Below are 144,179 nucleotides of genomic sequence, written 5' to 3' on the forward strand. Positions count from 1 at the left end.
CCAACCTGATGCAATGCTGAAACTGAACACAATTTGTCTACTCTTGACCACAAGTGTTAAAGGACATGCCTTCTAGTTTCAGACATAGATAAATAACTCTCCAGATTTAGTGTTTTAGTGAAGGGGAATGGAAACGATGAGTGAACATGTACTTTAGGACTCCGGGGTGGAGTTTTTCAATAAACATTCAGTGTAGTGATTGCGTGTAGTCTGTAATCCAAACCAATCCTTTTTTACGACATTACCATTTAAATGAAAAAGCCCACAGCCATCCATGACATTATCATTCAGGTGAACAAGATTCGAGGAGAATAATTTACCCTGTGCAGCCAGCAACATTTGGGTTTATTTAAATTATTAACAAGATGCTAATCACACTCTCTTATTATTGGTTACCATGAAACATTATAATTACCATTATCACGACACAAGAAGGCAGCGCATATAAATGTTTAATATGCATTATCTTAAAACATAGTATCATTATAGATGCAAATGCTAGTGGAGAGAAACTTTATGTGGCTTCGTACTACGACAAATCACATAAATGCATGAGAATCTGGTACCGCTAGGAGCTTCTATTGTCCAGAGTCTAGAGGTTAATTTGTTAAGGGCCTTTGCTACCCAAAGTGGTTTCATTTATCCCAAAACTGAAGTGAAATCAAGCCCAGGTCAACATTTCTGGAAATACTGCAGTGACACAGTAAAACGAAGCAAATGGTTTAGGAAATGCTAAGACCATTCCTGAATATTTGCATACGATTGCTGTAAAGTTCATTGCAAATGCCAAGTTCTATGTGCCATGCCTTCAGCTGCAAGGGACTTAACATGAAGAAAAACAACAACACTGAGGATATTTTTTTGTGTAGATATATATATTTTTTATATTAATGAATTTGGTCCTTGCGGACCACGTTTAGGACAGATAAACAAAACAACACCCCTTTCTCTACTTCCACATCTTCTTCATTTGTGTCTCATGTCGACGGATTTACATGGCAGCAAGACCAATTGATGCAAGAACAGTCAGAGCAATGACAACGTATCCAGAACGATAGACTTCAGGAATCTTAAAACCCTTCCCAACATCCCAGATCTGAAAGAAATAGACAAAAAAAAAAGAATATGAATCAAAATATGATCGATACATTAGGACTTATGAAAAAAGAATGAATTGCATGATTTTCTGAAAAATAAATCTAATTAATATTGGATGAGAACAGTCTCCAAAAAGAAAAAGTCATTATTCTGGTAATGAGTAAATCAGTGAATAGACATTAAAACATTTTTAAAAAGTCTTTCATGCTCACCAAGGCTGCATTTATTTGATCAAAAATACAGTAAAAACAGTAATACTGTGAAATATTATTACAATTATTACAATATATTTTAAAATGTACTTTATTCCTGTGATGGCAAAGAATTTTCAGTGTCTTCAGTGTCACATGATCCTTCAGAAATCATTCTAATATGCTGATTTAGTGGTCAAAAAACATTTCTAATAATTATCAATGTTGAAAACAGCTGTGCTGCTTATTTTTACAGAAACCGTGACACATTTATTGCAGGATTTTTTGATGAATAGAAAATTGAACTCAACAGTATTTATTTGCAAAAGCAAAATCACTTGTAAGATTATAAATGTCTTTACTGTCACTTTTGATCAATTCAATGCATCCTTGCTGAATGAAAGTATTAATTTCTTTCAAAGAAAATTCTCACTGACCCCAAACTTAAAGTCTTAATTTCACACTTGGTCACATACAACTAGTTACACTGTCATGAGTCATTATCAGAGCCGGAGAGAGTCTATATACTTCATTCATTCATTTATGTGTGTGTGTGTGTACCAGATGACGGACGCCATTGAAGGTGTGGAAAGCCACTGGGAAAGCCAGAGCAAATTTGGAGAAAGCAAGGAACTGGGCCCCAAAGGACATGGAGTGAATCAGATCAAGGTAATATGGGTAACTCTCTGGTAAAACCAACGCGGCAAGTGCAAACGCAGAGATTCCTGAGACAAAAAGATCATCAACATTATTTAATATTAATATGCAATAATTTAGTCATGAACACAAAAGGATTCTTTAAAAGTCAGCAAGAACGATAATTATATTTGCGTCAATGGCAGTGTATGATACGTTCTGTCATTCGTCTCTCGAGCTCTTTAATGTTGGGTGGATTCTGATTGGCTGTCATGTTGCTATCGTTCACTAGCTTCTGAAAGTGACTCCAACTATTTCGTTCCTCTGTGTCTTTATCATTATAGCTGTGATGTGGACCTAGAATTAAAGGTCGCTCGCACCAAAGATGATAACTATAATCATAACATTTTAATACTTGTTCTAATTCTTTGAGAATAGGGAATTCCACACCATAGCTATAATAACGACACAGAGGAACATGATATGGTCGGAATCACTTTTAGAAGGATTTTTTTTTTTCAGCTGATGAGCGATTAAAACATTAACAGCCAATCAAAATCCACCCAACCTTAAAGAGCTCAAGCATTTAAAACATCAGAGGACATAACAACATAATGTTATCGCTAATACAGTTGTGTGAAAGAAAGTGAATGTGACATGTGAAGGCCAAGTATGGTAACCCATACTCGGAAACCGTGGACATTTTCTATTGAGAATCAAACCCGCAACCTTCGGGTTACCAGTCTGACTCTCTAACCATTAAGCCACGACTGCCCCTATAATAGTTATTGTTCTTGGTGTGAACGGGCCCTTCGAGGCATCATCAAAAGCCAAGAATATATTCTAGCTACCTGAACTTAGTCCCACGCCTGTTCCTCTGTGTGAGATTGACAACAACATGGGGACAGACCACCTGTAAACACCAAAGCCATTAAATTATCATCTTTTTAAGGACAGTTAGTTCATTTCATTCTAACTCATCACCACATTCTTTAAAACCAAAATCCTCAAACATACAATCCAGTGAATTGTATGATCCACACACTCCAAGAAGCAGATGTGGTAACACTCACTGGTAGATGCTTATATGTGGTGAGACAGGTCGGTTGAGTCGTGTGTTTTTTGTCCAAAACTTGTTCATTTCCTCTTTAGCTGTGGTTCCCATCGGAACAGCACTGGAAAACAGAGTAGAAAGGAGCTTTACAGCTTAAAGGAGAATTCCGGCGCAAAATGAACCTAGGGGTTAATAACACATACAGAGTCGACTGTTCTCTGGGATGTGTTTTCATGCTAATCGAATGCTCACGTAGCACTGCGTTTGTGGTTCGACTGGTTCGAGACTGTTTTCCAAAGATGGCTTCTGCCTGTATACGCGAAGCGTACTGTCTTTATAAAGTATCTTCTTATTAAAATGTCTGTACACATACAAAGTTCTCAATGCTTCGGTTTGCATGTAGGGACCCTCATTATGCTACAGTGTAGTTAGTGTGGGGCTATTTTGAGCCTTGTTAGTGTTATTAGCTAGCGATTTCTTTTTACTTACTCTATGCCCTATATACTCGCGTTATAAGCTAATCAGTGGTTCGAGCTAAAACTGGGTACATTCGATTAATATGAATTCTAAATTTGAAAATTTATTAGGAAAACACAAAAATACTCACTGTCTGTAGAGAATGCCAAACTGTGACCGTGACGAACACAGACCCTGCCGGGCCACCGTCCTTAAAAATAGAAAACCCCCATAAATTTCAGCCACAAGCATAAAACTAACAATTTTAAGTACAAACACATATTTGCATACAGTTAAAGCAGCTGGGTATTTTGTACATTATAAACCAGGGGCTGCAATCAAAAACATCCCAACTCATGTTGGTAACTGTAAACACAACAACAGCACAGACCTGGCATATGGACATTCGTCACATTCGCTTTGGTTTTATAATCAGACATTCAGTTTGGTTATACAACTCACTTCGGCATAATTATTAGGGGTGGGAATCTCTAGGCACCTCACGATTCGATTCGATTACGATTCAGAGGGCTGCGATTCGATGCTAAATCGATTATCAGAATCTTTTTTTTGTGTGTGTGTGACTATAAATACTTTGCTTTAAAAGTAGAAAGTAATGACCCATAAAGAATTAACGTACAATATATTTTATTAGCATTGCAAAGAACCAACAGGAAAATACATGTGTGTCTGAACTAGCAGCAGCATATTTGTAGTAAATTAATAATATAACAACGACCGGTAACGTTACAGCCGAGTGTTTTTCCTCCTCTGGCTGGAAACGTGTCATATGGCTTCTCATATGTGTCTTGTTTCCGAAATATTTTAGTTTTACTCTACAAAGCTTACAACTAGTGTGGCTCTTGTCCAGCTCCTTTCCCCCTTCAACTTCAGAAGCCAAAATATTTCCACACGTCAGCTTTTAACGAGGAGGGTGTTTGGATTTGGCGCTCAGCCATCGCGTCCGCGTCTGTTACGTGCACGCCACAGACGGTCCGGCCACTGCACTTCCGCGCTTCAGAGTTCCGTCTTTCGCGTTCCGTCAATATTACGTTATTATAAATATATATCTAAAAATTTTTTATTTTTTTTGAAAATCGATTTTTGACAATTGTGAATCGATTCAGAATCGTCCACGTCCGCATCGCGATGCATCTAAGAATCGATTTTTTCCCCCACCCCTAATAATTATTAACATCTAATATGGTTAATCTGATCAAACTCAGTAATCTACTAATGAAAATCATGTCACAATGTCTGATCCAATGCACAATGATGGGACTCCAGTAGAACTGGAGATGAGCTCAGACATATGAACATGACAAATAATGTGGCACACAACATTCTACTCAAAGTTAAAAGGGATATAAATGAACATTCTGTCATCATTTACTCACCCTCAAGTTGTTCCAAACTTGTATGAATTTCTTTCTTCTGCTGGCGTGAACACAAAATTGTTTTTGACGAATATGGGTAACCAACAATTGGATTGACTTTCATAGAATGTTTAGTTACCAACAATCTTCAAAATATCTTATTTTGTGTTCAGCAGAAGAAAGACATTAATACATGTTTGGAACAACTTGAGGGTGAGTAAATGATGTCAGAATTTTTATTTTTGGGTGAACTATCCTTTTAATGTTTAGTTATCATAATTGATTTGATGTACAGAAGATTCTGGATGCAAGGACCTTGCCGACAGTATGAACAAAAACAACGGAATAAATGATAGCTATTGTTATTATTATTAAAGTAACTAGACTAGAGGCTGAAAGAAAAGTACACGGACTGAGAATTAAAAAAAAAAAAACACAAAACTGAAGCATATACATGGCTATAAAGATTATATCAGGGCAAAGGACAGTACCCAGTGTTGTTACATGTAAAATACGTAAACAATAAACATCAGCAAACCCTCAATATCCCGACTGTCAAACTGCCAGCTGATATGACAGCAAAAAGACCGTCACAACAATTAATTTAATCTTAAACAAAATATAAAGCAAAACTGTCGCATTTTTAAAAATAACATGTTCGTACTGACCTTAGAAGCAACGCCATGTTTTTGAGCGTAGTGTTCGGAGTCGGATGTGACGCAGACGGATGTTGCAAACGAGATCACAAGCCACCGCCATTTTGGTAAGGTCAATACAAACCGTATGCAAGGTCAATGCGATAACATTGTACAGTCAGTTGGTTAGCCTATGTAAAATTGTATTCTCGTTTATATGTACAGTCGGGTTTAATAATAATAGTCGAGAATAAAGTTATATTCAACCATTTTTTTTATTTCATCTTTATGTTCACGTTGCACAGTGAAATAAGTTAGAAAACAAAAGTCAAACATCAGAGATCCATTGAATTTTATTTTTAGGCTATATTTCTTACAAGTATTTAAATAGAAACATAGAATTATAATTATAGTAATATTACAATACAGTTCTAATACATTTGCATTAAATTGGCACCAATGAGCTTTTTCATAAATTTAGTAGCCTACATTAAAATGTGACATATTTGAATCATGTAGGCCTATATACTATATTTCACAGTTTCTTCAAGTGAAAACTTAAAGAAAATTAACTCTAAAAGAAATCTTATAACCAGCTTAAAAGTTATAAATTCACAGCAAAACATCAATTCAGTAGAAATGTAATGATCTTGAACCATAGCTGGCTATTAAATCATAAAATTATTGAGGTTAATGATACAGTATTCAGGATACATCATGTAAACAGATTATGCGAGTGCATGCACACACCCACGTATGCACATACAGACACACACATTCAGTCTTACATGATAAATGTCAGATGATTGCCTGATTCTTCATTTGTCTCATTACCTTTCTTCATATCTTTTACCAGGAGAGAGAGAGAGAGAGAGAGAGAGAGAGAGAGAGAGAGAGAGAGAGAGAGAGAGAGAGAGAGAGAGAGAGAGAGAGAGAGAGAGAGAGAGAGAGAGAGAGAGAGAGAGACAGACAGTCATGCACAAAGATAGCATATTCCTGTTAATAGTAGGTCTCTTTTTCCACCCAGCCTGCAAATGAAAGACAGAGAGAGCAAAAGTAATTAAATTAATAAAAATAAAAAAAGCAAAATAAAGCTCTATTCACATGGTTTCAATTACTAGGCTCAACAAACTCTTTGCTATACTGCTGTATTGTTTCTTGAACCTTGAATTTAAATAGTAATATTGGCAAACATTATCTGTGCCATATTTAATATGCATCAGTTTAAGTACTAAGGTTTTTTTTTTAAATCTAGTTTTTATATTTACCTATTCCCACAGAATGCATCATTTAAACAGGGAGACAACAGTAGAAATGGTGCATTCACTTGAGAACAAATTTGGGTTACAAATGTGGGTTATTATGAAAGTTCTCAGAAATGTTCTTTGTAAACATCTGTGCTCACCTCCCGGATTCCTGCGCAAGATTAATTTACGGATCTCATCATACACAAAGATTAGCAGACTGTACGGGAAAGCACAGAACCACCACATAATCCTGCAAAAGAAATAGGAAAAATAGAAAAGAAAAGGTGAGGAAAGGAGGAGCAAAAAAACAAGCTGTTCTATGGAGCAGAAGAGTGTGTGTGTTTGTCCCTTACTTGAGTGGGTACATCCTCAGGGCAATGTCCATACCGGGGCAGTAGGACAGGAAGGCTGCCAGAGCCGTCTCGGCAAACATTCCAAAAATGAGAATCCTATTGCTATAAGAGCACAGGTTGGAGAATAGCATTTAACAGAGATGTATGCAAATATCACACTCCTCAATGCAATCACTCACAAACACACACACACTGACTTCATGCCCTGTTGGAAGACGGAGTTCCTGCGCGTCTTGCAGATGACGAGGTCGGCCCACTGCACCACGACTATGCTGACGAAGAACGAAGTGTGACAGGTGAACTCGACAACCTTACGCTGCTCGTAAGTCTGAAACATACATATTTAAATAGACATAATGAAATACACACATTTGATAACATTTGTAAACATTCTGCACATATCATATATGATCGATCATGTTCTAATTGTAATAAATTATATATATATACTGTATATAAAAAACAGGCCAATTATTTGGAATAATTAGGGCTGTTAAATGTTAAAAGCTATGGCTTACATAAACATTTTAGTGGTACAATATGCCATTAAACTATTAATATTAAACATTTTCTTTATGTTGATTTTACATTAATTTAGGAATTGATGTGTAAATCTATTTTATACAAATGTATCAAAATTAATTGCATGTTTAATTGAATCACATAAACCTGTGTGATTAATTGATTTAAGTTTTTTTAAATGTATATTTTTTAAGAAATTCGTATTAAAAAACAATATATATATATATATTTATTCAGCAAGGGTGCGTTAAATTGATCAAGTGACAGTGATAGTCTTTTACATTGTTACAAAAAATAAACACTGTTCTTTTTAACATTCTACATTTAATATTCCTGAAAAAACATGGTTTCCACAAAAATGTCAAGTAGTACAAATGTTTTTAAATTGAAAAATAATAAGAAATGTTTCTTGAGCAGCAAATCAACATATTAGAATGATTTAGGATCGTGTGACACTAAAGACTGGAGTAATGATGCTGAAAATAATAAATTACATTTAAAATATATTCAAATAGAAAACAGTTATTTGAAAGTGTAACAATATTTCACAATATTACTGTTTTTACATAATTTTGCCTGAATTTTGAATTTTGCCAAGACTTCTTTTTAAATCTGTGTGTGTAAATTCACCCATTGCTGTCCATAGGTGTCCTCCAGGTCATTAACTACACGATCATCCCAATTCAGTCGGATTCCCAGCAGTGTATGCGGCAGAAAACCATTCTCAGCCAGGATCACAAAATAGGTGAAGAATCCTCCCAGTGCCTGGATCATACCTAAACACACACAAAAGATAAACGAGTACACAAACACATGTAATTACTTTTATCCCAGCAGAGCATGAAAAGGTATTTTATTCACAATATTAATCAGAAGCATGAGGTCTATTCACCCCCCTCAGATTTCCCAAGTGAAATGACACTTATTATGCGAAAAACTATTTTGGCCGGTTTCACAAACAAGGCTTAAAGGTGCTCTAAGCGATGTCACGCGTTTTTTAGCCCAAAACATTTTTTGTCACATACAGCAAACATCTCCTCACTATCCGCTGGCTGCCTGTCCCCTGAACACACTGTAAAGAAACACGATCTCTGTAGACAGCCTAGGCTCCACACACAGCAACAAAAACAAACTGCGGCGACCCGCTCCCCGAAACATGACAAACAGTTCCACCCAATCACCGACAAGAAGGACATGGGGGCGGGGTTTGGGGGGTTAGTGCGCGGATGAGGAGGAGGGAGGGTCTAGCTAGCCTCCGTTTTGTTTGACAATACTTTAAACGTCAACAAGAAGTGACGTCACCCGACATCGCTTAGAGAACCTTTAAGCCTAGTGTTTGAGTTGTCTGAACTGAAAGCAACTTGGACTGATATATCTTAAAATAAGTCAGTGCCATTGTTTTGTCTCAAGATGCACACCAGTAATGTTTTTTTTTCTCTTAGGCATGTTTATAAAAGCTAATTAAATGCCCTGATTGAACTAAGGCCTAATCCTGGCTTAATCTAAGCCCTGACTGTGAAACCAGGCCTTTATTTTTATGTTTTTGCACTTATTGCAGAAAAAACTATACTCTCCCACCCATATTACACACATAAAATTAATATTTAGTAATGTTTGCTTTGGTCATGTCTTGCCTAGGGCGCCAAGTGAGCCCAGTGACCCATTAAAAAATAGGTGCCTCTATTGTTAATTTGTTTGCACAAATAAATTCTTCACAGACTACAAAGTTGACAAGAATGAAGTTATAAAGGCCATGTGTGTGCGTTCGCTGATATCTGTGTGCAAGGGCACTTGAGGCTAACCGATTTGTCCGTAAGCCATGCTGATGAGCCTCTCATTCACCAGCTTGTCAGTTTTGGGGTTTCGGGGCTGACGCTTCATAATGTCACTCTCTGCCGACTCATACGCTAGAGAGATTGCAGGGACCTAAGAGAGTAAGAGAGAGCGAGAGAGAGCGAGAGAGAGCGAGAGAGAGAGAGAGAGAGAGAGAGAAAATGATGACGTGATGACAAAGATGCTCATATGTGTGTGTGTGTGTGTGTGTGTGTGTGTGTGTGTGTGTGTGTGTGTGTTTGAGATGGTTTGGTGCCTGAGGTTGGTATTACACTTGACAGAAATTGGAAGTAAGACTGAATGAATGCACAGATGTGTGAGTGTGCACATCTCACCATGTCAGTGCCAAGGTCAATGCAGAGGATGGTGACGGTGCCCAGGGGCAGTGGCACACTGGCGATGATGAAAAGCAGGAAGGGTGTGATCTCTGGGATGTTACTGGTCAGCGTGTACGCAATTGACTTCTTCAGATTATCAAAGATCAGACGACCTAAAAACACAGGATTTAATTTAATTGAATTATTTCTGTATTAATGATTGTGTAAAACAGTCAGGCCAATATAGCACTTCTGAAATGTGTTATCTCTAAAACATTTAGAGATACTTATTCTTAATATTCCATCTCTCTCTTACCCTCTTCCACTCCTGTAACAATTGAGGCAAAGTTGTCGTCCAGCAGGATCATGTCAGCAGCTTGCTTGGAAACGTCTGAGCCCGAGATTCCCATGGCAACGCCAATGTCAGCCTTCTTCAGAGCAGGAGAGTCATTCACCCCATCACCTGTCACTGCCACTATAGCACCCTGCAGCCAGAGTCAGCCAATCAGAATCAGAGAAAAAGATCAGTCAGCCAATCAGAAACAAAGAAAGAGCTTTCAGCCATTCAAAATCAAAGACCAGTCAGACAATCAGAGTTGGAGTCAAGAAGTCTGTCAGCCAGACTAAATGAAGATATTAAGTATACACTAATGTTAATAGGTCGGTATGATTTTTAATTTTAATTGTTTTGTTTTTTTACCAAGGCTGCATATTTGATTGGTTTTCTATTTTAATGCATTTTAAATGTAATTTATTCCAGTGATGTCAACGCTGAACTTTCAGCATCATTACTTCAGTCTTCAGTGTTACATGATCCTTCAGAATTCAGAATGTCTTTACTGTCACTTTAGATCAATGTAATGCATCCTTGCTGAATAAAACTATTAATTTCTAACAAAAATAAAGGCTTTATGCTGTGTTTGGTCAGCTCACTGTCAGCTCCACTGTACTTGTATGTTATGAACGGAATGAGTATATTTAATAATTTGATGTAGAGTTAGTTTATGTGTATAATATGTGATAATGTGATGTATATATGTTTGTTTCAAACAGAACGAAGACAAAAAATCATTTTGGTTCTTAGTTAGTTGCTAGTTCTGATGCAGAAAAGCATGTTCATGCATTCATGACCTCTAGACGGGATAACTGTAATGCATTACTAGCTGGTTGTCCTGCATCCTCAATAAACAAGCTGCAGCTGCTAGAGTTCGTACCAGGTCAAAAAAATATGATCATATAACACCAATTTTATCATCTCCACACTGGTTACCTATTAAGTTACGTATCAATGACAAAGTATTGCTACTGACCTATAAGGCACTGAACACTTAGCTCTAACTGATCTTCTATTGCCCTATACAATCCATCACGCTCTTTAAGGTCGCAAAACTCTGGACTTCTGGTAGTACCTATCGAAGTCCACTAAGGAGGGACAGCGTTTTCACATTTGGCACCTAAACTCTGGAATAGCCTTCCTGATGATGTTCAGGGCTCTGATATATATTCTCCCATTTTAAAACTAAATTAAAGACACATCTCTTTAGCCAAGCATTCACATACTACACCTCATAATCTCGTACTCCAGTTATATCAGATCAAATGCACGATTATCTTTGTTTGAGAAGTTATGAATAGCAGCTACGCAAATTACTTTCCATCTGCTTTTCTGTTTTATCACGGGATGCCCATCCCAAGGTAACTAACTACGCCAACTCCAGTTTGGATCCAGCCTCTTATGAAGACTTCAGATGACTCAACACCTGTGAAGAGACGGTGCCAACTCCTGCAAGGATTTCAGATGAGGCAAACTCAAACTCTGAATCAACATGCACCAATGCTAAATGTTCTATATATTGTAATCGTATGTTCAGAACTTGTAATAATTACTTCAACAAGCAAACTTTTTCTGCCTTAAATTAATACATGATGTTAGCTATCTGCATGATTTGTATATGTACATTTCTGAAATGCATAACTTGGACCTCTGATAACAGATTACTCTAAATTGCGATGTAGACACATGCATTTTCCGTACAGTAAAGCTGCTTCGAAACGATATGTATGTGAAAAGCGCTATACAAATAACTGTGAATTGAATTAAAGGTGCACTCAAGTCATTTTTCTACATTAAAAGATGTATTTCTTCACACCCAGAAATAAATAGTGTGATTGAAAATATGTTGAAAGTTCGAAATGACAGTCGCATCAGTTCGTTCTTCTATTTCGCTTGAAGTATATCAGGGCCATTCATGTAAACAGAAACTTTCAAAGATCTGATATTTCAATACAGCTTGCATTTGGTGAGATTTGTCGTGTAAGACCTCTAGTGTGTGATATTTTAAAATTCACACACACACCTGTCTCTGGCAGCCCTCCACGATGATGAGTTTTTGTTGAGGTGAAGTGCGAGCAAACACAATCTCTGTGTGGTACCTCAGAATATCATCCAGATACTCGGAGCTCATGTCCTCAAGTCTGAAACCATGAATCACACAGGCCTTGGCGTCTCTGAAACGCACACACACACAGAACAGTGCCCATTTTCGTTATCTGTGGAGAAGCAATAAAAGCGGATAAACCCATTCAGATAGATTTAGTTTACACGCACAGAGTAACCCAGACTTTCAAACAAACACTCAACAGAGACAGATTCACACACACAGACCGTGGATTGACTTGGCTCAGTGGTATATTAGTCTCTCAGCGATATCCTCCACAGTCTCGTTGCCCTCAGAGATGATGCCGACACCTTTAGCAATGGCTTTGGCAGTTATAGGATGGTCTCCCGTTACCATGATAACCTGTAAAGACGGATTTCGGTCACCTTTGACCTTGGACACAAAACCTGTCAATGAATGGATGGATGGATGGAACCTATAAATGATACCTTAATGCCAGCTGAGCGGCATTTGCCCACAGCATCTGGCACTGCGGCTCGGGCGGATCGATCATGGAGATTAAGCCGAGGAAACAGAGCTGGTTGACCGGGAAATTCACCTCGTCACAATCAAACGCAAATCCCCTCGGAAACTGTGAGGGAGAGAGGAACAGGTGGCAGAATCCTAAAGAAGAGAGAGAGAGTAGAGAATTCAAATATGAAGGAAGGGAAAGAAGAAAGAAAGAAAGAAAGAAAGAAAGAAAGAAAGAAAGAAAGAAAGAAAGAAAGAAAGAAAGAAAGAAAGAAAGAAAGAAAGAAAGAAAGAAAGAAAGAAAGAAAGACTTACCCAGAACCCTCTCACCCAGTCCGCCCAGCTCCATATACGCTCCCTGAAACGCATCCTTCCAATCATCGTCCATTGGGAGTTCCTGTCCATTGATCATTATGGAACTGCACCTGTATGAACAATCACCCAATAATCACAGCTATTGAATAAAGATAAGAATTACTGTCAATAATAACAGATATTAATCACAGCTATGGAATTTTGATGGATCAACAATACTTACAGCTAGTAATCAGAAATAAGTTTTATGATGTATCATCATCAATAAAGTTATTGATTAATGTTTGTTTGTTGTAATTATCCAGTGGTATTTTAGGATAATATATTATTATAGTATTTATTCATATTTTAATTAGCCTTTATTTTTAGATTTTAGATTTTCATTTTACACACACACACGCGTGCTCGCACACACACACTCGGAAAACGATTTTTTTTCTACCTTTAATCTGACCCTCTGTCTGAAATTATCCTTTTTTAAGGGACAGCTAAAGATTGTCAGTAAACGGCCAATGCTACTTCATTTTTAACAAAAGTTTCTTTGCGACCTCTCCATTATACTGTGACGCCTGCATCTGGTGTAGGCAAATGTCAGCCGTTAAGCCACTGAGTGGCAGTGAGTGGGCGGGGCCTATGGTGCGATAATGTGTAACTATTCATTGATATCTTGCTCTGGGGGAAGTCAAATGTAAATGTATTTTGCCCGTGTGATGTCACAAATCCCACAATATCCAAAGAGCCATTTTTGGAGCTTGGTTAAATAAATGGTTTGTTTATAATGAGGAAGACGTTTTAAACTATTAAACTTGCAGGATGTTTTAATGGTACAAAGACCTACAAGTCAAAAGATCAAGGCAAATTTGATTTCTCATGTCGTGACCCCTTTAATCATTTTGTTTTAGTTAACTATAACAACACTGTGATAATCACAGATATTAATCGCAACTATTGATTCATGATGAATAGTTAAAGCTATTATTAATCAATAAAATGCTGTCTCATTAATCACAGCTATTGATTCTTCTTATTTATGTTTATATATATGGATTCACTGTATCGAGGTCTGGTATTAATTACCTGTCCAGAATCCTCTCTGGAGCTCCTTTCATCACCAGCAGGTGTCCAGTGGGACTCTCCTCTATCTCGTGAACAGACAGCTGAGAGAGAGAGAGAGAGAGAGAGAGAGAGAGAGAGAGAGAGAGAGTGAGAGAGGAGAGAGAGAGAGAGAGAGAGAGAGAGAGAGAGAGAGAGAGAGAGAGAGAGAGAGAGAGAGAGAGAGAGATGGGGATTATTTATTACTCAAGTCAATATCTGTATGACATCGACATGATTTGTTTCTATAAGATCTTTACAGCTTTGGGTGTGTGTTTCCTGTAGGTGAACCTGGTATTTGTTAGTTGAGTTGAATGGGATTTCTGCCACTTTATGGTTGTTCTCTCTGAGAATCTGAACACACCCGACGAGAGCTCAACACACTTTAACAGAGCGGACTCTGACGCGTCACCTGCTGTGTCCCTCTGTGAACACACAGTGTCACAAATCAAACAATAGAACACAATCCCTTATCTTATTTATGATTAATATTTGTGTATAAGTGTTACACACACACATGTAGTCGATGTACACTACTTTTCAAAGTCTGGTGTCGGTAATGGTTGTGTATGTGGTGTGTATTACCTTGCGCACAGGAATTTCCTCTTGTCCAGGTAAGAAGACAGCACGGTTACAAATCCCTGCTACTCGAGACAGAGAGAACCAAGTGGGAGAGCTTTTATCAAAGCAAGAACCTACACACACACACACACACACACACACACACACACACACACACAGGAGAAAGAAAAGATTTAGTAAAGTGTGCTCAAACAGATATATGAACACATCAGAGGAGAATTCTCCCTGTAAATGTTCAAAAGGTATCAAAATCACTGCTATTTAGCAGAACTTTTCATCTAAAGTGAACATAATATCCTAATTAAAGGGCTGTTGTCCTAAAGTATTGTGAATATTTACATTGTGTCCTACGCTCAGGCAAGTTTTCATCAAAAACTTTTTGTCTGTCCACAATGAAAGTGAATATGTTGTATACTGTAGATCCTGACACAACCATGTGAAGAACAGACTGAAAATGATTTGTTATGCATTGAAAATCTTCCTCTCTAATGAGCTGATAACCACTGCAACTGGATTGATTTGAGGAGTTGATCTCCAGAACCGAATTCAGTCCAAAAGTCATGAACGAATCATTCACATTGGTTTTATGAACTAAATGAACTGATTCACGGACAAGATCCGACTAAAAAGAATGATTCGTTCACAAATTGGACATCACTACACTCACTAAAAACGCTAATAAAAGCTATGGCAGAAGTTTTTCAGTGAACAATGACTTTAGAACTACCTTTATGGTGTTTTTTGTCGTTTTGGAGCATTATTTAAGACACAATGTGACCTAACAATGTTCACTTTGTTTGGTCTGTGGACCTCAAAGCATTCTAACCTGATTGGTCCTCGGTGGTGTCGGCCTCGTGGATCTGATTGTCAAACCACATGTGAGCTACAGTCATCCGGTTTTGAGTGAGGGTTCCAGTTTTATCCGAGCAGATGGTGGAGGTGGAGCCCAGAGTCTCCACAGCTTCTAGATTCTTCACCAGACAGTTTTTGCGAGCCATACGCTTAGCAGTCAGAGTCAAACATACCTGAGAGAGATTGGATGGAGTTAAAATAGAAGATCTAAAAGACGATAATGTTTTATGGTCTTTATGCCTTTTGTAAAGTGTTTTTGAGGGTTTATTAAAATAATGGCACAAGGAGTCATACAAAGAGAGAAGGATAAAAGACTCAAAAGAATGAAAGAATGAGAAAAAATCTTCAGTATAAGTTTATAGAATACCATTCAAAAGTTTGGGCTTGTTAAGATAAGCCTCTAATGCTTACGAAGGCTGTATTCATTTGATCAATCAACACATTAAAATTGTGAAATATTACATATAAATAACTAATATTACTAAAATAACTGTTTTCTATTTAAATGTATTTAAAATGTAGGCTAACTTATTCCTGTGATGGTCAAGCTGAACTTTCAGCATCATTACTCCAGTCTTCAGTGTCACATGATACATTCTAATATGCTGATTTTCTACTCAAGAAACATTTCTTGTTATTATCAATGTTGAAAAAAGTTGTGCTGCTTAATATTTTTGTGGAAACTGTGATGCATTTTTTCCAGGATTCTTTGATGAATAGAAAGATCGAAAGAACAGCATTTATTTGACATAAAAAAATCTTTTGTAACATTTAAATGTCCGAACCCAAAACCTTTGAACGGTAGTGCAAATGAATTTCAACATATGTATGTGTTTATATATGTGTGTCTCACCGTGACAGTAGCCAGCAGTCCCTCAGGGACATTGGCAACAATGATGCCGATGAGGAAGATGACGGCCTCCAACCAGGAGTAGCCCAGAATAAGGGACAGGACGAAGAACGACACGCCCAGAAAGATGGCCACGCCCGTGATGATTTGAATGAAGTGCTCGATCTCCCTGTTGATGGGCGTCTGACCCACCTCCAGACCGGACGCCAGAGTCGCAATGCGGCCCATCACGGTACGGTCACCTGTGTTGATCACTATGCCGTGGGCTGTACCTGCACACACACAAATGAACCAATAAATGTGAAAGTAAGAAAAAGTAGTGTTGAATGAATGAATGAATGAATGAATCAAAGATGGAATGAAATGATCAAAAATCGAATGCGTGAGTGAGGAATAAGCAAATGAACAAACGAACACAATAATGACAATTTCTAACGAATAAACGAATAAATAATGAATGAAGATCCGACCTTCCACACAGTTGGTGGAGAAGAAGCTGATGTTTCTGGTCTCCAGGGGATTTTCATGAGTGAACTCTGGAGAACGTGTCTGAGGTTCTGACTCTCCAGTTAGAGACGAGTTATCCACCTAAGAAAGGCAGAAAAGATGTTCTCATTCTGATCTCAGGCTTCTTACTAAGACTACAGGCTGATAAACAAAGCTGATCCCTGATCTGAGATCTTTCCGTCAACATCACTTGCCCTCTCTCTACCTTGCAGCCACTGGAAGAGACGATCCGAAGGTCTGCTGGGATTCTGTCTCCACCCTTGATCTCCACCAGGTCTCCCTGAACCACTTCCTCTGCATTAATCTGAAACGTCTCCCCTTCACGGATCACCAGAGCTTGCTGAAAGAAAAAGTCAACTGTAAAGTTCCTCAAACATGATGATGCAGAAAAACTATTTATTTAGGGAGAGGCCTAGAGCAGCGAGTATATCAGAACAGAGTTCGCAATACTGCAAGCAACCTACACTATCAATTATAGACATTCATGCATTCATATGTGTGTGTGTGTGTGTGTGTGTGTGTGTGTGTGTGTGTGTGTATTTATAGACTTTATAACTTCTGGGGTCACCTATGTGTGGTTTTCTACCATACTGACTTTTTAAATGACCATTTTAATCTATTTATTGTGCTTTCTTTTATTTTACACCGAATTTCATTAAAAATATAATAATCAAATAAAAAAACACTAAAGAAATTTCGTGAAAGCAAGAAATAAATAAGATTTTTTTTCCATCTTTGCCTTTATCATGTCCCTATCTTATATATTATAAGATATACTATATTTCTTTACTTCACCACAATTATTTTCTGTAGTGTATTTCAATATTGTAACCAATATGCCAACAAAGCTAAATCTGAAAGAGCGGGTGGGAGCATTGGCATGTGGTTCCTTTCATAAGTTAAGAAGGATTTACATTCATTTATATAAATCATACATTGGGCTTTTAAATGTTGAAAGGGATTTACATGGATTTATGTAAATCATATAAAATGTTGCCCATAATGGTTTCCGTTTAGGATTTGCATTCATTTTGCATCCAAAGCAATATGCTACTGTTGTCACACTGACCTGAGGCACCATGTTTCTGAAAGACTCCATGATCCGGGAACTTTTGGCTTCTTGATAATATGAGAAGCAGCCGGTTATGATGACCACAGCAGCTAAAACCACACCCAGATACAGCTGCAGTAAAGCGGAGAGAGGGAAACACAAGTCAAGGGTCAGGGGGTTCAAAACTACTACGGTTTAAGCCAAGACTCTATCACTACTTTTCCATCTGTAAATATGCTATAGTTAAAAAAAAGGACATCTTGCAGTTTGTTTAATTCATGCAATTTCTGGGGTCTTTACCCTGAAATGCACTTGGCAACTTTAGTGACCAGTGTATGAAAAGTGTTACCATCTCACTCAGGGGCGGACTTAACCATTAGGCAAAGGTCGGCAATTGCCTTGGGCCCCGAGCTACCTAGGGGCCCCCAAAATGCCCCATTAAATTATGCTTAAGTTTTTTTTTTTTTTTTTACTTTTCGCAAATTATATATTTCTAAAAAACATTTGCGAAAAAAGGCATCAAATCATTAGTTTCGCAGACAGGAGGGGGCCCCCCACCTCACCTCACTACATTGGACTATTCCATTATCTCACTTTCTGCGTGCGAAAGTGACAAGGCTCTAATGCGCCAAAAAAAACTGACGGAGAAAAGGAAGTGATTAACAGACAGTGTACAGAGTAGTAGACTGAGTAAAATGAAGCGAAGCGGTGCTGAAAAAGCAGGAAGCGGGAGGAAAGCAAAACGTTTTTAGCAAAATTGCAGAAGGTAACAAACTTTTTTGTGATGCCCGCTGACAATGACAACAATGCTAACGATATATTACAAGTCCATGGCCGTAGCCAGCTATGAGGTGACCGAGGTCCGGAACTCTGTAATTTTTTTTACATTCAAAAATAAAATGTCAAGCTCTCTGAATGATTAATTAGCCGTTTAAACCACCTCATATGAGTGTTTGTAATTCATGTTGCTGCGAGAAGCTAGCGCAGTGAACGGGGCTTGAGAGCGCGTTGTGAGTGAGTGCGCGCGCGGGTGCAGCCTCCGTGTTGCAAGATCCACTAATGGAAAGGTGGCAGTCGTCTCCTGGACCGGTTTTTCTGATTTAATGTGACACTTTAGGAAGTTATTAAAGTGGAAAGTTGCATGTTAGGGTTAGTGATATATTAACCTTATTTCCAAAACACAAGCTTTGAACTTATTTCGGTTTATTATTATTATTTTGTTTTGTTTTTCTTGTTTTGCGTAATTGCGTAGCAATATCTGGCAACATTTTACTGTCGGCATTAATAAAAAAAAAGCTTATAGACAAACTGTAATTGCATAAAGCTACCACATTCGGCAAGACAAACGCAATGATCATCGTGATTATCTGTAAGAAATGAATTACACTATCAAAAACTATAGCATAATACAGATCTGTATGAATGAAATTTGCCTAATAACTTACTAGCCAGCAGGAAGACGGCTCATGCTGTTTAGTTAACCTTTCACAAAGTCATCATAAAAACATTAATTAAAGCAGTGTTTCTCAACTAGCAATCTATTCAGTCAGCAAATTTGTGTTTGATCTGTGTGAATTACAGAAATATAAGACTTGCTAGACCTACTTTTTTTTCTATATTTCTTTGCACAAAACTCTCCAGAAAGTCCCATTTAATGGTTTATTTTTCAAAAAATGATTTTTTTTTTTTCGTTCTCTTTTAAAGATCAGATGGGGGGCCCCATACTACCTTCGCCTTGGGCCCCCAATTTGCTAAATCCGCCACTGATCTCACTCTTTGCAAATGTTTCCCAGGGAGTTTCAATATAGTGATGCGCGGGCCGACTCGTAACCCGGGGATCCCGCGGGTCGGGTTGGGGCGGGTAAAGAAATTGTCACTTTATTTGGGGGGCGGGTCATTATTATTGGGGTTTTTTTTATCCATGTATGTTGTTTGCAATTTCCAGCCTATATTAAATATTTGGGAATATCTATTTTCGTATTTTATTAGGTTATTTGATAAGGTTACAATACGAATGCCGTAGCCGTGAGGTCCATAAACCTTTGGCGTCAAAGCGGCGCGCCAAGCAGCTCCGTAGCTCCCGCCGCCAGCCACGACAACAACAACAACGGAGAAATAAAAGTGAAGATGGAAGACGAGGTGCGGGAGAAATTGAGGTCGGGAATTAACCTGATTAAACTGAAAAGAAAAATAAGGTTAGGCTGCTAAATCTAATGTTTGGGAGCTGTTCTCAGAAATAGTTGCAGCAGGAGACAACACTAGCTAGATCGGCTAACGTTACCTGAAGTGCAACTCGTGTGAAAAATATACAAACAGTAGCGCCACAAAACGGGCTCTTCCAGCATGTCAAGACATATTTGTGGGGGGTCTAAGAAATAAAAATGGTTTAGCCTATTAGATTTATACAAACGCTGCTAAATGTTGAAAATGTTTATTAGTATCTTATGACCTGATTTATGATTCATATTCATAATCGTCTCTTGTTGCCAGTTTACAGGGCGATGTTTCCAAGCACTTTTAGGCTGAAATAAAGGCTGGGGCAGGCCAAATAATTTCATAAAAGCGGGACCCGCGGGTTGGAAAAAAAGCCGACCCGCGCATCACTTGCCCACCAGTCACAAAAGTTACCATATTTTAACCATCTTTACATGAACAATAGACTCATACATGGCAAAAGAACAGCACAGTCAGACCATTTTAAACACATACACACCTTGTCATAACCCTTAAACAAAACAGTTTAGAATGGGAAACGTGCAGAAATCATGGTGTAAAAGAGCAAACACAGTTAAATGATCCTTAACTTCACGTTTTCATTTATCACTGACCCTAAACTGTCCCACAAGCAGCTGGGAGCTCAGTCTACAAACTTGGACTCATTCATCATACTGTATATGGGACACCAGAGCTAAAAGCAATGTATCCACCTCAGTAGCCAAAAATTTAAACTGCAGGTTTTAATTCCCCTCTAGTGGAGTGAGGCCAATTGAACAAATTTTTTTGATTTAATCGGCTTAAATACAGATTTTTTGAAAACTTAGAGATTTGTACAAAGGAACTTGCACGGGAATTAGAGATAAACATTGGTATTTTCATTATTTATTGTGAATTATTTAGAAAATTGTATTAGGTGTTACCACCATCTCCTCATAATGAGGCTTCTTTCGGATTTGTGCAATATATTAAAAATATTCATTCTTTCCCAAACTAGTTGAAGAATTGTTTTTAAATGCACAAAGCTACACTATAGGACGTGTCACGTCCAACAAGCTCGAACAACATTTAGAAAGATTTTCCAACAGGATCGGGACTCAATGTCACCCAGATTTAAACCCGTGGCTCTTACAGGAACTAAAGTCACTGTGTCTGGAGAAGGCCACATCTCACAACAATCCACCTTATTTTGCAATGCGGAAGTAAGCTATTTTCTATGAATGTGCAAGACTTCTGATTCCTTAGCGCCTAGGTAAATAACTAGCAGAATAACAGTGCAGTAAACGGTTAAACAATTTGCGCTACAAACCAGTGTGTTTATAAATATGTCAATACATTAAAATAATATGGTAATAAATACTATTTGCAATATCAAGCAGCATAACAATCTGTTTTGTACAGTTAAAAATAACTGGAAGCGGGTGACACCGGAAGCCAGAGACACATTCAATTTACAAATGGCTGTGCCTGCTCTTACATTTAAAATAAGGTGGACAAGCCCTCTCATTGGCTGGATGGTAAGTGCACTCACATTGTCATTGACAGGCTCATCCTCAGTGGCCGCCTGAATACTGTAGGCAAGAAAGCAGAGGAGGGCACCGATCCAGAGCAGGATGGAGAATCCTCCGAACAGCTGCTTACAGAACTTCACCCATTCTGGTGTGGTGGGCGGCGGGGTCAGTGCATTTGGACCGTCGCGGGCCAGAATTTCTATCGCTCTCTTATGGGTCAGACCCTGGTGGGATGGAGACAAAGTAACTCAAGATTCCCTGCAGCAACTCACTGCTAAACAATACAGCTTAAACCAGCAAATTTAGAAGGGGTTTGGGCACATGTCAGCAGGTCAAGCTTAGAGACCAAGGCAGCTTTTCGCAAAAGCATTGTACATCCAAGTCAATTGTAAAGAGTTGGTTTACATGATCTACGTGTGCTTACAACGCTTTTGGGAATTGCAATCTGGGATATCATATCATATCATATCCTACAATACAATACAATACAATATAATAGAATGCTTTTAGGTTACGCTTTATTTTACAGTACGTGTACTTACCCAAGAAAGTGCTGGTAATATGACGTAACTACATGGGTTAGGTTGGGTTTAGGGATAGGTTCAGGGTCAGTAGTTATTATAACCCAGTTATTGTAATTGCTTGTTTGTATTTTTTAACAGGGGTTCAAGCTCCAGAAATAGGATAAATGCTGTATCAAAAATATGTATAATATTTATTTAACTAAAGCTGTTTTTCCCAATTGATATCACTAAATAATATCTCGCTTATCTTTCAAAGCCTTGTTTAGTTGGTCGTGGGTATATGCTGCTTGAATGTGCCGGTGAGTAAAATGTCATCGCGATCTGAAAATATCCGATTCCTTATTGTAAATGTCGAAGGTGAAAGTTAAGATGACTCACTTTGGCAAGGTCAACTCCATAACGAGTGCTGAGCTCATCTAGAGACAGCTTATGATCATCCTGTAGAAACACACACAAGAGACATAATACATTTCGTGTTTGACAATTATGAACCGTCTAATTCACATTCTTTTAGAGACGATTTCATTGTTTGATTTGTAATTATGATCTCTCACTCTCTCACCTGCTTGCTCACACACGAAATAATAACTTCTTACCAGTGACACCTCTTTCTTCAGCTCATCTAAAGCTTGATCTTTCATCTTTCTCTTTCCTCCCGCTGGAGCAACCTCAGGGCTGCTTTCATGTCCGTACTGAGACAGAGACAGAGAGAGAGGAAGATAATAATACCCAGAGAATACAATTATATTACTCAGAGATTGTGCTTTCGCAGATTATGAGAGTTCTCAGTTGTTTCATTCATGTTTCATTCCTTGCAAGTACAAATAGAGAAAACAGATCATGTGACACTGAAGACTGGAGTAATGATGCTGAAAATGTAGCTTTGTCATCACAGGAATTAAATACATTTTTAAATATATTAACATAGAAAACAGGTCATTTAAATTGTAATAATATTTTACAATATTACTGTTTTTACTGTATTTTTGATCAAATAAATACAGCCTTGTTAAGCATTAGACTTCTTTCAAAACCTTACAAATCCCAAACATTTGAATGGTACACACACATCATGCACACACATTTGGTGATCGCATCACACTGGCACCTATTTGTTAATTAGTCAGCTGAATATTCATAAATGAATGATAATTTTTACCCTGTACTGTTGCTTTGTACTGTCTTAACTCAGTCATAGTTATGTCTTTAAAACTACATACGACAAACTATGACAGGCCTTTGACAGTGTTATCAAACACGTGAGTGTGCTTGAGCATGACGGACCATCTAATGTGCTCGTCTTTGGCAGGAAATGTGTGCTGTGAGCTGACACATAGGAACAGGGTGTCATGGAAATCACCTGGTCCTGTCACTCTAACTCAGCTGTGACTGTATGTGTGTGTGTGTGTGTGTGCTTGGCACGTGTACAGACAGATCAGCATGTGGAACAGACAGAAGAAGATCATTCATTACACCTTTAATCTGACCTCTTCTCTGAATTAATTCATATTAATACCAATCAAATGTAAGCCAGCATAATCCATCACACCTCCCACCCTCATTATGAGCAAAAACAGCTTACAGAGGGCATCACATCAGTAAAATCATTTTCAGATAATCACACACGTCAGACCGACAACAACTTATTATTTTACAAATATTTTAAATTAGATGCAGCTTCCACGGCGAATCTCACGAGAACTGTCAAGAAATCTTCAGGTCATATTTTTCATCCCCAAAATTAGAGGAAAAAGATATGATATATGAAAACAAACCTATTTTTAGGACCATTAACATTTTTTGCATTGTGACATTTGTATGACTCTTATAAGCTCATTCTCCTTCCTCAATTCACAGTAGCTTCATTCTTACTACAGCAATGTGAAAAACATAATTTTTATGCTACTTCAATATTTTATCATTATTTATTAAATTGTAAATTAAATTTGTTATTTAATAAAAAATATTTATTATTATTATTTAAAAAAAAACTTTGGAAGTAAAAAAAAAAAAAAAAAAAAAAAACCATTATTATTAAAAGTACATTTGAAGAACATAATGGTAGCATTTGTTTTATGGAATTTGGAATTTCAGATTTTAACTTTTTTTTAAATCAATTTTCTTTTTTGTCTAGTACTAGTCTTTTTTGCATTACCGTAATAAGAATTTGGGGAGGAAATTAGCTTAATAGTCATGAAAATAATGTCATCATAATGCGAATAATCCTAATGGTTTTAAAACAGGATTTATTTTCTTAATGCAAATTATAATTTCATTTTTTTCTTTCGATTTTGTTGTGACACGTCACCCCAACATTTCTTTGTGAGATTCATCCTACATCTCCTTTTCTAAGTCACACAGAAACATATTCCCACATAATCCTGATTCCTGAAGTGTCCACAAGAAATGCATGTGATACAAAGCCAATACATTATTTAAGGGTGCATGACACTTACAAAAAATAAAAAACAGCGAGAGAAAAGGACAGACAGAATAATTGATGAAGCACCACAGAAAGACACACTCACCCCTTTTCCCATGTTCGTTGATAATGAACTGATGCCCAGATTTCTCCCACTCTCGCCTCACACGTGTGGAAGACACTGGTGGCTTTTTTTGGAGGTAACATACCCTCCTTCTCAACCTGATAACACACACACACACACAACTTGTTCTCTCCCCACATTTGTGCCTCAGGGTAACCCGAAGCTCACTCCCCACCCCCTTATAAATACACACTCACACTCACACGACACAACCTTCATGCCCGTGGCTGTATACCTGCACCTGCTACCACTTTCCTCTTCTTTCTGTCTGACACACTTATATTATAACTATTTATTTTATGCTTGTTAGCAGGGCAGACGAAGCGAGACGGGTTGAATTCTCCATTATTATGATCTGTTGGGGTTGATGTGGCTTGAGGATTTTTTCCCCCCAACTAAATCAAGCCTTGAGACTGTGGGAACTACAACTGCCGTCAATGTTTCTGCCAGTTCCATTAAGAACAGGACTGGAGAGAGCAGCTGCTCTTCTGACCCTGCTGTGCCCGAGAGCGATACTTGGCTGACGTAAAAATCAGTGATAAATCACTTCACGTGCTACACTATTTATTGTCTCTGTGGAGGACATATTTTACTTTTTTTTTTCTCAGTCTGACGGTTTTAGTTTAAAATGTGTCCTGTGCTCTGGTTATAGTGTTACATATTATTATGTAGTTGATGATGTAGTTTACTGTTTACTGTATTTCTTCTCTTGAACACTTGACAGAGATGGATGTTAAAAGGTACAATATGTAAGAATTTTTTATCAAAATATCCAAAAACCACTTGCACAGTGTTATATATTTCTTTCAGTTGTGTACTTACATTATCCTAAATGTTTCCAAGTTTTTGTAAATTCAGAGAAATTCACAATTTTAAATAGCGTCCCTTGTCACTTGTCAGTGATGTAGTATCCGTGTTATCCCTGGTTTTCGCTTGTACTGCCATAGTAACCATGGCGACAGATGTAGACAACTGCGTAATGTTTAGCGGCACGCTGTTGTTGTTTCGTTCAAACATTATGGATCATGGCAAGCAGACTTTGGGACAAAAGGAGAAATAAAACGAGGATCAATATCGGCATGGCGTTTTTAAGATCCCGAGAGCTTCGTGGCAAATTTCGACTTGACAGAGCTTTGTGACTTGACAGAGACGCCGCTCTTGCATGTACTTTATTAGACAGGTGAGCAAATGTATATAAAACAAATCAATGTTAGCTCAACATGATGAAATATTAGAAAATGATCAGTATGTTATTCTAATGTTGATCTAGCTTACTGCTAGTCTCATAGTATAGCCAACAAACTAACACATAGAATAACATTATAACTTTCAACAGACTCAAATGCTGTTTACTATAATAGTGTAACGTTAAGACCAAGTGAAACAGTGCTGCGTTATCTCACAAGTTTAATTCGTCAAATAAACTGACCTGTGTGAGTAGCAATTCAGCACTTGCGGGTAGTTCGTAGAATAAAATGTCCTCATTCTTTTTATATCGGTGGGACTCGTGTGGTGCTAATATCTGTCTCTCATTAGCAATTGCGCCCAGCTTCATACCACAGTCTTGTTAAAAAACATGAATGTTTTCACTCATCCATGAACATTATTAGATCCATCAGCATGACAGCAATTTCCATGATTCCGCTTATTCACTGCGTCATCAATCTATGCCTTTGTTATTGTAAGAGGTTAATGACCCCTAGCGGTGACAAAAATTACATATTGTAGCTTTAACACCACTGTGGCCAGCAAGTCTTAAAAGTTGTCATCTAACTTTTTTTTTAAGTCAGTTACATAAAAAGGTAGAGGGAAAATTAATCTGAGGAGTATCAGAATCATAAGAATCGAAAAAGTAAGACTGATTACCTCTTATATCTGACTGCTAGTTGGCCAAAATAGTACTTAAAGTGATATTCACCCAAAAATGAAAAATATTTCATTAATTACTCACCCTCATGTCATTCCAAACCAGTAAGACTTTCGTTCATCTGATGTTTTCCGCTAGCCTGGGTTTCCCCATACCGCCTTTGCGCAGCACGATTTTATTCACGCTGCTAGGTAGTCTGGATACCATGGACCAAATTTTCGCCTCAGCGAGGGGACCAATCACAGAACGGGGAGGGAGCAGCAAGACGATGATGACGTCTATGCGACACACCGAAGCAGTTTGTTTATACCTATGGATCAAACATGGCAGCAGACGCGAAGTTACCTTTCGATGCAGCCTTGGATATTGTTCTAAGTAGTTTAGAACGCAAATAAATCTCTGACCCATCGTCTTCTTCCTCGTCTAATTTCTTTCGCTCTACATGCGTCATCTGGTATAATTGAAACGATTGGCTATGAGCTATGTACAGGCGCATTTGATAGACATTCGTAGCACCCAATAAACGGCTCTGGGCATTCGTAAACCATGCCTCAAATACGAGAAAATTAACATGTGGTTCCCAGACCACGTCTCAATGTCAATGAGACGTGGTCTGATGTTAGCCAGGCTAGTTTTCCGCGATAATCTTTCTAAACTCATGGCTTCAGAGAGGAAGTGGCGCAAATCGAAAGACCCTACTCACCTTGGTTTGAATCAATCCCTCCTCTCTTCCTTCTCTGCTAATGTCTCTACATGACTAATGACTTACTACCACAACAAAATGAACAATTCTTCTGACTCTCACATGCTTTTCAAAACCTTCTCTCTTCTTAACCCTCATCCTCCTTCATCAACCCTAACAGCTGATGACTTTGCCACATTCTTCATAAATAAAAAAAACACCATCAGCAGCCAATTTTCCACACCACAATTTGACACAGACATCTTAACAGCTAACACACATCAGCTCTCGGAGGGAGAAGTCTCCAAACCCGTCCTTTCCAATCACCCTTCTGTCCACTTGATCCTGTCCCCACTCATCTCCTTCAAGCCATTTCTTCCTCAGTTGTACCCAAATTCACTCACATCATTAGCACCACTCTTCATACTGGTACCTTTCCAACGGCATTTAAGCAGGCTCAGGTAACCCCACTGCTTAAGAAACCCACTCTAAATACGACACATCTAGAAAATTACAGACCGGTATCCCTTTTTCCATTCATTGCTAAAACACTTGAATAAACCTTTCTTGCACAGAACAACCTCCTGGACAACAACCAGTCTGGTTTCAAAAGTGGCCACTCAACTAAGACTGCCCTGCTCCCGGTTCCTGAAGCTCTGAGACTAGCATGAGCAGCTTCCAAATCCTCAGTACTCATCCTGCTGGGTCTGCTGCTTTTAACACCGTTAACCACCAGATCCTCGTGCCAACCCTCAAGAAAAAGGGCATCTCAGGAAACGCACTCCAACGGTTCAAGTCTTACCTCTCAGGTAGATCCTTCAGGGTGTCATGGAGAGGTTAGGAGTCTAAGTGGCAACATCTAGCTACTGGGGTGCTTCAGGGGTCAGTGCTTGGACCACTTCTTTTCTCCATCTACATGTCATCACTAGGATCTGTCATTCAGAAATGTGTTTTTTCTTATCACTGCTATGCTGATGACACACAACTCTACCTCTCATTCCATCCATCTCAGGATCCGACGGCATCTGCTCGCATCTCAGTCTGCCTGAGAGACAATTCTTGCTGGATGAAGGACCGCCACCTTCAACTAAACCGTGCAAAGACAGAGCTGCTTGTTGTCCCTGCCAACCCAACACTACACCACAACTTCTCCATTCAGCTAGCTTCGTCAACCATAACTCCATCCAGGACTGGATTGCCAATTGCACTGGTTGCCAATTGCTGCTCGCATAAAATGCAAGGCTCGACACCCCTATACCTAAACTCATTACTCAAGACTTTCCATCCAGAAGCTTGCGTTCTGCAAGTGAACGGCGCCTTGTGGTTCCATCTCAAAGAGGCACAACATCACTTTCACAGACCTTCACCTAGACTGCTCCATGCTGGTGGAATGACCTGCCTAACTCAACCCGAGCTGCTGAGTCTTTTTCTTGAGCCATTTTCAAGAAATGCATATTTTCAGCAACACTTGAACCATTAATACTAAAACTTACGATTCTATATCTATTTCAAAAACAACAACAAAAAACAACAACAACCTTTCTACGTGTACTGTGCTGGACTAACTGGGGGATTATCACGGCACTTTCATACTGTTGTCCAATTGTTAGTTTGATTGCTTGCTCTCCTCATTTGTAAATTGCATAAAAGTTGCTAAATGATTAAATGTAAAACTTTGGAACACAACACGAATCTTTTTTAATGAAACCTGATATAGGGCTGTGAAACGATTATTCGCAATTAATCGCATCCAAAATAAAAGTTTGTGTTTACATAATATATGTGTGTGTATGGTGTATAATTGTTTTATATATAGCCTATATATATATAAATACACACATGCATGTATATATTTAAGAACAATATATACAGTTAGGTCCATATATATTTGGACACAGGTGCAATTTTCACACTTTTGGCTCTGTATGCCACCAGAATAAAATTAAAATGAAACAATCAGGATGAATTTGAAGTGCAGACTTTCAGCTTTAATTCAAGAGGTTGAACAAAAATATCAAGTAAAAATTTTAGAAACTGCAACCATTTTTATACACAGTCCCCCCATTTTCAGGGGCTCAAATGTAATTGGACAAATTAATATAATCATTAATAAAATGTTTATTTTTAATATTTTGTTGAGAATCCTTTGCAGGCAATGACTGCCTTAAGTCTGGAACTCATGGACATCACCAAAGACTGGGTTTCCTGCTTTGTGATGCTTTGCCAGGCCTTAACTGCAGCTGTCTTCAGTTGTTGTTTGTTCGTAGGTCTTTCTGCCTTTAGTTTTGCCTTCAGCAAGTGAAATGCATGTTCGATCGGGTTGAGATTAGGTGATTGACTCGGCCATTGCAAAATTTTCCACTTCTTTTCCTTAAACTCCTGGGTTGCTTTTGCGGTGTGTTTTGGATCATTGTCCATCTGTACTGTGAAGCGCCTTCCAATCAACTTTGCTGCATTTGGCTGAATCTGGGCAGACAGTATATTCCTATACACTTCAGAATTCATCCGGCCGCTTCTGTCTTCTGTCACATCATCAATAAACACCAGTGATCCAGTTCCACTGGAAGCCATGCATGCCCATCCATCACACTGCCTCCACCATGTTTTACAGATGACGTTGTATGCTTTGGATCATGAGCTGTTCCAAGCCTTCTCCATACTTTTTTCTTACCGTCATTTTGGTACAGGTTGATCTTTCATCCGTCCAAAGAATGCTTTTCCAGAACTGGTCAGGCTTTTTTAGATGTTTTTTGGCATAGTCTAATCTGACCTTTCTATTCTTGATGCTTATGAATGGTTTGCACCTTGTGGTGAACCCTCTGTATTTGCTCTCGTGAAGTCTTCGCTTGATTGTAGACTTTGACAATGACACGCCTACCTCCTGGAGAGTGTCCTTCACTTGGCTGGATGCTGTGAATGGTTTTTTCTTTATCATGGAGAGGATCCTGCGATCATCTACCACTGTTGTCTTCCGTGGACGTCCAGGCCTTTTTATGTTGCTGAGCTCACCAGTGCATTCTTTTTTTCTCAGAATGTACCAAACTGTTGATTTGGCCACTCCTAATATTCCAGCTATCTCTCGGATGGATTTATTTTGTTTTCGAAGCCTAATGATGGCCTGTTTGACTTGCATGAAGAGCTCCTTTGAACGCATGATGTAGGTTCACAGCAATAGATTCCAAATGCAAATACCACTCTTAGAATCAACTTCAGACCTGTTACCTGCTTAATTGATAAAGAAATAACGAAGGAATAGCCCACACCAGTCCAAGAAACCACTTTTGATTCAATTGTCCAATTACTTTTGGTCCCTTGAAAAAGGGGGGTGGCTACTCTCAAGAGCTGTAATTCCTAAACCCTTCCTCCAATTTGGATTTAAATACTCTCAAATTAAACCTGAGAGTGTGCACTTTCAGCCCATATCCATTATATAACTATAGCTTGAATATGTTTTGGTAAATATCTTAAAAAAAAAAAATTGTGCCTGTGTCCAAATATATATGGACCTAACTGTATATTTAAGAAAATAGTTCTATCTATAATATAAATTATATATAAATATACAGTATATACATGCAAATATTTCTTAAATATATACATGCATGTGTGTTTATTTATATATACCAATTAATTATACACCGTACACACACACATATATGTAAACACAAACTTTTATTTTGGATGCGATTAATCCCAGTTAATCGTTTCACAGCCCTAACCTGAGAGTTTCTGTCCCTCCATTGACAGCTACACAACTATCACTTTGTCCCTTCAAAAAGTTCATAAAGAGATCATAAAACCAATCCATATGAATTGAGCGGTTTAGTCCCAATAAAGTTCATTCTCGTTTTACGCAGCACGTTTGAGCTTCTGCAAGAGGTTTGTTCTCGCGCATCAAGCAGGTTCGGTTAAGCTTCTGTTTATGTTTATAAGTGAATAAAAGCATAAATTAAATCCGTTCATCATATAAAATGATCATGTCTTTTCAGAAAATTTATACTAAATCGCTCCATTCATTTGGATTAGCTTTACGATGTCTTTATGAACTTTTTGAAGCATCAAATAAGTAGTTGCTTAGTTGTAAATGGAGGGACAGAAAGCGCTGCAGATTTCATCAAAAAGATCTTCATTTATGTTCCAAAGATGAACGAAAGTCTCACAGCTTTGGAACGACATGAGGGTGAGTAACTAAAGACACCGAGTTTATGCAACTGGCCCAGGCTACTACAGGTAAACAGGGCTGATTCTGGAGATATCAAACCTCAACCACATGAACACAGTACGACCTTCCCAATAAAGACTTTAAGCATCCGCAAAGGAGGTTAAAAAGATGAAGTTATCTTAAATATCCAACAAAAACCAAATAGTTCATATGCAATTTATTGTAGTGTATATTCTGTATCAAGAAAATCATGTGGCAACAAGATTGCACATTAATATGTTATGATAATTAAAATTATAGAATTAGATCATATTAGTTACTATAAGATATTGGTGTGCAACCTTGTTGCCACATGCTTTTCTCTTTACATAAAAAAAAAAATTCAGGAATCCATTCATGGAACATCCAGGAACATGTAACGGTTACTGGGTGAAATCACGCAATGCACATAATACTGTCGTTATTTATCGGTTTGAGACATTTACTGTATATATCTCCAAAATTACATTACATTTCTCTTTTCTCTTTTAAACAATCCTTAATCGAGTTACTCACTCATCTGCAGGTTATTTAGACCATTCTATCAAAACACACACACAAGGGATCTGATTTTTTTATTGATGTTTCTCTGAAATTATTTGAATTTGACATTTTTCTTTTTACAAGACATTTTACAGAAAATCAAAGTTAGCTTGGTTAAAGTCAAAATAAAAGTAAAAAATAATTAGACGTTTTAAATGGAGTTTGGAGAGAAAACGGTTAAATAGACCTGTACCAATACATACAACATGGGAATTCCCCGATATTTAAACAGTTTAATGGCAGGTACCATGTGGCTGCTCGACATTTACTCTGAGATGCATAAAAAGCATCTGACTGTAGGTTAACAAACATATTTCCCACAAGCCTTCGCAATTCTACAACTTTTCCCAGCATTCCCGATGAGAGCCCCTGTCTGGCTCGAGGTTGACATGCATGAAGACTTGAAGAGAAAAACATTTCCTGTGAGATTGAGATGTTTTTTGGACTTTGGCTTGACTTTTCACCTGAATATGAATTCAGTCCAAGTCCTCATCTCAGTATTCAATAATTTATATCACTCTCAAAAACCTTTCTGTCCATAATGCATCACTTCCTGTAACCTTAGCATGCCAACACCATGATGGTAAACACTTTTATGAAGAAACAACCACATAAATTCTGCCATGTCAGTCAAATGAAAGTGCAGAAATATTATTAAACATCATTAAACTATTACATTTCTGCTTCCAACACACAAACAGTCCCAGGGTGCTGCTGCACAGCTTGTCATTACTAACGATGACATGACAAATATTGCTACAATGTTGTTTTTATGTTGTTTTGTTCCCCTAACATGTTGACAGGTTACAGACATGTCATCAGACTACAAACATACACACATCTATCATGGTCAGCAGAGAGCTAGCTAAATTAACTTTTTTTTTTTGCATTGACGTCTTTGCGACAATATGGCCAAATGAAAAATGTTCTCATGTGGGCAGCAGGGGGCAAGAGAGAGTGCTGGGGTTTTCTTACCAGCAGAAACAGGGAATGAGAAGTGGAGGTGGTGGATGAGTGTTTGGGATAGTTATAGGAGGATTAGAGAGAGGTGAAGTAAATCTAGGACTCAGGATGAGCGATGGCCCTACCTAATGATATGTTTTGAGGGGGGTTACACCATAAGAGCCGCCCCTCATTGGACAGTCGTTTAAAAAAGGGACAGAAGGGATACAGAGAGAGTTCTCCAGTTACAAGTGAGTGTTAAAATAATCAGCTGTTTGTCAGACAACAGCTTATGCAGACAGACGTGAGAATCTGGCTTAGAGTATCAAGTAACTCTCACAGTGTGTGTTTGAGTGTCTCTGCCAACAGTATCGACGTCATTTTGGGTATTTCAGTCACTGCGGTCGGAGTAAAAACACAGTACAACTCTAAGTCAAATTGCTGTAAACTACGTCAAAAACTTTTTGGGAAGGCAATTAAAATTGTATGATGGGATACATGAGATGACGCCATGAGTGTTAGCGTGTGTTTGAGAAAGTATGGACACTGATATTGACTGATATTACATTTTAATTGTGAGAAAGTGCATGTGTGTGATTCCATGACAAAAAATTACTAGTGCTATATTTAGCTCTCAGTAAATGAAGGGTGGGGAGGGAGGCTACTTTAGGGGGCCGGCCTACAGGAAGTGATGTAATAGCACCAGTATATCAGATGATGAGAAAGGTGAATTTATAGATGGAAATGTAATTAAAAAAAAAGACAAAAAGTGTCAGAAATGCTATACGGAAGAGAGATTAGAGGATAGGGAGACCAAAGACAGACAAAAACAGAGCGATAGGCAGTAAAACAGAGAAAAACAGAAAGAGAAGGAGGGAACAAGAAAAAAGACAGTTAAAATAAAGTTTCCAAAATAACTGTTCAGCAAGAATACAAGTGAAAAGTGTGAAAAGCTCTTGAATAAGACTGCATGTGTGTGGAGAGAGAGAGAGAGAGAGAGAGAGAGAGAGAGAGAGAGAGAGAGAGAGAGAGAGAGAGAGAGAGAGAGAGAGAGAGAGAGAGAGAGAGAGAGAGAGAGAGAGAGAGAGAGAGAGAGAGAGAGAGAGAGAGAGAGAGAGAGAGAGAGAGAGAGAGAGATGGCTGAGTGGTCTGTCACTTAAGTGGAAATCTTCACCATTCTGCCACCATTACAGCTCTCAAAAACACAACTGTCAGTGTGTGTGTGTGCAATGGGCGGCTCTCAGCTCTGGGTTTTTGTTGTGAATGTGTGATGTTGTTGAAGTGATGTTATTTTTAAGACTGTGTCCAAACCAGGTGCCAATGCAACAACTTTCGGGCAGCAAGTCATTTGTCTGTACTCCCTGAAAACACAAACTTTAACCTCTTCACCCTTAAGTTATGCCGATAATATAATTTATGATGGATTTTTTTTATGAAAGAAGAAAAACTAGAAGCTCTTCAGATTTTTTAACCTCACTGCTTGCGTAGCCTGATTTTGGACCAATTCGATTTTAATGTGGGTGGAGCTTTCCAGATTAACCTAACAAAGGCAGAACCCAAGCAACCCAAAATATATCTAATTAGAATATATAATAATTATAAAATATATTGTCACAGCTGCGTAAGACGACATCTCCAACAAAACTCATCGAAGATATTGTTTAGCTTGCCGCTTTATCGTGTTGCACCTAGATTGGACACAGAAATATATAAATTTTTTTTAGATTTTTTTGGGGGGATTATAATGAGAAAAACTTCACAGCTCTCCTGTCCTCTCCTGAAGGATTTATCTTTCACTCCTCGCCTCCAAAACTCTCCACCACCCCCTCTTTTCATACCCGTCTCTTTTACTTGAGAGCGATTTTGTGAGCGAGTTGAGAAAAGAACGCTGAGGGACTTGTTTTAGTTTGCCCTTTCTCTCTCTCCTGTTTAGTGAGCTCTAGCTCAATGGTCATAAGAACCCTGTCCTGCCTGCCCAACTCTGCTGCCTCGTCCTGGGCTTGAGCCTGGGTCGAGGCATCCCCACTCAGGGGCTCTAGCTCTCTGCTCCACAATCCCTATTTCTTCTCCCTGCGAGACTCCTGTTTCTTCTTCTCTGATGCTGCTGCCTTCAGCTTGGCCGGATCCATCACAGCTGAAGCCTGGAAAAGAGAGGGAGTGTGGAGAGGGGAGGAGTGAGTCTCTACGGGAGGAGAGCAAGAGAGAGAGATAGAGAGAGAGAGAGAGAGAGAGAGAGAGAGAGAGAGAGGTATAGAAAGAAAGCAAGAAGCAAAGAGAGAAAGGAGGAAGAAGAAGGGCTTGTGGGTTAGGTGGGAATGGTCAGATGAGTTTATCGGATATGAGGAACCAGAATAAGGGAGGTAGTTTCATTACAGAAGAGAAGTGGAAGAAGAAAAGAGAGAGTGAAATGCTAAACAAGTGGTTAGAAGGAGATGAACACCAGGGGAACTTTCGGTTTCTGGAAAGGGAGGACAAAACAGGAAGTGGCCAGTTAGGGAGTGACAGCGTGACATCACAGCACCTAAATAAAAGAACTCATACAGCTGACCTTTGACTCCTTCACCCTCGGGATGCTGAAACATGTTTGATTATCTTTAGTCTTTCCACAAAGAAGATTCACTGTATGTCTGTCAGAAACTTGAAAAGGTGCTGCACATGTAACTCAATTAAAGGTGAAGTGAATCATTTTTCCAAGTAAAACGTTGTACAGTAAGTGGACTTCCTGAACAGAGCAACACTACGCTCTGAGTCCTGTTTGTCAAAACAATGAAAGGGTGATAGAGGGTTTTGGAAAGACAATGTTATTATTTTTTCCAGTTCTGTTTGATGCTACTAGTAGTGCAGAAAGTAAACACTTCACCTTTAAAATTAATATTCCAGAATATAAACAAGTTAAGCTCTCATTTAAACTTGATTATCACAGAATTTAGAAGAACTTGTTTTTAACCAAAAAAATATTTTGTTCTTTGTGATTTCAAATCTATAAATAAGTTCAAGAAAGGCTTACAATAACTGTACATTTTAACTTGCTGCTTTTGTAATACAAATTCTCTTTAAACATATACAACTATGCAGCAAGTTTCCACAAAGGAATTTTAAAGTCCTGAGATCCTAGTTCTAGTCTGTAGCACTCAACCTGCATTCAGTTGAATGGATATTGGAGGGTGGACTGGGTTTACACTGACAGAACCAAGAAAATAAAGAAATGAAAGAGAAAGAGAGAAGCTGACAGGAGACGCATACAGAGGAGTACAAATAGAGGAATGTATACTGAAACAGATGACGGAAAGAAAGAAGAAAGGCAATAAAAAGAGAAAGAACATAAACAATACAAGATTGGAAATCTGCTGGTTTGATCCTGTAAGAGATGAGATGTGTGCAAAGAAAGGAAGTGGCTTGATTGTACATGATAGTGTTTGTCATTATATAATACATGATAAAAGCACATACATGATTCAGTCTGACAGCATTTTACTGTTCACCTGCGGAGGGAACGGAGGCCGGCGGAAAAGAGAGGGGACGAGACTGCTAGAGGAGAAAAATCAGTGATATGGAGGATGTGAAGGATAATGGCGTGGAAAAATGCACAGAAGGAAATAAACCCAGAGAGAGAAAGAAAGAAAGAAAAGTAAGGTGGTATGTAAATGAATGGCATGTTAGCACAGTAAAAGATGTATGAGCTCCATTTGACTGCCAGCTCAATGACACTGATGTGGTGGTCCCTAAGTCCTCAGGATTATAGAGAAGAGCCGAAAGTATTCTTAAATCTCCCACAAATGATACTGTTATAGCATAGCCTAATATTTAATTCTCCACATGGCTTATTACGGGCCTTGAACGCGCAATTGTAGTCTACAGTATGTGATGGCAACAAACAAGCCTGTGTGCTCGCATCCTTCGAAACATGTAGTTTTGATACCATTGCTATATCCCAAATGTCCGCTGCTTCTATTTTTGATGAGGTACAGCTACTCAAGTCTAAACATGTACTGTATTACAAATATGTTTACATGCATTGCGAATGAGGCTTCATAAACTGGCATCCAGACAGGAGCACAAACACTGAGGTAGATGTAGCTTTACCCGGAGTTTCGCCTGCCATGCAACTGACCTTTCTCTATAGTGCTTATTTTTATTATTATATTTATTATGAATAAAAATAATTATTTGTCATTTCATTAATCATTAAGCCTATACACATGTATCATATATATATATATATATATATATATATATATATATACATACACATACAGTACATTACTGGTCAAAACTTTATTTTATTTACATTTTTTATATTTTTGAAACAAGTCTCTTACGCTCAACCAAGGCTGCATTTATTTGTTAAAAATATCGTAAAACAGTAATATTGTGAAATATTATTACAATTTAAAATCAGCATAGAATGATTTCTAAAGAATTGTGTGACACTGAAGAATGGAGTATTGGCTGCTAAAAATTCAGCTTTGCCATCACAGGAATAAATTTAAAATATATTAAACAGAAAACAGTTCTTTAAATTATTGATGGGGAAACTCAGTCCTAGAGGTGTTTAGCTCCAAGCCTAATCTGACCACCTGAACCAGCTAATCAATCGCTGCATCCGAAATCGCTTACTGTCAGAGTAGGTACCGCATTTGAATTTGAAATTACTTCATGACTGTTAAAAACAATATGCTTTATGAATATGGGTAGCATGAAGGAAATTCTGACGTACTACATCCACCATGTTGTTACTGTCACATGACCTACCAGCCAGATCACTGCCATTCATAAATTCTCTCCCGTGGCCTCATGGGATAGTAAAGTGTCCATTGTATGCACACCTTAGAATCTGTCTGGAAGCAGTGGGTCACCGGGTACTTTTCGCCTACTGTTTTTCGAATACTATACGGTTGGTTTTTCGCATACTATATAGTAAGGAAGCATTTGATTTCAGATGCAGCGAATGTCTATACTATAGGATTACTAGAAGGCTACTTGCAGTGCTGGGTAGATTTGTTAGTTGTAGTTAGTAAAAAAAAAAATTACTGAGTAACGTAATCCATTACATTACACATCTATGGTAACAAAATCGGACTACTTTTAGATTACCTTTGACCTAACTCGTTTATCACATTGATTTGAATAGGATAATCTTGTTAAAATTGATAAAAAATACAAAGAGATAAATATATATTCCATTCTTTGTTATCAACAATATAAAGTGCATTAAATATTACATTACTTCAGGGTTTCCCAAACTGGGGTTTGTGAGTTTAATTAAAAGCCATTAAGTAAATGTAAAATTAAAACAAATCACTTTATAATAAAAAACCATCAAAATAAAACACATCAAATTTAAAAATATATATATATTATTTGTTCATCTGCTTGTAGTATGGAGAATCAATTAATTATGAATAATTTACTGCCATTGTGAGATTAAAATGTAATAATGTATCCAATAAAAAAAAGTTATATAATGTAAAACAATGTAAATGTAATATAATCTTATTACAAGTACTTCATTTTTGGAATCTGATTACGTAATCCAGATGACATGTAATCAGAGTTACTATCCAGCACTGACTGCAGGCAGGCGAGTTTTATCAGGGTTGGAGATAAACTCTGCAGGACAGAATTTGCCCATCGCGGTTTTAAATTGTAATAATATTTCACAATATTACAGCATTATATTTGACTGTATTTTTGATTAAAGTCCCCCTGTGGTGAAAATAAAGTTTTTAAATGTTGTTTATATGTCTATGTGGTGTTTTTAATATGCTTTAAGACAAACCATGTGCAAATTCATCAGTCAACACCATTGCGGAGTATTTTCTCCTTAAAACTGCATTGAACCAAAGACAGGCTCAAAAACGCTGTTTGAAATCGCTGTTGTTTCTTACATCACAAACTACCTTGTAACCAATCACGTTAATGTACTAGTTCAATGTAATCGAGGGCTTTAGCATATCACTAACTATGAGCGCTCTGAAGCAGTGGAGTCTCAAGAGAAGCCAGGTTATCCCGGTATATTTTTCTCTTGATATGAAACATTTCAATCTCTCTACATTTAGCAATATAGCAGGTGAATTATGTATATGATGTATATTACAATGTTATGATGAACTATATGCCTCTCACTGACATTCTGAATTGTTCAAAGCGTTTCTAAGGACACTGATTTTTAGAAGGCAGCTGTCTGACTCTGAGATGGCGAACGGGAACATGGTTTATGTAACATTAGCAACACATTATTAGCTGTTTGAGAATGTAGTCAACCAAAAGGCTAATCATATTAATTACTGTTATGTGACCGACGATACGTTAAAGAGCGATACCATTGTGCAGTGTTTACTACAGTAAAGTTGACAGAGTGAATCTCGGGCGTGAATGAGTGGAGGCGGGGCTCATTTGCATATTTATGGATCCGCATATATTAAATGAAGCAAGGGTGTAGTTACGTTCAAGCTATTTTAAGGCATGAAGATTTTTTTTTTATATTTGTCATTTTGGTGATCAAAGATGAGTTTTAAGGGATACAATTATAGGGACTTTAAATAAATGCAGCCTTGGTGAGCATAAGAGACTGCTTTCAAAAACATAAAAGAAATAATTATTCTTAAGTTTTGACATCCTTATATAACTGCTAACTATAAATCGCCTGACTTGTTTTAAAAAGTACTTTAAACGCAATTAACCACAGACAAAAAAGGGGGGAGAGCATTGGAGGACAGGAGGTCTTTAACAAAGCACAAGTGAAAGAAACTAGCAAGCATGTGTGTATGTGCGCGTTTGTATGCATTTTTAGGGTGGAGGCATGTGAACACTTGCCTGTTTTTGCTGTGATCCTTCTTTTCCTTTGCCTTTCTTGCCATGTTTGCTAAGGGGAACAAAAATACAAAAATTGCATAAACAATGTGGCCATCTGGTGGATGGAGAACTCAAACGAACTGCTTGTTTGCTACAGTAGTTGTCCTAAAGTCTCATCCTCAAGAATGCCTACAGACCTCCCACAATCCATTTTATAAATATAAGATAAATGGCACATAAAAACAAAACTAAAAACTGTAGTTGTGCATGTTGTGCATTCTTCCTGCCTAAACGTGTGGTTCTGCATTGTGCATATGGCTATGCAAGACTAGTTGGCTTACTACTCCCTAGTTTGGTTGGGGGTTCCATCGATGTATCGCTTATGACGTGTGTGTTTTTGTGTGAGTGTGTGACTAATGGGGATCTGGGCTGTGTCTTGGTAAGAGTGTGCGTGTGAATAGGAGCGTGTGTGTCAAGGCCAGGCAGAGGGTCGGGTTTGGCTTGAGGGAGCAGATGCTCCCAGACTGACCTCATGCTCAAGCTGAACACTCTTCTGGCGACCAGGAAACGCATCAGATAGTAAATTGCCACAATGAGGATCAGCAGTCCCAACACTACGCCAATGATGGCCCCTGTTATCACACCAGCCTGGACTGGAACTACAAAAAAGAGAGAATATAAAGAGAGTTTAGGTCTGCAGATTAAAGGCCTTTTACAGTACTGATTTATTAGTTGCGCTGTCCCTCCCTTAATACACCTGTATAATTTCTTACAGGCACAACTAGATTACTGAAAAATAACTGCAAACAACATTAATCAATGTCCACCTGGAAAGGCGCTTATATTCCCCCTCCAAAAAAAAAACGGCTTAATCCACAAATATTGTGCTCAGAAGTTAAACCTATTGTTTAAAAGGGAAACAAGGGGGGAAATCAAAAGCACCTGTGCAAAAAAGTATTTATTTGATGAATAAGGCTCTGTGTGAGGCATTTGGATCCAACAATGGCTATTTTTCACAGAAATTGCACTCTCTGAAAAAACAAAAAATGCCCAACTACACAAGGAAACCACTCAGGTCTCTGCTTTACTGTTGTTTTGCTCTTCCATTAGCAGTAAACTTTCATCTCCTGCCATAAGATCTCACAGATTTTGTATGCCACCCTGGAATAAAATAAGCCTAAAGGCAAAAATCAGTCTTAGCAACTGCAGCATGAGGCGAAAGCAAATGAGGAATCCAAATGGTTTTCTTGTATAGCGTGTTTCTCTGCAAAACTGGCATTTTTTTTTAATCGTCTTTTTTTATTAGTGAATGAAGACAAAAATGTTCATAGAGATCGGTTACCCTTCTCAAACACCAGCAGTCGAACGCTGGAGGGGTGGCCGGCAATGTCAGGTGGGTTCTTGGCGTCACAGGTGAAGGTTCCATTGTCTTCGAAGTTGACATTCTTGATCAGGATAGAACCGTCACGGCGATTGGGGTTCCCCACAAACTCCAGGCGGTCCCGGAACGGGCCTTTGTTATCCTGGTAGGGAGCTCCGCCTGCATAGTGGAAAATCTAAACCAGGAAAGAACGCTTATTTTATCATCACATATCTCATCCTAAAATGTAATATATCAGACATGATTATATCAACTTCAGCAATTAAAACGTAACCAGTGAGTCTTAACAGCAAAACAGCCTATACAGTGTAAACTGTAAACTAATTTACGAATCAAATGAAGTCATGCTATTCAAACCACTCAATTGCATTGCATGGTGAATAAAATTAGATTTTGAACTACAAGAATTGCCAGTATGAAGAAGCATCCACAAATGAATGAAGCTGGTCGGCCAACTCAAAGAATCACACAGCGCAGTACAATTTGGAAAGCAGACTACACCCACAAGGGCCTAATATTTCTATTTGCATGGCGATTATCTCTACAAACCACACGGACACATGGATATTATTCCCAAGGGGTGAGCATGTTTTCATACAGATTTGTGTTACTGTACATTACCAGTACACACACACACACCTTTTAACAGGTTTAGTAAAAATGCAATCACACTGTTAATAATAATTGGCTTCATGCTGTAATTGCACATTAAAATAATTATTAAAAACTTGTAAAACTAAAGTAGCTGCTCTCATGGATTGCCTTTTTAATTTTATTTTCAGATATTTTGGAATATAGACCAACATTAAGGTATCCAGCTAAATAGTTTTATGTGAAAATGTCCTTTATTTGTTGTGGTTAAAATGTTTTGGTTGCTTTGTCTGCTGAAGAATGCCTGACTATTAAGAAATAATTGCAATGTTTAACAAATAAATGAACTAAAATGTAGGAGTGTGTTAAAATAGCGAGTTTCTGCGTGCGCGCGTGTGCATGTTTCTACGCACTGCGATGCCCTCTTTAGCCCTATCTGCACGATAATGCCATGAGAAGGTCACGTCTGGAGAAGTCCACTGCCAGGAGAAGAAAGAGCAGGAGAGTCTGACATCTGTACCCAGCAAAGCATGTTTCTCCCAGCTTGTGTACACAACTATAGCCGTGGTCTGAGAGGCTGGAACATACAAAAACAGAGCGAGGAATATTAGCCTACATAGGGACACAAAAATGTAAAAATAAAACTGCAATGGTAGAAATGTTAAATTCAAATGTGAAATGATACAAAATAAAATCTGTTCGATAAAAAGTTTGAAAAGTCAGCAATGTTGCACTAAAGGATTCTTTTAAATGATGGCCACATATATTAATTTTCACAAATAAATATAATTATTATTAATCAAATTATATCCAAGTATATAAATAATTGGATCATAAATGTAACCTTTTTTTCTTGATTTCCTGGATGCAAATGCAAATATTAAAAACCATAAAACACACAAACACAATTTTTTACATCTATTTTTAAAGACTGAGGAAAAATAAATACACATATGATAATATAAAAATGTAATATTTGTATTTTTAAGATATTCTGGTAAGAAGCTTTGTGAGTATTTCAGGTAGGCTACACATTAGAAAGTATTAAAAAGTTCAAATTCATCAAATTGAGAGCCAACACAAAAAGAAATGGAAAGATTCTCTCTATTCTGACTGTGTTTGGTTGACTAAGGTCCTTTCTGATCTACCTCATCTCTCAAACCTGGACAGTCTTGAACAGGTAGGCATCAGGTGCACAAAACACAGGTGAGTCTGAACACACAATAATACTGGCATGTTGTACAGAAGCTAAAGTGAAGGACTTCTAGATGTTTTCTGGTTAGTTTGGTTCAAAGTTGGTATGCCTTGTTGTTACAAAGTAATGCAATGCAAGATGGATGAAATGTATTTACCTATGCCCAAGAGCACCAAGGACGTCAGTGCCAGTACAGACAGCATGATCTCCCTCCGATCTCCCCGCAGGTCAATATGTAAAGGGGTTCCGAGAGAGCGAGGGATGGAGAAAGGAGAAGAGATGGAGGGAAGAAGGGAATGAGACCAGAGGGCATCAAGATGAGACTATTCAGTCCTGGACTTTAAACCCAACCACACCCCAAACTTAAGCCCCACCCTCACCACCTCATTATCTCTTGCCTTCTCTTTGGCCCCGTCCCTGATAGGACAGTCTCTCTCGCTCTCTCTCTTTGTCTCCTTCTAAAAGACTGTCTGTGAACACGACATAGAAAAGGCGAGTGATACAATAACCTGAGAATGAATCCTCTCTCTCGTTCCCCAGCCAGTTAATAAAAGCATCACAGCATCTGTTTAACAAGGAAAGATCAAATTTGAAGGACAAAGACACTGCAGCAATAAAGAATCTCTAAGTGAGTCAGATTATATTTGGACTTCTGTGTATGTGTGTGTGTGTATCTGTGGCTTAATAGTCTGATACCTCCTTTCTCCTTATCCTGTCACGGTTGAGTGCCGTTTGTCTGTAATCCTTCCTCTCTTATGCAGATGATTCGGCTCTATAAACAAAACATACCCGGAGAAGCTGTCGGTCTGAAAACACAATGAGCTGCAGGTCTTTTCCATCTCACCTGTCCTGACCTGGTCGCCATCTGCCTGCCACTCATATTCACATTACAGAAAAGAAGATGGACTTAAAGGTGAAGGGTGTAATTTATGTGCCGCAAGCATCACCAAAATGAAAAAAAAAAAGGAATAATACTTTCAAACAGGTTTTCAGACCATTCCCCTGTCTGTCATTATTCAGACAAACAGGTTTTCATTCCCTAAATGGTTTAGCCAATGCTTACAAAGCAAAGTTTTGATAGCGCCATTGTGTTTAGACTTCCGGGAGAATCAACCTACCTTAATTTGCATATTAAACTGGACCACCACTTTATCTTTAACCATATAAACCCCACATATATTATTTGATATATGTATTTCTAAGGCCTCAACATGATCGAAACTGAAAAACCTGTTTACACAATCTACAATGCTTTCTGCCCTGTGATTGACAATTACTTTTTTAGTCAGTAAAAGACCTTTTAGTATAACTCTAAACATTTCCACTTTTAGATCATTATACTCGTCTTTTTGCTGTGGGAAATTGAATGATTTTTATACAGTAAATGTAAAAAATAACTTTTAGATTGTTAGTAATATTTCAAGGTGACCTTTTACTGGACTGAAGCAACTTGATTATTCACACATGCAAGTATCAAATATGACAGACTTTTGCGGATGGTTTATTTGAAGATCTCTTTAATAATTATATTGCATTGTTTTGAATAATAAAAAAAAGTTTTTCCTCGAGTGTGAGCTCCTCTATATATTAGCCATAAAAGCCTGAAGCATCACATATGATACAAAACATTTAACACACATGCAAACTTTTTAAAAAGATTTTTAAATTATATCTAAAGTCTAAACGGTTCCATTAAAAAAGACTTTATGGGGTTAAAGTGATAGCTCACCCAAAAATAACATTTTTCACAGCTTCATTCCGTACCTTTATAGCTTGCTTTCTTCTGCAGAAGATAAAAGAAGACATTGATGAATGTTGGTAACATTGACTTCCATTCTATGGACAAAAAAACACAGAGATATTCATTTTCCAAACAAAAAAAGAAAGTCATAAGTTTGGTACGACATGACATTGAGTAAATGACAGATTTTTTTTTTTTTTTTCGTTTACATTTGGCAGACGTTTATCCAAACATACATTGTATTCAAAGCATCCATCTTTTCAGTTCATGCATCCCCTGGTAACTGAACCCATGACCAAGGCATTGTTGGAGTTATGCTCTACTTGTTGAGCTACAAGAACTAACCCTTTTACAACTACATCTTTAACAACAAACAAGTTCAATGAATGCATGATGATGATAATATGACATCAAGGAGAAAAGCAAGGCGGGGGCAAGAGAGAAAGACAGGGAGAAAGAGAAAGTCACCTCCTGACCCTGTTTCTCCTCTCGCTGCCCTTTCACCAGGACAAGCTTAAGAGATGAGACAAAGACATCTCTTTCTCCATCTCTCCAGATTCCTCTCCTCTGCTGACGTCTTCCAGACACAACAATACAGAAAGAGAGACAGACAGAAGGACATGGGGTGAGCGGGCGGGTCTAATTTAGAGCTGCTTTCTTTCTCTTCCACCATCGTTCTGTCTGTAGACAAAGGTTTGCATTCTTTCCTCCTCCAGTCTCCCACCCACTCCTCTTATTCCAGTAAGACGGCAGTAAAACGGACAAAACATATTAGAAACGGAAGATATAAACACATGGGTTGATATGAGGACACTGGCATAACAATATGACTGGCAAACTGGATAAAGGAAAATAGGGCACCCTTCTCAAATGTATTTTGGTCCCCTATAAGATGCTTTACCAAATTGGTGTGCGTATCTTTATTACTTAAAGTCGGGAATGATATCAAAACTGACAATTCTTGTTTTGTATGGAATATTGCAGTATTTGTATTCAATGATTTATCTGTGCACATCTTTCTTTTTTTTTAATTCGCGGGCATTCTTAATAAGGGTGGGGCAACCTGTCACTCACATGACATCACAATAGCAAACCAAAACCATCCAAACAATTCCCGGTGGATAAAATGAAGTCCGTCCTACATTTTTTTTTCTTGTTCAAGAAGCCATTTCACTGGGATATACGTCACAATGTAGGGAAGAAAAGATAAACAAAAAGTTAAACTAGATTAACTGGTGAAAACGTTTAAAATATCAATGTAATGCCATCTGATGCCATCAATGGCACAGTAGATTTTGTATTAGTTTATAGGGGAATGACTAGGTTTGACCATTTACTGCTAAGCAAGCTAGCTAGGAGTAAGTAAACAAGTTAAAAATGCAACCAATGACAGTTTACTCAACTGGAGAAATGTAATGATACACATACACAATGGTCAATGGCTAACAAAAGCAGAGGAATATGTAATTTCCCCTGGTTTCCAAGGTTACAGATCCCTTCTCCATTCTTTTTTTTTTCAGTTCAGATCTACAGGGACTGTGAACCTTATTAGACATTTCCGCAAACATGCCAGTTTAGGCATTTTTGGCCAATTTACTGTAATCTCAGAGGGCATACAACTAAAAACAAAGGGACAAAGAAGAATAAACAACTCAAAGATGAGAACGCATTAAAACAAGGCGATGCAATCGAAGTAACGCTAATGCGAGTATATTAGACAATGCTTGTTTGTTGCATACGGATGGAAATCAAAGAGCATGACCACAGTGTTGACATTGGGTTTGACTTTGACAGCAGGACCAATCAAAATGCACCATCAGCTGAATCCCAAATGAGAGCTATTGGAACACACAGTCTTGACTGACAGCTGTAGAATGAACGAAGGGAAAGAAAGACAGGCTGGAGAAAAACCTGCAAAAGAGAGAAAATTGAGAGTAGATAAGAGACGACTGTGAATGTGTGTGACGCACAGACGCAAAAAAAACAGTATACATGAGAAAAACCGCTGAAGTGTAGACTAATGTGAAATGGAATTGAAATGATTGCATATCTGCTTTATATACTGCTGAAGGAACCTTTACAAATAACTGTAAAAATATGCAAAACCACCGCAAAGATTTGCCTGGGAGCTTTGAAGGGAAGGTCATTTTATGTCAACCATACTGAAACATTATCACTGTTTTATATACATGTAGGTGTTTTACTGGTATTCATATACACACGCTGCGCTAATCATGTCTGTGCTTAACACGACATTTCAAACCACACTTAAAAATTAAGGTTTCTAAAGGGGTTTTTGTAGCGATTGCAATATATAAGAGCCATTTTGCGTTTCCTAAACTAGAGAACCTTACTTTGAAAAGTTCTTAAAAAGAACAATTTTTTTTTCCTTTAGTGTGAAGAACATTTTAATAATCTTTTTCCACTATAAAGAACCTTCAATCCAATGGAAAAACCAAAGCCAAAAAAGAACCTTTACTTTTAGAGTGTGGGCACAACAAAATAAAAAATAATAATTATCAAATTTAGCTAGATCTTTCACACAAGTATTTTAACTTTATTATTATATTTTATTTTTGCAATGGCTTTCTAGTCCCAATGTGGTTTTTGATCATGTTCCACTAACATTTCACAACATAAAAAAGTTGCAATACTTTTAAAATTGTTATTATTTTAAACCAAACAAACTATTAATTCTACTATTATATAATACACATGCTTATCTATTTATGAGTGGTTAAACCAAATACTTTTTGAGGCCATGCAGTGTACATTATATCTGATGACATTAAGCCTATATGTCACCAAACAGAATACACACACACACTCTCTTTAGCCTTAAAACTGTCTGACATCATCAAACTAAATCCATGGACTGTTGCAGAAACACACACACACACACGCACTCCTAATGGCAACAGAGCTGACATTCAGCTGGGTCACGTCGGGACAAAGCAGCGATCTGTCTTTTCTTCCTCCCTCCATTCTACCCTCGGCTCTTGTTCTCACATGGCAGGGATGTCACAGGGAGCACCAAAACAAGGGATGCAGGGAGAGAGAGATGAAGGGATGCAGAGGAGGGGCACAAAATGGAGAACAAAAGCATTGTTTGGACTCAAAGATGAGTTATTGTGCTGCGGAACCGTGTGTTGGAGTAGGAGTGAAGAATTGGACGGAGAGAGAGAAATTTGGGGCCATTGTGGTGTTACACTTTCTCTCTGCCCCCTGTCAATGGAGGAGGACTCGTTTGACACATTCCACCGATTTTCTTGACCTGAAACACTCTCGGGAGTGTTTGAAACTGTTTGCTGATAAGTTAGTATGACACACGCGGCCCTCTGGGTGGTGAGCGGTTTATTTACCCTGAGGAAACAAGACTCTGGCAGCGAGACATTTGAGTTCTTTCACACACATTTTCTATTCCATACTCAAAGAATACAAGCTTAGATCAGTCAAGAATGAAAATTGTCATTTACTCACCCTCATGTCATTCCAAAGTCGTATATCCCTATTTGGATCATAAAAGGGAAAATTGTGAAGATTATGTTAGTCACTCTCCTCCATACAAAACAGGAACCGAAGCTTTCATGTTTCAATAAGAACACTCAAAATAATCATAAAAGTGGTCCATATGACTCACATGCTATATTCCTTTCAGAAGTCATGATTATGTGCATAATGTACAATTGTGTGAGCAAGACTAAAATTTAAAAGGACAGTTAAAAAAATAAAAAATAATCTGTCATTTACTGTCATTCATGTCACACCAAACTTGTATGACTATTTCTTCTGCAAAACAGACATTTTCAAGAACATTTCAAAAATGTTTGGGTGACTGCTCGAACAAGTAAAAAAAGGCCTTCGATGGTTGATTACTCCTCACAAAACACTCAATTTAAGGCTATGCTTAGAATGGAATATTAGCAATTTTTAAAAATAGTATGTGAAAGTACCCAATAATAATAAGCAATAAACATTTTAACATGTGCATTACATTGTCATGTTTTTGTGTACACCTTGTCCTTACTGTTGGCAGTTCAAGCGGAAATAGGAAATTAGAAATAGGAGATCAAAGTCAAGCACATTGGATTATGGGATACACTTCCACGCAAAATGTAGCAGGTCATTTCAGGTACTCTCTGCAAAAATAAAATTCACATATTACTCTCCAGTGTTGGGTAAACTATTAAAAACTCTTCTAGTGAAATAATGCTGAAATAAACAAAACATAAATATTAGATGAACAACTGCCACCTAACTGAAATAAAATGGGTTTAAGTTGAAGAACTAAAATGACTAAATCCATAGTATAAATTAAAGCATATTTTATAAAAAGCACAAAACAATTCCTAAAAGAAACTAAAATGACAATAAAAGCAAATCCAATAATGGTAATAAATACTATAATTATAGATAAATAACTCTCAGTAAACATGCTGCATAGTAACGGTAGTATGCCATTCTGATCCCAGCCTCTAGCATGACTAGATTAGTTCTTAAGATTCCAGTTAATAAAAAAATCATGTGGTTACAACACGGCCCCTTACTAATAAACAGCAAAGTCATTTAGCCAAATGCTTCAAGGCTCTTAAAATCAATGTTCTTATCTGCAATCCAAACCAAGCAAGTAACATTCACCTCATGGGCCATTTTAATGAGCACTAACGGTTGAATTATTAATACTGTATTAATTTCACATTAATTAAACTCGTATTAATTCATTGTAATTCCTCTCTAAAAGACTTAAACAGATGGATGGAGCCTCTCCCATGCACACTCACTATTACAAAAGTGTCAAAGCAACATTTTAAAATTCTCTTTACAGTCTTAACTCAGACAGAGGCAGTGTCAAAACCTGCCAGGCTCATTTCAGAGAGGGTGAGCAAATAGTGAGGAAAAGAAAGGGAATTCTTTGAAGGAAGAGATGGAGAGTACAAAACCGAGTGATGGAACGAAAGAGCTGGATAATTAAATTTTCCATCTTTGGTCACTGACAATAGAACTATTGACCATCAATTCATTGGAAACCCGCTATGCTAAAGACACACTTCAACAATAAAGCACTCACATGATCATCTGTGTTTAGACGCACTTAAAACAGCATATTATTAAACTGGAATCCGTAAGCTTATAAATGTGTGACACTAGACCACGAACAGAAAAAAAACACACATGTGATTGCATGTGAAGAACACAAAACAGACAAAAACCGTGGTGACAAATACCCAAGGCAAACAATTAGTGAAAAGCAAGTGTTTATTTTCGCTCTGTATAATTGAAAGACTATTTACATGGACATTTCCATTTTTCATTAAGTCTCACAATATCACAGCATTAAAATTCAGCATGTTAATATGCAACAAAATATTGAAAAATCCTCCATCGACCAATTGGAATAAGAGTAGCTGACAATGGGAGCGAATCAGACCGCAGAGATCAATAGTAGTCCTCCAGATCTGGTTTGTCACCCTGATTTTGAATCTGCTGCTGTTTCTTGTAGAGATCAGCAATCTAAGAGAGAGAGTGATGCAGGAGATCAGAACAGTTCATTTTGAGAGGGTGTGTTTGTGTGCGCCTGTGTGTTTCCAACTGTCGGGAGACAGGAATAAAAGAAAACTGAAATAAATGAACTGTGAAAATGAGGGGGGAAAGGAAAGAAAGACAGTGTGGCACGTAAAAAGATGGATTTCCTTTAACGGATCCACTTCACTTGCTGCACTAAATCACCATGTCACGACGCTCCGAACTATGCCAATGTCATCACGTTTGACTTTCAAGAGGAAAAACTACTTTAAAATCTCACACTTCCCATCATATTTGCCATGGAACTACAACACACACATGTATGGTGTCATATCCTGAGTTTTCCATGCATTATGCATTCATGACATTTGCCTTTGAAAGAAATGTCTCATGTGGGGTAAATACTGTTGACTCCTACATTTGTGAATGACAGACTGATTACATAAGTGAAACTGCTATTGTGCTTTTTCTACTTTAATACATTTTTTAAATCACAAATAATATATATTTATTTATAGATTAGTTAATTATATATTTATAAATATATATAAAAATAACTTATATTTATATATATATATAAATAACATTTATTTATAAACTATTCTTATGTTAAAAAGTCATCTTTGTTTTACATTTTTGTAAGATTTTGGACCCCAATGTCTTCCATGTGCCTTAATCTGTGCTTCCGAGTCACTTCCTCCGCAGCACTGTGAATTTACTGAATGTGTAAAGTTTCCACTTATGTGCCTTGCTCCAAGTTTTTCTGCATTTCGGCTGTTACCTGTGACCCTGTGGTGGCATCCTCTGTTTTTTTGTCATCTCTAATCCTCAGGAATCTTGGGAAACGGAGTGAAATGCCTTTCTCTGGGTCCACCTGATGGCCAAGGAGAGAATCACACCATAAAGACCCAAACTTAAGCACAATAAACTAAAATCTGGCACCAAGATCTGAACAATGAAAAATCAGTCACAAAAAAATAAATAAATCACTGATTCAGCATCATGATTCACATGTGCATGGCGTACTGACCAATCCCATCGCTGCCTTATAGACTGGAGACAGTGAAAGATCAGCGCATTTCACCTCCCACACTTGCACTGCCTCTAGCCAGACATCCGGCTCTGTTGATTGGTCCACGCGGTAATACGGCCGTGGTTTAGGTAAAATGTGCTCCTGAGGTGGATTGCATATAAAAATATTTTATCCAGCAAAGTACTCACTAATACATGGAAACAAAGTGTAAACATTGATGTACCTTTAAGAAATTGTACTGCTGCTCCAGATCTTCATCTTTGAAGCCTGTTCCAATCTGACAAAAGCAAAACACAGATAATATTTATTTGTAAGTTCTATTTAATGGTGTCTGACTAACTTTTGAACAAGTGTTCAAAAGTTTGAGGCCGTAGAATTTTTTTAAGAACTTTTATATATTTTTATGTAGCAAGGGGACACTAAATTGATCAAAAGAGATGGCGAAGATATTTTAAATGTTACAAAAGATTTATATTTCAAATAAATGCAATAAACTTTCTATTTTAAGAATGTTGAGACATCGATAATAATAATTTTCTTAAGCACCATATCAGCATATTAGAATGATTTTTGAAGGATCATGTGACTGAAAATTCCACAGGAATAAATTACATTTCAAAATATATAGAAATTGTTAATTGTTATATTTCACAATATTACTGTTTATACCGTATTTTTCAGCAAATATATAATTATTCATCATTAATTTCTTACAAAATCTGCCTCAAATGTTGATATATGCGATTAATTAAATTAATTAAATCTGCATATGATGCAAATCTTGAAAAGATTTATGGTCCTAGTTTTTCATGGTCTCTCTCAGACAAATGCAACACACACACACACCTTGCAGACAGACTGGAACTCCTCGTTCTCCTCATCGTAACAGGCTAGTAGAAATCCTCCATAGCTGCCTGCTCTCCTCCCCTTCCCCAGATACGCACCAATCACACACAGATCCATTGTGTCTCCAACACCCTCCAGATAGTCCTTCTTCAGCTGCATAAACAGACCATTAGAAACAATATAACAGACAAGCAAATGACAGTTCTGACAGTAGTAGAAATATGAATAAATTGAATAACTACAATGCAAGAAAAAATTTTTTTATCCGTATCTTTGTCTTGTACTGGAGTACAAAAACTAAACAAAATCATTAAAACATGGTAAATGTACCAAGAGGCAAAACGGCTCAAAATTGTCATCACTCTTCCTCGTGTCATTTCAAACCTTTACGATTTTCATTCTTCTATGGAACTTGAAAGGAGATGCTTGGCAGAATGACAGCCTCAGTCACCATTCACTTTCACCACACTGTTTTTGTACAATAAAAGTGAATGGTGACTTAGGCTGTCATTCTGCCAAACATTTTGTGTTCTACTGAAGAAAGTAAGCCACACAAGTTTGAAACATAAGTCAAAACTCCCCTCATGGTAGGTACCCTGAATTAAGAGTTTTAAGAAACTAAAACATGGGTTAATAAATTGCTGTGAGAATTGGAGTTAGAATGGAAGGTTCATTATTCATTAAGGATGAATTAAACACTCAATTTGAATTAATGCTGAATTAATTGATGCATGATCAAAGAATCATTGAAAAAAAATGGCTGCTGAGAATTCAGCTTTGCCATCAAAGCAATACATTACATTTTAAAATACAATCCATAAAAAACGGTTATTTTAAATGGTAAAATATTTCACAATACTACTGTTTTTCAGCCTTGGTGAGCATAAGCAAAAGTAATTTGTAATTTTATATAGTGACACTTCATATACTTTGTAGGAAATTCAAGCCACGAATGTTTTATTTTACATAACCATGAAGTAGTATCTTTTTGATAATCCAATGAATGAAATACTTTACAAATTAAAAGGTTCTTCATCTCATTTGATTTTCTTTTTCATTTGGATTTTGATGGATGCAGACCAAAGGTCTGAAAAAACTAAATCCCTCCCATTATAATCCACAAAACAAATTTAAACTGAACACAGTTGCTGATGTAGTAGACAACAAATTTCATTTTTTTTTATCTTTAAACCTCAACACAGATATATCACATTATATAAGGTATAGGTATATCGTTTCTACTGTCAGAGTATATATTCCATCATACCACTCAGCCTTAATGTCAGGATACGGACACAGAACAAGAGAAAAGCTTAATGGAGTGGAAATTACACTTTAATGACTTGCACCTTCCTTCTGACTTTGAATACTTGTCTGGGTTTTATTTTTTTTAACAAGTCTTGATCTGTGTGTGTCTGAGAGAAAGAAAAATAAATAAAATCACTAGGACTGTCACGATACCTGCAAAATTGTAGTACCGCGGTACTGACAAGCCAAACCGCAGAGGTATGCAAGTAGCCGCAGCAACTGCGATATTCGCATTTTTTTTTTCATAAGGCTGTACCCTTCTTGTTTTGAACTTCATGCATGTGTATTGAATGTTAAGTAAGTTAATAATGATAACTAGACTGTTTATCATGGTGATTTGTACAGAGGCTTCGGGGATTTGCACTGAAGCCTAAACAGACAGTGAATGAGAGAGATCGACTGAGCGCGTGCAATTACCTGCGCCTGTCTGTCTTTGAGGTCAAGTCATAGCCTATATTCGTGAAAAGGTTGCCGTGTCCAAGGAAAGCAAAATATTTGTCGTATCATCCTTTTACCGCTTAAGGGTATTTACCATGAATGACATCAGCGCTGGTCAGCTTCACAGCGACAGCCCTAAAAATCACCTTTTTATTCCCGCAATCTGACTTTATAAAGTAAACTTTTCTGAAATTCTACTTGTAACGACATAGCATTCTAATGTTTAAGTGGACCTATTATGCTTTTTACAGTTTCTTTAACTTTCTTTAGAGTGTAATGTTGCTGTTTGAGCATGAAAAAGTTCTGCAAAATTACAAAGCAAAAAAAGTTGTTTCTGAACTCTCTGAAATGCCTCGATTGTAGCCTTAAGTTTTCTTCCGAGAATGTGGAAGCGAAGCAAAGGACCAATCACAACACACTGGTCCAGCCAATCAGAGCACATTGTGCTTTTCGAAAGGAGGGTCTTCATAGAGACTGGAACTAAACAGAGCATTACTGACAGACTGGGAGGAGGGGTGCAGCAACAATGTAAAATATGTGAAAAAAATGTGTTTTTTGAAAAAACAAGCATGAAAACCTATTCTAGTAGACCTTAAAACAAAATCAAGACTGTAAAAGTGCATAATATGGCCTCTTTAAAACATGAATATGATAAAAGTTAAAAGTTTATTAAAAAAAGAAGTGTATTTTCACATTTAAGAAAATTTAGAAACTGTGGTGTGTAATACCTTGAGCCAGTTGTGTGAGCGTTTGGCAATTTCATAAGTTGCATGTTTTTCCAATGTTTTCACCATTAGACCCTCACAAGAATCTGCAAAACATTTAAACCATTTTATAAAAAATGAGGCAATTATAAATTAAATATTACTATTATTGAGAATAGAATAGAAATGTCAGTTATTAACTGGTTTTTCTTCAGAACCCACATTTCAAATTGGCAACCCAAAACAATCCCAAAATTGTTAATGGTATAAAAGTACAAATACAATATGTCCCAAAAATAAATGTAATAATATCTAAACATTAAAATGTATTAATATCATCATGAACCGCACAGGTTCAACAAAAGGCGAGTTCACACACCTCGTACAGACTGCTCCAAGAACTCAGCGATGGTTTCCGTGTTGTCAGCATCCAGGGATCGAGCAAAAACAAACTCTCCTTCTATCTCCTCAAAACTCTCGCGTAACAGAGCTCTGCGTTTGCTTAGAGGCTCTCGCACCAGAGACTGCAAGACAGACACATTATTCACATGTAAAAAGTGAAAATTCAGAGACATGCAAAATTATTCAAATTAGAGATGCACCGATGTATCGGCCAACAATCGGTATCAGACGATAAAAAAGCTATTTTTTCCACTATCACCATTGGCCGACTGTTTAAATCAGCAGGTGATCAGTGCCGATTATATCCTGTCAATCAAAAGGGTGCGGTAAAACATGACCGACTGCAACTCACACTGTGTGTGAAGAAAATCTCTCGTGTTGAGTTAGTTAGGGCAAGTTAATGTGACAATAACGCATTAACAGATAAACACAGGCTCTATTTGACCCTATGAATCACCCGTAGTTCAAGCCAGGGTTGCCAGATCTACAGTTTTCTTTTCCCCTATACTAAACATTATTTGTAGCACGCCTCTTATCCAATAAATCGCAAATAGCTCTGTGCTTTGTTACTTCAAAAAAGAAACCAAATGGACAGAATTTGAAAGATGACACTATCACGAAATTCAAACAATTAATGGCATTTTGACTCTCCTGTGACGTTACAGTTTGCTGTAGCGCCTCAGTTCAGGCGGCAGCGGGGAGCACGAGTCATCTCTTCCACTTTAATACAAATTATATCTATAAAAACATGCATGAATATCAGAAGGCAAGTTGAAAGATACAGAACAACTTACCGAAATACGTATCATGTCTCATATAATCAATCAGAGTTTTTAACCAAGGAAAGATGTCAATAAAACAGCATGTGAACAATATCACTTAAGGTTGCATTTACCCTAAGGAAAGTCATTTGTTAGTTAGCTTTAAAAAAAAATAGGAGCTTATTTACTGTTAATTATACATGTATGTTTGAATAAATTTGCCATGAAGACAAGTGCTTATGAAAACTACCTAATATGTGTAACTGAGTTGTATACAAACATTGTATACATACAAACAACTAAACTAAACATTTCAGCTTTTATTTGAGTGTAAATATTATATCTGGAAATAAATAGCAGTTGAATATAATAGCTCTGTAAATTTAACCTCTAATATAATAGTGTACAAAATGAGAGGGTTCTCTTCATGGTTTGCGGCATTATTTAGGAGAGATTTGTTTTCCATAAGAAAAAGCAAACTATCGGCATCGGCCGATATCATTCTGAATAACTGACTATCGGTATCGGCTGAGAAATTTCATATCGGTGCATCTCTAATTCTATTGGCTGTTATCATGGACTCACCTCTCCGTTGAGGTACAGCAGGTCAAAGGCGTAGACACACACTTGAACCTTGATCTCAGATGCATCCACATCCTGAAATACACACAAAAAGTTTTTAACATTTGGATGACTGTTAATCATCATCAAGATTTTTTACTTTCTTTTAATTTATTTTCTATATTAGGTCATGAATGCATAATAATCATAAAACAATTAGCAAAATGCTATTTAAAATGATTTAAGATGTAACATACAATGCATCTCACACTGCAGGGCGTCAACTTCCCAAAAGCTACCAGAATTTGTCTGTCCATATATCAATCTTACCTTATTTAACCATTAAGTTATGCATCTTTCTTCAATATTCAGCTGTTTTTGTTTTCAAATCTCTCACCTTCCTCTTCCTCGTGGTGAGGACCTGAAACGGCTGAATCTGTTTCTTTTCTCTGTCCCAGGCCACCGCCTCTGAATCCAAAACACAGGACCGTACATTCTCTTTTTTCACCTGAGAGAGAGAGGTGATGAGGACATTTATTAAATCTACCATCAATATATGAATAAACTGGATCATCAACGCAGAGCACAGCCTCACCCTGCAGATATGCCCCTCACAGCCATAACATCTTAAAATTACTTGTTTATAAGGTCACCTGAGCTTTAAACACTACCACTTCACACATCGACAACACATCGAACCCCCAGGCTGTGTGACATTTACAATTCAATAGATGTTACAAGTGCATATTGAGTTTGTGAGAGCTGTAGCAGAATGTATGGGGTGGTTTTGTAAATGTTTGTAATCCTTTCACACAATTGACTGCATTCACACTCAGTGTTTGGGACGGACTATCTAAATTTAACAGGTGTGACTGTTCAAACAACAGCAGCTTGAATACAGTCTGTATGAATGAAGCCAGCTTTCTATTCTCATGACAGCCATGATTAGAACATGTAACCATAATTAAATTTTGTGGTAATCAACAATTCACAACAAATGCTTAACTGATTAAGCTTAACTTGTACTGAAATCTAAATATTCATCCTTTAATAAGCTTAATTATTAAACTATTATTATAATCACTTGTTCAATCAAGAGCTAGTTTGTACATATAAAATGTTTGTCATTATATTTCATAACCAAGAACTTAACCATATGTCTAAAACATGTCTGACAACTGTATTCTGCTGCTGAGTGAACATTAATTCCCCACAAGATATCTTGTTTGACTCAGACTTATGACAGTTTCGATACTTGTACAATAATGAGATTTTGCACTGAATATCATACAACTGAGAAAAGCGAAGGCAGAGAGAGATATGGACACTGATAAGCAAACCAACAGCGTTTTCATTGATTTATCTGTGCGTGAGCTTGTGTCATTCATCAAATGCTTTCTTTGCTTTAGGGCTGAAATCCATTATTGCTTTCTTGTGAGGAGAACAGAGCAGGATGACAGAGGACAAATATGGCCTTTGCAAAAGAGAGAGAAAAAGACAGATACAAAGAGACTCACAGAAACAAAGAGAAAGAGAGAGTCCGTGAGAAAGACTCTAACACCGTGTCCAAACCAGGTATCATCTTAAACATGTTAGTCTGAGTTTCTGCACACATTTCATCAGTTCCTTGGTTTTTTCTATTTTGATCGTGTCACGTTGGGTACCTCAACCCACAGTGAAATCTCATTTGATGAAAATCTCGTAACTGCTGCATATTCAACATCATATGTCCTGACTGGCAGTGGTTTTCTCTTTCTAAAGGCTGGAATACACTACAAGATTTTTCCCCCCAAATTTTTATGCCGATTTGCAGTCTGGCGGAGTAGTCATTAATTGCCAGAAGTCAAAGCCAGTCTGCAAACATTGGGGAGTCGAAGTTGACAGATTCTGCAGAAAATCGCGTGAACATATTGTTTTAATTTGCCATGTGTCTCCTAATAACGAGCCAAATGTTTCTGCTTGAGTTTGTGTTTGGAACAACTTGAAAGTCATTTAGTGTATGATGCCAACTTTTTCCTCTTTACCTTTTAACTAACATCAGCAAGTGAATGATACCTAGTATTTTAAAATCTGTTCAGATTTTTAAAAGGTAAATTGATGCTTGCCCGACTGTACAAATTGACCCCAGTAATATATTGGGTAAAAGCCCAGGCAGACTGTGCAACAATAAATGTCTCGACTGTATAAGCTACATGTAAGATTTTAGTTATAAATGACAGAGTTGACTAGACATTTGCCCCCGGTATCACAGACAAGGCTTAAACCTAGTCTCAGACTAAAATGCATGTTTGAGCTGTTTTAACTGAAAGCAAATTGCACTGGCATAACTTAAAATATGTCAGTGCTATTGTTTTGTCTCAAGATGGTCACCAGTAATGCATTTTCTAAGGCATGTTTATAAAAGCTACTTAAATGTCCTAATTAGGGATGCACCGATATGAACATTTTGGCCGATACCGATAACCGATAATTCTGTACATTTGAAAGCCGATAACCGATATATTGGCCGATAAATCTAAATGGAAAAATTTTATATACTTTGATAGCCTGTATAACAAAAGGCTCACCATTAAAAGCCTTGTCTCAAACACTTTTAACATAAATCAAACCTATACAATACAGTATAGCCTAGTTTGAACCAGTGTAAGATTCCTTATCTTTTTAATTTTACACTCATATGGACAACTTTCTTTATTAAAAAATGGTACTTTATAATAAGGTTTAATTTTGTTAGCATTAGTTAGCATGACCCAACAATTTTATAAAACATTAAGAAAGTTGTATCTGTTGACATTAGTCAATGCACTGTGAACTAACATGAACGCACATATTTTATTAACTAACAATAACAAAGGCTATTGCTCTCTGTTAGTTAATGCATTAACAAATGAGACCTTATTGTAAAGTGTTATCAAAAAATCTATTGCCTAACAAAAAATAAAATACATAAATAATGCAAACAAGTCATTGGATAACATTGGGCTGCATATAAAACAAAACAAAATGCATGTCCCATGGATCAATAAAATGGAATCGCCTCCGCACGGACAATAAGAAAAAAATATTTTAATCAAACCATAATAAAAATAATACGAGAACAAAATAATGTTAGTTATTAATTATAACGCAATGTTTTTGAAAAAAATGTAACATTTTTAATATTACATTGATAGTAAACATCTTTAATAGCTTAGTTACTGTTTCAATTGACATTGCTGTGTGAGCTGCGCGCGCTGAAGCTGAAGAGAAGGTTGATTGCTAGAAGGTTAATCAACTCAACGGTTGCTGAAGAATGCAAACCCAAAGAATTTATAAATGTATTACAATAGTGAATACAATTATAATTGTATGACAGTCCCAATCATAGCTTTTAATGTTTTGCATTTAATCTGCGCGCGCTGAAGCTGAAGAGAACGAGCACCGGCAAAAACTGAAGACCTTTTCTAGCAGGTTGTTTAAATCCACGAACGAAACGCATCATATGTGAGATTAATCAGATATTTATATTACATCAACTTTATATTACGACTTATCTGCGCAAAATGACATGAATGCATAATCGAACTTGTGCTGGTCATAATGTGTAGGCTAATCCCTGTTCTGGACGCGCTATTCTCACAACAACGCGCTGAAACGGCAACTAAACAGAGAATTCACAACGTTTTATTACAATAGTGTTCTCATTATAATGGCATGTATATGACAGTCCCAATTATAGTTATAAATGTGCCTTGCTGTTTGAGCTGCGCAACGCTAAAATGATCAAAGATGATCACAGCAAAGATGATCACCGGTAGCCTACAATGAAGCGCTACTGCATCGTTCATTAACTCAACCAAACGCATCCTATATTAGATACACAAAATAAACATATTTCAACTTACAATGGCGCAGAATGCTGCGAATGCTAAAGAGAACTTGACTGTGCTTGTCATGAAGGCTAAACTCCATAGACGCGCTCTTTCCGCCACAACGCGCTCGTCGCGCTGAAACACTGGCGAACAACAATTCACAACATTCTTTTGCGTGTTTTTATTATAAAATTATGAAGCCTATGTGACAGATTTGTGCTGCACATGTTGCACTGAACTGTATCTTCCTTTTCGAAGTGAATCCAATCATTCAGAACCATCATGGCGAACAGCGCGCATCTCTCAACTGAAGTAAATAATCTATCTATCGGCTTTGATATATCGGCCCAATTTTCTTATCGGACCGATAACGTCAAAAAAGATCATTTATCAGCCGATATCGATGGCCTAATCCTGGCCTTGAAGTCACTAGAAGGCCGTTAGTTCTGAAATATGCAATCTCTCCATTTCAGTATTTTTTTTTATATTTACTTTTATTTAATATTTGTATGATTTTATATTTTCCATTTTCATTTTATTTTTAGTTTAAATTTCAGTAACTTTATGTGCTTTGTCATTTTTAGTAGTTTTATGTTGTCTATTTCTTAATATTTCTAATTAATTTATGTAATTATTGGAATAATTAATTTATACAATACATTAATTAGTTGTAGAAATTTTTAGTACTTCTAAGTTAATTTTCCAAAGCAACATTTATAATTGTGTAATATATATATATTTATTATTAATCCAAAAACGATTTTTGATAGTTTTAGTTATCAACAACAACACTGATTTATTTTAAGCTTCAACAGCAAATGTTTTATATAATATATAAACATGACCATCATAACAACTCTGCCAGAGCCTCTAAGGCAAAGATTTCTTTGCAGAAGCAATTAATTGGGCATCAGTGAGCATGTCACACTGAGGCTTAGGCGATCCAAGACTGCCAGTTTCACCCTATGATGGAATCTTTTATTATCCCTGAAATTAGACTGCAAATGTGGCAAGAATCGCACAGTGCACCCCCAGCTTTAGACAAAGAGACCCTCTTTTGCATCCATCTGAATTTTATTTCTATCCTGCTGGTTGCATATGTGTTACCTGAGGGATTCTTGAGATAATATCAGGGTATTTGCTTGTGTTGTCCTCTTGGTTTCGGCTAAAAATGTGCACATCTCCGTTCTCAAGAATATGGATCTATTCGATGCAAAGCAAAAAAACAAAAACAATTAACAATTCAATCAATGATATTGCTATGGAAACAAAGTCATTTCTATGGCAGAGGCTCCACCTTGTGGAATAAGATAAAATAACACACACCTGTGCCCTCTCTCCATCGTATTTATATTCGCAGGTGAAAGATGCCTCATCAAAACGTTTCATTACCTCACCGACCCCTTTAGTTGGGTGAGCTAACATGGGCCGCAGGGGCACACCTGTAAAACAACACTGTTTAATCTCATTTTCAACTAGATGGTGGGAGAACTTAGCAAACTGTGATTGGTCAGTACCTGGGGTGAGCTTGCAGTGATTGGGCAGTTCATCTATGCCATCCTTCAGCAATACAGGAATGATTGCATCATAATTGGGCATCTCACTGAAAAGAAAAATATAAGTGAAAGCAATGAATATTATTTGTATGCATTGGTGATAGGTAGTAACCGCAACAAATTGTTAAAAATCAGACTTCCTGTAGGGTACAAATTATGCTACTTCTCATTAAACAAGCACTTGTTATGCAGCGGACACCTGTAGTCGTAATTGAAATATTGTTTATAGTATACGGATAATTATCCCTCTCAGCACCGGTTGGTGTTTGACAATCAGGTTGTGCTCATTCTGTGTATATTTCCACTCATACTAGCCACAGCCAATAGGGCTGGAAAAATAAATAAACTAAAAAAAAATCTTGATATTTTCACTTTTCAGGCTTTTGACAGTATCCATCCACTATAAAAATATCAATACAAATTACAAACAATGAAAATGTGTGCATATGAATATTCTATATAGTTACCCAAACATTTTCACAATAATGAACCAGACTTCCAAAATCTTTTGCTAATGAAACCTAATTAAAATATCTTACAGCTTTCATACTTGAGAGTTGTGAGACAAGGAGCCTGAAAACAGACTACTGACAAGGTATTAATTAGCCAAATAAAAAAAGAATTAATACCACAGTCATGTTCATGAATCAAAAAAATCTCTTGATATTATTCAGCGTTTGGGGGGTATTCGATACATCTCACTCTATTTACAATGGTATTTTTTCCCAATTAGAGGAACCAAAATATAGTTTTAATAACATTTTATTGTGTGGAAACATCACAGAGATACTGCAGTGAACATTTATGCAATGGTTGCATTTATAAAATACAGTAAAAACTATACAATTGTGAAAAATTATTGTATCATTCTATTTTAAAATGTAATTTATTTTTGTGTTGGCAAAGCAAATTTTTCTGAAATAGAAATCTTTTAATCTTTTAACAAATGCATTTACTGTCACTTCTGATCTATTTTTGACCAGGGTCTTGCTGAATAGAAGCATTAATTTATTTTTAATAATAATAATAATTATATATACATCCTCACCAGTATGCCTGTTTCAGGATCAGTGCTTTTTCCTCCAGCCACACTTTCTTGTTTTCTGAACTCTTTCCTTTCCCTGCATCCAGCACAGCTGGTGGGAACTCTAAACCAACACAAGAAAAACATATTAGCAGCATTTGAACACTGCTAAACCAAATGGACACCTAATTAATATTAACATGTTTAAGTGTTATTCATTTTTTATTCATCACGACAGAGAGTCGAGTAATTGCAAATGCCAGATGCCTGGAGGTTCTATCAATGCTCTGATTATGATGTGTGTTAATGCCAATTTCATTAGGATCATTTTAAACCTTGGCCCGGGGGCGTCAGACACACAGCCTGACTGAGAGAAGCGAGAACGCTCTGCTCAGCCAATCCGATCCGCAGCTTCCCCGCCAATGACCTGTCAATCACACAAGCAACCAATCAAACTAACATATTTCATTTCAGCATTAATATTCATATAAATCTGTCACCATACACCAGTCTAATCAAGGCCAGCGGCACATCATTTAGAATTAGGAAAAATCAACTGTCATAAATAAATTACATTCATTATTGTGTATTTTTCCAGAATGTACTCAACATTTCTGCATGGTTGGTCAGATGTGAGATTTAAATAGTTGTAAGTGAAAGGTTTATTACGTACCGCACAATGTATCGGGCCTCAGAAAACCGACACGCCACAAACAAGCCTTTAATAATGTCAATCTTCTTATTTATTACCTGACAGAGAGAGGAAGTTGATTTTCTTTGAGAACAGAAAATAAACAGATATACGGTACATGGCCAAAATTGAACTATCGTTCAAATGTTTGGGGTGAATGTTTTTATTTTATTTTAAGAAATTAATACTTTTACTCAGTAAGTACACATTAAATTGATTAAAGCGACAGTAAGATTTCGATTTCAAATTAATGCTGTTCTTTAGTTTTCTATTCATCAAAGAATCATGAACAAAATGTATCAATTTCCACAAAAATATTAAGCTGCACAACTTTTTTTTTTAGCATTTATAATATTAGGATATGTTTCTTGAAACCAAATCTGCATATGAGAATGATTTCTGAATGATCATGCAACACTGAAGACTGGAGTAATGATGCTGAAAATTCAGCTTTGCATCACAGGAATATATTACATTTTAAAATATATTCAAATAGAAAATAGCAGGGATTAAAGTGAAAAAAATTCTTCTGACTGAAATTTTTTTCAGGCCAAGTCATATTCCTGTAACTTTATTTAAATAGTCGAGACCAATAGCGTTTTAAGGGAAGATGTTTAAAACCGATCTAATATTGAGTAATTTAAAAGCTATTTTAATCTATGAAAAACAATTACTTATCTTGACAAATAATCAACCATCTACATAACTTTTCAGTGCGTGTTTTTATTTATCTTATGAGACCAAACAATGCTAAACTATATTAATATATAGTTTGTGCCATGGCAAATTGTTTTGGCTGAGGGCAAAGTGAAGTTTTATAACTTTATTATGTAGGCTATATTTAACTTTAACTTTGTAGCCTATTACAGAGCTGACTTATGTTTAATTGAATTGTTTGCTTTATTTCTCATTGTATAGCTTATTATAGCCTACCTATTAGGGGTGGAACGGTACATGTATTCGTACCGAACCGAAACGGTAAGGGCGTCACGGTTCGGTGCACGAATTTACACGGAGAATACACGGTATAAAAATAAATAAAACTCGCGTGAAAATTAATTAATGTAATGCAGAACTACTGTTAGATACGCGGGTTCTTTAGGGACACATAATCTGTACCATCGGCTTAGCTCTGAATGCGCGTTCACTTCAAACGTTGGCTTTATACGCGCGTCCTATTCGCTTTGGACTAGCGTCGAACTAGACGCAAATTTAACGCTCTATTCGGGTTTGGTGTGACCGCATAATGAACAGGCTGCGATGTCAAGATTGCAATGCTGGAGTGTGTGTGTGAGAGAGAGGCGCGGCCGCGATTGAACAGTGGAAACAAAAAACATACTCCGTCATTTTACAGATCATTAAACCTGCAAAGTGTTTACTTATATGTGTGTACACTCGCAATAAAACACAACATTGTTCTCTCTCTCTCTCTCTCTCTCTCTCTCTCTCTCCTCTCTCTCTCTCTCTCTCTCTCTCTCTCTCTCTCTCTCTCTCTCTCTCTCTCTCTCTCTCTCTCTCTCTCTCTCTCTCTCTCTCTCTCTCTCTCTCTCTCTCTCTCTCTCTCTCTCTCTCTCTCTCTCTCTCTCTCTCTCTCTCTCTCTCTCTCTCTCTCTCTCTCTCTCTCTCTCTCTCTCTCTCTCTCTCTCTCTCTCTCTCTCTCTCTCTCTCACCTTTTAAAAGCAAAACATATTTATCCAACTACATTTCAAAACAGTCTGTGGGTCCCATCTTTTAGACATTCATCATATTGCATTGGTTTTCATTTCTCGTCCTCGGAGCACTAATCTTACACATTCTACATTGATTAAAAAAGAAAATCGAATGCGTTTTTAATGGTAATATTATTTTATACAGAAATCAATTATTTATAATTCAGATGAGAATAATGTTACATTGTTAATTAATAATGTTAATTAAAATTAAGGAAAACAAATATATTTATCTGAAATATAGCAAAATTAATTTTAAATTAATTCAGGTACAATTACCAAACATATCGCAAGGTCTTTTTGTCTTTTTATTAATTTAATTAATAAACGAATTATATAAAACTATTGTCAGTGCACTACAAATAAACTGGTTCTATGCCTTTATTAATAAAACTTATTTAAAAAATACAATGCCTTCTTTTCCCTCCATTGTACCGAAATCGTACCGAACCGTGATGTCTGAACCGAGGTATGAACCGAACCGTGACTTCTGTGTACCGTTCCACCCCTACTACCTATTAGGCTACTACTTTTGAACGGGATATTAGCATTAAAACTGACATTTAACAAAAAAGAGACATGGTTGTGTAATTTTATATATTCTAAAATATATAAAATATTATATTACTATGCATTCTCTTCACTGTATGTGTACGCATAATACAATAAAACGATACAACCCTGTCTGTTTGTTAAATGTCAGTTTTAATGATAAATAATGTTTCATATTTTTAAAATGAAAACAAAAAGAAGCAGGTTTGTGTTTTAGCTATATTTCGTGTTGTTATAACTATATGATAAATCAATGTGCGTTGCCTGAACCACATTTGTGTGGCCATTTATATGTTTATGATAATAATTATGTTCATTTATAAAAGAAAAGAGGCACAGTGGTGTTGATGAAAAAAGGCAGAGTTGATAACCGGAGTAGCCGCGTGCTGAGTGACGCGATCAAGAACGCGCTGTTAGCAGCGTCCTCTCGTCCTCGGGAGTTTGTTCTCCTGAGTCGAACTTGGCAAGTCCGAACTACCAAGGACGCAAGTCCGAAGTTTGCGTACTTGGTATTGAGAAACGACCAATATTGACCCGCGTTCTGTTTTCTATCATGGGACCGCAGCAAACGAGCTGTAGCCTCGCCTGACAAGATTGAGTGAACAGGGTCCAGGGAGCAGTTTTTCCGTGAGCGGGAATTGAAAAACCGGAGTGGACCATGAGCAAAGTGATTACAGAATGCTTAGAGTGGAGAGAGGAACGTGCTTTTGCTCCACTCCAGGCTTTATCACATCCCCCCTCAGCAGGGTGAATACGCATCATCTTTCCTTAATTTAAGACCTATTCAAACTAAAATTAAGACATTTATCACACTGTTTGCGAAATGAAAGCCTATTTACGGCCTTAAAATTATGAAAAGTTAATTTAAGACATAAGGACAGACGGGAACCCTGCAATTGACGGATATCCGTCATAGATTCGCTGCAATTAACGGAAATCCGTCGTAGCGACGGAGAACTTTAATCCCTGAAATAGTTATTTTAAATTGTAATAACATATTTTTTAACATTACTATTTGTACTGTGTTTCTGTCAAACAGCTTTGGTGAGCATGAACCCAGTCCTAATTAATAGGTTTTGCATGTATATTGTTTATATAGTTTATATATGGCATATAGTGTATGTTTCCTGTAGCGCAACTAAAGCATGATGCTAGCAACACCAAGCCTGTGTATACAACTCCCAGGGAATTAGGGGTGTGTGATATTAACAAAAAATTATATCTCGATATTTTCGAGAGTGTGTTTATTGTGTTGGTACTTTGGCAGGTTTAGGACTGTCGTGGACAGCTGACTCCTAAAGTTTTTGATATTCTTCATACTCTGTGTGGTGGTCAGTTCACAGCAGTGACAGAAATTATTTTTCCAATATGTTTCAATTGATTTTTTTACCTAATATGGGCATTTTTACCTTTGTAAAGCCATTTTTTTTTTTAAAACCTAATTATATGCATGCATCATCTTTTGTGTCAATTTGATTAATTTAATCAAATTTAATTATAAAAATAAGACACAATAGGGCTGTTACCAATCAAATGAAATCAGTATCAAACAAAATTCATCTTTGCAATATTGAATATTAATATTTAAAATTATTTTTAAAAAGAAATGTGAAATTGAAACCGCCAGTAGGTGGCAGCAAGTCTCTGTTAAAGGAGAACTCCGGCGCAAAATGAACCTTTGGTCTAATAAAACATTGGTACCTAGTCAACCGTTCTCTGAGATTTGTTTTCATGATAATCGAATGTAAAGAGTTTTATCTCTAAAAACTGTTTAGCGTATAACGCTAGTAATGGGGGCATATAATAAGTAAAAAGAAATCGCTAGTTAATACCACTAACAAGGCTCAAAATAGCCCCTCACTAACATAATGAGGGTCCCTACATGCAAAACGAAGCATTGAGAACTTTGTAAGTGCACAGACCGTTTAATAAGAAGATAAAGATAAAGACTGTCCACTTCGTGTATACAGACAGGAGCCATCTTTGGAAAACAGTCTCGACTAATCAAAACACGAACGACGTGCTAAGTGAGCTGAACTGAAGTTCAGTGAACTGTATGAATGGCATTCCTGGTTTGATTAGTCGAGACTGTTTTCCAAAGATGGCTCCTGTCTGTATACACGAAGTGGACAGTCTTTATCTTTATCTTATTAAACGGTCTGTGCACTTACAAAGTTCTCAATGCTTCGTTTTGCATGTAGGGACCCTCATTATGTTACTGTGTTCGTGTGGGGCTATTTTGAGCCTTGTTAGTGGTATAAACTAGCGATTTCTTTTTACTTATTATATGTCCCCATTACTAGCGTTATACGCTAAACAGTTTTTAGAGATAAAACTCTTTACATTCGATTATCATGAAAACAAATCTCAGAGAACGGTTGACTAGGTACCAATGTTTTATTAGACCAAAGGTTCATTTTGCGCCGGAGTTCTCCTTTAATGATCGAATCATTGACATTGAACCGATTAATTCAAACGGCTGATTCATTCAAGGAAAGAAGCATATGACTATCTTAGTCAATCCTAGACAACTGATTCGTTCAAAAACCTGATTCGCTTAGTACAGAAACACCACCGTGTGTGGCTTTGTTTGAACTATTTTCGTTGGCGAAATAGAGCAAAAACAGGCAATATGGTGTCTAAAATGTAAGTCAGTTAATATTAAACTCTTGTTTATTAAACTTGTATAAAATCAATATCACATTTGTTATGCTGATATTTGGAGAAAGCTGCACTCTTGTGGTATTTATTACTAAATGATATAAATAAAGACTAAATCACGCAGTAAAAGCGTGCACTCTAAATGCGCACTAGTCTTATCTACAAGACTACATCACGTAGAGTATGCATGCACTCTCTGGGTGTGTGTGAGGGGCAGGCAATACTCGATAATGTCAAATCACACATCGTTAAAACCACAATTACCATATTATCGCAGACGATATACATCACACATCCCTACAGGGAATACATGTACTCATAAAAATATATACCTTGAATACATTTTAAGTGACAAGGTGTACTTCACATTATTCTCATCTTTACTTACAGAGTTTCCACTCATGTTAGCAATCTCTTTCAGTTTGCTGAAAACACCCCCTGCTGTCAGAATGGCCGGTTTAAACATCATTGTCTGATTGCTGCGGGAACTCTCAGCAACCAATCCCAGGTCACCTTTCTCCTGAGCCTCCGCCTTGATTTTGTCCAACTGTCGCCCTGGTAACAGAAGTCAACAGTACAGGGGTCAGGCAAAGAGAATGGTGAATGGCATTAGGGAACACACAAATATATTTACCCGTTGCTTGAGCGACGGCTTTCATCAGGACAGTCTCCCCGATGCCCAGCTCCAGACCCTGATACGCAGGGCCGAGCTGGTTCAGACACAGGTATACACAACACAACAGGTCATCTAAACAAACAACAGAGTATTGAACAGATGGAAACAGTGAAGCTTAGACATTTCGAATGTATACTACATTTTTGTGGTTTGCACAAGATAGTCTTTTTCTTCAATCTGTCTCCCTAACAGGAGCAATAATCTGTTCATCTATTCATTACTTGGACAACAAGGAAGAAAAACAATCTCTTTCTAGCATAATTAACAACCTATTTAAACCCCATGAATCAGTTAACACACTCACCTGGAGAGAGAAGAATTACAGAGCGCAAAAAGTTGGAAAGAGTTTCAATGTTTTTCAGCCTAAAAAAAAGAAAAAAGATAAAAATTTGATAGCAGCATACTCCTTTTCAGAATGAAATAGATGCAAGAGAAAAACACAGAATAATATAAAACAGTATACAGAATAATTCTACACTTCATACCTTCCCGAATCCTCTTCAATCTTTTCAAAGGTGCGAGCAACAGCCAAATATGGCACTCTGAGAAAGGGATAGAGAAATAAACAATGTACTTTCATAGAAAAAGTGTCAAACTTTATTGCTTCAAAAATATTTGCAATTGAATTAAGGTTTTTGTTAATGCATTAGAAAAAACAAAGACTATAACTTCAGATGAATAATTCATTTCACTTTCTGATCTTTTAATGATAAAGCAACCCTAACAATTCTAACACGTTTTGTTCATCAATGTAATATTCACAAATGAACAACTTAATGAATTTAGTCTAAATACAATCAACATAAGTAAAAAGCTAATTAGGCACTCTCCTAAATGGCACACCTCATATGTACTTTGTGCCATGTCTTGTGGACTTAAAATAGCTGCTGTGTGCATGCAATCATAAAGTCCACAAGACCATTGGGTGTCCTGTTTGTAATTTTAGGATGCGTAAGCGTGCTCACGAGTAGTGATGTTCACAACTAATTTAATTAACGTTTAAATGGAAATTTTGCAAACGACTAGTCTAAACCTAAACCTAGAATTTTCCTGTTCGGCGTGACGTTTAATGTCCCCGACAACCTCTGCAGTCCCATTTAGCCACTTGTTAGCAATTCCCATTTTAAGACACGTAAAAGCAATAAAAATGAGCTTATTTCACTGACTTTGGGACGATGAAACTTAATCTGCAAAAATGCTACAGTAACTACAGGACTCATTTGGCACTCTGTTATATAGCTAATAAAAGTCAGTCTTTACTTTTGGCCCCTGCTCCAGCAGGCGTGGTCAATGGGATGGTACTGTGCCCTGGAGGGATCATACTTGCTCTGCACGGGAGACTCCACCCCCTTTTCGCTGTCCAAAAAATAAAGCTCATTTAAATGGGGTCCTTCCAAAACAAACAATTATATTTTCAAAGTAAAATATTCCAAGTCGTTTTAACATTTGAATATTTTTTGGATTTTAACCTTTTATTCTCTTTCTGTTCAGCGACGTCAGGGATTTCTACATCCTTTTTCTCTCCCACATTTCGCTCCTCCTTTTCCAGTTTTACAGCTGCCTTTCTGGGTGCTACAAAAGATTGAAAGTTAAATAAATAGGTAAACCAAAAATGAAAATTGCCCCCATTTACTCCCCCTTAAAAATCATACAGGTTTGGGACATCATGTGGGTAAGTAAATGATGACAGAATGTTAATTTTGGGGTGAGCTATTCTTTTAATTAAAATACAGAAGGAGAAAAAAAAGAATAGGAAAAAAAGGCTTACCAAAAAAGCTGCTGATGGGTTTCTTTTTGGCCGATCCCCCCTCGTCTTCTGTGTCTCTCTCTTTTTTCTCTAATCGTTCAGGACTGCTATCTTCCTTCTCTTTCTTGTCTTCTATTTTTTCTTTCTTCTTATTCTCTTCATTTATCTTTTTCTTCTGCTTATCTTTTTTATCATTATCTTTTTTCTTATTCTCTTCATTTATCTTTTTCTTCTGCTTATCATTATTATCATTCTCTTTCATCTCATTGTTTGCATTGTCCACAACTTTACTCGTCTTTGCTTCATCCTCATCTTTCCGTTCCTCCACTACAGTCTTTCCATCCGCGCTCTTCTCTTCCACCTCCATCATCTCATTCTCTAAGTTGAAAAGAGAAAGAGAAAATCGATGAGGAACGTACTGAGACTGTGGAAAGGATTAGGGCTGCACTGCCCTACAAAGGCAAAAGACCTTAACTCACCAGAGTGTGAAACTGAGAAAAATGACTTTAAAGTTTTTTTGTTGTCCAGCCAATTGTATGATAGGTAGGACAATGAAAATTTGCAGAGTAGTTGTCATAATGAATATATTTATCTACATTAAAAAATATTTAGCTCAAACTTGATCTTTGACCCCTATTCGGAAGTTACTGTATTCTGCCTTTGCATTATCTGCAAAACAATAATGGGTCATACAAAGGCAAAATACCTTAACTTCTAATTTATTGACCATTTTGCCTTTTATCACTCTATACAAACATTTCTATGATAACAACGATAGCCTTAAAATAACATTTAGTAAGTTCTGTCTAGTTAGGGTTAATATTACATCAATAGTTACAAAATATTACAAAATAAAAAAATTATGAGAAAGACCTTAACTCGCTAGAGTTTGGAACTGAGAAAAATGACTTTAAAGATTTTCAGTTGTCCCTCCAAATTAATTATAGGTAGGACACTGTAAATCTGGCAATTAGATGTTTTAGTAATAAAAATTATCTACATAAAAAATCTTGAGCTCAAACTTGACTTTTGACCACTATTTTAAAGTTACTGTACACTCTGCCTTTGCATTGTCAGCAAAAAGTGAGAAGTTATGCCAAGGCAAAAGGCAGTAACTTCCACATTATCAATATTTGGTTGCTGATCACCATTAACAAAATCATTATAGTTACACCTGTATAAAATCTAGTGATCATGGCATTTATTTTGTATGATTTACACTTATAGACATCTACTTATTACTACCCTGTACTTTGGTTGCATTCTGGTGGCATTATTAATACATGAGACATGGCAAAATACCTCCATAGCGGTAAGATCTTCAATTGGTACCGAGTGGCATAAGACTTGATAAACGCGCGTTCAAAATGATCACGATAAAACAGGTCCTCGCGCACATTCGACCCGGGGACTCGTTTATAGTATATTCGTGTTCGAAGGTGTCATGCTCCTCGTACGTTCACGAAAAGTACGAAGTACGAACGCAGTGCTTTCCATCTTGAGACTCGGTGGGGAGCGCGCTCTGGACTACCTAGACGACTAATGCATTTATAGCACAACCTTCTGTGTTCTGCGTCTTTTCAGTAGCGGTGGTTTCAGCTGTCTGCCCTATTATTGTGCAGTGCACTTCGCTCGTCCCGCGGATTTATTCCGGACAGTGTGATTGTAGGTACAACCCGCTTGTAACAGCTTGTCTGATGTTGTATGCACCAACAATTCTTGCTGCATTATGTTGTATGCACCAATATACCGTTGTTGCTTCATTATTATCACTCTGTGATATATTAGTCGCGCGTCGGCTCGACCGTGTTCAGGGCGGAGCTGGCGAAGTTTTGGCACTCTGCCAGCTAGATGCATGATTGTTTCAACCAGGTCCGGTACCCGATCTGGGTGAGGCGGGGATTTAGTTCTTTGTTGTATTCACCTGCTACGGCGTGTGTAACATTTTTTTCTGTCAACTCTGCATATATCATTCGCGATGGATAGCCTATCGCACGTTTTTCATATGGAGCGGGTTCAGACCATACTAAATGTTCTGACCGCATTTGTGCTGGACAAAGCTCTGAGGACATCAGAAGTTACAGGGACTGATGGCAGCTGTATCAGAAGTTACAGGGACTGATGGCAGCTGTACACAGGCTACATCGTAATTTCAATTTTAATGGAGAGCAAAACAAAGGCAGAACACCGTACAATCTGAAAGGTAGCATATTTGATAGAACCCCAGCACCGTAACTTCATATTGATGCGCGGCTAAACAAAGGCAGAGTACCGTAACTCAAAATGAGCGTTCCAAAACAAAGCCAAAGAGCGGTAACTGGTGTTACGGTGTTCTGCCTTGGTTTCTCACGGGCTTTTGGAAGTTACTGTTAAGACAACCCATTATTTTCTCGAAAAAACGAGGTAATTGACTCAAGATACTTATCCACATGATAAAGGGGGTCTTGAATGTGCCAAAAATATAAAAAACTAATTTTCGACCAAACAAGAAGTTACGGTCTTTTGCCTTTGCACGGCAGTGCAGCTATCGATTATTTAAGTAATCGAGTATTCTACAGATTATTCCATCGATTAATTGAGTAATCGGATTAAAAAATTGTGGTAAATAAATAGATCCAAGTTAACAACAGCCTTTAAAATGACTTAAAATACAAATATATAATAACAAGCAATAATAATTGGTTCAAATAAAGTATCAAAGTAAGTAATCATATGGGTTTTATTGAACAACACTGTTAAATTACACCATGTAAAATAAATTATAATAAATTAATCTAAACATGACTTGTGTACATTACTATAACAAATGCCTGCAGAGGGCGCCAACGCCCTGGTGTTAGTTACGGCACTACGGCATGATCAAATCCTTGTTTAATATTGGCCAATCAACATTTACTTCAAATGTCCACTTAATCTTTAATATTTGATCACTTCTGTACGATAGAAATGCAATCTGTAATTTCTTGAACAAGAACATGTGCAGATCAAAACATGCAAACTCAGAGCGAGAGTTTAAACTTTTATTTTGAAAACGCGATGAACTCGCATATTTAGAAACATAATGTATTCTCCTGTGCTGGCGTATATTTCCAAATGAGTTACCTAACAAATCTTGTGAAATGGCGCACACTGCGTTCCCAGATGAACGTTATAACTAAGCAACCCAAACTCACAGCATGCAGAGAAGAGTTTGAGAAACCCGAGATGTTCCACGCATATAAATGATAACAGTGCAACTCTAAAACATAGTCCGTGTCTGACTTTTCGCGTTCCCAAATGCACGTTATAGGAAACCTAAACAAACAGCACATGCAGAGAGAGTTTGTGTGGAGCAGCGTTTACTGTGAACGGAGATGAGGTGATTTTAACATGTAATCTGCACGCATGTAAATAATAAAAGCGTCGTGCTTCTCAGTGAAAAAAAATAAACAGTGCATATATTTATTTAACTGAAACGCAGCCATTGTGATTTGACAATAGCACTATGCTATATTATGATTGTAAATGGTTTTAAATATATTGCGTAGCCTTAGAAAACAGTGTAATGCGGTTAATGGATTCTCTTCTGTGGATCGCTCCCCTTCCGTTATTTTGCCGGTTACTCGACACGGGTAAATTGCAATTGAGGATTTATTTAAATCAAGTACTCGACTTGAATCGTTACAGCCCTAGAAAGGATATACTCATGCACAGAGATCAGCTAATCTCACCTGTCTGTCCAGGTGATTCCTCCACTCGTGCTCTCTTACTCTCCTGGCCTCCAACTTTCTCTCCCTCCCCCTCCTCCTCCTCCTCCTCCTCCTCTTTCGACCCCTCTCCATCGCTCCTGCTTTCCAGCTTCCTCTTGGGGAACTGCTTACGGGCTAGACAAAGCGATAAGGACTTTAAATTTATAAAGCCTACTGTATCATATTTGATATATGCATTTCTATTCATTTTTATGGTGAAATTTTTAATAATTTCTTTTCCATATTCTCACCATTTCATTTAATTCACTATAATGGCCATAAAAGCCTTTAAGTTTCAAAAACAGAACAAAACATAAAGCCCATGTGCAACTTTGTTTTTAAGATTTTCTTTAATATTTTGTCTAAAGGTTCAATAAACTGTTCCATTTCAAAATATTAGATTTTTCTGAAAATGTACATAAAAAAAACTACTGGAGCTGTTTGAGAGTATTAAGAAGAATTAAAGAGAGAATAAGTGATCAGTACTACAAGAAGGAACGTGAGAAGAGGAGACTAATACAGACCGGTTTTGCGTTTGGGAATGCCTGACGGTGATGTTGATGTTGGAGTTGCTGGAGTGCCTGAGGAAGCAGGGGTTACGACAGCAACAGATGCACTGGAAGTGACCGGAGTTGTTGGGGTTTTGGGAGTTTTTGGAGATACAGGAGTGGAAGCAGCCGTTGTAACATCAGAAATCTGTCCGTTTGAAGTAGGAACACATTGAAACAGATTTGTCAACAACAATACTGACATGTTCTCATGGTTGATGGTCATGATGACTCAATTCTTACCTTCTCTGGTTTTACTGTTTGAACTTCACTCTGTTTTGGCGCCTGTTCTTTAACCATCGGCTGTTCTTCATCATCACTGTCTATGATTGCTCGATTGCGTTTATGAACCTTCTTTACGGGCGAATCACTTTCCTGCACGCCATTCTGAATTTTGAGGGGACTTTTTACAGGTCTGAGCAGCAAGAGAAGAAAAAAAAAAACAATATTATGTACCATTATAACATTACCTATTTGTTTTCAGACATTTTTTAGACTCCATATGTACCATATATGTTGGCAATGTAAACAGCTTTTGGCAGCGTCGGCTGAAATTGCTACATTGTTAAATTAGAAAAATTAAACTTACGCATGTTTAATTTGGAAAATGTCACTTACTCAGCCTTTTCTTTGACCTGTCCATCACTCTTCTCCTTGCCTTTCATTGGCTGAAAGAATGACCTGTGGGCGGGAAACATAAAGATCACGCATGAAAGACAAATGAGCTCACTTAAGTTGATACTTTAGGTAAGCGGTAACATCTTTCAAACATTTAAAGAAATAAAGCTTAAAGGAAAACCCTTAATGTCACAGGTAACGTTAGAGTAAAAACACGGTCTTGCGTCAGAATCAGACATTGCAATTTATCATCAACACACACAAAAACACAAAAAAGAGCAGGACACACTCACGCTATGCTTCGCTGCATTGTTGATGTCTTGAAGTGCTGATATTGAGTAAATCCAGAATATATTTTAATATATATTCGTGTTATTACAATTTCTGAAGCATCGATGTTTCTTCCGCGCGCTTAACTCCGTATGATTCGGCGCCAAAGTGACGTCTTTCCCGCGGACAACAGACACAACGGAGTTTATTTACTACAAACCCATTTTAGTGCCCCCTGTTGGATTGGAGTTATTGGATGCCACCGTGTTTCGTATGGAAAATCTACTAATAGTGTTCACTCAAATTCGTTTTATCCATATATACTCATATTGCCAATGAAATAATCTATATGGATTTAGTCTGCTTCTAGTTCATTGTTTCCCTTTTCTTTCTTATGTTCCCCTACAGCCTCATCAGTAAGAAACCTCCTAATCATCAACAAACTAGAAATGTGCTCCTGTTAATAATTTTACAGGCTATGTAGCTATGTAGTATATTTAATTGTGAATTAATATTGTTTGTGAAATTCATTTACATAAATTTATTACATTTGGCAGACACTTTTATCCAAAGCAATTTATATGGTAGAGTGGGGTGAACGCCGCCCCCCTTAAGGACTGTTTAATTATTTTCTGTGAAACAAAGTTAAATGTGTCTAGAAGTTATCCTTTCAGTGACATTTACATAAATTAACATAAACCAAGTGTGAAAAATGTCCAGAGTTTTCATGTAGACGTTAATGTAAATTTGAAGGTTTAGCATATTTTTAGCATATGTTACTCCACTTGAAACACAAGTGGAGTAACATGCCCCCATTCTGGAAAAAAAAGCAATTTGCCTTATACATTTCGAGAAAAATCAGAGTACAAGCAGTTTTAGCTTAAAATTAAAAAGACTAGCCAAAATAACAGTATAGATAAATATAAATATTTATTAATGAAACATGCTGAAAATCAGCCTATTTGAAAAAATATTGTTAGCTGATGATAAGTTACTGTCTAGCTAACTAGCTAGCGGATGCTATTTTGAGGTAATTTTTCAATATAAAGTCCAAATATTTTTATTCAACCACCTAACAAGTTAGATTACATTTGGTGGAAAAATAAAGTAGGCCTATGTGATGTTCAGACGGACCATGGAAACTACAGTAATGATAGTGAGAAGCAATGCCCCCTGGGGGCGTTTTATCCCACAGACTAGGTTTGAAAAAAAATAATAATGTAGTGTAAGGGGTGTACAGTCAAAGACCCAGAACCAGATATGAAGAATGAAGACCCGGAGTCAGAATTATAAAAAATTAAAGAAAAGTTTTACTGAAGATAGTTTGCATTTTCATCAGCAGACGTCAGCTTCAAGACTCACACAGGAGTTCGTAGGCCGCCTCGCTTACAGTTACAAAGATCACAGCAGTTATACCATTTCCAAGGTCTAAGCTACGTCATTGCTTACAGGTTGAATGATTCTCATTGGCTAAGAAACATGAAAGCCTAAACAATTTAACACATGTGAGGAGATAGGGGTGCCTATCGCCATTAGTAAAGATAGTTGTCGTCCACTCATTGGATTTAGGTCTGTGGTGGCCTCGCAGGTTAGAGAAGGGCGCCGGGGTGTCTGGTCCGACCGTCCAGAACCTACATAGAATGTCATACGCACACACACACAAATAACAGACACTAGCAAATAACAGCTCCCATCAAGGCTGAAGAGAGTCTGAGCTCCTTATTATCAGTTAAGTATACCAAAACATAATGCTAAAACATTCACTCGTTTGGGAGAAAAACAGATCACTGGCATTTACTCCCAAGGAAGGAAATATACTGGAAAGAATACATTTTAATACAACAATTAAAGTTTGATAGTAACGCTCAATATAGCTTGACCATATGTCCAGCGAAGAATCATATGTGCCCACGCTGCCTTTAGGACCCTCTAACCTTTCTACTGATCCCAGAGAAAGAGACAAACGGCCTTGTGGGTTACGTGGCCTTCGTGTCCTGCGTGTACTACGTGCAATCTCAAAGTAAGATTGGAAGGCACCTAAAAGAAACTGGTTACTTACATCCATGCATTTAAGAAAATATAATTTCACAAGCACAAGAATATAAAAATTATTATGTGATGATGAATATATTTGATTATTGATTTTTATAAAGGAAGTATATAACCATTCAAAATGATATATGATTATATATGTATTTGAAGAGGCAAGGGATTTTGACCAACCCTTCAGTCCCCCGTTTTAGACCAATGTGGGGTCCAATACCGCCACGTCTGGTCTAACCAGTGAGGTCACTACGGAAGGGAGGAGTGGTGACGCATGCTCCCCTGACGGGTCACACTTGTCTCTTCACCTCGTCACGGACATGCTGGATATTAAAAATTCCAGTCCCCATTAAGAGGCTCTCCCACCTTCCACTCACAACAGGACATCAATGTCATTCTTCCTCAGTTTATCAGTCAGGTTAAAATTTTATAAAACACATAACTGATTACAAAACAAGTACATATTTATTCTCTGGAAGCCAGGCTAAATAAGCAAGCACTATTGCTGTATTCCTACTAGCATGGGCTAGATCCACAGTCACTACTCAGATCCTAAATAAAGACATTGTCTATAATCATGAATACCAGAATATATGCACTAGTTTTTTTTTTTTTAATAAAATTATGATTTCCAAATCCTTTTATTATAAACAAAGTTGGATGGTTAATCACTATATCCATTATTTTAATCATTATTTTCACTACCCCTTTTATAGACCCTTTAGGTTTAAAACACAATGGTTGTCTAACTAAAAATAAACAACAAACAATAAAATATTAATAATTAAGACCCATAATAATCGATGTAAGCACTTTAAGTCTTTACTGAAATCATCCTTCAGTTTACAGTCACATAGCATGTACCATTTTAATTGTATAACATCTTATACCCTTTTTTGTTTGTTTCAAAAATAGAAATAAAATAAAACAAATTCACATCATCATTTCAGTCATTATTTTACCACTAAAATATAGGATCGTTCCCCATTCTGCTTAATAAAGCTTTTGTTCATTCCTTATCCTTATATCACTTGAATCCCTGTCAATCATACAATGTCTAACCCAACCTTTTTCATACCATTTAAACTTAATTTGACTTCCATAAATCCTATCAGAAATTGTATTTTCATAACATACATTTTCTTCTACTATATTTCTTCCATCTTGCCCTAAATGCCAGTTCCTTCTGCATCCGAGTCTCTCACCACTGTCAGCCTAGTGACACTTAAAGTTCCCTCGTTAGGGGAATCATGGTATTTTATTAATTCTTCAATACTCTTGTTTTCTTATCATTAACTTCAACTTTATTTTTCATTATAACTACTTCTCACAGTATTTGTCTCAGTTCCGCTTATCTTTACAGTTTTACAGAAACCAAAATATTATGTTACTCAGATCCCAGCCAGCCATATAGCTGCTTTCTCTTTTTACCTTTATTAAATTGTAGTTTTCTTAGACATCTAATGTCATACATACATTTAATGGATTGAGAAATAAAACCTTTTCTTTTTAGAAGTTATATTCACTCCTTCTTTGTTCGCCCTCCGGCCTTTCAATAAAAATGAGGGAGCTCACTCTGGATAATTTGGATAGTGACTTAGCCAATGTGCCACTTTGTCTCTCTGCCGTCAAGTCTATATATATATATTTTTTTTTTTCCCTACGTTTATCCTTATGATCCCACCTAGTTGTCTATTTAAATTTAGACCCTCAGTTGAATTTAGACAAGAGTTTTACCCCAGAATGGACGGCAATCTTCTTTACAACTCCAATTTATATAAAATACTAATCCAGAGAGTAATTCAGTTCAATATCATAAATGACAAAAGCATTCATAATTACCAATAGCAGACAGAGCTGGAAAACCACTCCAATTAAAGCTCGTCCCATGTTCTGCATTGTCTTTTCATCAGATTGACTCAGAATAATCAACTTTTTAAAGTTGGTCATTTCACTTAACCCATCTGTAATGATAAAACACTAATTCCAGAGGTTAATGACACAATATCCTCAAAATCAGGAAATAATAGTACCCCAAACTAATACATACAAGACATAAAGTGCTGTCACCATCATACGCACTCATACTAGACACACATATGTTAACTGTTCATTTTCAATGTTCATTTTTCTTTATATTATTGCTAAAAGATTTAAATTTTAAATAAGATTTTAAACTTCCCATTTTCCGGTAGCTTCTACCTAATTTTACATGGTCTCCCAACCAGTTTCAAAGCATGTCTTGTTCATTATTCATTAGAATTTAACAAGGTCAGCTGGGTTGTTTTGTTTCATTATCATTATTTTGCTTCAGCTTGCTCTAGCAGGCCAATAATGGAAAGACAGACACAGTTACCATCCCTTCCTCTGCTCAAGCAGTCTCTCTCACTATAAATAAATAATCTTTTTCAACAGCCTTCTAAGGCTGTAACTTAGACAAAATGTAATATTAAATTAATTACAATAACCTTTGACCATTCACCTTGTTATCCAGACTTTTCTCAAATCTACAAAAGCTGTCTTCATCTTTAGCCACCACCATGTCTAACGACCTTCAGGAGTTAAAACTATGTCATAGACCTATTAGTTCAAAATCAACACTATGATTTTCCTTGCCCATAAGGCAAACCAGTACATAAAAAGTTTTGCTACTGTCTCCACAACAACTAATGGGAATCACTTCATGGCCTCAGCTGGCTCTTGAAAGCCCACTCCTGTTAGCCCTTTATCTATAATCTCCATCAGGGTGTTTTCCCCTGGCATATTTGCAGACGCTTGTCACAATAAAAAAACAAGCCATGCAATGAATGCGGTTTCTGGTGATTGGTATTAGAGGAACACTCACGTTTCGGGGTCAGACTGTCTGTAACTCCTCACAGCTCATCCGCCCTAACGATAAAGGATGCTGCTGGCCTCACAGTCATCCGCTCCACTCTCATACCTTTCTCACATAAACACCTCCATCTTGAGATGCCCAGTGACTTTACGTGATCCACTCTGGCTTGGGTTGCCCCCTGTCTGGCCAATAGAAGGTCTTACCCGTCATTGAGTAGCCACTCGTGCCCACTGGTGACCGCTCTTTCCCATCACAGGCTGTTTGCTTCAACAGAACTCAGCTGTTTTCTAGAGCTTAGGAAAGGCACGTTCAAGAGTCACCAGAGCCATTCGGATTGCCTAATAGTGTTCACATAGGGAGACAGGTCAATAACAACAGTATTTAATCACTTAAATCCATTAACTATCTTAAAAGCAGCAACCTAGCTACTTGGATTATACTCAGTGAATTTAGATCACAACCGTACATTCAGTGTACATTTCCGTCGGCCCCTCCCCCGTTTCATGGTGGGGACTAAGATCAGACAAAGAAGTTACGGGTCCTAAAATAACCTAATCAAAGATGTCACTACAAATAGCTTATTATCACTTATGACACCGACTCAGGTAACAGCTTTTAGCTGACATTGACTGAGAGAGAGACATTGAATGAGGGAGGGACTGGTACACTGCACTCTGAACGTCTAACTTTATCTACCATCTTTTAACTCTATCCCAGCTTAAGGCATCTTTGCCAGATATTACATACGGTTTCAAATAAACATATTATTTATATTTGTCTTTTGCCCACACATCAGGAAATGTAGGCATTACAAATTTCCACTCAGATTGAGTCTGTTGCACTGGCAGTTTCAGCCACAGCACACATCAGATTCAGATAAGCAAACTGATTCATTACAGCCAATAACAACTTATCTTTTGAAAGCAAAACATCAGCTTCTAGTTCTTTCATGGTCAACTTTTCAAGCTGTTTGTTTAATCAGCATTTAGCAACTGTTAATCCAGTACTGCTTCTGCTTATTTGTTTTACATAAAAATAATTATTCTAGTTCTCAATAACGTTTCACATTTCTCAATCTCAATTTTAATTGTCAAGTTCTCAACCATAGTTTAATATTTGACTTAAGTTTTCTCTTGGAGTTTATCAATCTCCAATTAGGATTCACACTAAGTTTGACGAGGCAAGCACTCTCTGCTTGTGATACTTTTGCAGTTATTGTAAATCATCTGTGAGATTAGTCTCTCTATATCATCTAAAACCTTTTTAAAAATTTTAATTGCAACACAATCATTCTTTAAGTTACTTTGATATATTTTGCAACTCACATTTGTTGGAGTCATTAATTTTACATCAACTTATAAAAATTACTATTATAGATCTTTTCTTCAAAAGGATTCACTTTAAGACTTCAATCTTTTGACCTTGTTTTATCTCTTGTTCTTTCTCAGACGACAACTTTAATATCGTCATTTAAACACTGATCTACTTTCAAACTCACATTATTACCAGAAATGTGTTGTCATTTTATCACATTTTTAAACACCTTCTCGGTGGGAATTTAGAGTTACGTATTAAATGGTCCTGATGACCACCATTAAAACACTCTCTGTCATCTGGTGGGTTCATGTGTCAGCCTCAACGGCTCCAACAAGCACGCCCTTGAAGCAGTGTGTGTCCCATTCAGGAATGTAAACAGAGCCACTGATTAAGCAGTTCTCTGTATTCTTTTACAGTCCACCAGTGGCGGATTTAATCATAATAGCCCAATCATAATCTTCATCATTATTATTGGCAGAACATTAATTTTCATAAGCTGCAAAATATTCTAAGTTGTTTTCACAAAGTGCCTGTTTAACTTTAGTCGCTTGTCCAGGGAAATTATCCCAGACCCAGAATTTCTTTCACTTGCTTCTTGTAATCACCGTAAGCAATACGAGGCTAAACATTTTAATTTTTCAGTTTCTTTGTTTGTTTGTAGCCAGTCAAGTTGTTTAAATTTCCAATCAGAATCAAAATCCTGACTACCATTTACTTTCTTCATTTCATTACTCAACTTCATTTCTGCAAATTTATTTAAAGTGAGGGCTTTAGAGCACAGCTGCTTACAGCGTTTGCTTCTCCTGTCTCACTATTTGTTTCAGGACTCTTCAGGTTACTGATTAAGTTATTACATTTTTCTGCCATATCTTAATCATGGTTCATACTCACCTGAAGTTATTGCAGAAATGGAGGCGGCGATCTTTGAACAACGCAGCTTGGCTTCTGCGTGATGAAACTGCAAAGTATACTCCAAAATCACAGTTACATATACTGGTCCATGCCAATTTGGGTCACAACTTTTTTAATTTTTCTCTCGGAATCGTTCCTGATGCATCCCTGGCAAACAACCCTGTTATTGTTAGTATCCCTAACTGCCTGATTCACTTCACTAAGTTCGGGGATCCCCTATCTGAGATGGAAGAGATTGAGCAGGTTTACGGTGCCACTGGACCTCTAGCCCAGGGACGTGCTCTGCTGGGGTGGTGCTACACCAGTAATGCCCAGCGGGGCCCCCACAGAGCACGCTTCGCTTGCGCTGTCTGCTGCCGTTACCCTTAACGACGCTCTCAGCGACTTCTTATACTGTCAGCAGTATAATTAACTTACTCCTTCACTCGCCTCATCGGAGTGAAGCTTCACTCGCCTCATCGGAGTGAAGCTCTCCCGCTCTCCTTCAAAATCTCTTCCAGTCAGACAGCCCTAACAATTAACAAAAGCTTACTACCTTGTTTGTTGATTTGCCAGGGGTGTCACCGAGAATAATTGCCCGCATTCTCCACCATAACTGTAAGGGGTGTACAGTCAAAGACCCAGAACCAGATATGAAGAATGAAGACCCGGAGTCAGAATTATAAAAAATTAAAGAAAAGTTTTACTGAAGATAGTTTGCATTTTCATCAGCAGACGTCAGCTTCAAGACTCACACAGGAGTTCGTAGGCCGCCTCGCTTACAGTTACAAAGATCACAGCAGTTATACCATTTCCAAGGTCTAAGCTACGTCATTGCTTACAGGTTGAATGATTCTCATTGGCTAAGAAACATGAAAGCCTAAACAATTTAACACATGTGAGGAGATAGGGGTGCCTATTGCCATTAGTAAAGATTGTTGTCGTCCACTCATTGGATTTAGGTCTGTGGTGGCCTCGCAGGTTAGAGAAGGGCGCCGGGGTGTCTGGTCCGACCGTCCAGAACCTACATAGAATGTCATACGCACACACACACAAATAACAGACACTAGCAAATAACAGCTCCCATCAAGGCTGAAGAGAGTCTGAGCTCCTTATTATCAGTTAAGTATACCAAAACATAATGCTAAAACATTCACTCGTTTGGGAGAAAAACAGATCACTGGCATTTACTCCCAAGGAAGGAAATATACTGGAAAGAATACATTTTAATACAACAATTAAAGTTTGATAGTAACGCTCAATATAGCTTGACCATATGTCCAGCGAAGAATCATATGTGCCCACGCTGCCTTTAGGACCCTCTAACCTTTCTACTGATCCCAGAGAAAGAGACAAACGGCCTTGTGGGTTACGTGGCCTTCGTGTCCTGCGTGTACTACGTGCAATCTCAAAGTAAGATTGGAAGGCACCTAAAAGAAACTGGTTACTTACATCCATGCATTTAAGAAAATATAATTTCACAAGCACAAGAATATAAAAATTATTATGTGATGATGAATATATTTGATTATTGATTTTTATAAAGGAAGTATATAACCATTCAAAATGATATATGATTATATATGTATTTGAAGAGGCAAGGGATTTTGACCAACCCTTCAGTAGCCTTACGTTAATTCTAAAAAACATTATTATATTTTCCTTAAATGACATGTACTCCCTAACTACAGGCCGCCTTACTATTCTCATATAATATAACTGTGATGTTCGGCAAAACAACAAGCTTTAAAAACTCTGTTCTTACTGCTGAAAATTAGATCACTTACCGTGAAATCCGTTTTCTCTCAAGTAACTTACTTCTCTCAGTGTAAGCTTCACAGTGAATATTTCTACTCTTTTCAACTTAGTTTATGCAACAACAAAAACGTAACTTGACTTTATCTATTGGTTAGCTATTTTGGTTAACAGTCGGGGGGCGTTTTACCCCACTCAACCCTATTGTATTCAACATTGTATCAATTCTTGCTTTCCCTGCTGGGAATCAAACCCATGCCATTTACATTGCTAATGCCACGCTACTGTTTGAGCTACAGGAAGGTAGAAATTCCTTACATTTATATATTTTAATTTTTAATGAATTGTCTATGACTCACTATCACGTGTGTGTGTGTAGTTTGTATACAGAAATGGTTCAAAATCTCCATTATATATATATATATATACATATATATTATAATGGGGATTTTCAACCATTTCTGATAAACTATTTTTTTTTTTGTAATGAATGACTTATCTGAACAGTGCTGATCACATTGTGATGTGATGATCATCAAATCCAATAGTGTTTGAAAGCTGAATGAAATACACAGAGATTGATTGATATTCTTTATATTGATTATTGCATATCAAAATAATATATTGATATTCTTTTCAATAGCGTTCTTTTCAGAGTTCAGTAGTGCTGGAATCAGTATGATTTAACATGAATGTTTTTGTTGAGTCACAGAATACTTTTGTAGAGTCTAGAATACTACATTTATTGTGGTATAAAATATATGTCTCCCTCCTCTAGATTTTTAGGTGAACTCCAACAAGGAGAAAACAAGGCTGTCAAGTGTCAACATGCTTCAGCGTCATCATACGTGAGACATTATACACACAATATAAAATACACACACACTGTGTGTAATTCTGATCCACTTCAGTAATCTTACAATCACTAAGATTTTCTCAGGAGAAACATTACATAGAGATTGTGTTTAGTCACATCTATAATATAAAAGAAATACTGAACATAATCATAATGAGCACAAACACACATAGTATACACTCACCGGCCACTTTATTAGGTACCCCATGCTAGTAACGGGTTGGACCCCCTTTTGCCTTCAGAACTGCCTCAATTCTTCGTGGCATAGATTCAACAAGGTGCTGGAAGCATTCCTCAGGGAGTTTGGTCCATATTGACATGATGGCATCACACAGTTGCCGCAGATTTGTCGGCTGCACATCCATGATGCGAATCTCCCGTTCCACCACATCCCAAAGATGCTCTATTGGGTTGAGATCTGGTGACTGTGGAGGCCATTTTAGTACAGTGAACTCATTGTCATGTTCAAGAAACCAATTTGAAATGATTAGAGCTTTGTGACATGGTGGAAGTAGCCATCAGAGGATGGGTACATGGTGGCCATAAAGGGATGGACATGGTCAGAAACAATGCTCAGGTAGGCCGTGGCATTTAACCCTCTGGGGACCAGAGTGTTTTTGGGGCCCTTGGGATGTTTTGACATGCACTGACATTTGTGCTTTTTTCAGTTATTTATAAACATGTTAATGGCAAAGGTGTAAATTCACTCTATATAGCACAAACTTGGCTACCATGAGATCTGAGCAACATGTATGTACATGTTTGTATTTTTAATAGAATAATGTTTATGCGTGGTTATTGAAAAAAATAAAAATGAAAGTTGCTGAAATAAGACCACAAAACACATATTGATTATTTCTTCACAAGACTTTTGAAAATTGTATCACATAGCCTAGAATATTTGCTCCAAAACTATGTGAGAATCATCCTGACTACTCATTCAGATAAGTCAATAAAGTCTTTTACATTTTTAATGACGTGTTTTGTTTGAGAAAGCTTTATGCAGGAGGCTTGATCTCTCATTAATATGTATGGCATTCCACACCTGAGAAAGACAAAGACCCTCCCATAATGGCCCTATTAGGTGCTATCAGGCCATATCATTACAGGAGCCTTGCACAAAGAATGAGGAGATTTAAAAAAGAATGGCTTTTAGATTGTTTGGATATTATAAGGAAAATACAGGGTGCATACGTCTGGACACTTCTATCACACACCCTTCACCATATAGACATGGTTTTATTTCAGTTCAAAGTTAGAGTTGGAAACATCTTGAAAAGAAAATTGTCTTTCTCCATAAATGTCTTAGTTTGATCATACATATTTCAAAGTTGAGGATTCATTATTTTGATATAGCTTGAACAAACACTATAACATCTTAGTTGATTAGTTTATTGACAAAACATACTATATATTTAACATATGAGCAGAAACTCCTAAAAAAGCTTATTTGATGTCTATTTTAGAGTAAAAACTTTATCCAAAACGAGTCAACGAAATGTTGTCTGTTATTTAGTCTGTAACAGTGCGTATCTGTGCGTTCATTCATTCATTCACACACACACACACACAAACTGTGTGACACAAACATGATTCACATTTAACAGTATGCTATTTTTCCGTTTACAGACACTACGTTATTCTATATCGCGATTAGAACAAAGCACTTGCAAAAAACACTTACTTCTCAGCTGAATCTGTTCATCCTCGAAGTGAAAATAACCCAGTGGTAAATGTCCCAGGATTGTTCCACATATAGCCGCGCAAGACGACAGTAGATTAATCTGACTAAAAAATAATGTGTGTTTTCAGAGTTCATGGGCGTTAACGCGTCTCAATGTGTTGCTTCACATATTTGCGTTTGAATAGCGCGTGCTCTCCGTAGGCGTGTCACATTACCACAGATAATCAGCTGAGAGAACGATAATGAGATGGGCTGACACGTCTCTCTTTTTATATAGATGACATAAACGGAGAATAATAATTTTAGTTTTGAATCGGATCATTTAAAAGTACAAACTCAAATGATTTAAAAGATATATTGCTTATGGCTGGGTGAATAGTATTAGCTGAGTTGTGTTGAAGATTAGAGACGTGCTCCAGAAAAAAAGTTCACGGTGACCGAGAGGCAGAACGCACACCCTGTTTATTTTCTTTATTTTACAAAAGCACAATATTTTATTTCGATTGTATGTGGGCACATAAAAAAGTAGACATTTAACAGATTATTTTCTCATATTTCTTAACTCTATATGAACAGAAATGATGGTAGTACTTTAAGTCTATTTTTCTGCTATGTGAAAAAAAACGAGCAAAACGCGCCGGCGCGTTTCTGGTCCCCAGAGGGTTAAACGATGCCCAATTGGCACTAAGGGGCCTAAAGTGTGCCAGGAAAACATCCCCCACACCATTACACCACCACCACCAGCCTGCACAGTGGTAACAAGGCATGATGGTTCCATGTTCTCATTCTGTTTACGCCAAATTCTGACTCTAACATCTGAATGTCTCAACAGAAATCGAGACTCATCAGACCAGGCAACATTTTTCCAGTCTTCAACTGTTCAATTTTGGTGAGCTCTTGCAAATTGTAGCCTCTTTTTCCTATTTGTAGTGGAGATGAGTGGTACCCGGTGGAGTCTTCTGCTGTTGTAGCCCATCCGCCTCAAGGTTGTGCGTGTTGTGGCTTCACAAATGCTTTGCTGCATACCTCGGTTGTAACGAGTGGTTATTTCAGTCACTGTTGCCCTTCTATCAGCTCGAACCAGTCTGGCCATTCTCCTCTGACCTCTGGCATCAACAAGGCATTTCCGCCCACAGAACTGCCGCTCACTGGATGTTTTTTCTTTTTCGGACCATTCTCTGTAAACCCTAGAGATGGTTGTGCGTGAAAATCCCAGTAGATTAGCAGTTTCTGAAATACTCAGACCAGCCCTTCTGGCACCAACAATCATGCCACGTTCAAGGTCACTCAAATCACCTTTCTTCCCCATACTGATGCTCGGTTTGAACTGCAGGAGATTGTCTTGACCATGTCTACATGCCTAAATGCACTGAGTTGCCGCCATGTGATTGGCTGCTTAGAAATTAAGTGTTAACGAGCAGTTGGACAGGTGTACCTAATAAAGTGGCCGGTGAGTGTATGTGTCACAGTCTTCGTCTGCACCTGTCTGTCTTAGTCATCTTCACTACACTTCCCAGCATCCTCTTGTCTCCACACCTGAATTCACTCCCTCAATCATCCACCTGTTCATCGTCTTAATCATCTGTGTCACCTGTCCTCACCTCGTTAGTGGTCGTTTGTATCTGTATTTAGTTCTCTCTGTTCAGTCTGTCTTTGTCGGTTCTTGAACATGTTACGTGTATATGTTATGTGTTAATGTGAGAATTTACCTTTTGCCTGTCAACCTGCCTGTACCTGTTTGTTGTTTTGGAAATCTTAGTAAATGTTGGAATTTGAGCCTTGTCTCAGCCTCTCCTTCATCCTGCACCATAACCCGTGACAGAAGAACCGACCAAGACAAAAGATGGACGAAGCTGGATCAATTTTGTGTTCTATTACCCAGAATGGCCGTGGGATAGAATCTTACGTAGAGGAGTTCATTAAGTACAGCCATCAAACCTCGCTCTCTGATCAGCAGTTGGGGGATCTATTTTGGAGTGGACTCGATTCACACTTCTACTCGTGGATCCCGCCCAGAAATCCAGGTGAGACCATTGAGTGGTACCTGGATCTTGTGCTGTGGTTGAGTGGCTCAACCCTCACCGTAGGCGAGGTTGATGACATCGCCACTCAACCACCGTCTCCAGCCATCTTCACCACGCCTACCATCAAACCAGCCTCCGGATCGGTATGTGGACGTCCTGGACTGGTTTCCTGCATAGCCGATCCCCCACTGATATCAGCACGTACTGCCAGGAAGGCCATACTCTCTGAGTCTCGTCCCGCTGAGACCTCCAGCCCAGCCGAGCCTTCGCTCCACGTCCAGCCAGAGACTGTCCAGCCAGAGACCGTCCAGCCAGAGACCGTCAGTCCAGAACCCTCACCGCTGGTTCCGTCCAGTCCAGCCGAGCCATCACCGCTGGTTCCGTCCAGTCCAGCCGAGCCCTCACCGCTAGTCCAGCCAGAGCTTCACGTCCGCCACGTCCAGCCAGAGCTTCATGTCCGCCACGTCCAGCCAGAGCTTCACGTCCGCCACGTCCAGCCAGAGCTTCACGTCCGCCACGTCCAGCCAGAGCTTCACGTCAGCCACGTCAGCCACGTCCAGCCAGAGCTTCACGTCAGCCACGTCCAGCCAGAGCTTCACGTCAGCCACGTCCAGCCAGAGCTTCACGTCAGCCACGTCCAGCCAGAGCTTCACGTCAGCCACGTCCAGCCAGAGCTTCACGTCAGCCACGTCCAGCCAGAGCTTCACGTCAGCCACGTCGAGCCTGAGCTTCCCTGCAGCCCTGCCGAGCCTGAGCTTCCCTGCAGCCCTGCCGAGCCTGAGCTTCCCTGCAGCCCTGCCGAGCCTGAGCTTCCCTGCAGCCCTGCCGAGCCTGAGCTTCCCTGCAGCCCTGCCGAGCCTGAGCTTCCCTGCAGCCCTGCCGAGCCTGAGCTTCCCTGCAGCCCTGCCGAGCCTGAGCTTCCCTGCAGCCCTGCCGAGCCTGAGCTTCCCTGCAGCCCTGCCGAGCCTGAGCTTTCTCCGCTGGTCCCGTCCAGCCCTTCTGAGCCTTCTCCGCTGGTCCCGTCCAGCCCTTCTGAGCCTTCACCGCTGGTTCCATCCAGCCCAGAGACTTGTAAGGACTCTGTCACTCTCCCCATTAATTTTGGGGGGGGGGGGGGGGGGGGGTCATAGGCCCTCGCCGTGGGCGCCCAAGGACCCACGGCCACCCGAAGGGGCTTCTCCGCCATGGCCGCCCGAAGGGTCCTCACCACCATGGCCGCCCGAAGGGTCCTCACCACCATGGCCGCCCGAAGGGTCTCCACCGCCCTGGATGCCCGAGGGTCCGACAGTTCCACCCTGGACGCCCGAGGGTTCGTCTGCTCAGCCCTGGCCACGCCCATGTCCTGCTCCGCCCTGGCCACGTCCTGCTCCGCCCTGGCCACGCCCACGTCCTGCTCCGCACTGGCCACGCCCACGTCCTGCTCCGCCATGCCCACGCCCACGTCCTGCTCCGCCATGGCCGCCTGCACTTCCTGATCCGCCCTGGAGGCTTCCCGTCCCAGTTTGGCCTCGCCCTGGCCAGCCTTCAGGGCGCCCGCCCCCCCACCCCATTGATGTTCTACGGCGCGAGGTCGCGCCTTGTTGAAGGGGGGCATTCTGTCACAGTCTTCGTCTGCACCTGTCTGTCTAAGTCTTCACTACACTTCCCAGCATCCTCTTGTCTCCACACCTGAATTCACTCCCTCAATCATCCACCTGTTCATTGTCTTAATCATCTGTGTCACCTGTCCTCACCTCGTTAGTGGTCGTTTGTATCTGTATTTAGTTCTCTCTGTTCAGTCTGTCTTTGTCGGTTCTTGAACATGTTACGTGTATATGTTATGTGTTAATGTGAGAATTTACCTTTTGCCTGTCAACCTGCCTGTACCTGTTTGTTGTTTTGGAAATCTTAGTAAATGTTGGAATTTGAGCCTTGTCTCAGCCTCTCCTTCATCCTGCACATAACCCGTGACAATATGCTGTTGAGATAATTAATTGTGTACTTTTAGTTTCTGCATTAGTCACACTCAGACATGTGATGTAGAAGTGGTTGCTAAGGCAGCATTCTTGTGAGAATATTTTGTTGATATGTTAACCTCACAAACCATGAGATGTGGGGATTTGTTTGTGAAACCATAGCAGCTGGTCAGACTAGTTCCGATAGACTTTTCGGAAAGCAACTCATTTCAAGTAAGTCTAAAAATGATTGCACAACAAACACAAAGGATTGTATCAGATAATTAAATGTAATTCACATTTATTTGTATAGCACTTTTATTCACAATACATATTCACGCAGTTTCAAAACTATGTTTCAAAGCAGCTTTACAGAAGATGCATGTTTCTAGATTACAATTAAGAGTAATCTATATGACTTTGTCAGAGTAATGTCCGAATGGCAGAAATATGCAGTTCTATAATACAAATCATGCAATTAGCTAACATCATTCACTTACTGTAACTAACAGAAAAGTTTACCGTAAGTGAAAATTCTATAGGCTATGCCAATTGTGAATGCAGTGTTAAATTAAAACAGTGTTTTTAAAACTGGTCTCATATTAAAAGGACACATTAATGTTTTTCCAGCTATTAGGGGACATCAGAGAAGGCCCAGGACCTTGAAAAATAATTAGGATGCATTTCCACTAATTGATTATACCCTTTGCCTTTTTATACCTTGTTGTGAATGAATATAATTAACGAACAAGAAACAAAACACTATTTGTGGAGCATCATGACTGTCACAAATGTTGTTTCGCTTTCGTTTTTTGGTCTCCGATTGCAGTGCTGGGAAATTGCAAAATGAGGGCAGGTGATGTAATACAGGTGTGTTTTCAAAAGGAAGCACGTAAACAGTCTGTATTTAAGCTCCGTTCACTTCAAGATACATAAACAAGTCTTTTGTGTTTTGAGGAATTGAAGGTCTCATCATGACCATAAAGAAACTGACAGTATTTGTGCTGTTAACAGGGATTGTCTGTACTACTGGGCATGAATTCGTTTCATCAACAGGTATTATTAATTATATTTGAATTAAATTTTTTAATTCAAAAAGTTTATTCCTTTTTTAACCATTATTTTAGTGTTTTGTTCATTATTTATTTATTTACTCTTCTTCCTTTATTGTTGTGCTGATTTTATTTTATTGATTTTGTGTATTTGTCATTTTATTTGTGAGACACTTCTCATAATACAGTAAACAACTTTTGCCACAAGCTTTTTCATTCATAATTAAATCTTCATATATTTACTCACATATTTTGAGATTTACAATCAAACATTCACTTTTTTAGCTATTGATTCCATTAATGACTAAACAATTATTAACTTTCTCTTTGGTTATATAATAAAGATTTTTCATAATGGATGGAAATAAAGTATAATAGAAATACCTGTATACATTTTTTATATAATTATATACAAAAATTAAGTGCAAATATAATTATTTATAGAAAAAGTTGCACAGCTTTTCAATGAGGAGGAAGACCTTCTGAAAAGCTTCAGTCTGTACATCGATGCTGAAGAAAAGAATGTAGAGAGAATGAAGAGGTGAAAACACTTTGAAAAGCATTTTTTTATTAAAATATTTTCAATTTACAGCAATAACCTGGTGAAACCAGTTGTGAATATTTAGCAATCTTGCAGGCATGTGTTTTTAGATCAAGAAATATGTTATTACATTATTTTAACCCTACAACTTTTGATGAACTTCAATCCAGTGTTCTTCTGGTTCTTCAACTACTCACATACTTTGACCCTGCGAACCCTGAGAAAACCATGAGAGACCCTGTGGCAGCTTACAAACTCCTCAGACGAGTGAGAAGTGAATGGTTGACTATTGTCGAATACACTCAATTGAGTCTTTATGAAGGTAAGAGCTTATTTAAGTTCTTTGACTAAAACATGTATCAGCATTTATTATTATTATTAGAAATAAAAATCTAGAGATTAAGGTGAATGATGATGAAAGCTTTCAAGCTATTTTATTAAACGTTTCAGTTGTTTGGATCTGTTCTTGTTTTTGAAAATCTTTAGTATATCAGACACTGCTGGATTATTCAAACATCCCACAGCCTGAGGACTTGAATAATGCCGCTTCAGAACTGATCAGACTGCAAGAATTCTACAAACTCTACCCACACAACATCACAAGGGGTGAAATATCTGCACCAATGCAGTTTCACTTTTTTAGTTTCAAAATAAGTTCCAATCTGATTGATGTTTTCATTTCACATTTCTCAGAAACGTCTCTAAACGCAGATGAAGCCTACCATATGGGGTTGGTCGCTTATAATGAGAACAAATTCCAGCACGCATTCCTCTGGTTTCTGTACAGTCGGGACAGATTAACAGAAAACTCAACCACTACTGAGAAAAAGTTGCTACATTTCCTTAGTTCCTCAGCCTATCATTTTGGCAGCCTACCTGTGGCAATCTACTTCAGCCAACGGCTTCTAAACCTGGGTGAGGTCATAGTGACATGAAGTTTAATATTTTATATGTTAGGTTGCGGGACTATGGAAGTCATAAGCTTCTTTTCCTCAGATCCAACTAATGACGAAGTCAAAGTAGAGTTGAGCCTTTACAAACACCTTCGCTTCGAGAGAAATTCAAATCCTGACATATTCTCGTTGAACACAAAGTCAAATAACTCCTATGAGGCTCTGTGCAGAGGAGAGGTTGACGAGAGGGCAAGTACAGTGTTTACAATTTAATTAATCATTTAATATTAAACAGTCAATGTGAATCTTTGAGTCTATTATATTTGATTAAATCAGACCTCTAAGAGGCAGAGAGCGCTGTCCTGTAGGTACAGCACAGGTGGAGGAAACCCCAGACTGATGTACGCACCAGTGAAAGAGGAAGTGGAGTGGGACGAGCCTCGCATCATCAGATATCATGACATTATATCAGACAGAGAGATGGAGATCCTGAAGAATATCTCCAGGCCTCAAGTGATTATCTAAAACACACACACACACACATCAAAAAACATTAAACTATTTAATTGTCACTATTAGAATCTAATATCTTGTTAATAGTTTTGATGTTATTGTGCTATTGGGCAAAAGTCATGGACATTCCTTTTAAAATTTGGCTTGGCAACTTATTTCTATAGTGAAGACAAATCTATATTTGATGTTCAATTTCCCTTGTGTGGCCTACTTTAGCTTTCTAGGTCGGAGACTATACAGGGAGTCACAAACATCCGTACTTCTCAAAGGTGATAATCTTTTATATTCACCCAAAATGAAAATTAAGCATTAATGTTATTTTATATTATTTATTTGATCAAGTTCAGTCTCACACTTATTATGGGAAGAAAAATGGAAAAAGTTTACAATATGGTTCAATGTGTTAACATACATGTTGCTGAAATCATTCCCTTTTCAGTGTTTTTCTAGAGGAAGACAACACTGTTGCTCGTATCAGTCAGAATATTGCAGACATCACAGGACTCTCAGTGGAATCAGCTGAAGAACTACATGTACGGTCACAGTAAGAAAGAAATCACCTGTTCATGCATAGGCAGCATATTTTTATTAAACTCTTTAACAAAGATTTCCACACAAAATATATAGATTACTAAATCCATTTCAGACTTCAAGGCAACATTGGTTTAGTCTGATTTATTTTGTAGCATGTAGAGGCCATAAGCTCCTTGAGGGCTGATTATTAGGCTACATTTTTATGCAACCATTTTATATTTCAATGGATATCAAGGTCTCTTCAATGGATTAACATTTATTTCCCCTGTGAAGTATTAGGTGTTGTTTTACCTGAAATTTGAATTTCAATGCAATCATTTTCCAGGTTCAGAATTATGGGATTGGTGGCAGATATGAACCGCATTTTGATGCATGGGTAAGATATTTTTGTTCAAATAAAGCTATTACATAAATTTGTTGGCCAACCCTGTATTTGCCATGGATTCCCTCTGGAGTTAAATAAGGTCTGTGGTCTGTTTGTTTGCTTTTGGCATCTGGCAGCGTGTTTGAATCCAGAAACAGTGACAAGTGATGTTAGACATCTTCTTGTTCTTTTAGTTTTAAGTCCACCTACCGGAGTATGCAGCATGAATTATGATTCAATAAAATGAAAAAAAAAACACACAAAAAAACTACTTAATAAATAAAATAAATTCTAGTATACCCATTTATCCTTCAGGTATTCCACAAGAGCTTTCTGTGTATCCTTTACCCCTTCTCCTGTTGTTCCAATACACCCTCAAGATTCCATTTTCTTCCCGCTCGACTTATCTTTTGCTTTAGTCTAATCCTCTCTTCCCTGTATTTCCTACAATGAAACATTATATGTTCTGCACTTTCTGTGATTTTACATTCCAAACATTCATCTGATTGACTTTTACCTAATAAAAACGATATTTTATTTAACCCTGTGTGGTCTAACCTCTCAAACGCATCCCTTCTGTTCATTCTAATCACACCCTGTGCATTGATAGATTTCTGTACATTGTAATATTTCCTTCCACTATTATCCATGTCCCACCTGTCCTGCCATTTTATTTTTTGATCACTGCCTTATTCTTTTTTACCAAAGGGAATATTTATATGTATATATTTAGATATTTAGATACTTACATGAGCAGGTACCCAGCAAATTCACATATCCGAATCCTTCCGCAAACCTAAATAAACCTAAAAAGTCATTGCCTTTAAAAGATTTATATTCCCAACATTCTTGAATAACACTATTGGTAGGATTTTCATTACCACATCCAGGTAGACGACACCAGTATGTACGCATGAGTTTTTCTCTTCTCGGGTCTGAGGGCACTTCTCCTAATTCTACCTGGATTGCCTTAGTCTGTGTTAGTCTCATCATCGCACCAGTACCTCAAAGCTTTATTTATAACTCTAACCATTTTCATTAAATGTGTTTTAGCTGCTGCTCCATACACAACGCATCCATAATCTATTGTTGACCGCATCAGAGCCCTATAAATATACATCAGTGGTTTTTTATCTGCTCCCCAGTCTTTTCCAAATAATGCTCTCATTAGGTTTATAACTTTCTTACATTTTAACTCCACCTTTTCCATTTGTACTTTCCATGTACCCTATTGATCTAACCACATACCCAGATATTTAAAATGATCAACTGTTTCCATATTGTGGACATATAACTTCTGTTTGTCCATCCCTTTCTTCCTGGTAAATAACGCATGACAAGATTTACTTGGAGAGAGCTTAAACCCTCAATTATGACCATTGTTCTACTTTTTATTGCTTCCTTGATTTTACTCATCACATGCCTAGATGACCCCATCGTGAAGTAGACTTTCAAGTGCATTCCCTTTTACGAGGCTGCCATTTGATAGGTCCCATCATGTCTAAAGTCCACTCCCAAACGTAACCACACCCCCAAAAGTCGATAGATGAACTTGGTTAGACATTATCAGCAGGGCATTATCCACTGTTCATCACAATATGTTGTGGTAATTAGTTTACATTTTTAAAACTTTTTAAAACTGACTATGTCTGTGTGCAAGTGTATTACTTTAAAGGGTTAGTTCACCCAAAAATGAAAATTCTGTCAGTAATTACTCACCCTCATGTTGTTCCAACTTTCGTTCATCTTCGGAATTAAAGCTCCAGTCGGCAAGTCTGGCAGATTGAGTGGATTTAGGAAAATTTTGAATGTTTACAACTCTCATGCCCCTCCCCCACTATCAACGGATACCCTCCCACCCAGTTCATGCTCGTCAGTGCGTGTGCACCAGATTTTCAGTGAACGCCAGGGCTCTCAAGTGTCACGCATTGAGCGTGACAGTCACTCATTTCGGTCTTTTGTCACGCTCTCCCGCCACACATTGTATTTCTCACGCTGAAAAACTATTTGTAATATATTTAATATGCCGCAGCGCCCAAAACTCTGGCCGCGCCCCTCTCACTGTGGAACCGGCAAGAATCAATCGCGTTTCCTCTGGTGTTGTTCGTCGAGCTACACAATAGCCAATCAGAAAATAGCACTATTGTATCTGGGTAAGATTTAACGCAACAACCAATGACAAAAATGTATCCAACCCCTCGTCGGCTGGGTGTCACTCTTACCTGTCTTTAAAACTTGAGAGCCCTGGAACGCGCCCGTCTCATCAACATCCATCAACACCATGGAGTATTTGGAGGTATGCTGTCCTGGCTAATGTACCGATAGATTGCAATTACTAACGTCATTTATACTCTAAATGAGCTTACTTGATTTTCCGCCATCACTCTTCGTTACTGCGCGAACTTCCGCGAACTTCAGGCGTGTGCATGTGATTGTAACGTGCTCGAGGGGTGGCGTGTGCCCGATCTGTGATTGACAGTCAGATCTCACACCCCCCTGCGCTGATTGGACATGATGAACCGGGAGCTGTGGATTTTTGCAAAACAAATAACAAGCTCCAGGTGGAGTTAGAAGCTCGGTTTTTTTTCTAAAACCACTTTATTTATGTTGTTCTGTCAGATTATAGTGTCGATTTCACTGAATATGATCAAAAAAATGTTGCCGACGGCAGCTTTAATATATTTTTTATGAAATCTGAGAGCTGGATCACTTCTATTGAGAGTGAGGAGGCACGTGCCGATTTGGGCGGGGTCTGAACCGGTCGGCCATGATGGTAGGAGACGCTATCGGTTGCCAGGGGCAACGCCTTCAGAAAGAGGCGCGACTAAAACATTCCAGAAATAGCGAAAGAGAGACAGCGCAGCTTAGTATTTGTTTACATTTTACCGATACGCCGCAGTTTCTTTGGAAGATATGGAGAAGGAAGAGAAATGAAAAGGGTTCTATCGGGAGAGACTAAATAACAATGCTAGCCAGCTTAGAGAAACAATAGGTTACTGTCGTAACCCCGGTTCTCTGAAACATCGAGTGGAGAGATCCACCTATGGGAAGGGCATCCATACCTGACCTCTGCAGAAGCATCCAATTGCACCAAGTCTGGCTAACAGACAGAAGCGCGCAGCCAATGCCAGGTGAGGCCACACCCCCTTACCTACGGGCATATCACAGCTGGGCACGCTGCTATTCCTCAGTAAGTATATTCGCTTCTCGTGCGGCAAGCGGGGCAAAGCTGGTGGATCTCTCCACTCGATGTTTCAGAGAACCGGGGTTACGACAGTAACCTATTGTTCTTTTTCATCATCTCGTTTCGAGATCCACCTATGGGAGAGACATGGACAGCTTCCCGATTGCCCAATACACTCACAGTGAGGTTCTGAAGGCCAGAGAAGGACGGTCACCTCAGAGAGGCGGTGCCTGACACGTCCCACAAACATGATCCTGCAAGTTTTCCGCCACACTAACTGCTGTGGACAAGCAGGGCATGAAACATGCATGAGACACATACATGATAATGGCCCCCGCACCACCAATGCACATAGCTAAACCCAAGAAGGAATGCGCATGCTTGGTGACAGGAATGAACATGGCCAGCCGGCCCATTCACTCCTCGTTGGTTAACCAAACGGGACTGTGGGAAAGGGCTAAGAGGACCCTACCCCTAGGACCGAGTGTGCCACCGAAGTTCTGGTGACATCCAACCGGTAGTAACGCTCAAAGGTATGAGGAGAGGCCCAGCTGGCGGCGGAGCAGATGTCCTGCAGTGGCACTCCCCTGACAAAGCCCAAGAGGCGGCTAAGCCCCTTGTGGAATGAGCTCTGATGCCCCTTGGGGCTGCACTCCCTTTGCTTCATAAGCCATAGTATAGCGTCCACAAGCCAATGTGAGAGGCATTGCTTTGAAATGGGACTCCCCTTGTGCAGGGGAGCCCTTGAAACAAAGAGCTGGTCGCTCTTGCGGAAAGCACTGGTCCTGGTCATATATGCTTGCAGAGCACGGACGGGACACAGATCATTCAGCCCCTGATCCTCCGGGGAGGCAAAGGGTGGAGGGTGAAAAGCGGATAGCTCCAAAACCTCCGAAGTGAACGCAGGGAAGCATTTCGGCATGAAGGCCGGGTTAGGCTTAAGGAAAACCTTATCTCCACTTAGGAAGAATTTGGCGCACGAGGGGTGAACCGAGAGTGCATGTAGCTCACTGACCCGTTTAGCAGATGCCAAGGCCGACAGCAAAGCTGTCTTGAGGGACAGCAGCTTAAGGGAAATACTCCCCAGAGGCTCAAAAGGATACAGAGACCGCGCTTCTAGCACCATGGAGAGGTTCCACTCTGGAACAGATCTCCTGATGACCGGCAAAGAGTGGCGTGCACCCACCATAAATCTGTGGGTTAGAGGGTGCTGCCTGACGGTGGAGCCCCAAAACCCGCATGACAGGCTGAAATCGCAGCCAGGTAGACCTTAATAGTGGAAAAGGACCTGCCTCTTTCCATGAGGTCTTGCAGGAAACACAAAATATCAGGCACCGAGCACTGATAAGATGTGAAACCACGCCCATCATACCACCCTTCGAACACTTGCCACTTACAGCCATATAGGGATTGCGTGGAAACGGAACTGGCATTCTGAGTAGTGGCGATTACACGCGGCGGGAGCCCCAGTGCATTTAGGTTCGTCCTCTCACGGGCCAGGCCCAGAGAGCCACCCTGTTCGGGTGGGGGTGGTAAATCTCCCCGTTGGCTTGGGACAGTATGTCCGTGCGAGGGGGGAGGCGCCATGGCTCTAACAGAGGGATTATCTCTGCCAGCCACGGGGCTTTGGGCCACCTGGATGCTATCAGAATGAGAGCTGAATCTCATCCATAACCTCTCCACTATCTGCGGGTGAAGACGCCAATCCCCGTAGATTGGGTTTCCCCTCTACAGCAGATCCGCGCCTCTGTTCCGAATGCCCGGAACATGAGTCACGCGTAATGACAGAAAAACCTGTCTGCTCCACACCAAAAGCCTGTAAGCTAGAGCGTGGAGTTTCGACGAGCGCATGCCACCCTGACGGTTGATATAAGCCACTGCCGTGGTATTATCGCACCGTACTAGAACGGGATGTCCCTGCAGGCAAGGCAGAAAATGATTCAGAGCTTTCCAAATAGTAAAAGCTCTAAATAGTTAATGTGCGCTGAACGTCTGCTCAGCAACAGGCCGTTCACCGTTCTGCCCTCCTAGGTGGTTCCCCAGCCTGTTAAGGACGCATCTGTCGTCAAAACTTTTCGCATCGTACCGTCCCGAGGGGGGTTCCCCGTGCGTAAAAGCTCTCGCTCTCCCAATGGCGCAGGGCCGCCGAGCAGGCGCGCGTCATCGTTACCGAGCGGCAGAGATCGCGAATCGGGCTGAAATGTAGTGACAAAACCCATTTCGTGAACGCTCTCATTCTCAGGAGACCAATGGCACAACTTGGATAGACGAAGCCATGAGATCCTGCAGCCTGAGGCATGTGCGATATTGTACTCTCGCCCCTTCTCTGAACTGAGACAGACAGTCCGTCAGCGAGCGAACGCGCTCTTGAGAGAGACGTGCTCGCATGGAGACTGAGTTCAATTCCAAGCCCAGGAAAATGACATTCTGACTGGGAGTCAGATTGTTTTTGCTCGCATTCACCTTGAACCCTAGGGATGTGATGTGCGCGAGCACCCGGCCGGTGTCCAGCGACACCTTCTCCTTTGATTTGGCTATGATGAGCCAGTAAGTCAAAATTCTCAGCCATGATAGTCTCAGGGGCGCCACGCCCATCTCCGCACACAGACAGAAAGTTCGGGGACTCAAATTGCGCCCGAACGGAAGAACTGTGAATTCGTAACAGATGCCTTGGTAGGCGAAACGAAGATATTTCCTGTGTGGAGGGTAGATGCTAATGTGAAAGAAAGCATCTTTCAGATCGACTGATGTGAACCAGTCGTTCTGCTTTATGGCACAGGCGAGAGAGCCTTGTGTCACATTCTGAAATTGTATTTCCTCAAATGTTTGTTCAACACTCGAAGGTCCAATATAGGGCGGGGGGCGCCACGCCTTTTGGAACATGAAAATACCAGGAATAAAAACCATGGTTTATCAGATTGGGTGGCACCATCTGAATCGCTCCCTTGTTAGGAGGGAGGAAATTTTCTCTTTCAGAATGTGTGAGGCGTTTTCTTCTGTGTGAGAAGAGAGAACGCCGTTGAAATGCGGAGGTTTTATTGCAAACTGCAGCTTGTAACCCTGGGTTACGGTACGCAAAAACCCACTCGGGCGCTGAAACGGCTTGCCAAGCCGCTTTGTGACTCGCGAGCGCCCCCGCAGGGGCCGGAGCGGAGCTGTATGGGCCCAGCTGGTTCATCTGTGATGCAAAGGCGCCATCTAGTGGGCACACTAGAGGCGACATGCAGGGGTTCGGAGGGATTTCCTCTCTCTGCAGTGAGAAGTTTTCTCTGCGGAGAGAGGTCTTCTCTCCAAAACTAATTCATTTGATTCGTAGCTTTGTGTGTTTTGTGTTGGGCAAACACTGGGGCCGAAGCCTTTATTGACAGAGTGAGGGGAACATAGTGTGGTGTCCACTGTGCTGAACTTTCCCTCACAAGGTGCCCCCAAAAGTGGGGAAAAACACATATCTCCTGAACACATGAACTGGGCAGTCTCAAGTGCAGGCAGAAAAATAATATCCGCGGAGAGAGATACTCTCTCTGTAACGGATTTATTTAATTCGTTTTTGTTTTTGTTTTTTTTTAAAGTGTAATTTAGTTATGTGTGTGTTTTGTGTTAGGGAACACAGGGGCCTTCCACACACAACGTCCACTAAAAACACATCGGCTGGACAGCCGCAACTGAGCTGTGTGAGCCCAGTTGGTTGATTTGTGAGGCAATGGCGCCCTTTTGTGGACGGACTCAGGGCGACATGCATCGGATCAGAGAGATTTGCTCTCTATGTTGGCAGACATATAAATCTGCACGAATTAATTTGATTCGTTTATTAAATGTGTTGTTTAGTAATGTGTGTGTTTTGTGTTGGGAAACACTGGGGCCGAAGCCTTTAATAACTGGGTGAGGGGAACCAAGTGCGTGCGGTGTGGTAACACTGCTATGTACTTTTCCTCACGACAGCCCCCCCCCCCCCCCCCCCCTGTAACTTGTTGTTGTGGGGGGGAGGGGGACACACACACACAACGTCCACTAACACACGGGCTGGGGAGCCACGAGACGGGATTAACCGACCGTAGGTGGGAGACCCTGAGTTAACGTTACTCCCAATGGTCGAACAACAGGCAGGCCGCTTGCGTTCGGGACCGCCTTCCTAGGAAGGCATACATTGAAAAGCTCAACACGTAATCGTAACTCATCAAGGCCCGTGAGACCGTGTTAACAGTCTAGCGGGACGCTCCAGCCGTGCTTATGAGCTTCGTGAACGCTGGAAAAAACGTTCTTAAGAGTTGTTTCCTCAGACTGGGCGGTGGTCCCAGCGTTTACCCGTCGTAAATATTCCTATCCTGGTCGGTGGCGCTCTGTGGAGCTGGCCACACGATGTTGAGACGAACGGCCGCTCGCTCACAAAATTCCAGGAGGATGGACGGAGGCAAAGCCGCGTGAGCGCTAGCCTAGGGAACGCTAAAAGGACCGCGTCATCCCCGTCGCCGGAACCGACCGGTTCGTCAACGAGAGTGAGGTTTTCCCGCGAAGATGTCCTCTTCAGGGAATGCGGATTGGGCTGATGTCAGCTCAAATATTTTAGAGAGGTGGCGCTCCGGGAGTCCCCCGGTAGCGCGTCATCATCACCGTGTCTCCCCTCCGAGTCAGAAAGGCCGAGCACGGCGTCGGTGTGTCGTGCAACTAAAAACCGGCCTAGTAAAAGCTACATGGGCAGCAATTACAATGACCGCAATTCTCCAGGTTCTCCAAAGCTTGAGTGTGTTAAGCCCAAGCAGACCGCGCAGAACGAGAGGGTCCTTAGCGGCGATGAGAGCACCACACGCGGCCGGGCAGGCTCGTCGTGATAGGCTGTTCCCCGGGGGAAGCGGCTGTTTAGACGGTCACATAGCCATGGGTGGGCCAGCGGTGAAGAACTCGGAAAAATCCGTGGTGGACAGCCATGAAAAGGAGGAGCAGGTGAAGGACAGCGGGAGCTCGGGTGGCTCCGGATGCAAAAAACACAGCGGATAGGCTGAAGAAACGACTGTCACTCACGTCTGGCGGAGGCTGATCTGGCGATATGTCCTCCTGAAGACTCGAAAGTGAGCAGCGTAAAACGTTAATCCAACCGAACTGTGTCAATGCAGAGATCGCGAGAAGCGAATGTCAACTGAGGAATAGCAGCGCGCCCAGCTGTGATATGCCCGTAGGTAAGGGGGTGTGGCCTCACCTGGCATTGGCTGCGCGCTTCTGTCTGTTAGCCAGACTTGGTGCAATTGGATGCTTCTGCAGAGGTCAGGTACGGATGCCCTTCCCATAGGTGGATCTCGAAACGAGATGATGAAAGAGAACTGCTTGTCAATAAACTGACAGCAGCAACAGCAAGCAAAGCCTGCTTTCAAAAGCAACACATTTCAGCACAGTTCGCCTTTTGTTTAACACAAACGAACGAAATTAATACTCTGTTATTCATCTAGAGTTGTTTCATTTGTTATATATATATCTGTACCGCGAAATGTTTTAAAAAGACACTTTTTTTAATGACGTACGATTCGCATTGACAGGGGAATGTCCGAACTGTTCGCTTAACGTTGCACGGCAGCCAGGTGCAAATGCACGTATCTGATTCATATCAGATTTATTTCCGCATATGAATGAGGCCTGAAACATCAAGTATGACTGAACTCTCGCAGTTTAACGTTACATGTTTGGGAGTTTCTAAGTCTTGCACCCAGCCGCAACAGACTTGTTCAGCTTCTAATGACTTAAAGCTTCTGAACTCTTGCATTGTGTAGGCAGTAACGTTAGTCACTGATACCATAAACAAACCAGGTAATTAACTATGTCAGCGTATGTGAAAGGTGGTAGTGCTTTGGGTCTTTCGTCCATTCTGTAGCAGGTCATACGGGTCCATGTTGATGTCAAGTAGTTTCTCTAAATAACGGTGCTTGGTGTTGTTATTTAGTCTCTCCCGATAGAGCCCCTTTCCTTTTGCTTCCCCCTTCTTCATTTATTCCCAAGAAACTGTGCCTTATCGCAAAAATGCAAACAAATATCAAGCTGCTCTCTCTCTCTCTCTCTGTCGCTATTTCTCTCGGTCTCACGGTCGAAGTAACCATGACAACGGATAGCGTATCCTACCAAGATGGCGAATCCTTCCCACAATGCAACGCGGAGTGATACGCGTGACGTCACCTTCTCATTCTCAATAGGCTGCTAGGTAATTTCATCTGCCAGCCCAGAAAACATTGTTAAAATAGTCACAGTGGCTCAACCTTAAGTTTATCAAGCGACGAGAATACTTGTTGTGCGCAAAAATAAATAAATAACAACTTATTCAACTATTCATTTTCTTCCGTGTGGGCCTTTGATGTGAGTTCACGAAAGCGCCACGATGCATATGCGAGAACTGAGATGTAGGAGTAAACAGGAGTAAGTTTAGACGCCTCTCACGGATCAAACTAACAGGGCTGGGCAACAAACTCAAGCTCCTCCGACATTTCTCTTTAAAAATGGTCGTTTTAGACTTCTAATTCGTGACTGGTGGTTTGTTTTGCTCTATCCCCTGCGCTTCCGCGTTCATCATTACGTTGTGCTCATGTCAAGGGGTTTTCCACCGAAAATCGATGCGTACGGCCGTCTGCGGGAAACTAGTTATTTAATCGATAAAGTTTTTAAAATGGATATTTTTCTTACACGAACACATCGTTTCACTTCAGAAGGTATTTATTAACCCCCGCAGGGCCTTGTGGATTAGGCTACTTTTATTATGGATGGTTGCACTTTGATGGACAGAACCGGCCATTCACTGCCATTATCAAGCTTGGAAGAGCCAGGACATTTTTTTTATATAACTCCGATTGTATTCGTCTGAAAGAAGAATGTCATACACACCTAGGATGACTTGAGGGTGAGTAAATCATGGGGTAATTTTCATTTTTGGGGGAACTAACCCTTTAACCCAGAGAGAACCCAATATTGCTCGAAAAATGCTAATTTGCTTTTAGGACTTCAAACTCTTGTGTCAATGAGAGCTTGATTACATATTGACCAATAAAATCATTGTAAGATAACTTAATGTTTGATCTCACAGGATGATAAGAATGGAAGGATTGCTACGTTCCTAATTTATGTAAGTCTTGGCCACTGTAAATGGCATTGTAAACATTATAGGTTTACAAGGCTTAAAAGTTACTTTCTTTTCATATTACCTGTGTTGTACAGTCATTATGAACAATAATTTATGTGCTCTTGCTGAAGATGAGTGATGTGGAGATAGGGGGCGCCACTGTGTTTCCTAAAGTTGGAGTTGCATTGAAGCCAAAAAAGGTAAACCTGATCTATATGGTATATTAGAATAATTTAAGTAAAATGAACTCATCCATCCTCTGCTTTTGAAGGGTTCCGCTGTGTTTTGGTACAACCTCCACAAGAATGGCAGAGTGGATTTGGATACACAGCATGCTGGATGCCCTGTGTTAGTGGGTAACAAATGGGGTAGGTTTTTATTTAATTCTTACTGGCTTTGATTACTCTTATAATGTATCGTCTATAATCTATGTTAATTAGACTAAATTTCATTCAATTTCACATGACATTGAGCAATATTTTTTATGGTATCTTTTCAGTGGCTAATAAATGGATCCATGAGTTTGGACAGGAGTTCAGGAGACCCTGTTCTTTATCAGAATGGGAGTGAAAGACATTGTGACCATGTCAAATCATATGAAGTTTATCTGTACTATTGACGTATCTGTACTCTATCTTTATATTTATTATGTATAAGTAAGTATTATGTATTCATTAAAATATGTATGCATTTTATAATGTAGATCTGTAACATATATATATTGTATTAACTTTTACTGTGATTTACTACTGTCTAAGTGGCAGTAATGTAAAAAATAACTGTAATGTATACAATAAAACAAAACAAGTGCAATAGAGTAAAATGAAGTTTCAGCAAGATGTCAATGAATAATCACATTACCTGAGTTGATCAATCCTTGCAGCCAGTGTGTTATTCCTTTAGATCAGACGCTAGTTCTCTGCAGTTGTATTTAAAGCTTAATATGACGTTTACTCTTCAGTCTGTGGAGGAATGATGATTCACATGTTTTACGAGTTTTTGTGGTATGTGTAGTTGTGAATGTTGTACTGGAAGGCAGTATGTTTATGGTAATAGTATGTCTGTAAAGGTACAATCTCACACGCAGAGAACAAGACTGTCTATATCAACTCTCACAGCAACACACACAATATACCAACAATCATAATTTTGCAAGATTTTAAAGACTAACTATTATGAATAAATTAATACTATTTGCATCTGCAATAACTTAACACAAACATGCATGTAAAGTCATACTGATTCCAGCACTTACAGATATAAATGTTTGCTAAACTGAATCTATGAATTCTGTAACATCATTTCTAATGCAGCCCATCGCAGAGTCTACTGCTTTTTATCACAGACAGACGCAAATTTTAAGCAAATTTTACACAAGACCAAAGGGAAACATTTCACTTACAAGTTTAACTTCAGCAAACTATAGTCTTAGTGAATTACATGTCAAGTTCCGACTGAAAAGGTTATATAGCAAAGCTGAACATACTTGTGCATATTATAATACAAACATTATTGTAGTGCGATCATTATTATCCCTAAGCTCAACACGCAGATGTAAAGTAATCTTTTAGTTTCTGAAATAGTCAGACTGGTTGTAATTGCAGCATTCTTCCAACAATACAATAAAAAGTGCACTATGCCAGTTTTAGACCAGTTGTTAGGCAACATTATTAGAGCAGGCCTTGATAATACAATAGTATAGAGTATATCTTTCCTTTCCATGATTATACCATTTGCTGTCTCCAATTGTGCAACATGAAAGTTTCAAAGTATATTTTTAGCTAAGTAACTACAAGAAACAAGTCTATATTGTGATATGCCATGACTGTCATGTTTATGTTTTGTGTGGTTTTATATTGCGCTTTGGTCCCTGTTCCTCTCTGATTAGTTCCTGTTTGGTTGTCTTAGTTACTATTATGCCCCTGTTTTTTCCCATAGTTGCTCATTTGTTAATGTATTAGCCATCTGCATGTTCCTTGTTTCCCCCCTCATTTCCCATGTGTATTACAGCCCACAGTTTTCAGTTGTAATGGTTTGTTCTTGTCTATGCTATGTTGGTTTGCTGCATTTTGTATTTGTTGTTAGATTGACTTTGTGCTCCTGTTTTTAATTTGTTTATACAAATCCCTGCAGCGGATACCATCTCTACACTTCCTTGTTCCCGCAAGCAGCCCACTGACACTAACTCATGTAAAGTTTCGCTTTTGTTTTTATTCTCAGACAGGCATACTGAGAAATGGTGAAATGTGGGCAGATACAGGTGTGCCTCTATTTGGTTTCCATATATTTAAGCTCAATTTCACTGCAAGATACACACACAAGTTGTGTATTGAGATATTGAAGGTCTGATAATGGCTGTAAAGGAACTGTCGGTGTTTATGGTGTGTTTTTGGATTGTCTGTGCTGATGCTGGACATGAGTTCTTCTCATCAACAGGTTATTATTTCAGTTCAATGTCATTGAATATATAAATTATATTTTATATATAGTTTTTTATTCGTAATAATTGAATGTTATAGTGTTTTGTTTCTCCAACTGTTTTTACACTGTTGATTTCATTTTTAATACTTTTGACCAAAATTGAACAATATACCACAGTTTTTGCCATAATTTCAACACTGATGGACTCATACATAACATTATAGTTACTTTCTTTCACTTTTTTAAATTCCATTATTGACTAAATAATAACTATCTCTTTTTGATTTCTTACCTACTAAACCTTTTTCATTATAACTATAATGATGTAAAATTGTATTAATTAATAAATCAAATGCCCTTTGACATTTAAGTGCAGATTGTTTTATAGATCAAATTGCACAACTATATGGGAAGACGAAAGACCTTCTGAAGGTCTTCAGTCAGTGTGTTGATGCTGAGAATGTAGAGACAATAAAGAGGTGAAAATGCATTCATTATTCCCAATATACCATTAAAGTCCAAGATTAATGTGTTGTTGTTTTTTTATTATTATTATTAAAAAGCATTCAATTTGGCAATGGATATTTAACAATCTTATACATAGTTTATAAGATCAAGGATTATGTTATTAAATACATTTTCTAACTTTTGATGAACCCCTGTCTTCATCCAGTGTTCTTCCGAATCTTCTGCTTTCATACTCTGACTCTGAGAACCCAGAGGAAGCTGTGAGAGACCCTGTGGCAGCTTACAGACTCCTCAGACAAATGAGAAATGATTTGATATATATAAAACACATTCAGCCGAATCTTACTCAGTGTGAAGAGTATCAGAATGAGTTGGACGCAATGATCCCACAGCTGGAGGACTTGGATGGTGCAGCTTCAGGACTGATCAGACTGCAAGAGATCTACAAACTCCACCCAGAAGACATCACAAAGGGTAAACTGTCCTGCAGTTTTACACCAATGAAGTTTCACTGAGAGTTTCACTTTTTCCAATCTAATTAATGCTTTAATTTCACAGAAACGTCTCTAAATGCAGTTGAAGCTTTCGATGTAGGGTTGGTCGCTTATGACGAGAACAAATTCCAGCACGCCTTCCTCTGGTTTCTGTACAGTCTGGACAGATTAACAGAAAACCCAATCACTAGTGAGAAAGAGTTACTCCGTTTTCTTAGTTCCTCAGCCTATCATTTTGGCAGCCTGTCTGTGGCAATCTACTTCAGCCAACGGCTTCTAAATCTAGGTGAGGTCATAGTGACATGAAATTTAATACTAATATTTTTTTATGGATGGGAGACAATTTTGCTAAATTGTTGTGATTCAAGTCATAAACATCTTTGCCTCAGATCCGAGTAATGATGAAGCCAGAGTTCAGCTGAACAGACTCCTTCACTTACAGAGCAACCCTGACATATTTACACTGAACACAGAGTCAAGTAACTATGAGGCTCTGTGCAGAGGAGAGGTTGACGAGAGGGCAAGCGCCAAAATTTAAATCATTATTTGACATGAAATTACAAACAGTCATTGTGAAGCTTTGAGTGTTGAAGTTCATAATGTTTTATAAAATCAGATCTCCAAGAGGCAGAGGGCGCTGTCCTGTAGGTACAGCACAGGTGGAGGAAACCCCAGACTGATGTACGCACCAGTGAAAGAGGAAGTGGAGTGGGACGAGCCTCGCATCATCAGATATCATGACATTATATCAGACAGAGAGATGGAGATCCTGAAGAATATCTCCAGACCTCAAGTGAATATCGAACACACACACGTTTGGTTTCCATATTTTATGGGGACTTTGTATAGACATAATGATTTTTATACTGCACAAACTGTATATTCTATCCCCTTATCCCTATACCCAGCTATTTATTTTCATTGCTTTACACACATTTATAAAGTTTTTATTAAGTTGACTATATCTACTTTCTACTGATGCGTAAACCTTAAGAGAAATCTTAAACTATGGATTGAATTGAATAAAATCAATCTTATAATTTCTGACCAGTCTTTCTGAAAGTCAAATGTCGAAGTTTGTACATTGAAACTTAAAATTTACTAATTTAAACCTTGGTTGTAGAGATTTGTGTGCTTCATGTGAGGTCCATATAGAAATGATTCATTGAGGTCTGTGTGGAAGAACTTGGCTGATCTATAGAAAGCCCAGATTTGAATCCCACTGAACACATTTAAGATACATTGGAGTCCTAACTGCCGGCACGCAGGCCTCATTCAAAATCAGAGCCAATGATTTTGAAACTAAATGCTCAGAAAGCAAACCTAATTGTGGTGTTTGGATGTTCACTTACTTTTAGCCATATACATAAATGTATACTTGACAGTTCATTCCTGTTTTTTTGCCCACAGCTTTCTAGATCGGAAGTTAATCAATATGGAATCTCAAAACTACGTGTTTCTCAAAGGTTTAATTAATATTTATTAATCACCTCATTATAATGGCGTAGTTCACCCCAAAATTTAAATTCCCTTATAGTCCTACATGATGTTTGGTTAAAAAGTTTAATACAAAAAAACACTTTAACATGAGAGTTAGCAGTATTTGGCATAATAATTAACCGTTTTGGTCACACACTTATATTGCAAAGAAATATCATCACTATATTTTCAGTGTTTTTCTAAGCGTTGACCCTGTGGAAGCTGGTGTCAGTCAGAAGATTGCAGATGTTACGGGACTCTCCATGGAAACAGCTGAACCACTGCTTGTACGTCACAGTAAGAAAGAAAGCATATGATCATGATTCATGCACAGGTAGCATATATTTTCTTTACTGCCAGCTATGCCTTGCAGTAAACATGGACATTGCACACTGCCTACTAAATAAACAAGCAAATAAAGAAAGAAACCCCATACTTTGCAGAGACCATTGGTTTGCTCTGCTTTTCAGCATCTCTTGACTCTTGCCAAGGAATGGCATACAGTAAAAGCTTTGGGAGCTTATTTCCATTTCAATAGCGATTCATAAGTGATGCAATCATTTTCCAGGTTCAGAATTATGGGATTGGTGGAAGATATGAACCGCATGTTGATGCATTGGTAAGTTCACTGTACAGACATCACATCAATTTTGTAAACCAACACATAATTTGCCATTGGTTCCCTCAGGAATTTCTAATGGGCTTTGGCAGTTTTGGATTTATGAGTAATAAATTAATTAAATTAATTAAATGATTCACTTTGAAAATAAATTGAATTGCCATAATATGGAAGTACAATAATGCCAAATGTTTTTCAAACATAAAGCTTGTTGAATTGCACTACTTGAAAAAATATGCATTGCATTAACTGTGCTTGCATTTCAATGCATTGTATTTTTAGGGCTCGCATTTTTATTGGCTGAAATTCAACATGGTTGTATATTTAAACTGTGAATATTTCAATTAAAAACATTTCACATTTGCATAAAGATGGCTTGAAACTGGATGTTCGATATTTGCTAATTTAGGGACAGTCTCTAAAGTTACATACGACATGGGTATACACATTTCTAACTTCAATAGCATTTGAAGAGAATGACTAACAGTCATACAATCAACTATAAAAAATAGCAATATTTACACATAATTTGACAGTTTATTTTATTAAAAATCTAAAAGGTGTGCATCATGCCTGACACCTACACAAACACTTCACAGTTGGTTTTATGGCTGTGAGTCATTCTCTTCAAATGCTACCAATGTCATGTAACTTCAGAGACGGTCCCTAAATGTGCAAATATCAAACGTTCAATCTCATTGTCAAGCCAACTTTATGCCAGTATTTCACTGGGAAACACTTAGCGTGAAACTTTGCGTGTTACGTTCATTCTGAGTCCATCTGCTTGCGTGTAGCCTGTATAGTAAAGTCTACATTCCCAATAATGTGCGAGTTTGGTCTTTTATATCACTGTATTAGTTTCATATATACTGGCCCTGATAATAATCACAAATACTTACCACTTGTTCCATTTCTGTAAATCCGTTTTTATGAATGAATGACTCTCTCTAACTGTTGCTCTGGTCTTCATTAACAGATGCTTGAATTTCGTGTTGAATTTCAGCCCATAAAAATACAAGCCCTAAAAATACAATGCATTAAAATGCAAACACGGTTAATGCAATGCATATTTTTGTCAATTAGTGCAATTCAACAAGCTTTTTCGTTTCAAAAACATTTGGCATGATTTTACTTCCAAACCAGCACAAACCTCCTAAGTAAATGGGGGGAAAAAAAAAAATCACCTAGAGATTCCCTTTTTTGAGTCAACAGGCTAAGATACAATAATCTAGACCCTGGAGGATAGAGTAGGCATAAAGTTTGTAAAAAAAATTTTTTGATCAAATTCAGTGAAATCGACACTATAATCCGACAGAACAACATAAAGTGGTTTTAGAAAAAAACGAGCTTCTAACTCCACCTGGAGCGTGTTATTTGTTTGGCAAAAATCCACAGCTCCCGGATCATCGGCTCCAATCAGTGCAGGGGGGTGTGAGATCTGACTGTCAATCACAGATCGGGCACACACCACCCCTCGCGCACGTTACAATCACATAGGCTAGTCTTCATCTGACACTTGTATCTCGCTTTCAAAACACCAACAAATCAAGTAAGCTCATTTAGAGTATAAATTACGTTAGCAACTGGAATCTATCGGTAGATTAGCCAGGACAGCATACCTCCAAATACTCCATGGTGTTGATGGGTGCTGATGAGACGGGCACGTTCACAGAAAATCTGGTGCACACGCACTGACGAGCATGAACTCGGTGGGAGGGTATTTAGGTAAAATTTTGCCTAAATCCACTCAATCTGCCAGACTTGCCAAAGGCAGCTTTAATATTTTTAGTTTGTCATTTTTACATTTTAAATAAAATTAAAAGAAATAAAACCAAAATGAATTCCTCTTAACCCATGGGCTAATATCATATTTGAAAATAACACCAACACTAATGCCGACTTCCTGTGTGCAGAACAAGAATGTGAGTTAACAGGCTTGCAACCCAGTGTCATTGGGAAAATGTGTAGGCCATTTATTATCAGTAGCACCTCATAGGCTCTATGCACGAACGCTGCTGACGTATTTCTGGTAGAATCTCAGCCAGTGTCTTTACCTCCGCATAGCGTGTTCTATAGCGAAGTGTACTATAGAGGCCACACTTTGATAAAATTAATTTTCTCAGAAACGAGACAACGATTTTAGAAACTGATTCGCTAGTCGGATTGCGCATGTTATGAGAGACTACTCACCCTCAAACTTGTTGATGTAGCTCGAAATATATAATTTAATGCCCTTCTCTTTCTTACTCTTATGTGTGACAGCTAACTGCCTCACAATATTGTTAACATCATTCACGTTAATCGCTGGAAGTTCTTGTAAACAGCGAGTGTAATTTGCCATTATCTCCACATAATGCAAAAATGGCTTCCGACGCAGCACCGGATGTAACTGGGCGGGCTGAGACAAAACACGGAAGCGATCGTGCAGAGCCTATTGCAGTACACGAGATCCAGGGGGCGGAGTTGGATCCAGATCTAAGGGGTGGAGATGGGTAGGATTAGGGGTGGGGTTAGGGATCAGGGGGCGGAGATGGGTAGGATTAGGGGTGGGGTTAGGGATCAGGGGGCGGAGATGGGTAGGTTTAGGTATATGTAAGGTGGGAGGAGTTGGATCTGGATCCAACTCCTCCCCCTGGATTTTGTGTTCTGCGGTGAGGACCATCTCTTTATTATTGGACAACCACTGTAGTCCTTTTTTATAACTTGTTGGCAACATACATGTAATCACACATTTGTTACAAAATTTGCATTTGAGGTTTGATCGTTTGATTGTGATTTATGACGTACAACAAAACTGAAAGACTAATACATACCCATAGGGGAGGGGTAGGTAATGTCGGCCTGGAGAACCACTGTCCTGCAGTTTAGCTCCAACCCGAGTCAAACACACCAATCAAACAACCAGCTAATCAATGTCTTTAGGATTACTAAGGCTACAGGCAGGATAATATTTCTTCTGGGTTGGAGCTAAACTCTGCAGGACAGCGACTCTCAAGGACCGACGTTGCCTACTCCTGGCATAGGGGAACCAATGGCTCGAAAAAGCAAATTCTCTTGGAGGCTTTAAGAGTACAAATGTAATCTCTGTATTCTGTGTCATTGAGAGCTGGATTACCTGTTGACCAGTCAAATAATTTCAAACTAACTGAAGAATGTTTGACCTTGCAGGAGATAGAGAATGACAGGATTGCTACATTCCTAATTTATGTAAGTTGACAGTGTAAGTGCAGCTGTCAGAAAAACAATATTTCTACTATAGGTATTAATATTACCTGTGTGTAACATCCATATAAATGATTTTTTTGTTGTTGCTGTAGTTGAGTGATGTGGAGATGGGGGGCGCCACTGTCTTCCCTAAAGTTGGAGTTGCAGTGCAGCCGAAAAAGGTATAACCCTTAAAGGTGCTCTATGTAACTTTTCAACTAAAATTAATCCTTTTTTTATTGCCTGTGTGTGACGGGGTTGTAATCACACATTAAAATGATTCACTTGTCGAGTTTTGATATAACCTCTGAAGGCCAGTATTCCTATTTCTATGTGGAGTGTCCGGGTCGGATTTACATACTCCTTGCTCTCTCCTTACATACAGTCTATTGTAGACGGTCAGGGAGTTACGTCCGGTTAAAGGCGCACGTTTTTCGGCTTATATCTCAGTCAATCTTTGATCAATATTCCCAAGACTCTAATCGTTCGTAGTGCTGGACGGGGCCTTTCGAACGAGCCCACCCCCGAGGTCCAACTCGCCCGGCTCCCCGAGTTATAGCCGTTCGAAGTCGGGGGTCCCAGCGACCGGCGATCCGGTAGGGGCATCCCCGAGGTCCGCCACTCTAGCGTTCGGGCAAGGGTTCCCCTGGGACCTCCTCCCCCGAATTTGAGCTCTCTGGATCTTTGCGTTCCAGAGATACGAGCGATTTTCTTCTGAGATCGTGACGTCACCGGCGTCTGCAATTTTGCAGCGCGCCCGATGGTTTTCTGCTAATATCTCCGCGAAAACACCACCAAAAACTATGGAACTTATATGGTTCTTTGCAGCTCGGCTAGATGGTCCCAACGAGCTCAGTGCTCGCCGAATCCGTCAAGTATTCGCCGAGATATTTGCGTAATAGACGGTATTGTCTATGAGTTCGAGCACGAGCGCTCTTGTAAAATTTGGTTGCAATCTGAAACATCACCACTAGAGGCCGCTAAAAGTTACGTAGAGCACTCTGTGATTTATACAAGGATAATTTAAGTACTAATTATATAGAAGTAGAATCATTTCAGCATCCTCTCTCTACTCTTGCAGGGTTCAGCCATGCTTTGGTACAATCTCCACAGAAATGGTGAAAGGAATTGGAATACGGAGCACGCTGGATGCCCTGTGTTAATGGGTGACAAATGGGGTAGGTTTTTAAATAAATTAGGTAGATAAATCTAAAATATAATTGGCTAAGTTTTTTTTAATAATGAGACATTATTCTATAAGCTACTGTATAGCTTTATCAAAATACAAATTATTTTAATATAAGTGTCTTGTTCGTGACTGTTCTTTATAAGATAAAGATATTATAATATTAATATTGAACAGTTTTTTTTTATAGCAGTTGTTGTGTTTGAGGAGAAAAACAATTCAGTCATGAAAAATTTGACAAAGCAGACGATTGAAAGTTAAATGTTAATGGTAAAAATCATTTAATTTATTTTTCTTGCTGTTTTTTCTTCAGTGGCTAACAAATGGATCCATGAGTTTGGACAGGAATTCAGGAGCCCCTGTTCTTTGTCAGAGTGGGAGTGAAAGACTCTATAAGTCAAATGATATTTGCATCTATACTACCGGTATATACATTTTAACATAACTACAGAGAAAGTTGTACTCTCTGTAGCCTGGCTCCGCCCTCCTACGTACTTCCGCTCAATTTTCATTTTCCTTCAGTTCTACTGTACAAATGAAATGAACGAGACTCTGGTGGGACCAGGCTACTCTATCTGTACATATCTTTAAGATTGATGTATGAATGTTAGATTTTTCATAATTTTCTAGGAGCCTTCTCTTTATATTTTCCCCTATAAATCTGGAGAGAAGTTAGATTATCATGTAAACTTACAACACTATATTATTTTTTAATAATATGTCTTAATATTATAATTTAATCTTTGTATGTATGTATGGATTGGAGTCAGTGCATGTAAATACATTTACGAATGAGAAATTAAAATTCACGTAAATTTACTTCAAGAGCTTGTGTTCTTTTACCTCACACAGACATGAACTGAAAATTTCAAAAACTTTTAGCCTTTTATGTTCAAACCGGAGTTAGACAAAGATAGAAAGACTCTAAAAGTGACAACATGTAGACAACATTTCTGAATGGTTAGTTGATGAATTTATGTAGCTAATGTGTAGTTATCTTCTAGTCATTGATTAGCATATTATGTCTTGAAAATCTATAAATCATGTTTCGGGGCGGGGTTTATGTAAATTTTAGGGTTTGTGATGTCACTAACCTGGGAGGAATGTCGTGTAGTCCCTACAAGACGTTTGTTGTCCTTAAAAAGTGATTTCTTTAAAAGAAAATATGTCCCTTTGCTTTGAACTAGGGCTGCAAGATTTGGAGAAAAAAGTCATATTGCAATTATTGAGGTAAATAAACAAATGGTTTCATGAGTCAACTTCCTTATTTCTCAATGAAAATGTACACAGATTAGTGATAATTCTGAAATGTGTATTTCTCAACTAAGGTGTTTTCAAATTAAAATATTTTTTTTACTAAATTAAATAATGACACCTTTGCATTACTGCAAACTTGTTATTGTATCAATAGTACAACAGTATAAAATAGAACAATAAATTAGAACATTTGTATGCTGATGAAAATGAGATATTTTGAACATTTCTGTCCAGACAAACAGGGACATTTAAGCAGGATGTGTATTGTGATTGTCAAAACATTTGGTAACTAAACTGAATTTTGCTAAGTTTAGTGACAATATGTTACAAAGTTTACATGGTACAATGACTGGTAGGGTACTGTTTTTATTATTGCTTGATCTTGTGATTTGCTTCCAATCTTGATTCAATATCGATTTGGATAAATATTAGGTACAGTAGATACATGTTAATTTTTCTAAAGAAAAATATATATCCCACCTAATACTGTAAACATACAGAGAGCCCTGTCAGCTGGTATTATTAAAGGTTAAAAATAACTCAAATTAAATATAATTTGTATAATTATAATAACAGCGTTACAATATTTGAATGATATAAGTAAAAATATAATAAATATTTAATATAGTGCACATATTTAGCAAAATACTCCTCTCTATAATTTGTCTAGCCAACTAACGTGCTATCAAATGTCTTTCCCGAGGTAAATGTATAACGTTATGTGACATAGCCTCTTGTTCTCCAGCTGTTTTATTGACCTCTTGCCGCGGTTGAAAAACACTGATTGATCGATATTATATATGAGGCATTAACATATCGGTAAGTTATACTGTATCTTTCAACACACCTATTGTTCATTTTTTCTTCAAATTACAGGATTTTGCATCATATAATGATTGCATAGGCTTGGCATCGCGATTGCGATATGATTAATCGTGCAGCACTACTTTGAACTAGCTTGGCTAACGTCAGACCACGTCTCATTGACATTCAGACGTGGTCTGGGAACCACATGTTCATTTTCTCGTATTTGAGGCGTGGTTTACGAATGCCCAGAGCCGTTTATTGGGTGCTACGAATGTCTATCAAATGCGCCTGTACGTAGCTCATAGCCAATCGTTTCAATTATACCAGATGACGTATGTAGAGTGAAAGAAATTAGACGAGGAAGAAGATGATGGGTCAGAGATTTATTTGCGTTCAAAACTACTTAGAACAATATCCAAGGCTGCATCGAAAGGTAACTTCGCGTCTGCTGACATGTTGGATCCATAGGTATAAACAAACTGCTTCGGTGTGTCGCATAGACGTCGTCATCGTCTTGCTGCTCCCTCCCCGTTCGGTGATTGGTCCCCTCGCTGAGGCGAAAATTTGGTCCTTGGTGTCCAGACTACCTAGCCTGACTTCGTCATACTCATATTCTAGTCAGAATGTGAGTCTGATACTGCTCCATAGGGCTTTGATTATGAGGCGTGTCTTAACCGAACCAGGAAAAAAAAAAACTCTGCACTCAATTGGATAGACCTACAACCAATCAGAGCAACGCAGTAAGTCAACTACTTTGCATAGCACAGTTGTCAACTACAGAACTCAAATGCACGCACGCTGGAAGAAGTAAAATAATGAGTGTTGCTTCTTTTACTTGGTCCTCCATGAGTGCGACCAAAGGAGAAACCACAACGACCACAGGGTTTCATTGCGTCCCATCTTCTTAGCGACCATTGGAGCAAGCTGATAATTTACACTTTTGCCGAATCCTGTAGGAAGGACGTCAAAAATATCTTTCCGATCGACAAATGCCTTGATTGCAGTTTTCTGTTCGTCTATTAAAATGAATGCGCTGTTGATTTATTTTACAACAGACGCGACAGCGGAATCTATACATCTCAATTCTCCAGCTGCAGTCATCTTTGAGGGAAACCAGTTAAGCGCTCTTTGATAACGTGATGATTAAGTCCCTGCAGACCATTTGTCCATCATCGTATAAAGCCAGCCCTGGCAATTTGATTGGCCCGAACATTTTTTGACTGATCATAATTACTCCTCAATGGATCGAGTCCAGACCGAACTTCCCGACCAAAAAATGTTATGGGCGGGGTTCGGGCTGGCATCCAGGCTACAGACTACCTAGCAGCAGGGACGGACTGGGGCTAAAAAACAGCCCTGGACTTTCTCCCAAATAGGCCCATCATCCAGCCATTCGCCCCTAGCCACTAGGATGTCCTGATACTATGCCACAATACTGTAACCTATATCAGACAAGGTATTCACAGCAAGTAATATCTCAAAAACAATGATGACAATTGGGGTTTTGTTTATTAATGAAGCCTCAGTCTTCAAATAAAAACAAAAAAATGTACAATGCCATTACATCTGCATTGAAAATAAAATACAAATAATGAAATGTCACTGGCTACAGAAACCCTAATTACACAAACTTGTAATTATAAAACATTTAGTTACTATATACCAGGGGTCTCCAACCTTTTTGTGTGTGAGGGCTACGCTACCTCAAGGGATAAAATAATCTAGAAGGGCTATACTCAAAAATATTTATTATACATATAACATGGTGGTGTTTTTTTACCTTACCTTTACTTTTAACTTTAACTTTTTTATTTTTCACCATCATATGCGAAATAATAAAATATCTTGATATTCTGGTTCAACAATTGGTGAAAAATTTGTAATATATATATATATATATATATATATATTACAATTGGTGAAAAATGTGTAATATATATATATATATATATATTATTCTCTAAAAACCTATTGTAGCATAAACATTTAGTATAAATATTTAATGCAAAATAAATAAATAAACTGCCATAACTTCTAAACAAAAACATTACTGCATTACATTTAATAGCCTACATTTATAGGCCTACATGACTATTAATATAACAGCATTTTTAATATGAATACAGGCACATTTCTGCCAAAAAAGTTTGTTTTACTAAGTTACAGTTAATTCATAAGTTGTGGAGTGAAATGTCTTCTAACTGGTTTGTTCTTGGAACAATGTTTCACCTGTTTTTTTGCGTCAAGATGTTGAGAATATCAGCGCTGTTTAATCTGGCTTTTAACTAGCTTAAATCACAGCCATCTGTGGGTTTATAATAGAGATAGAGAATTCTGCACTGAATTGAAATGCTTCTCAGTGGATCGCGCAACTCTGTGTAATAATGTTCGCGTGATCGAGATCAGTCCGCACAGCTGCTTCGGCCGCGATCGCAGTTTTTTTGGGCCGAGCTGATAATGCTCCGCGCTGGCATCCAACTTAAAGGTGCATTGCTGCCACCTACAGTACTGGAGTGTGAAACAGATTAGTGGGGGGAAAAAACAGGTTATGACTGCGTGTGTGGCGGGTGGTGGGCCAGCCCGCCGGCCGTCCTGGAGTACCGGCCGTTCTGTGATACTCCAGATCACACAGATGGCCAGTCCGCCCCTGCCTAGCAGCGTGAATAAAATTGCGCTGCGCTAAGGCGGTATGGGGAAACCCAGGCTAACTTTGAGCTTCGAGCGTTGTAACTTTGCAGATGTTGTTTATGCTCAAACAGCAACATTACACACTAACTAAAGATAGAAAAGTGAAATCATAATCAACCACCCCTTTAAAGCTCTGCTGAGTTTGTCATAATTCATGTGTGGCTTGCCCTTCCTCTCCCCAATCTATCCAATCTCTCTGGGTCTTTGGTTACAAACTCTCCCCATTCGCTGCCCCACGTGATAGCTCCGCCTTCGCCACGCCCCAATAGCTCTAACAGGAAGTGCCACAACTGCACCTCCCATGAGCAAGGGGGTAATCCATCAGCCGGAAACCGAAGTTTCCCTTGAGGACCGCTATTGATTAGCAAGCTGAAGTGTTTTCTCTCATATTCAAATCACACAAACAGTGAGCGGAAAGTAAACAAGCCAGAAGCGCTTGAGTTCTTATAAGTGAGTGATTATAAATGCGTAAGACGGAGAGGCTAAAATCCTGTCAATTCACTATAATACATAATTTATTCCTAACTGTTTTTTTACTACTTCAATCTGGGTTTCTTGGTGGCACTCAGCCTGATGGTTTTGGTCATATATAGTGCTCATTGACAGGAGAGAAAAAATTAAGCTTGCAAATTATTAGATTGCAAAGACTTTGTGCTCCTATTTTTAATTTGTTGATAAAAATCACTGCTCTGAATAGATCTTGCCTCTACACTGACTTCATTGTTCCCGCAACGAGCCTGCCGCTGACACCCCCTCATGTAAAGGTTTGCTTTTCATACATTTGATGTATCATTGACATGATCCTCATGGTGAAAAAGCTGTTGAGTGCATTAATTAAAGAAAGAAAGGACCGTGCAGCTGAAATCAACCGCTCACTTTAAAGGGTCAGTTCACCAAAAAATTAAAATTCTGTCATTAATTACTCACCCTCATATCGTTCCACACCAGTAAGACCTTACTTGGAACACAAAAGAAGATATTTTTGATGAAATCTGAGAGCTTCCCTCCATTGGGAGTAATGCAATTTACACATTCAAGGTACAGAACACTAGGAAAGACATCATTAAAGTCATCCTTGTGACTCCAGTGGTTTAACCTCGATTTTAAGAAGCATCGCAAGTGCTTTAATTGTTTGCACAGTTTTTTGTTTTTGCACAAGAACTTGCAGAGCTTCATAATTGACGTTAATGTAACCCAGTAGGTTATAACTATGTTGTTAATAAGTTAGGCTACTTCAATTTATTAGCTTGTATTTATGTTTAATTAAGAGATAAAATCTGAATTAACCATTCATCTTTGTTTGTGATTATACGTGTATTTGTCTTTGTAGCGCCCCCTACCTGTCTTTCTTGTAATTAAGTAGGACAGCGCTCCAGATTCATTAAAGGAGTAGTTCACTTTTGAAAAAACTTTTGCTGATAATTTACTCACCCCCATGTCATCCAAGATGCCTATGTCTTTCTTTCCTCAGTCGAAAAGAAATTACGGTTTTTGATGAAAACATTCCAGGATTTTTCTCCATATAATGGACTTAAATGGGAACCATACGGTCCAAGGTCCAAAATACAGTTAATAACAGTTTCAGATGCAGCTTAAAATGTCTTTAAACGACACCAGACGATGAATAAGGGTCTTATGCGAAACGATCGCTCAATTAAAAAATAAATAACAACGTTTAAGTTTTATAAGCTCACATGCTCACCTTTCTAAAGGCGAGCATGTGAGCTTATAAAACTTAAACGTTGTTATTTATTTTTTAATTGAGCGTTTAAGTCCCTTATATGTAGAAAAATCCTGGAATGTTTTCATCAAAAACCGTAATTTCTTTTCGACTGAGGAAAGAAAGACATAGGCATCTTGGATGACATGGGGGTGAGTAAATTATCAGCAAAAGTTTTTTCAAAAGTGAACTACTCCTTTAACTAAATGCCTACCGATGTTGAAGTTAGGCCCCTCTATTGTCACTACATGAATTAAGTTTATATTTTAGAATTAAAATGATAAGCTCTACTTTCCTTGTACTATTTTACTCACATTAAATCTCTCACCCCCTGACTAATGACGTCAACCAACACTTTTAAAGGAATAACACACTTGTAACAGTACAAAAACAAATATATGATTTAATTGGAATAAAGTAATTGAATGATAACTAGGTCAGCACATAAATTTCAGAATGTGAAATATTCACAAAATCACATTGCCATTAAATCTGACACAATTTAAACACTGAAAGGCAATATATCAGTGGCCAGACCTACTGAAATTATTCTCCTTTTTGTAGCGCCCCCTACCTGTCTTTCTTGTAATTAAGTAGGACAGCGCTCCAGATTCATTAAAGCTGCAGTCCGTATCTTTTCCTCTTTGTCGCCATCTCTCTGTTCGAAATATGTAACTGCAGTGATTCGCGGAATTATTATCTTTACGTGGGTTGTAAATCGGCATGAAACAGCGCGGATGAACACAGTGCTTTGAGGCGAGTGCTGCTGTCAGTCACCGCGCTGTGTGGATACTGTCATACAGAATCACAGATTCACTTTTTGAAAGTTTGACCAACATAAGAATTTTCATAAGAAAATGTCTTCTGAACAAGTAAGTAAAATCCATTTTTGTTCTGACCAACTAAGGGGGAAAAAGCATTCGACGTGATAAGCTTCGTTAGATTTAATCAACGCGATTTACAGCAACCGTGCAAAATATAGCCTACTTTGTTCTCAAATTGTTCATGTTAACAACATCAGCATTGCGTGACTAATGTTAAATTTAATGTGTTTTATGGTTAGCAGCTACCTGCGTAGTTCAGAATTCATATTCTCCATAATAGCAAAACGAGAAAGGCACAACAAAGGAAACTCCATAACTGTGTGAATTAAGAAAACGTACTGTTACACGATTGAACTATTGAAATGTCTTACTTGTTCAGCAGAAAAAAGCCGTCTCTTCTTCCATTTTGAAGCCCTTCAAAACACGGAGTTCACGCACTTTTCAAAAGCCCCGCCGATGTTTAAATCCTTGTGTTCGCATGAGACGGTTTCTTTCTCTTTCTCTAGCCACCTTAAATCCGAAGTACGAAGTCTTTTGGGTTTTATAACTGCTGAATCTCCAGTTGACACTGATGATTGTTGTTTGGATCTTTCTGGATGCCATAAGTTTAATTATGTAAAGTGCTGCGAGAAAAGCCTATACATCTAAACATCTCCGCAGTATAGCCGGCTAGCCGAAACTCCTTCTTTATGTGTACGGGTGTGACGTAATGACGCAAAGACATGCTCGAATTTCCCGCGGAAACCCACCAGTACCACTGGAATTAAAATCATTATTACAAGCTAACCGTTTTGAATCTAGCTATGGCAAGCAGATAGTTTTGACCACTGGCAGAATAAGTTTTTTTTTAATATAATTATTTTGGATTATATTTAACTTAAAAAAGTTACGGACTGGAGCTTTAACTAAATGCCTACCGATGTTGAAGTTAGGCCCCTCTATTGTCACTACACGAATTAAGTTTATATTTTAGAATTAAAATGATAAGCTCTACTTTCCTTGTACTATTTTACTCACATTAAATCTCTCACCCCCTGACTAATGACGTCAACCAACACTTTTAAAGGAATAACACACTTGTAACAGTACAAAAACAAATATATGATTTAATTGGAATAAAGTAATTGAATGATAACTAGGTCAGCACATAAATTTCAGAATGTGAAATATTCACAAAATCACATTGCCATTAAATCTGACACAATTTAAACACTGAAAGGCAATATATCAGTGGCCAGACCTACTGAAATTATTCTCCAGGTCAAATACACTCAGATAGATTGCACCAATGACCTTAAAAGGGAGAAATGTACACAATAATAACCCACTCCGAATATACAAACGATACTCCGAATACTCACATATTATTTTCAGTGCACTGAATAATATTTAATGCGGTGGGCCCACACACACACCAGTCATTCACACAACCCACCCCGTTGCAGGCTCGTGTTCGTGGTGGCCGGGAAACTGAAAAATGGCCCCTTCACTCTCCTGAGCACAAAATCAAACAAAGATACCTCAATTCCACGTGCAATGATACCGCAACTCCGGAATCCTGCAGGAGGCCTCACGCAGCTCCTCGTCCTCTCTCTCCCTCGTCAGCCGACGAAATGCACCTCCCACGCCGCCAGAGGAACCCCAAATAACGCGGGTATTTGGGGCGCTATCTGGTCCTCAAGGTCTCCCTCGTTGTGAAGGACGACAACCAGGTTAAACAGTCTTTAGTCGGTTGTATAACTGTCGCAGTAAACTATCAGTTCAGATGCGCTGATATGCGCAGTGATAACTAACGTTAACCGAAAAACACTCGGATTCGCTCCCACACGGCAGGTTAGCCACACGAAACAAAAACTATAAAAACACTGGCTACAAACTCAAAGACGCACACACAAGCGATTCATCTAGGAGCTACATTACAGTTAAAGGTTGTTTAAACGTATAAATCGACAATCAAATCACTCTGTACCCGCAAACGCGTCTCTCTGAATCTCCGTCTCTCTCTCTCTCGCGCTTGTCCACAAAAACTCTCATGTCCCGAACAAACACTCACATTACACAAAACACCAGTGAGGGCGAGACTTTTAATTCACATACACCAATAAAATAATCAAGCACCTAACCTGATGGTTAAAGCCATAGACATAGTAGGCTTGTTTGAGATGCGCCTTGCCTCGCCTGAAATGTAGTCGAGAGTAGGCGGCTGCAGTGAGAGGAGGAGTGAAAAAAGCGCAGGCAAGCCGGACAGATCGCTCTTCTCGCAGTGGATCTGACACCTGTGAGATCAAAGGCGGATATCGCGGGATTCACGGGATTCACACTCGTGCACGGTGTTGCTAATAAATGGATGTATTTTAAGTTTTGTTGCTTGAATATGAAAATAAATATAATGAAAAAGACACCCAAAGTACTTATTTAATTCCATTTTAAATAGGCCTATATGTTTATGAATAATTTTTTTCTTTAATACAGATAGGCCTATGTGTTTTTTTTGTGTGTTTTTTTTGTGTGTTAAATTACATCACATAGATCGCACTGTCAGAGAGTTTGGGGATATCCACACATAATCTATACACATAAAACATGATATCAGAGTTTTAAAATCAAACTTTTTAAAAGAGAACAATACATCACGGTTGTTTAAACCAATGAGCATTAAGCTGTGTCGTCAGCAAGTCGTTTCCCATCATGCTTTTGATCAGCGCAGTCGGTGGAGAGCAACTGCGCGCGACTGCAGAATCCGACACGTGCGCCTTGCGGTCGCGAGACTTTTTTGACTCACGTCAGCATGACATCAGAGCAAGGCGGACCGCACTCGGACACATTTCTAACCGGCATGCATCTCGCGCTGATCACCGGTGATCGGTTCTGCGCAGATTTTGCTCATCTCAAACAAGCCTAATATATACATAGACGCCCTATTGGCCGCTGGAGCGTACGTCAACGGCGCCGCCATGTTGGGGATGGCAACTTTCCCATACCTCTCATACAGGGAATTGAGAAAAATGCATGTTTTGTGCGCTGTTTGGGGCTGTACACATCGCCACACAATTGAAAACAGCTTTCGAGGAATTACCTTTCACCAGCAAGACTGAACGTTTGTTTTTGGTTGTATTTGGTCATGATTAATAGTAACGTTCAGAGGATAAATTTAAAAATACTACTGTTATTGTGTCACGAAATGTAGTTTAAATAGTTTTTCAGTCGACAATGTAGTTGTTTAAAGCTCAAATATGTGGTTTGTTTATAAAGATAGCGCCTATTTAAAAAATTGATCTGACGTTTTCGGAGTTGTAAGATGCGCTCAGCGCTCGTCTACCCCGCCTGGAACAGCCGTACCTCGGTCAGTGCTTTTGAAGTTTTCCCGCTGACTCGGATGTCTGTAGTCTAACGTTAGTGGTTAAACATGAGATATTATTCGTCTTGTGTATATCTAACGGGCGATCTTTGGTCTCATTAATCTATAAATGGTTCCCTGGTAAATCGTTTTGGCTGAGGGCAAAGTGAAGTTTCATAACTATTTAGGCTATTTTAACGTTGTATCCTGCTGTATGTTTGACTGAAGCTACTTCTGTTATACTGATCAATAAAACTGAAATTTAACAAAAAGAGTTAAATATTAAAGTCACTATTTAACTTATTTTTTATTGTGTATATTCTGTAATTGATATTTCTTATTCTATTGCTATTATTATAGTATTATTAATAAACTATGCTATTATCAATATTTTTATGATTGTATTATTGGACTTATGATATTATATAATTATACTAATCATTACTATTTTATTTGCTGTATACTATTTGTTTATTTTATTGACTAAACTATTTACTATTACTTCTCACTTTATGTTATATTTACTATTTGCATTGCACTGTAGTTGTACCATAACGTATTATTATAAAGGATCCATCAGTTATCTTTGTTATTGCTAAAATTTGGTCAATCACAGAAAATGCTTTTTCCACAATAAGAAAACTTAAATTATATCTCAGTATGGGGGTCTTCACCATTCTTATCCAAGAATAAAAAGCCAGATACATGACAAGCCTGAGCTTAATTGACCATTCTTTATTAAAAAATTTTTTTTTACAAGTCTAACTATCGAGATTTTAAATAACTAGAGATGGAACTTTTTGTACACCACATTCAAACCACTGAAATCGGTTGATAAATGTAAAAACAGTTTGTTTTTATCCAGAAAAAACGCAGCTCCCCCGTTTACTTACATTTGTTCACAGCGCAGTCTTGCCCTCCGCAAAATGGCGGACCCGTTGACGTATCGCAGCAACGTTCCAAAGCGGCCAATAGGGCATCTATGGCCCAGTCCCAATTCTCACTTGAGCCCTAAGGCCTTCCTGGAAGTGGACACTTGTTGAAAGTGCACTTAGCGGAGTAAGTGCGCAAGGGCCCAAAGCTGTGAAGAGCAGAATTGGGACAGTTTTGCACACGTCACTTCTGTTGTGATCAGGAGAGCAAACACCATTCATTTGGCTAATGTGTGTGCTGCGTACAACGTTACAGTTAAATAGCATAAATATATAAAGTTATGAAACTTCACTTTGCCCTCAGCCAAAACGATTTGCCAGGGAACAAATCATAGATTAATGAGACCAAAGATCGCCTGTTAGATATACAAAAGCCGATTTAAAACTCATGTTTAACCACAAGACACAGAGCCCGCGGGAAACGTTAGAATGACTAGCCGAGGTAAGGCTGTTCCAGGCGGGGTACATGAGCGCCGTGCGCCCGCTGATCCCTGGAACTCCGAAAAAGTCAGATCAAAATTTTAAATAGGCGCTATCTTTATAAACAAACCACAGGTTTGAGCTTTAAACAACTATATTCTCGACTGAAAAACTCTTAAAACTACATTTCGTGACACGATAACACTAATATTTTTAAATTTCGCGGCCTTGAAAAACACTTCACCATACCGGCTTCCTTTATCTTCGGAGTTTCCGCTCCCGAACAGCACCATAGCAACCATTCTCCCCCATTGGTTAGCTGTTCGAAATGTCACAACACTACAAGGATTCTGGGTAATATCCCACAGCAAAGTGAGGTCTGATGCGCACTTGCGAAAGGGGTGCATTAAGTGCCCTTATGATCACCCCTGGAGAACACTATTAGAGGATCGGGACACCCTACGGTCTTGCACCCCTTAGCGAGAACGCGCATTGAGGGGCACAAGGGCGCAAGTGCGGGTATTGGGACAGGGCCAAAGTATTTATTATATCTATGGTTAAAGCCACGTTTTCCACATGTACACCTACATCAAACTTGTATCTCATGCACGCGCGCTCTTAAAGACACAAATACACGTATAATCACAAACAAAGATGAATGGTTAATTCAGATTTTATCTCTTAATTAAACAAAGCTAATAAATTGAAGTAACTTATTAACAACATAGTTATAACCTACTGGGTTACATTAATGTTGACTGATGTTAAACCACCTGGAGTCACATGGGTTACCTTTAATGATGTCTTCATATTGTTCTGGATCTTTCATGTGTAAATTGCGCTGCAGCCAATAAGAGGAACTGAAAGCTCTCAATTTCATCAAAAATATCTTCATTTGGGTCCTAAAGAAAAACATAGGTCTATATATCATTGATACGGGTGTGGAACGACTCTACGGTGAGTAATTATGGCAGAATTTTAATTTTTGACTTAACTAACCCTAAGCATATCTAATTAATGGAAATATTGCCCATGGGAATAAATGAATGCGTCAAGAGTGCAGCTAAACATAACCCCGTTGAAAGTGCATAATGCTTATTTCACTTTAACCTTTTCTCATGTAGCATAGTAGACGGACGGCGTATCCTCACAGCAATTAAATACAGACGGCTTGCTGCACTGCATTTTTAATTGCGTACGCTGCAGCTCCTTATATCCCACATGACTAATGACGCTTATGATTGCTCATTTTGGAATTAATAGCAAACCACCTAATATGCACAGACATATGGAGTAAAAGAGCGTTCACTAATCTCTCAGATGTTGATTTCAGATGCTTTCTGAAAACGCTCTAAGCAAACACTGAAGTCACTTTCCCGCCGGAACACGCCTCCTCAGCCGGCCCTGCTGCATGACTGGATAGGGAAAACGCGAGTAACCTAACCACTATCAGTTTACTTTAAACTAAAGGTTGGAGTCGATACTAGTGTTAGTGTTCCTTACAACTTGATCCATGGGCATGCAGTCAGGAATGTTATGTTATTAATTATGTTTCCTGACATTTATATATGCGATTTCGACGTCGGGGTGGGCCTAGGCTACATAAAGCAAATATGCCTGTGAATGCATATAAATAGCCTATAGGTAGGTTAATTATCGTAATATTGTGTTTGTTTAAAAACATAAAATTGTAGAATATAAAATGGCAAATATTAATGAGTTGTCAATACAATAAAAATACATTTTATCCCAAAATTCAACATTGACAAAAAAATGACAAATCAAATCCACGTTTCGATGCCCAGGAGTCCCGTTGTTTCCAATATTATGAAGCTGCAGACTCGGAGCCTGCATCTACAGTCCCCCACCGAGAGTCCCGCATTCTCAGACCCCTCGTTTTTCGAACACAGCGCCTCCTGCTGTTCGAAAGATCGTATAACACCCGCACACTTAAAAACAATAGGATGCAATATCACGGTCTCCAAATAAATGATCCAATAAATATTTGCGTTCCCTGCTTAATGCATGTGCCAAAAAAAAACTCATTGCGATGGAAGGGATACAATTACAAATTGAACTATCTTCTGAAAAATAGTATGTGATATTATATTGCTAAAATGTTTTTTTTTATATTTTTTTTATTCAAATTCCAATTTTTCTTTCAGTTCAACCTATAATGGTCTAATTAACATTACCATGCTAACATTACAAAATCTGTTTTTTGATATTTTGAATGCGAAGCAAAACAAATCAGAATAGACAAAACACCAATAATAAACAATTCTGTACTTTATTTAATGATCACCTGCTAAACATCATCTTGCTGTAAAGAAAAAAGGAACAAAAAACTGTGTTCGTGACTTTACTTTTCGTCTTCAATTGCATTAAAAAAAACTAATTTATGAGTCGCTTTGCATAATCATAAAATGATATGTTGCTGGGTTCGGCAGGGGCGACTCCATCGATGTATGGTGTACCCTGGAATAGCCTACAACAGTATAGGCCCGATAGCACATGTCTTATGATGTTTCAAAAAGAAAGAAAGAAAAAGAAAAAAAGATGTTTGCAAATGTTACCTGTAGATGTGTGTACAAACTCACTGACACCTCGTGTAGAACTCAGGTCTGCTCTTTATTATTATCATACACTTCTGCCTATTCCGCTTCTTACTAGACCTCCTACGTCATCTTACACGTCATCAACATAATCTACATCCCCCTTCTTAATGATGAGAATATATATAACCGTTAGCCCTTAACTTTATCTGCTATATAAGTGCAGTAGAACTGGAAAACAGTGTACAACCTAACATGTGTACCAAAATATGATACAACACTGCACAACAAAATACAACGTTTAACATAGCCCTGTTTTTTTTTTTTTTGGGGGGCTGCTGAAATATGGGTAGAGAACTCTCTAAGCTTATGTCGTGTAGTCTTTGTATCGGGGGTTGGGCTTTGATATTCTTCCTGAACGGGTGACAACTACGGGTGGTTCCTGCACATGTTCCCTTTGCGGCTGTTCGACATTAGGCTGGTGTTCTGGCAGGGGTTCACTATCGGGGTTGAGTGGGGCCTCTGTTGTTGTGGGCGGGTTGTATTGTTCAGGTGTGTGTAGGAGGTGGCACCTGTTTCTCAAATATGTCGCATCTCCGGACTGGACCTGGTAGCTGTTTGGCTGCGGTGCTCTTCCTATTACCGTCGCCAATCTGTCATATCCCCTACTCGTCTGTATTCTTATTGTCTGCCCTGCTTGCAATGGAACCAAAGGTCTGGCTGATCTGTCATAATGTGTCTTTCCTCTCTGTCTTGTCCGTGTCAGAGCTGCCCGGACCTGTGTTTCTACCTTTGGCACATACATAACCTTGGTCATGGGAATGAGGGTCTTAGTGCGCCGAGAAAACAGCCGCTGGGCTGGTGAGGGCAGCCCATCTCTTGGTATGTTGCGCAAATTGAGCAGTGCCGCATATACATCTGTACCATCACGTGCGCATTTTTCCAGCAGGTGTTTAGCCGAGCGTACAGCCCTCTCAGCTAGCCCATTTGATTGAGGGTAGTGGGGGCTGCTGGTGACATGGCAAATGTCCCATATGTGGGCAAATTCTTGGAACTCCCTGCTTGTGAAATATGCTGCATTGTCAGTCATTAGCTGTTGAGGCGCTCCATGGGTGGCAAAGTGGCGCTTTAGCCTGCTTATGATGGTCGCGCTGGTCACGTTTGGGAGTTGGTCTATTTCAAACCAGCCGGAGTATGAGTCAACGAGCACCAGATGTTCTTTCCCCCCCCACTCAAAAACGTCTGCGGCGGTGAGAGCCCATGGCAAGTCTGGTATATAATGCAATTGAAGGGGCTCCTTTGTTTGGTGCGGTCTGAGGGCATTACAAGGAGCACACCTGGAGATTTCATGTTCAATGTCCTGGTATATGCTGGGCCAAAACATGGTTTCTCTGGCCCTGCGTTTTGTTGCTTCTAGGCCCGGGTGGCCCTGATGCAGCTGTCTGATCTGCCTGTGTTTCCTGCCTCAGTTCCACAATTCTTCTTGACGAAAGAGCTTCCACTGTCATCACATCGTAGTCCTCACTAGTTTCGGCCAAGTCGGTGGAGGGCAGGTGTGCACGCGACAGCGCGTCTGCTAGGTATAGCTCTTTGCCTCTCTTGTAAATGACATTGAGGTTGTAGCGCTGCAGCTTAAGCATCATCCTCTGAAGGCGTGCAGAAGCTGAGTGTAGTGGTTTTCTTAGAATAGTGATGAGAGGCTGATGATCAGTTTCGACAGTCACTGGACGGCCATATATGTAGTCGTGGAATTTCTGACAAGCATAGACAAGGGCCAAAAGCTCCTTCTCTATCTGAGCGTAGCGTGACTCAGTCTCTGTAAGTGCTCTTGAGGCAAACGCCACCGGTTTGTTGTTCTGGAGGCAGACAGCACCCAAACCATGCTGCGAGGCATCTGCAGATAACACCACCGGCTGATGCACGTCAAAGTACTGAAGTACAGGAGGACTTGTGAGTAGTTCTTTGAGTCTGGTGAATGCTGCCATGTGGTGTTCCTGCCAACACCACTCTACATCCTGAAGCAGGAGTTGGCGGAGGGGTGCTGTGGTTTCGCTATAGCCCGTGATGAATTTTGACAAATAGTTTGTCATACCTAAGAACCTTTGGACTCCATGCTTGTCTGCTGGGGTTGGCATTGAACGGACAGCATCTGTCTTTGTAGGGTCGGGCTTTATGCCCTGGTCAGTTAGAAGGTGACCCACATACAACACCTCAGACACCCGAAAACGGCACTTGTCAGGGTTAAGCTTAAGGTTTACGGCACGTATTCTGTCCATGACCTGGCGGAGGCGCAGATCATGCTCTTCTCTTGTGCTGCCCCAAACGAGGATGTCATCAACCACGATTGCACATGGTTGTCCTTCAAAGAGCTGCTCCATACACCTTTGGAAAACTTCACTACCCGTGGATATCCCATAAGGCATTCGGAGGAAGGCATATCGGCCCACTGGGGTCATGAAGGTTGTCAGCTTTGATGACTCCTCACTGAGTGGCACCTGCCAGAACCCACACTTAGCATCAAGGATGCTGAACACCTTGGCTCCTGGCATGTCGGCGATCACCTGTTCCACTGTTTTCATGGGATGATGTGGCCTGAGGAGGGCTTTGTTGAGGTGGACAGGGTCAATACACAGTCTTACGGCACCATCTTTCTTACGTGCCGCCACCATAGACGAGACCCACTCAGTGGGCTCCTGAACTGACTTAATGACTCCCAGTTCAGTCATTCTGTTGAGTTCATTGATTATTTTGTCTTTCATTTGCCAATGGCACTCGTCTGAGAGCACATATTGTAGGGTGCACAGAGGGGTCCAAACGCATGTGATACACTACAGGCAGTTTGCCTATGCTGCTGCAGTCAAAGAGATCTTTATACTCTGCGAGCTCGGCTGGAGAGCCTTGTTGGAGATTGTGCACATTCGGGCCAAGATGCACAAAGCCTAATTTGACGCTGTCTCTGAGGCCCAATAGGGGTTTTACATCATTGTCAACAACGTGGAACTGTAGTGTCCCACATGTGAAGTTTACATTAGTGACACCTAAAGTCCTTATAATCTGACCACCATAGGCCACAAGGTTGACTACATGGCTGTGGTCGACATGAGCGCCTGGGTCGATGTGCTGGAGAACGCCTCTAGACAGTACATTGCACCGGGCTCCAGTGTCAATCTTCACCTCAAGTTGCTTCCCTGTGTTGGAAGTGGACAGGATGGTAAATATCTCTCCCTTATCAGCTGGCACCTCTACACTTTCACAGTAAAACAGATCTGCTGGTTCATATGCAATTTGTGCATCAAGTTCACTAATTCTATGTGTCTGTCCTCCTCTGCGTATGGTGTGGGGTGCTCTGTTTGACTGAGATGGACCTTGCTCTAATCTGTTGTAAATGCGTGTTTTGTTTGATCTGCAGCATTTAGAGAAGTGATTCCACTTGCCAAACGCATTGCAGCGCTTGTTGAAGGCTGGACAGCTGCTGCGGTCAGATGAATGCTGGCCACCACAGTTCGAACACGTAAAATATTGCACTGCACAAACTTCACTTTCCTTCTTTAGTACCTGCTTCTTTTTTTATTTCTTTGTTTCCTTTTTCAGACTGCTCATGTAACATGCATATTTCGATAGCTGAGTTTAAAGTTAGATTTTTTTTCTTTCAACAGCTGTGTGCGGATGTTGTCATTGTGAATGCCACATACCAATCGATCTCTTAACAGTTCGTCGTGTAACGTCCCAAATTCACATTTTCTGGCTACTGTCTTTAACGTGGCAACGTAGGACTGGATTGTTTCATGTGGCTTCTGGTTCGTTGTATTGAATGCATGTCTGTCCATAATTACATTCTTTACAGGCAGGCAGTGATGGGAATAACGGCGTTATAAATAACGCCGTTACTAACGGCATTACTTTTTCCAGTAACGAGTAATCTAATTGATTACTCTTCTCATCTTAATAACGCCGTTCCCGTTACTGCCAAAAAATGCGGCGCGTTACTATAACTGATGAAGCTGGGTTTTTTTTTTTCATCAGACCAACTAGATCTCTGAGCGAGAGGCAAATACTTTTTTTACTGTTCTTCCTTGGTTAGTGGGCAGAGCACGAGACAAGCGCATAAATGCTGACGGCTGAGCAGTGTTAATTTTGTCAGCAAATTTTGATTTAGTTTTAGTCTTAGTCTTTTGACTAAAATGCCATTTAGTTTTAGTCATATTTTAGTCATCTGAATTGTTTTAGTTTTAGTCTAGTTTTAGTCGACGAAATACAATAACATTTTAGTCGACTAAATCTACAGTAGATTTAGTCGACTAAAATATAATGGGTTTAGTTCAATTGTAATGCGTTAATTTAGAATTTCTCTAAAATTTCCAAACCCATATACTCCCGGAGAAAACATCTATTAACCTATTAATATGAATGATTTTTAAGTTTGAACATGCAATACAGATACAGATTTAACTGCTGTTACTTAAAAAATATCTTAAAATGAAATAAAACCACTTTTCCTAAAGTACAACACAGTCTTCTTTACAATGAATGATATATTCATTCCTTATAACTACTTACACATCATTCTTTATTCTTTCAAGCAGACATATTTATTTGTATGAATTAAATATAATTAATCCTTATTAAAGCTATTAACAAACAGTGAATGCTTTTCTCTTTTTCTTTTGTTGCTTGATCAAAATTAAGGACACGGACCGCATTAGGTTTATTGCCACTGTCACTTTAAGACGTCGGATCATGTCCAATGACATGCGGATACAATTGCACTGATGCACATCCGACACACTCACAGTTTAAGACATAACCAGCATAGTTTACATGAATACTCTCCAAAAAGGACATTTAGACATATTGTTGTGTATTTCTCCATTCAGACACGAAAGAGAGCTCAATTCAGTAGCCTACTCGCGCGCTGTAGGTGTATTGTGCATGACTGCACGCTTCGGGTTAGGTGTGTGCGCACAGAAAACCGCACCGAATAGAGCTCTTTTTTGCATCGTCACTCTTATTCAGAGATCTATATGTCTGCTCTACTCATTCTCCCAGACGTTCACATTTTTTAACGTTTTATGACCGCGGGGTAGATCACGTTACAGTAGCCTACAAATGTGCGCATCTACCACACACGCAGGACATCAGTTCTGACGGATCGCTTCCCAAATCGTCACTATCTAACATTTTCGTCTAGTTTTTATTCGTTGACGAAAATGTCAATAGATTTTCGTCATAGTCTTTGTCATTCAAAACTAGGTTTTATTTAGTTATCGTCTCGTTTTCGTCTGTGAAAAAATGTCGTTGACGAATAATTTTCGTCGTTATTTTCGTCAACGAAATTAACACTGCGGCTGAGGTAGAGTAAAATGTCATTGTAAGCCAATCAGAGGTAGAGTTGGGCGGGTGTTCGAAAGCACGCATAGTAGTAGGCATTCGGCACTTTTGACTCAGCTCACTGAAAAGAGCCGGCTCTTTTGGCTCACAAACGGCTCTTTAAATGACTTTGACTATAATATTTATTTATTTTTTTACATAATTATTTAATTTCTATAGGCTAAATTTGTAAAAATAGAGTCGGCTCTTCAGATATGCGAGCCAGCTCCCGACGTTCACCTAAAAGAGCCGGCTCTTAGAGTCGCCTCATTCGCGAATCGCGAACGACCCATCAAAAGCTCATTCGCGAACGAGTCGATCCATCATCACTAACGGCTAACGCTCATGAATTGCGAACGACCCATCATAACGCATAGTCGGACAGGACAGGACACACAATGAACAACACAAGCAAGCCAGTCAGTCAACGAGAGACAGGTATGGCGACGAGCTTAACTGTCACCACTAGGCTTCCTTGGACTTTCAGTTTGTTTTGTTTTGCCACGTGTGTTCCCCAGTCTGAGTTTCCCGCTACCAATCTGTATCCATGGACACTGATCACCTCCCTCACAGCTGCCTGTCATTTGTAATTATCATCACTGTGTATTTAAGTTCCTGCCTGTCTTCTGTTCAGTGTCCGGTATTGTTTGTGTGTTACACTTTGTTACGTGTTCACACGCTGTTGCACCCGTTTGCCTGTCTTGTGAATTAAACTCGTTTTTGGATTATACCTGCCGCTCCTGTCCTTCCTGAACCACCCCGTGACAGAATACCGGACCCACAAAGAAAAAAAAATGGATAATATTGATTTTATCCAGCTCGCTGAGAAGAGTAAAAACTTTTTGACTTTTTCTAGAGATTTTGTTTTTCTTGCACTCACCAGCCCCCTCGACGACGAAACCCTGAAAAATCTGTTCTGGATCGGGGCCAATTACCATCAACGCGTCGACCTTCCAGACACCTCCAACTTGAACTGGAGGGAGGCTGTCATCAGGTGTCTGGAAAGCGTCGAGCTCCGATCCAGCACTCAGCCAGACCCAGAGCCCGGATTACCACCCTCGACCACGGAGTACTCGTGCGAGCCCCCCGCAGGCGGAGAGCTACCACCCGCCGCGACGCGTCAGCCAGAGCCCAAGACAGAGAGGACAGAGCTGATCCTCGCCCCGGAGGAGGAGCTCCAACAGGAGTCTGACCAGGGGTGTGAGCCCACGACATCTGCGGACGAGGGGACCCAATCCACGGATTATGAGGACTGGCTGAAGGATTCTTCTGAGGAGACACCGGATCCCACCCTGTCCCACCCGTCATCTGCACCATCATCATCCTCAGACCCTTCCAGTGACTGTGTCTACCCTGTCGTCAACCTGTCAGATTCCACTGCTCTACTACACTCAGCCAGTCCTCCAGCCCCGCCGCTGCTTGATGTTCGCTGCCCTACATCGTCTCTGGGGAGGCTCCCGGACACCGAGACGCAGGTCAGCTCACCATCCGCAGCACTCGGGCGTGAGGATCTCGTGGCTCCGCCTCCAGCCTCAGTCCTCTGCACTCCATCTCGGCCTGTCGACCTGCCGGCTCCGTCTTGGCTCCTCCTACCAACGCTTCCACCAGAGACCCTCGAACCATCGGCTGCAGCGGGTTCGCTCGTCCTGCCGGCTCCCCCTTGGTCAGTCGTCACTCTGCCTTCGCCGCGGACTTACGGTCCGTCCGCTACGCTCCATCCCTCCACCCCTTTGGCTACAGCGGGTTCCTCCTTCCCTTCAGCGTCACCTCTGTCCTCCCTCACTCCACCTCCGCCTCTGCTCTCGGGCACTCTGGCTCCATCTCCAGCACTCGTCGCCGTGATGTCGCCTGGGTCTCCAAGTCCAGCGACGTCGTTGGAGTCCACCTGCTCTCCGTCTGCGCCGATGGATCCTGCCGCCGAGTCTCCGTCGGTCATCCCCCAGCTACCGTCAGCCTCTTCTCCATCTGGTCTCTTCCCTCCGTCTACTCTGCCGTGGGCTGTCGGTACTGGATGGCTCTGGGTCTGCGCCACCAGGCCATCTACATCTGTGCCGTCAGGGGATCGTCGTCCATTCACCATCCTGTCACTCCAGCCTCTCTCCTGCACTTCCTCATCTTCTCGTCCACCTCCAGAACCTCCTCCGGTCCCTCCTCCGTCATTTTGTTACGGCGCGAGGACGCGCCTTGCCGGAGGGGGGCGTTATGTCACCACTAGGCTTCCTTGGACTTTCAGTTTGTTTTGTTTTGCCACATGTGTTCCCCAGTCTGAGTTTCCCGCCACCAATCTGTATCCATGGACACTGATCACCTCCCTCACAGCTGCCTGTCATTTGTAATTATCATCACTTTGTATTTAAGTTCCTGCCTGTCTTCTGTTCAGTGTCCGGTATTGTTTGTGTGTTACACTTTGTTACGTGTTCACACGCTGTTGCACCCGTTTGCCTGTCTGCCTGTCTTGTGAATTAAACTCGTTTTTGGATTATACCTGCCGCTCCTGTCCTTCCTGAACCACCCCGTGACATTAACAAGCTTAATTTAATTTTGCCCAGTTGTGGCCTGTTGAGGGGCAACAAATATCAAAAGTTCCAAAACATCTATTGTGTTATTTGCATTGATCCACTATAAACATAATATCTACATGGCATTTGATTGGAGGCTAGTCTCACTTTGTCCCACAGCAGCATTTTTTTTTTTTAGATGTGTGTACAATGTTTCATGTTTCTGTTAATAATGTATTGTATTAAGTGTCCATTTCATTATAATATTCAGATTTATCATAAATAATTGAACATGCACATGTATTGTAAGTTCCGTTAAAGAGGGGTAGAGGTGGGGTCACATTTGAGCATTTAAAATTTAATTTTACTTGAAAGTAACGCAATAGTTACTTTCTTAAGTAACTAGTTACTTTTAAAATTTGTAACTGAGTAACTAATTTAGTTACTTTTTGGAAGTAGTAACTAGTAACTGTAACTAATTACTTTTTAAAAGTAACTTGCCCAACACTGCAGGCAGGCAGATTTCTTCAAATTTCTTTACCAGTACCTCTGAATCCTCCGGATCTTCCTCCTCCTCGAAAGTGAATGTGTCATATTTATCTTGGGCATCGGGACCAGCGAGGTTGAGAAACGTGTATGCTCGCACTTTTTCGGTTGCTGCTGAGAGACCGGCGTTGCTGTATATGCGCCATTCGCGCTTAAACTTAGTCCAATTGTCCGCAATATTCTCGTCAAAGATGAGGGGGTCGATCTTACGAAGTCCTTGTGCCATCGTCACTTTAGGCTGACTTCTGACACCATGTAGATGTGTGTACAAACTCACTGACACCTCGTGTAGAACTCAGGTCTGCTCTTTATTATTATCATACACTTCTGCCTAGTTTCCGCTTCTTACTAGACTTTCCTACGTCATCTTACACGTCATCAACATAATCTACATTATCTTCATGTTGCAGTGCTCTGTTGAAGTGTCCCTTGAGATGTTTTTGAACTTTGGACAACTTTGTGGGTTTGAAATATATGGGGGCACAAAATGGGCAGTGAAAATCACTGCAGCATTTATGACATATCTACAAAAAGTCCAAGGTTAAAGGCTAACGTTAGCTATCAAAATATTTTCGGGGGGAAGAGGGCGAAAAAAACATACATTAACGTCTCAAATCTTGTTACAAACTATCTTTACAAATATGGACTATATGTTGTATCGATGAGCTAAATTAGTTTTATTAAAAAATAAATCAAACTAGTAAGCTACTACGATTCGCTAAATAAAATTGAAGATAGCCTACTCACGTTTTGGCTTAAGTTCTTCACATGTTTATCCGATACAATTTGATAGGAGGCGCTGTCTCGAAAAACGAGGGGTCTGAGAATGCGGGACTCTGGGTGCAGGGGGACTGTAGATGCAGGTCTCCGAGTCTGCAGCTTCATACTACTCGTTCTTCTTCTTCTTCTTCTTCTTCTTTCTTTTAATGGCGGTTGGCAAACAACTTTTAAGTGTGCATTACCGCCACCTTCTGATATGGAGTGTGGATCACAATAGCCTTTCCTCACTACCTTTAAATAAATATATAAATAAATACATACATCCATAATAAAACCAATAAATAACTTCATAAATATTTAATAACATTATTAATATTCATACATGATCATTATTATTAAATACAACTTTCTAAGACAACTCAACTCATATTCTTCTACTAAGCCCTGTTTTACTCAAAAACACAAATCGCTCTATACCCTACATGTCCTGAATTCATTTGTAATATTTCCTTCATTTCAAATCTATTTTTTTCTTTTCTAAACCAGTTTTTCAGCCTCATCCTTTCCTCCTTATACTTATGACAATTTATAATAACATGTTCTACTGTTTCATTAATATTACAGACCTCACACATCCCGTTTTCATGTTTCCCTATTAATGTAAGCGTACTATTCAATCCAGTATGCCCAAATCTCATTCTTGAAATAATGTCCTCTTCCCTTTTATTCCTATTATTTTCTCTCATACCTCCTACCCTCTTTTGGATACTGTAATACATTCTTGCTTTTGTTTCTTTATTCCACTCCTCTTGCCACTTCTTTCTCATTTCTTCTTTGATTATGCTTTTAACTTACGCCTTACTATAACTTATTACCATATCTATCTCTGTTCTTTTGGATGCCATACTACTCGTTGTTTCTGTGAATTGGCTTTATGCCACAGCTTCACTACTTCCTGAACCTCAGCCAGCCCTTTGTTTCCTGTCTGTCATTATTGGACAAACTGATTAATCCAGGTGTGCCTGGCCTCAGTAACAATAATCAGGCACACCTGGATTAATCAGTTTGTCCAATAATGACAGACAGGAAACAAAGGGCTGGCTGAAGTTCAGGAAGTAGTGAAGCTGTGCATAAAGCCTATTGCAGCTATCATCTACCTCTCTCTCCTGTAGATTTCGGCAGCCTGTAAAAATATACCTCAGATATCTTGTCAAATCTATGTTTACAGTCAATCGCAATGCATCAGCAAACCAGCTGCGCTAACGTTATGTAGCTAACGATGTGATTACCATAGGTGATTACCATGGTGATTACTAGCAAATTGAGGTAAGTACCTATCAGCCTGCGCCATCTAGAGTTTAATGACAGAACTCGGTATTTAAGCTCAATTTCTCTGTAAGATACACACACAAGTTGCGGTTTGAAATATTGAAGATCTGATAAAGTGATAATGGCACTAAAGGAACTGACGGTGTTTATGGTGTGTTTTTGGATTGTCTGTGCTGATGCTGGACATGAGTTCTTTTCATCAACAGGTTATTCTTTCAGTTCAATATCAATTCTTTATATTTTGTTAAGTTTTTTAATCATTGTAGTGTTTTGTCGTTATTTCTCAATGTTTTTTACACTGTTGTCACAAGGTGATTGGAAGCCTTTGTTTTCATCTGTGAGACTTTTGACCAAAAATGAACAATTGCCTATATCACAGTTTTTGCCACAATATCAACACATGCACTCATACCATGTGTAACGTTATAGTTACTCTTTCACTTTTAATTCCATTATTGACTAAACAATATCAACCCTCTCTTTGGTTTCTAATAAACTTTTCATAACTCTTAATGATGTAAAATTAATACATAAATCCAATGCCTTTTGACAATTAAGTACAGATTGTTTTATAGATCTAATTGCACAACTATATGGGAAGACGAAAGACCTTCTGAAGGTCTTCAGTCAGTGTGTTGATGCTGAGAATGTAGAGACAATGAAGAGGTGAAGACATTTATTTTGATGTTTTATTCAATCTTGTATGTGGTTTTAGATCAAGGATTATGTTAATAAATACATTTTCTAACATTCTAACTTTTGATGAACCCGTCTTCATCCAGTGTTCTTCCGAATCTATTGCTTTCATACTCTGACTCTGAGAACCCAGAGGAAGCTGTGAGAGACCCTGTGGCAGCTTACAGACTCCTCAGACAAATGAGAAATGATTTGATATATATTATAAAACACATTCAGCCGAATCTTACTCAGTGTGAAGAGTATCAGAATGAGTTGGACGCAATGATCCCACAGCTGGAGGACTTGGATGGTGCAGCTTCAGGACTGATCAGACTGCAAGAGATCTACAAACTCCACCCAGAAGACATCACAAAGCGTAAACTGTCCTGCAGTTTTACACCAATGCAGTTTCACTGAGAATTTCACTTTTTCCGATCTGATTTATGCTTTTTATTTCACAGAAACGTCTCTAAATGCAGATGAGGCTTTCAATGTAGGGTTGGTCGCTTATGACGAGGACAAATTCCAGCACGCCTTCCTCTGGTTTCTGTACAGTCTGGACAGATTAACAGAAAACTCAACCACTACTGAGGAAGAGTTGCTCCGTTTCCTTAGTTCCTCAGTCTATCATTTTGGCAGCCTGTCTGTGGCAATCTACTTCGGCCAACGGCTTCTAAAACTGGGTGAGGTCATTCTGTCCTGCATTTAATAGCATTTAATTTAATATTTTTATATTTGAGTTTGGCAGACAATTTTGTTAAATTGTTGTGATTCAAGTCATAAACATCTTTGCCTCAGATCCAAGTAATGATGAAGCCAGAGTTCAGCTGAACAGACTCCTTCACTTACAGAGCAACCCTGACATATTTCCACTGAACACCGAGTCAAGTAACTATGAGGCTCTGTGCAGAGGAGAGGTTGACGAGAGGGCAAGTGCTAAAATTTTAATAATCATTTGACATGAAATTACAAACAGTCATTGTGAAGCTTTGTGTGTTGATTGGAAGTTTATTATATTTAATCAAATCAGATCTCCAAGAGGCAGAGGGCGCTGTCCTGTAGGTACAGCACAGGTGGAGGAAACCCCAGACTGATGTACGCACCAGTGAAAGAGGAAGTGGAGTGGGACGAGCCTCGCATCATCAGATATCATGACATTATATCAGACAGAGAGATGGAGATCCTGAAGAATATTTCCAGACCTCAAGTTAACACACACACACACACACACAACACAAATATTTTGTTGTTGTCAGTATATTTCAAATGTTATTTCTTGTTATAGTGTTGATGGTGTACTATTATTATACTATTCAATGGGCAAATGTATGTGGACATCCATTTCAAATGAACATGTTTGCTTGGCCCCTTAATTCCAGTCTTAATGCTATGACATAATTCGATTCTAGATTGGTGGGTTTCAAACTTTTTCAAAAATATGATGAACCCTTTGCTATGGACCCTTCTCCTAAAATATAGAGCCAGCTATTTATTTTCATTGTTTTACACACATTTATAAAATTTATTTATTTATTAATTGACAATATATCTATTTACTCCCCAGCTGATGTGTAAACCTTGAGAAAAATCTAAAACTGAATAGAATAAAATCAATCTTATCATTTCTGACCAGTCTTGAATGAAAGTCAAATTTTGTACAATTAAGCTTAAAATTTACTAATTTAAACCTCAGTCGAGAATTGTGTGCTTCATGTGAGGTCCATATAGAAATGATTCATTGAGGTCTGTGTGGAAGAACTTGGCTGATCTATAGAAAGCCCAGATTTGAATCCCACTGAACACATTTAAGATACATTGGAGTCCTAACTGCCGGCACGCAGGCCTCATCCAAAATCAGAGCCAATGATTTTGAAACTAAATGCTCAGAAAGCAAACCTAATTGTGGTGTTTGGATGTTCACTTACTTTTAGCCATATACATAAATGTATACTTGACAGTTCATTCCTGTTTTTTTGCCCACAGCTTTCTAGATCGGAAGTTAATCAATATGGAATCTCAAAACTACGTGTTTCTCAAAGGTTTAATTAATATTTATTAATCACCTCATTATAATGGCGTAGTTCACCCCAAAATGTAAATTCCCTTATACTCCTACATGATGTTTGGTTAAAAAGTTTAATACAAAAAACACTTAAACATGAGAGTTAGCAGTATTTTACATAATATTAAACCGTTTTAGTCACACACTTACTATGCAAAGATTAATCATCACTATATTTTCAGTGTTTTTCTAAGCGTTGACCCTGTGGAAGCTGGTGTCAGTCAGAAGATTGCAGATGTTACGGGACTCTCCATGGAAACAGCTGAACCACTGCTTGTACGTCACCGTAAGAAAGAAAGCATATGATCATGCACAGGCAGCTTATATATTTTTTTTCTGTCAGCTATGCCTTTCAGTTAGCATGAACATACTTTGCACAACTTAACTAAATAAACAAGCAAACAAATGGTGGACACACCAGATAGTGACTGGTTTTCGGACCCCCCAATACAGTAAAACTGCACATTTTAGGCCTTGTCCACACGGACACGGGTATTTTTTATAACCGGAGTTTTTCCTACAGCGTTTAAAAAAAAAAATCCCGACCACACATGCTCGGTCTCCGTCTACATGAAAACGCAAAAACACGCTATCAAGCGCGGTCAAGAGCATGCCACGCCAGCAGGCGGCGATATAACCCTTAACCGTAAAGCCACGTTGGCCAATCAGAAGCGCAAATCTGACGTCAAACACAGCGGATAACGGCGCACACTCTGACGTCGCAAGGCAAAAACCCCGGTTTCACTGTCTACACGACAACACTGTAACCGGCGTTTCCGAAAATCCTCAACCTGGCAGGGGTTTTCAAAAATGTTCGGTTTCAGTGCGTTTCCGTGTGGACGAAGGGCCGAACCGCGTAAAAAAAGTCACGGTTATAAAAATACCCGTGTCCGTGTGGACAGGGCCTTAGAGTGGCCTTTTATTGTGGCCAGCCTAAGGCACACCTGTGCAATAATCAATCATGTTGTCTAATCAGCATCTTGATATGCCACACCTGTGAGGTGGATGGATCTCAGCAAAGGAGAAGTGCTCTAGCTGCGTTTACATGGTTCAATCGGAATGAAATCAATCCGATTGATGAATCCGAACATGGTGTTTACATGAACGATAAATAAAGTAATCGGGTTGATGTGCGCGTTTATATGTCACAAGGTTCAAATCGAAATTGATTTTTTTACATGCCACACTGCACGAATATGCTGCTGTTCGCGCATAACAATTCTCCTCTATTGGTTCTTTAT

At 38.9% G+C, this 144,179-nt stretch overlaps 7 protein-coding genes and 3 long non-coding RNA genes across 13 annotated transcripts in view; 4 read left to right on the plus strand and 6 right to left on the minus strand.

Moving 5' to 3' along the window:
- Window positions 1-569: 569 nt before the first annotated feature.
- On the minus strand, window positions 570-5,540 carry sdhc (succinate dehydrogenase complex, subunit C, integral membrane protein). Its single transcript, XM_056260035.1, has 6 exons — window positions 5,480-5,540; window positions 3,587-3,646; window positions 2,999-3,100; window positions 2,777-2,838; window positions 1,851-2,014; window positions 570-1,096 (listed from the first exon to the last, which is right to left on the minus strand). The coding sequence occupies exons 1-6, from the start codon at window positions 5,494-5,496 to the stop codon at window positions 992-994; spliced, it is 510 nt and encodes a 169-aa protein (XP_056116010.1). The 5' UTR covers window positions 5,497-5,540; the 3' UTR covers window positions 570-991.
- A 235-nt stretch (window positions 5,541-5,775) lies between these two features.
- Window positions 5,776-24,776, minus strand: atp1a2a (ATPase Na+/K+ transporting subunit alpha 2a). Its single transcript, XM_056260046.1, is given in 27 exon segments — window positions 5,776-6,474; window positions 6,852-6,943; window positions 7,047-7,148; window positions 7,244-7,374; window positions 8,199-8,344; window positions 9,371-9,494; window positions 9,737-9,891; window positions 10,035-10,203; window positions 12,076-12,226; window positions 12,384-12,414; window positions 12,417-12,519; window positions 12,606-12,655; window positions 12,658-12,780; window positions 12,943-13,052; window positions 14,020-14,099; window positions 14,326-14,396; window positions 14,399-14,459; window positions 14,620-14,729; window positions 15,443-15,641; window positions 16,322-16,590; window positions 16,789-16,906; window positions 17,031-17,165; window positions 17,895-18,008; window positions 21,622-21,825; window positions 22,504-22,563; window positions 22,722-22,817; window positions 24,654-24,776. Coding segments are annotated over 27 exon segments (3,045 nt in total). The 5' UTR covers window positions 24,666-24,776; the 3' UTR covers window positions 5,776-6,445.
- Window positions 24,777-31,979: 7,203 nt separating this feature from the next.
- mpz (myelin protein zero) lies at window positions 31,980-43,221 on the minus strand. 4 transcript variants are annotated; one of them, XM_056260086.1, is made up of 6 exons: window positions 43,026-43,215; window positions 42,087-42,250; window positions 41,044-41,257; window positions 40,231-40,360; window positions 39,723-39,771; window positions 31,980-33,687 (listed from the first exon to the last, which is right to left on the minus strand). In XM_056260086.1, the coding sequence occupies exons 1-6, from the start codon at window positions 43,069-43,071 to the stop codon at window positions 33,679-33,681; spliced, it is 612 nt and encodes a 203-aa protein (XP_056116061.1). In that variant the 5' UTR covers window positions 43,072-43,215; the 3' UTR covers window positions 31,980-33,678. The 4 variants fall into 4 exon arrangements, with proteins under 4 accessions (XP_056116061.1, XP_056116052.1, XP_056116035.1 ...); XM_056260077.1 differs by having other exon boundaries at window positions 31,980-33,585; window positions 43,026-43,214; XM_056260060.1 differs by lacking the exon at window positions 31,980-33,687 and adding an exon at window positions 34,668-35,047 and having other exon boundaries at window positions 43,026-43,221.
- Window positions 43,222-43,440: 219 nt separating this feature from the next.
- Window positions 43,441-45,063, minus strand: LOC130091935 (uncharacterized). Its single transcript, XR_008807879.1, has 3 exons — window positions 44,846-45,063; window positions 44,633-44,704; window positions 43,441-43,640 (listed from the first exon to the last, which is right to left on the minus strand). It is a non-coding gene; the product is annotated as an uncharacterized LOC130091935 (long non-coding RNA).
- Window positions 45,064-49,847: 4,784 nt separating this feature from the next.
- Window positions 49,848-76,000, minus strand: lig1 (ligase I, DNA, ATP-dependent). The gene is made up of 27 exons (XM_056260104.1): window positions 75,840-76,000; window positions 75,547-75,609; window positions 75,172-75,343; window positions 74,905-75,076; window positions 74,363-74,515; window positions 70,674-71,030; window positions 70,375-70,477; window positions 70,166-70,261; window positions 69,391-69,447; window positions 69,210-69,268; window positions 68,864-68,977; window positions 68,618-68,784; window positions 63,290-63,366; window positions 62,952-63,043; window positions 62,641-62,740; window positions 61,554-61,639; window positions 61,363-61,478; window positions 61,144-61,239; window positions 56,583-56,693; window positions 56,210-56,281; window positions 54,841-54,985; window positions 54,486-54,568; window positions 52,012-52,164; window positions 51,389-51,442; window positions 51,163-51,306; window positions 50,914-51,006; window positions 49,848-50,120 (listed from the first exon to the last, which is right to left on the minus strand). The coding sequence occupies exons 1-27, from the start codon at window positions 75,854-75,856 to the stop codon at window positions 50,046-50,048; spliced, it is 3,027 nt and encodes a 1,008-aa protein (XP_056116079.1). The 5' UTR covers window positions 75,857-76,000; the 3' UTR covers window positions 49,848-50,045.
- Window positions 76,001-92,078: 16,078 nt separating this feature from the next.
- LOC130091948 (prolyl 4-hydroxylase subunit alpha-1-like) lies at window positions 92,079-105,928 on the plus strand. The gene is made up of 14 exons (XM_056260110.1): window positions 92,079-92,212; window positions 92,653-92,749; window positions 92,920-93,071; window positions 93,236-93,355; window positions 93,443-93,664; window positions 93,746-93,891; window positions 93,979-94,155; window positions 94,372-94,424; window positions 94,595-94,688; window positions 95,015-95,065; window positions 105,292-105,330; window positions 105,459-105,527; window positions 105,599-105,695; window positions 105,827-105,928. Exons 1-14 carry the CDS (start codon window positions 92,131-92,133, stop codon window positions 105,895-105,897), a joined length of 1,470 nt encoding a protein of 489 aa, XP_056116085.1. The 5' UTR covers window positions 92,079-92,130; the 3' UTR covers window positions 105,898-105,928.
- On the minus strand, window positions 92,825-106,335 carry LOC130092006 (uncharacterized). The gene is made up of 4 exons (XR_008807897.1): window positions 106,189-106,335; window positions 105,410-105,671; window positions 94,052-94,163; window positions 92,825-92,957 (listed from the first exon to the last, which is right to left on the minus strand). It is a non-coding gene; the product is annotated as an uncharacterized LOC130092006 (long non-coding RNA).
- A 1,327-nt stretch (window positions 106,336-107,662) lies between these two features.
- On the plus strand, window positions 107,663-115,595 carry LOC130091957 (prolyl 4-hydroxylase subunit alpha-1-like). Its single transcript, XM_056260116.1, has 13 exons — window positions 107,663-107,763; window positions 108,137-108,227; window positions 108,422-108,690; window positions 108,775-108,996; window positions 109,100-109,230; window positions 109,327-109,503; window positions 110,121-110,176; window positions 110,383-110,476; window positions 110,758-110,808; window positions 113,977-114,015; window positions 114,126-114,194; window positions 115,094-115,190; window positions 115,512-115,595. Exons 1-13 carry the CDS (start codon window positions 107,679-107,681, stop codon window positions 115,580-115,582), a joined length of 1,452 nt encoding a protein of 483 aa, XP_056116091.1. The 5' UTR covers window positions 107,663-107,678; the 3' UTR covers window positions 115,583-115,595.
- Window positions 115,596-129,729: 14,134 nt separating this feature from the next.
- LOC130092017 (uncharacterized) lies at window positions 129,730-138,724 on the plus strand. Its single transcript, XR_008807899.1, has 2 exons — window positions 129,730-129,767; window positions 138,560-138,724. It is a non-coding gene; the product is annotated as an uncharacterized LOC130092017 (long non-coding RNA).
- A 1,573-nt stretch (window positions 138,725-140,297) lies between these two features.
- LOC130091974 (prolyl 4-hydroxylase subunit alpha-1-like) overlaps window positions 140,298-144,179 on the plus strand; it is a 7,024-nt gene continuing 3,142 nt past the window's right edge. The window contains exons 1-8 of the mRNA XM_056260117.1: window positions 140,298-140,404; window positions 140,774-140,864; window positions 140,981-141,252; window positions 141,338-141,559; window positions 141,675-141,805; window positions 141,907-142,083; window positions 142,860-142,915; window positions 143,121-143,214. Of these exons, the coding sequence (XP_056116092.1) occupies window positions 140,320-140,404; window positions 140,774-140,864; window positions 140,981-141,252; window positions 141,338-141,559; window positions 141,675-141,805; window positions 141,907-142,083; window positions 142,860-142,915; window positions 143,121-143,214 (1,128 nt within the window). The 5' untranslated portion in view covers window positions 140,298-140,319. The remainder of the gene's footprint in view (window positions 140,405-140,773; window positions 140,865-140,980; window positions 141,253-141,337; window positions 141,560-141,674; window positions 141,806-141,906; window positions 142,084-142,859; window positions 142,916-143,120; window positions 143,215-144,179) is intronic.

This window comes from Rhinichthys klamathensis, unplaced genomic scaffold, assembly GCF_029890125.1.
Source record: "Rhinichthys klamathensis goyatoka isolate OS25496 unplaced genomic scaffold, OSU_Roscu_1.1 h1tg000008l_1, whole genome shotgun sequence".
Classification (NCBI taxonomy): Eukaryota; Metazoa; Chordata; class Actinopteri; order Cypriniformes; family Leuciscidae; genus Rhinichthys; species Rhinichthys klamathensis.

Bases quoted from the DNA above. Each gene is read 5' to 3' on its own strand.
- sdhc (XM_056260035.1), bottom strand. The intron at 3,101-3,586 runs GTGAGTATTTTT...TCTGTTTTCCAG, and splicing joins TTTGGCATTCTCTACAGACA to TGCTGTTCCGATGGGAACCA. The intron at 1,097-1,850 runs GTACACACACAC...TATTTCTTTCAG, and splicing joins TCAATGGCGTCCGTCATCTG to ATCTGGGATGTTGGGAAGGG.
- LOC130091957 (XM_056260116.1), top strand. From the start codon at position 107,679: ATGGCTGTAAAGGAACTGTCGGTGTTTATGGTGTGTTTTTGGATTGTC. The intron at 107,764-108,136 runs GTTATTATTTCA...ATTGTTTTATAG, and splicing joins TGAGTTCTTCTCATCAACAG to ATCAAATTGCACAACTATAT. The intron at 109,504-110,120 runs GTGAATATCGAA...TTTTGCCCACAG, and splicing joins AGAATATCTCCAGACCTCAA to CTTTCTAGATCGGAAGTTAA.
- mpz (XM_056260060.1), bottom strand. From the start codon at position 43,071: ATGCTGTCTGTACTGGCACTGACGTCCTTGGTGCTCTTGGGCATAG. The intron at 42,251-43,025 runs GTAAATACATTT...TGTATGTTCCAG, and splicing joins CTTGGTGCTCTTGGGCATAG to CCTCTCAGACCACGGCTATA. The intron at 35,048-39,722 runs GCAAGTGTTCAC...TCTCTTTTCCAG, and splicing joins AAGGATCACAGCAAAAACAG to GCTTCAGCTGTGATGGATCC.
- lig1 (XM_056260104.1), bottom strand. The intron at 70,478-70,673 runs GTAAGCCTTTTT...AATCTTTTGTAG, and splicing joins ACCCATCAGCAGCTTTTTTG to CACCCAGAAAGGCAGCTGTA. The intron at 70,262-70,374 runs GTTAAAATCCAA...TTTTTTGGACAG, and splicing joins GAACAGAAAGAGAATAAAAG to CGAAAAGGGGGTGGAGTCTC.
- LOC130091948 (XM_056260110.1), top strand. From the start codon at position 92,131: ATGACCATAAAGAAACTGACAGTATTTGTGCTGTTAACAGGGATTGTC. The intron at 93,356-93,442 runs GTGAAATATCTG...CACATTTCTCAG, and splicing joins CCCACACAACATCACAAGGG to AAACGTCTCTAAACGCAGAT. The intron at 105,528-105,598 runs GTAAACCTGATC...CTGCTTTTGAAG, and splicing joins TTGCATTGAAGCCAAAAAAG to GGTTCCGCTGTGTTTTGGTA.